At 48.6% G+C, this 140,463-nt stretch overlaps 5 protein-coding genes and 1 long non-coding RNA gene across 17 annotated transcripts; 5 read left to right on the forward strand and 1 right to left on the reverse strand.

Moving 5' to 3' along the window:
• The first annotated feature begins 4,786 nt into the window (after positions 1–4,786).
• Csf3r (colony stimulating factor 3 receptor) lies at positions 4,787–42,507 on the forward strand. 10 transcript variants are annotated; one of them, XM_052177332.1, is made up of 17 exons: positions 4,856–4,934; positions 25,502–25,698; positions 26,124–26,207; positions 28,433–28,732; positions 30,729–30,852; positions 31,023–31,210; positions 32,064–32,266; positions 32,349–32,502; positions 33,336–33,415; positions 33,797–34,010; positions 35,299–35,487; positions 35,817–35,918; positions 37,552–37,698; positions 37,808–37,948; positions 40,853–40,943; positions 41,098–41,179; positions 41,605–42,507. In XM_052177332.1, exons 3-17 carry the CDS (start codon positions 26,144–26,146, stop codon positions 42,076–42,078), a joined length of 2,553 nt encoding a protein of 850 aa, XP_052033292.1. In that variant the 5' UTR covers positions 4,856–4,934; positions 25,502–25,698; positions 26,124–26,143; the 3' UTR covers positions 42,079–42,507. The 10 variants fall into 10 exon arrangements, with proteins under 10 accessions (XP_052033285.1, XP_052033289.1, XP_052033292.1 ...); XM_052177330.1 differs by lacking the exon at positions 4,856–4,934 and adding an exon at positions 23,644–23,725; XM_052177325.1 differs by lacking the exon at positions 25,502–25,698 and having other exon boundaries at positions 4,787–4,934; positions 26,128–26,207.
• A 3,308-nt stretch (positions 42,508–45,815) lies between these two features.
• Mrps15 (mitochondrial ribosomal protein S15) lies at positions 45,816–55,719 on the forward strand. The gene is made up of 8 exons (XM_052177334.1): positions 45,816–46,048; positions 46,287–46,328; positions 47,467–47,545; positions 50,129–50,177; positions 50,956–51,040; positions 53,062–53,120; positions 53,998–54,189; positions 54,410–55,719. Exons 1-8 carry the CDS (start codon positions 45,919–45,921, stop codon positions 54,545–54,547), a joined length of 774 nt encoding a protein of 257 aa, XP_052033294.1. The 5' UTR covers positions 45,816–45,918; the 3' UTR covers positions 54,548–55,719.
• Positions 47,539–50,665, reverse strand: LOC127681267 (uncharacterized). Its single transcript, XR_007977098.1, has 2 exons — positions 50,465–50,665; positions 47,539–47,862 (listed from the first exon to the last, which is right to left on the reverse strand). It is a non-coding gene; the product is annotated as an uncharacterized LOC127681267 (long non-coding RNA).
• Positions 55,720–57,173: 1,454 nt separating the features above from the next.
• Oscp1 (organic solute carrier partner 1) lies at positions 57,174–86,130 on the forward strand. Its single transcript, XM_052177336.1, has 10 exons — positions 57,174–57,601; positions 71,920–72,074; positions 74,925–75,092; positions 75,547–75,627; positions 80,435–80,538; positions 81,169–81,297; positions 82,116–82,185; positions 84,015–84,154; positions 85,146–85,209; positions 85,789–86,130. Exons 1-10 carry the CDS (start codon positions 57,490–57,492, stop codon positions 85,903–85,905), a joined length of 1,140 nt encoding a protein of 379 aa, XP_052033296.1. The 5' UTR covers positions 57,174–57,489; the 3' UTR covers positions 85,906–86,130.
• An 8,890-nt stretch (positions 86,131–95,020) lies between these two features.
• Positions 95,021–96,946, forward strand: Lsm10 (LSM10, U7 small nuclear RNA associated). 2 transcript variants are annotated; one of them, XM_052177337.1, is made up of 2 exons: positions 95,021–95,161; positions 96,180–96,946. In XM_052177337.1, exon 2 carries the CDS (start codon positions 96,204–96,206, stop codon positions 96,570–96,572), a length of 369 nt encoding a protein of 122 aa, XP_052033297.1. In that variant the 5' UTR covers positions 95,021–95,161; positions 96,180–96,203; the 3' UTR covers positions 96,573–96,946. The 2 variants fall into 2 exon arrangements, with proteins under 2 accessions (XP_052033297.1, XP_052033298.1); XM_052177338.1 differs by lacking the exon at positions 95,021–95,161 and adding an exon at positions 95,179–95,292.
• Positions 96,947–102,715: 5,769 nt separating this feature from the next.
• Positions 102,716–138,266, forward strand: Stk40 (serine/threonine kinase 40). 2 transcript variants are annotated; one of them, XM_052177339.1, is made up of 12 exons: positions 102,716–102,907; positions 120,906–121,023; positions 121,204–121,323; positions 122,383–122,468; positions 123,268–123,411; positions 126,118–126,345; positions 127,004–127,056; positions 132,788–132,903; positions 134,220–134,364; positions 134,526–134,645; positions 135,019–135,103; positions 136,049–138,266. In XM_052177339.1, the coding sequence occupies exons 2-12, from the start codon at positions 120,990–120,992 to the stop codon at positions 136,265–136,267; spliced, it is 1,350 nt and encodes a 449-aa protein (XP_052033299.1). In that variant the 5' UTR covers positions 102,716–102,907; positions 120,906–120,989; the 3' UTR covers positions 136,268–138,266. The 2 variants fall into 2 exon arrangements, with proteins under 2 accessions (XP_052033299.1, XP_052033300.1); XM_052177340.1 differs by lacking the exon at positions 120,906–121,023.
• Positions 138,267–140,463: the final 2,197 nt, after the last annotated feature.

The raw sequence follows: 140,463 nt of genomic DNA on the forward strand, positions 1-140,463 counted from the left end.
TGGATTTGGTTTTTTTTTTTTTTTTTTTCAAGACAGGGTTTCTCTGTATAGCCCTGGCTGTCCTGGAACTCACTCTGTAGACCAGGCTGGCCTGGAACTCGGAAATCCGCCTGCCTCTGCCTTCCAGAGTGCTGGGATTACAGGCGTGCGCCACCACTGCCCGGCTCTGTACCACATTTCTGATTGACTCCCTGCCTCCCTGTCCCCAAAGCAGTGTTTTCTGTACAGAAGCCTCCTCCATCTCTAACCTCCTTCAAGTTCCTGTGAACTTAATTTACATATGTACTGAGAGGGGCCCACAGCTGGGACCAGGTTCCTAGTCCAACAACTCTCCAGCAGGGACATCACTAGACCCTTGCTCACGAGCCCTGAAGCCAAGACTGCAAATTTAGGTTTGGGCTGAGGATGCTCTCCCGAGGCACCCATTGTGGCTTCTATGGACCTCAAGGTTGCTACAGATTTATAACTTGCAGCCATTTAACTTTTCCCCCACAAAGGCCAGGAGATGGCTTGGCTAGAAGAGATTAATGCTTTCAGCAGATTCATGATACTGAAGGGAGAAAATGACACTCTGAAGTGTTCCCAGTAGATGCTGCGATAGATCCTGATATTCAGCTCTGAGCTTCCTGGAAGGCGGGATGAAAAGGAAAACACTGGGTTCCGAGATTCTCACTGCCAGAAAGGGGAAGCTAATCAGTTCCTTCACGGTGACAGATACTTCCAGGAACTCATTTGCATGGATGGCTTAATAACATCTTCTAATGAACTAGATAGCAAGATGGGAGGCCCTCCAGAAACAGCAGAGGCAGGAGGTTCTAGAGGGAGTTTGTGTCTTGTCTGTGGCTCAGGAAAGCTGGAACTTCCAAATGCCCCAGCTCAGCTGGATCTTGTCTTTGTTTTTGTCTTGTTTTGGGTTTTTTTTTTTTCCCTTCTTTTTAAAGGTCTTAGATTTGTGGCTCAAGGGGGACATCAAGGCAGATTGTCCTTTGGAGAAGACATTAAGGCCCCATGGTTGGAGGTTCTGAGGAGCGCTCAGGTCACATGGCAGAGTTGGGGAAAACTCTAGGCCTTGTGGTTGATGAGTAGCAGATAGTATATGTTTCCAGTAAGGCTGTGTCTGATTTCCAGGTGGTGGGTGGGGGTGGGGGGAGTGCTCGAGAGAAGATATGGGGAGGACTTCATGCATTTCCAGGAAGAGCTGTGTGACCTTGAGAAGCAAGGGGCCCGGGTTTGGTCACTATCCATTCCAGAATGCCGCTGACAGCTCAGATTCTGACACCCAGCAGCCGCTGTGGAGACCCAGCTATGAGGAAGCTGAGAGACACAGGTGTGATGAACACAACTGTTTGTTTGGGGTTGGACTGTTTGTTGTATTTATGCTTTGGCTTGGATTTTCAGAAACTGGATCTCAAAGGAATCCTCCTGCCTCGGTGTTCTTAACGCTGGTATTATAGGCTACCTAGCCTAGTCAATCTTCTGGAATGAGGCAGAGACAGAGGACACATCCAAAGCCCTGCTCTGGGCTCCAAAAACTCATTTGGGGTCTCATATCTACACATATGTACACACACACACACAAGAAATAGGTCAAGTGGCACATTTGGAACAATGGGTAAAGCAAAAGGAATCATGGGCACTTGGGAAGCAGAGGCAGGTGGATTTCTGAGTTTGAGGCCAGCCTGGTGCACAAAGTGAGTTCCAGGACAGCCAGGGCTACACAGAGAAACCCTGTCTCAAAAAAAAATTTAAAAAATTTAAAAAAGGAATGATGGTATGACCCAAGTCTTTGGTTATAGCTCAGCAGACTAATATTTGCCTAGCATGTATGTGAGGCTCTGTATTAAATCCTCAGTATCAAAAAAATGAAAGAAACAAAGAAAGGAAGAAAGAAAAAAAGAAAGGAAGAAAAAAAGGAAAGAAAGAAAGATTAATAGAAAGTCCCAGAAAGAGACTTGAGAAAGAAAGGGGGGAGTAATCTGAAGGCACAACAACTGAGAACTTTCCAGAATGAACACAAAGATGGCTGGGAGTAGCCAGCATCAACAAGGTCGATAAAGGAAACACACACCATCACAGTGGTGAGGCTGCATGCATGGATCTCTGCAGCTCTGCAGCAGGGGGTCTGCCTCCAGCCCAGGCCTCCAGGAGAACAGCAGGGGCAGCCAGAGACAGACAGCATAGTCAAAGCCAGGGAGGAGGTTACTCAACAGGGAACTGCCAACTTGGCAGAACTCGCCATGCAAGCCTAAGAGTGAAGTGGAAACACCAGGATTTTCTGCCTCATAAAGAAAACTAAAGGGCTGGAGAGATGGCTCAGCAGTTAAGAGCACTGACTGCTCTTCCAAAGGTCCTGAGTTCAAATCCCAGCAAGAATATGGTGGCTCACAACCATCTGTAATGGGATCTGACACCCTCTTCTGGAGTGTCTGAAGACAGCTACAGTGTACTTACATATAATAATTTAACAACAGCCCAGCGGTGGCAGCACATGGAAGCAGAGGCTGGCAGAGTTCCAGGCCAGCCGGCCTGGTCTACAGAGTGAGTTCCAGGACAGCCACGGCTGCACAGAGAAACCCTGCAGGGTAGGAGGGGGGAAAAGAGAAGAAGAAAAAAAAGAAAAAGTGTAAAAGTATCTTTTATTCATCTGATGTAACTGCCATCCTGGAGGCTCACTGCCTCAGTCTACTGAGCTAGGCCTAGTCACAGAAGCTTCTGGCCTCCGTACAATCTTATCTAGGCCCGGAATGGTTTCAACCTCTGAGACTTACTGCTGAATAAGCTCACCCTTTCTAGCTCTTTCTGAACTCTGGCCGGCTGGTCAACTCAGTTGTTGTGGCTTAAAACGCCTCCCAGTGCTGACTGACTCAAACTGGCTTCTTTCAGCTTCTGACTGAATTGTTCTGCTTGGCCTCATACTAACTTTAGCAATATGTTCTAATCTGGATCCTTCTCATTGTCTGGCTCATTCTGTCTTCACCTATGTCTAGCTTGTTCTCTCTTTGCACCCTGTCTTTGTACAACTGTCCTGGTAAAACTGCCCTCTCTCTCTCTTCTCTCTCCTGCCCTCCCCTCCCTCTGCCCCTCCTCCTCCTCCTCTTCTCTCTCTCTCTCTCTCTCTGTCTCTCTCTCTCCCTCTCAATGCTACTCTCTGTTAAGTAGCCTCTCTTTCCTCTCTCTTTCCAAGAGAGTTGGGCATAATTCTGTCAAACCTTTCTCCAATTCATCACTTTTTCTGCCACTCAATTAAACGTCACTCTCAAACATTAGTGCTTCCTTCTACAAACTAACTTTACCTTCATTGTTTGGGATTGAAGGTGTGTACTAAGGGCGTGTCTGCATTCCAGCCAGAGTGGTCAAACTGCTGGATTAAAATCTCTCTACAGAGAAAAGAAAAAGAAAAGAAAACCAAACAGCAAATCTTTATAAACAGAACCTTTGGAAGACATACCAGAAGAGAATGGAAAATCATCCTGGACAGACGATTGGGTATGGCAGAAAGAGCTGTGAGCAAAGAAACAAGGATGTATCTAAATCTACAAACACAAGGCAAGAGTGATTGTGGGTACAAAGAGAACCAGAATATTGGAAGGAATAAAATCATGCCAATCTGCAGCTGGGTCAGGTGTAAGTTCTAATCATCTAGGACAATATTTCCCAGGCAAACCCTGGGACCAGCAAGGTGACTTGGCAGAAAAGCATTTGCTTCACCAGCCTGACACCCTGAGTTCTACCTTCATGGTTGAAACCTAGAGTGGAAAGAGCCTGCTCCCCAAGTGCTCCCTTAACATATACACTGGGATGTGTACATGCGCGCGCACGCGCGCCTGCCTCATACACACACAATAAAAATAAAAATAATTTTTAAGCATAATCACTAGAAGTACAGACTTCAGCAAGTGCATTCCTAACCAGCAAAGGGCGTAGGAGAGAGCAGCTGGAAAAAATTAACAAACGCAATAAATCCAGCCAGGGGAAGAACAAGGGAGGAGAGAGCATGCACAGGGGGAGGAAAACGAGGTAATAAAAGCAAGTCACAGTCCATCAATAACCACACTCCACATAAAAATTCTAAACGTGCCCTTTAAAAGACATGTTGTCGGTTAGGATTTTAAAGTTCAGCTCTTCTCTGTGTTCTTCCAACACATAAAGAGACGGGTTGGAGACTGTTGGAATACCAAGCAAAAGCATGTTCGGACCACAGGCCGGGCCACACAGGCCTGTCATCCCCACACTTGGGAGGCAGAGGCAGGGAAGTTCAAGGCCAGCCTGGTCTACAGAGTGAGTCCCAGGCCAGCCAGGACAGTATAGTAGTCCTGTCTCAACACATCTTAAACAACAAAACAAAAAAGACAATGCCGGACTCCTGAGATGGGTTTTCATGCTTATCTCTCCATGGCTTTCCATGGCCAAGCAGCCAGCATGGGACTCAGGGGTATCCAACCACATACCCCTCAAAGCTCGGTGGAAGCCTACAGAATATCACAGACTAAACGTTCCAGCAGGCACTGTGTCCCCCGCCCCCAATTCCCGCACTCCACCTATTGCCAGCACTAGGGGTGGTCTGAACACCGCCGAGCAACAGGCCCAAGCTGTCTTTAAATTAGTCACATACTAGATAAGCTTTCAAGCCTGTCTTACCTCCACAGGCCATGTTCCCTCAGTGCAGGGCTTTTTTGTTTTGTTTTGTTTTGCTTTTCCAGACAGGGTTTCTCTGTATAGCCCTGGCTGTCCTGGAACTCACTCACAGTGCCCTAGTCCCATTGTTAAGTAGCGGGAGGGCGGGAGCCCTGGAGACCCCAGACCATTCCCCAGCCCTGCCAGGACCACATCAGGGCGCCCAAGACAGGAGATCCTTGGGAAATGGGAGTCTCTCTGTGTATAGCATCAGGGGAGTCAGACACCTGCATCTCTTTGGGCACCGGAGCTGAGCTCAGGTATGAAGACATCCCTCCCAGAATCCCTACCCCTCAATCCTTACTCCCTGTATTCAGCCACTTGACCTGCTTCTCCTCAGCAAGAATGGCTGTCTCAGAGTCTCTGGGCCTCTATTTCCTCTCCCGGTTCCCTTCTGCTCTTCTTTAAACAGTTGATGCAAGACTTGGCCTGCCAGGCCTCTGCCTCTCTAGATCCACTGAGCTAGCGTCCTCGGTCTGCCTCTCCACTTCTCTCTGCATCTCTCCAGCCTGGTCGTTGTTATTTTGTTTTGGTTTGGTTTTTGGTTTTTTCAAGACAGGGTTTCTCTGTGTAGCCCAGGCTGTCCTGGAACTCACTCTGTAGACCAGGTTGGCCTCGAACTCAGAAATCTGCCTGCCTTTGCCTCCCAATTGCTGGGATTAAAGGCGTGTGCCACCACCGCCCGGCTAGCGCAGGACTTTTTAAATTAAACCTCTCTAAGAGGAAGACCAATGTAAAGCCACACCCCTGTGGATGATAAAGCTTTCCTCAAAGTAATTCATAAATCAAAGAAGAAATCATAATGGAAATTTTTATGTAAAAAAACAACAACAGAGGGGTCAACAAGATGGCCCAGTAGATAAAGGCACTTGTCACCAGTTCTAAAGAGCTGAGCTTAATACCTCCACATACACCTGGTAGAAGAAGAGAACCAACTCCATGAGTCATTCTCTGACCTCTGTGCCTGTGCACACACATACACAAGCCACACATGCAAACACACACACACACACACACACACATACACGTCTAAATAAGTTTATGTAATTTAATTTTTTTCCATTTCCTTTTTAAATAAAAAAATTTTTTAAAGTATCTGGCAAGTCAACCCTGGAGGCACACACCTTTAATCCCAGCCCTCAGAAGGCAGAGACAGGCAGATCTCTAATGAGTTCAAGGCCAGCTGAGCCTACATATCCAGTTCGAGGGCAGCCAAGATTACATAATAGAAATAACCTGTCTCAAAAGATAAAATAAAAATTGGAAAAAAAAAAAAAAACCAAAACTGCCCTTAGGCAGAAATTTCAAAAGTTGATCAGAGTTGGGGTAGTGCATATCTATAGCACTGTTGGGGTACAGTGTTTGCCAGACATGCCTTGCATAAATCATGTTTCACAGCACACACTAGTAATCTCAACACTCAAGAGGTAGGGGCACAGAGAGAGCTGCCATCCTGGGCTACATGAAACCCAGTGTCCAGCAGCAACAAATTGACCATCCTGTATTAAGTAGAGAGCCTGACAGTGGCCAGGCATGGTGACAGATATCTGTAATCCAGGCCCTCAGGAAGAGGGAAAGTTTGAGGTTTGAGGCCAGCCTGGGTTACACAGTGAGACTGGGTTGGGGGCAAGAGTAGCACTGGTTATTAGCAGAGTCTGAGGCAGGTGGGCAGGAAGAGAGTAGAGAAGAGCTGGGTGGTGAGAACAGAACAGAGGGCAGGATGCAGCTCTCCTGCTCTGACATAGCAGGGTGACTGTAATTAACAATGATCTATAGTCTATTTTAAAGTAGCTGGAAGGGAGGACTTTGAACCGCTCCCAACACAAAGAAACAATAAGCTCTAAGGAGATGGATATGCTAATTAACCTGATATGGTCATTACACATTCCATACATGTATCAAAACATCACTCTCTACCCATAAATATGTAAAATTGCAGCCAATTAAAATTAAATTAAAAACAGAAAAAGCACCGAAGTAGTACATTTAACAAAATACAGAGCCTTGAAAGTTCAACCAAAAAAATTAATAAGCTAAGCCTCCAACTTAAGGAGTTTACATTTCTTAAAAATAGAATAAGCCCAAAGGAAGTAATAAGCAAGCTAAGAAGAGAAAAATCATTAAATCAAAGCAAAAAAAAAAGGCAATATGAAAAATAAAATCCACAAGGTCAAAGATTGGTCCCTCACAAAAACTAATAAAAAGACGAACCTCTGGCAAAATGATAAAAACAAATGGGAGATGCAAAGACTCTTATTAAAAATAAAGATGGGCTGGAAAGATGGCTCAGTGGGTTAGAGCACTGCTTGCTCTTCTGAAGGTCCTGAGTTCAAATCCCAGCAACCACATGGTGGCTCACAACCATCTGAAATGAGATCCGATGTCCTCTTCTGGTGTGTCTGAGGACAGCTACAGTGTACTTACATATAATAAATAAATAAATCATTGGGCCGGAGGGAGCAGGGTAGACAAGAGACAGCAGAGATCCTGAGTTCAAATCCCAGCAACCACATGATGGCTCACAACCATCTGGAGAGCTACAGCATACTAGTATACATAAAATAAATAAATCTTTAAAAAAAAAAAAGAGGGAATTTAAGATCCAGAAGAGATTATAAATATGAAAAGAGAGAAGGTGACCAGCTCAGTCTAGCTCACACAGGCTCATCCAGGCCCAGCTCAGTCCCCCAGGACAGCATAACTCCATGCAGGAATGCGCAGACCATAAGCCAGGAAAATCAGAGCTGAGACACAAGAGCCCAGACCGAACAGCAATTTGAAGCCAGTGCCCACCCGATGAATGTCCTACAACTGTTGAGATGTCGTCTCCCGAAGCCCCACTCCCTCAGATGCTGGGGGTTGAATCCAAGGTCTGGAGAACGTTAGACAAGGTTACGCTCAACCCTGCTTGTCACTTTTTGAGACAGGGTCTCTCTAAGTTGCTCATGCTGGCCTTGAACTCACAATCCTCAGCCTCAGTCTCCTGAGTAGTAAGGACTATAGCCTGGCTTCACCAGGCCTTACCAGAATGTTTCAATATTTTGAATCTGTAAGTGAGCTTGTCTCACTCATGGACTCAATGAGAAAGACCACATTATCCTTCTCTTTTCTGTGTTTTTATATTTTTACATTTTTTCTTTATAACAAATTGACAATTTATAATCATAAGCGTTTATGGAGTGCAAAAAAAACGATGTTATGTTTTGGGAACACAATCAAGCTAATTAGCATATTTGTCACTTCAAATTGTGGTGAGAGCATTTGAAATTTGCTCTCTTAGCTATTTTGAGATGTGCAATACACTATTATTAAGTATCTTTTCAATAAATACAGAAATATTTGATGTGATTTAACACTTGTGGTTTTTTTTTAAATCATGAATGGAAAATTAAGAGGAGAAACTTAATGAGAAAAGATTATATCTACTCAAAACCTCTAGAACATTTGGATTTTTTATTACATTTATTTCTAATCTGTGTGTGTGTGTCTGTCTGTCTGCCCGTCAGTCCATTTGGCTGATGTATCTATGTCTGTTTGTCTCTGTTTGGGTACAAATGTATTACAACAAGCATGTGGGGGGTAAAAGAACAGCGTGAGACCTGGTGCTCTCCTCATGTGGTGTTTGAATCCAGAACTCGGGCTGCCAGGCTTGGGCAGCATGTGCCTTCACCTGCCTGAGCCATTTCTCCAAGCCTGGCTTTTTGTGTTTCCAGAGTGTTTTCCATGTCAGATGGGCAAGGTAGCAACATTGTGTCAAGGTAGCAACATCGTATCAAGGTGTAAGGGCGGGTGTAAGTCACACAAGGCTGTGAACATCAAGCCTCTGATCTTTTTAAAGACTTAGGCTCATAAGATTTATTTATTTATTATATGTGAGAACACTGTAGCTGTCTTCAGCCACCCCAGAAGAAGGCATCAGATCTCATTAAGGATGGTTGTGAGCCACCATGTGGTTGCTGGGATTTGAACTCAGGACCCCCTGGAAGGGCAGTCAGTGCTCCTAACTGCTGAGCCATCTCTCCAGCAGGCTCATTGCTTTTAATTGTATGTACATGTGTACATATATGTGCACATGGGTCCAGGTGCCCTCAGAAGCCAGAGCCTGTCAGATCTGGAGTTGGAGTTGGAGACTATGAACAGACAAACATGGGTGCTGGGCACCAAATTCTGGTCTCTGAGGGCAGCAAGCGTTCTTAACCATTGCACTGACCCATCTCTCCTGCCCGAAGTCATTTGTTCTTAGTGAGATCTCAGTACTCTCCTCATAGTGATGAAAAGACAAAGATCTTCTCCCCCATCACTCCTCTCTAAAGCCAGATCCACAACCGTAGCAGCAAAGACAGAGGAGGGAAAGAAGGAAACAAAGAAAGAAGGATAGCGATACTTAAGGATTTTATGTCTGCGTAGAAAACCCAAGAGCTACATGTAAATGAGAAAAAGACTTTTACTGAAGTTTCTACCTCTTTAGGAAACATTTGATTCTGATACGGTGGCCATCTGCAGTCGCAGAACTCGGGGTGCTGAGGTAGAATTGCTGAGAGGGTTTGGTTTTCTGGTTTGGTTTGGTTTGGTTTGGTTTGGTTTGGTTTTTAGTTTTTTGAGATAGGGTTTCTCTGTGTAGCCCTGGCTGTCCTGGAACTCACTCTGTAGACCAGGCTGGCCTCGAACTCAGAAATCTGCCTGCCTCTGGGCATTAAAGTGCTGGGATTAAAGGCATGCGCCACCATTGCCTGGCCATGTTTTCTGGTTTGTTGTTGTTGTTGTTTTTATTATTTTGTGCACATGTGTATTTTCCTTACATGTATGGCTGTGTACCACATCCATGAAGTGTTTCCGGAGGCTAAAAGAGAATGTCAGATCCCTGGGACTAGAATTACAGATGGTTGTGAGACACCATGTAGATACTGGGGATGGGACACACTGTAAGAGCAGTGAGTACTGCTTTTTTTTTTCTTTTAAAGATTTATTTATTTATTTTATGTAGCTGTACTGAGGGTTGTGATCCATCATGTGGTTGATAGGAATTGAACTCAGGACCCCTGCTCACTCTAGCCCAAAGATTTATTTATTGTTATATGAAGATACACTGTAGCTATCTTCAGACACACCAGAAAAGGGAGTCAGATCTCCTTACAGATGGTTGTGAGCCACCATGTGGTTGCTGGGATTTGAACTCAGGACCTTCGGAAGAGTAGTCAGCGCTCTTAACCACTGAACCATCTCTACAGCCCCACAGTGAATATTTCTTTTTTTTTTTTTTTTTTTTGGTTTGGTTTGGTTTGGTTTGGTTTGGTTTGGTTTGGTTTGGTTTGGTTTTTTCGAGACAGGATTTCTCTGTAGCCCTGGCTGTCCTGGACCAGGACACTCTGTAGACCAGGCTGGCCTCGAACTCAGAAATCTACCTGCCTCTGCCTCCCAAGTGCTGGGATTAAAGGCGTGCACCACTAACCTCGGGTCCATTGGTTCAGTCCAACCCAGGATGAGTAGTGAGTTCTAGGTCGGCTTCAAGTACTGAGTCAGACACTGCCTTGGGGGTGGGGAGGGTGCGCTCTAAGGGTTTCTATTGCTATGATGAAGAAACATGACCAAAGCAGCTTGGGAGGAAAGGGTTTATTTCTCTTACACTTCCACATCATAGCCCATCACCGAAGAAAGTCAGGACGGGAACTCTCAAAAAATAAGGCAGGGGCTGGGGAGACAGCTCAGCTCTTGCAGTTATGAGTACTGGCTGCTCTTCCAAAAGACCCAGTTTCAATTCCCAGAACCCACATGGAAGTTCACAACTGTGTATAACTCCAGTTCACAGGGAACGGATACCTTCTTCTGGCCTGCTCAAGGTACACAGTCATACATGCAGGCAAAATACTCATGAGTGTAAAAGAAAATAAAATGACTAAGAAATAAAAAATAAATTTTAAAAATGTGGATGGCTCCTGAGGAATGACACCTGAGCTTGTCCTTCAGTCCCCACAGGCACATACGTGCATGCCGCGTACACATACACAGGAAACACACAAATCCTTCAGTGAAGGTGCAGACTTAATGGATTAGAGAGATGGCTCAGTAGTTAAGAGCACTGGCTACTCTTCCAGAGGTCCTGAGTTCAATTCCCAGCAACCACATGGTGGCTCACAACCATCTGTAATGGAATCTGATGCCCTCTTCTGGAGTGTCTAAAGACTGGGACAGTGTACTCATATACATAAAATGAATAAATAAATTGAAAGAAAGAAAGAGAGAGAGAGAGAGAGAGAGAGAGAGAGAGAGAGAGAGAAAGAGCTGGGTGGTAGCGGCGCTCACCTGTAATCCCAGCACTCTGGGAGGCAGAGGCAGGCGGATTTCTGAGTTCAAGGCCAGCCTGGTCTACACAGTGAGTTCCGGGACAACCAGGGCTATACAGAAAAACCCTGTCTCAAAAAAACCAAAATCCAAACAAAAAAAAAAGAATGAAAGAAAGAAAGAAAGAAAGAAAGAAAGAAAGAAAGAAAGAAAGAAAGAAAGAAAGAAGGAAGGAAGGAAGGAAGGAAGGAAGGAAGGAAGGAAGGAAGGAAAGAAAAGAAAGGGTAGACTTGAAAATTAAATATATTATGTTTCTCTAAATTGATGAAGTCAATGGGACTCCACTCAAAATCACAGCAGAATTTCTAAGGGTCTTAGCAAGCAAACTCTAAAATACCTTGGAAGAGCAAAGATACATAAGTAGACACAACTGGAAAAGGGAGGAATGCGGAGGAAATTTTCCCTACCAAATATCCTGACAAAGAAAAGTGAAGGCATTGGGGTGGATGGGGTACATAAGACATGGTCACATGGGTCCCTGGAGCAGAATGGGCGTCTCAGAGCAGATGAGGACTTCTGTCCTCTGTAAGCATGCATGTTGTACACAGACATACGTACTGGCAAAAAAAACCATGTTCATAAAATAAAATGGAGAGAGGATGTGTTTGTGTGTGTGTGTGTGTGTTCAAGACCAGGACAACAGACCCTCCTGGACTGATAGCAAGACCCTTGTCCTACTTGCTTCCAAGAAGAAAAAAAGAACTTCTCAAAGGGCAATAACAAAAAAACCAAGGCTAAAGCTAATAGATACACATTGGACTGTACAGAGGAGGGAAATGGGTAAGCTTTGTCAAGATGTTACAGATGTAACCTTATAAATCAGGGCAGCCTCCAGTCTACAAATAGAACTAGAGCTCTCACTGAGAGCGACAGGGAAGCAATCCGTCTGTTAGTGCTGGGTTCTTCAGCCTACTTTACAAAGGTTAGACTGTCTTTTTTTTTTCGTAAAACAATTTTGGTGCAACATACTTCACATATTGTACAACTTACCCAACTAAAGCATACTGTGGGTGCTCACAGAGCTGTATAAATATTTCAGTGCATTCTTGACTCCCCCAAAAGAGATTCCAGGGGGCAACAAGAGAATCAGGGAGCAGAGAGAGAGAGAGAGAGAATGACCATTAATAATTGCTCCTACGCTCTTCTCTGCCATCTTTTTCAGTCCCTATCCCCTAACTGAACCCAAATGCTTATTCTAGTCCCTTGTTTCACACGTGTGTGCACATGTGCACGTGCGCGCACCCCTGTATGTGCATGTGCCTGTTAAGGATTGACCCCCAGACCTCCTTTGCACTGGGCAAGCATTCAGTGAATTAAACTACATCTCTAGCTCCATTTTATATATTTTTAGCGTTTTTCTTCTATCCACAAACAGTGAAATCAGGCTCAGTGAGGGGCTCTGGCTCTAGGGAAAACAGTAGAACGTGACAGAGGAGGACACCCAACACCTGGGTCTGGCCTCCTCATGTGTGTATGTAAATGAGCAAATATACACACGTTTGCTTGCACACACAAACATACATACCTGTGCGCCCACGCACACCACATCAAAATAGGTAAGGGCTAGAGAGTTGCTCTTGCAGAGAACCTGGATTCAGAACCACATCAGGTGGCTGACAACCACCTCTAACTCCAGTTCCAGAGAACCCAACACCACATCAGATACAAGGCTGAGAACCAAGAAGAACACCAACCACGTATTTCTGATTCCTGCCACACTTTGAGCTTGGGCGATGGTTCATGAGGGTGGCAGGGTGGTAGTAGAGTGTCCTGAGAGATGGAAGATACTTAGAGGTCTTAGGCAGAGAGACAATATAAACATGTGCATATGGGTGACAGTTTGCTTGTCAACCTGCAATCTGAGTCATATATTAGTCTTGAGCTCATTAGCTGGTGATAGTGTGGAAAAATACTGGGTGGAAAGGTACATGGAGGATGAATAGATTCAAGGGTGGATGAGTGGATGGGGTGGATGGATGGATGGATGAGTGGGTGGTTGAATGGATGGATGGATGGATGGATGGATGAGTGGGTGGTTGAATGGATGGATGGATGGATGGATGGATGGATGAGTGGGGTGGTTGAGTGGATGGATGGATGGATGAGTGGGGTGGTTGAGTGGATGGATGGGATGGATGGATGGATGGATGATGGATGGATGGATGGATGGATGGATGGGTGGGTGGATGGGTGGGTGGGTGGATGGATGGATGGATGGATGAGAGGTTGAGAGGATAAATGACTTAGCGGGTAGACAAATGAAGGATGAATAGATGAATTTGTGGATAGATGTGATGGGTAGACAGGTGGTGGATAGAAAAATAGATGACGGGACTAATGAGATGGCTCAGTGTTTAAGAGTATTGACTGATCTTCTGGAGATCCTGATTTCAAATCCCAGCAACCACATGGTGGCTCACAACCATCTGTAATGAGATCCAATGCACTTTTCTGGGGTGTCTGAAGACAGCTATAGTACACTTACATATATATAGTAACTAAATCTTTGGGCCAGATCGAGTGGAGCCAGAGTGAGTGGGGTCGGAGAAAGAAGAAAAAGTGTCTGAAGACAGCTACTGAGTACTTACATATAATAAATAAATCTTAAAAATAAATAAATAAATCTTTTTTTAAAAAAATTGTTAAACCAGGTGGTGGTGGTGCACGCCTTTAATCCCAGCACTTGGGAGGCAGAGACAGGCGGATTTCTGAGTTCGAGGCCAGCCTGGTCTACAGAGTGAGTTCCAGGATAGCCAGGGCTACACAGAGAAACCCTGTCTCGAAAAAACCAAAAACAAAAATTTGTTAAAAAAGAAAAACACATGGCTGAGACATGAATGGGAACAGGAAAGGTAGGCCATGAGTGTCGTGAGGAAGTCAATGAATGATTACAATAACGGGCATTCCAGGAAGCATGGGAAAATGGCACAAGAGGCCAGACGGCTATGGCTACCAGAGATCACACACCCAGCCTAGGCCTAGCAGTCTGAGCTACTCTGAAAAAGAACAACACAACCACAAGATTCCAAGTCACAGACAGCCCTTCTGCCCTGTGCCTCCCAGCCTGTCTGTGGGCAAGAGTCTGACCCTGCACTCCAGGGGTCCAGACTACAGGGGCAGAGGACAAAGCCAACGAACTAGCTACTCCCATGTACAGAACCCCTCCCTTTTCCTTCAGGATCCAGTTCAGATGGGGAAGCAGGGAGTCTGCCGATGCAGACAGTGATCCAGAAGTTTCGTTCCGCTTCACCTCTCTCTACTCTTCAGCCAGTTGTTTTGCTTCTGGCCTCTCTTCCTGGTAAGATTTTTAGAAGAGATTTACAGATACATCCATCTTCTCACTGTTACCTGCGCAGCTCAGAGCGGTGGCGCGTAAGCAGCTACCTGGTTAAAAGGAGTTGGCAGTCTCTGGGCAAACAGATCTAGATTCTTCCTCCAAAGAATTTCCTGAAGGGCAGATGCAGCCTTGCCTGGAGGTACACACCTTCACCTAAGGGACAGGATTCCTGCAAGCCAGATACAAATCTGAACAAGTATGTGTCTCAGCCTCTGATTGCCACACCAGTAGCCACCAAGACAGCCTTCCCCAACAAAACAATAGCAGCCAGGTCCTAAGATGCAGAGCTAAGTCCCCATGGGCAGTCAGGGGACATGGGTGAGCCCCTAGGCAGCTGGTAGAGCTTCTTCTCAGCTTGTGGTTCCATAATCACCTCAGCAACATTTAGAGGCAAATAAGTCCTGGTTCACTCATTGCTTGCCCTGGAGTGGCCATCAAAGACAGAGAGGGAATCCTGTCTTCTGAGTGCCAGGGTAACAGGAGAGTATGGTGCTAACTACTGCAGAGGGGACAAGACTACACTACAGCTCTGTAACTGGATGGCTGTTGATTGTTCAGCCTCTTGTGGACACCCGCTCCATGCCAGGCTCCAGAGGGTGCTGGCGTCACAGGTCTATGGGGACCTTGAGAGCCCAGTGGAACAGCATCCAACCAAGCCAGGATAGCTCATGCTGATGCTGACTTTGGAGGCATGAGGGAGACTTCGGTAGATGTAGAAATTAGAGGAAAGGCATTCCAGGCAGAGGGAAGGTACAGAAAGGAGCTGGAGCTCTAGAAAGACCATATATGATGGTCTTTCTAATGGGATGGTGACTGGCTCAAGTGTTGGGGAATCTGACAGCAACCACATGGTGGCTCACAACCATCTGTAATGAGATCTGACTCTGACGCCCTCTTCTGGTGTGTCTGAAGACAGCTACAGTGTACTTACATATAATAATAAATAAATCTTTGGGCCAGAGTGAGCAGGACTGGAGTGAGCAGAGGTCCTGAGTTCAATTCCCAGCAACCACATGATGGCTCACAACCATCTGTACAGCTACAGTGTGCTCATATACATTAAATAAATGAGTCTTAAAAAAATATCTCTTGCTGCTCTTACAGAGGATGGAATTCCATCCCAGCACCCTTGTCAGTGGCTCCAGCCCTATAGGTCCTGAAGATGTTCTCTTGCATATAGAAGGACACGCACACGCAAGCTTTTTTAAAATCCAAAAAAAAAATATAGATACAGATAATTTTTTAAGAGCAATTCTGTGGATGCCTTGAGTATGCAAATAAGAGAAAGTTTATGAAATGCTGGAGGGCATTGCTTCTGAGCCTGGAAATAAAAACTATCAAGTTCTGCATAGAAAGATGCTATTTGTTGGAAGGGTTGTTGTTGTTGGTGGTGGTGGTGGTAATGGTGGTACTGGTTTTCTGAGACAGTCTTCCTACACAGCCCAGGGTGGCCTGTGACTGGCGTACTGGGAAGATAAACATGTCCAACATACCCAGCTTAGATGCTGTTTCTGAGTTGACAATGCTGGCATTTTTTGTAAACACACTGCCCAAACTGGGTAGTCTCCAGTAAACACCTGTTTGCACAATCAAGGTCACACATGGGGATATGCTTGCACAATGACCTGTTTGCACAATCTCAGCTGACGGCTATATTCTACCCAGAGCAAGCCCTGATAGAGGAGCATAGGCCCCACTTCTGCACACTCAAGCTGCCTGGCTGACCCCTGCCCAAGCCCCTCTGGACCCAGCAGCAACTTGATCCACGCAGCAGTGCCCCATGGTCCAGATCTTGGTGTTCAGGGCTTTTGAAAATAATGCAATGCTGGGGGGGGGGGCGGGGTCCCAACCCACAGAGGCTTCCTTTGATGGAGGAAGAACAGGAACAAGAGGAGGAAGTACCTTACAGCAGATGTCTGATGCAGGTGAAGGGGTGATGTCTCATCGCCTTGAGCGCTCCCGTCCCTCATAGTTAAATACTCAAGTGTTTGCCTGGTACCTCACTCAGTTCCATGAGCCTTACTTCCAACTAATTTCACTCAAGGGTCTCATCAGGCAGATACTGTGATTCCTTTCTCTAAGCTGTCAAAACAGCCTGGGAAGGTGTTTCGGTTGCTGGAGCAGTTGCCTAGCATAGGCCAAGTCCTGAGTTGGAGCCCAACACATCATCAACTGGGCATGGTGGCACATACTTGTAATCTCAACACTCAGGAAGTGGAGGCAGGAGGATCAGAAATTCCATAAACTGATAAGATAGTTACTACATAAGATAGTTAAATGTCAGCCCTGACTACATGAGACCCTATCTCAAAAACAGAAAAGCAGGAGCTGGAGAGATGTCTCAGCAGTTAAGAGCCCTGCTGCTCTTCCTGAGCACACAGGTTTGGTTTCCAGCATCCATACAGTGGTTCAAAACTATCTGTAGCTCCAGTTCTAGGGGATCTGACACACTTTTCTGTCCTCCAAGAGTACCAGACAGGCACGTGTTACATATCTATTCACATAAAACAAAACCAACAGTTTCTTTAAAATGGGGAAGGGGACAAGAGAGACAGTGTAGCAGATAAGAGCAGTCACTTCTCTTGTAGAGGACCCAGATTCAATCCCAAGCACCCACATCAGATAGTTCACAACTACCTGTAAGCCGAGTTCCAGGAGATCTCTGTTACCCGCCGGCCTCTACAGACAGCCACATGCATGAAGTTACACATTCATACACTCTGGCACACACAGAGACTTAAAAAAAAAATCTTAAAACCAAAACAAACTATGACAAAACTGGGGCGTAGAGACCTTAAATAACTTGCCTAGGTCGCAAGAGGAGTGACAAAGCCAGCAGTGTGACTCCTGAGCCCGCACTCTCAGCCTCTCTGCTCTCTTAACTCTTGCCCAGAAAAGTACTTCCGCAGACCCAACTTTCATTTCCTCACGGCTAATTTTCATTTCAGCCCCAATAGTTCCATTTCCCAGTCTAACCAATGAGATCGGAGAAATGGTCCTCTGAAGTATCAAAACGGGCAAAGGAAGGCGTGGGGGAAAAGCCGTGTTTCTGGATGCCTACCGTGTGCTGACATCCCTGACCAACAGTGGTTGAATTCCTTTTAGTGGTTGTTCTGTTTCCTTTGGTTGGCTTGTGTTGTTCCGGGCATGGGTGGGTGTGCTGGTGTTGATGTTGATGGTGTTGTGTTTGTTTACTTTTGAGACAAGGTCTGGATTGGAAGCCCAGGCTGGCCTGGTACTTGAGGTGCAGTAAGACTTCGTGTCTCCTGAATGCCCAGATTGCAGGCCTGCCTCACCATGGCAGGCTTCAACACTGCATTTCTGAGAGTTCTTAGAATCTTCGCTTCGGCCGGGCAGCGGTGGTGCACACCTGTAATCCCAGCACTCTGGGAGGCAGAGGCAGGCAGATTTCTGAGTTCGAGGCCAGCCTGGTCTACAGAGTGAGTTCCAGGACAGCCAGGGCTATACAGAGAAACCCTGTCTCAAAGAAACCAAATCCAAAATCCAAGAATCTTTGCTCTGGAGAGCTACTATTCCTGTGGCAGGTGGGAAGGCAGAGGCGTCCCAAGGATTCTGCAGCCCCACAGGAAAGAGCACTCTTTGCACTGTGCTGAGTGGGGAGCTGAGGCCAGGGTGTAGTTTCTTCCCGACAGACTTCAGTGGAGGAAGCAAGCAGCAACCATCCACTACTCTGTTACAAGATGGGTGAGGAGACCCTATGCAGCTGGTAACCTAGATCAGGAAGGGCACTCACTTGGCAGAAAGATGACTGGGCCTCACCTGTCTGGCAAGAACAAAAGCACAGAAGTGCCACAGAGCCTAGGCAGGCTGGAAAACAAACCATTCCTCTTAGCCAGAGCAGGAGGCAACTGGAAATAGAGGCCTACACAATGGGGGAGGTAGGGAGCTTGCTAGAACCGCTGAGGTGGTAGTTCTCAACCTGTGAGTCAAGACAACTTTGGCAAGCCTCTGTCTCCAAAAATACTAACATTGTGGTTCCTTACAGTAGCAAAATGACTGTTATGAAGTAGCAACAAAACAATTTTGTGTTTGACAGTCACAATGTGAGGAACTGTATCAAAGGGTCGTAGCCTCAGGAAGGCCAAGAAGCACTGCTTCAAGGAGGCAGGAGAACAGACTTCTGAGGTTTGGCCAAGGGGGAGACAGGCTGCAGAACTGAAGGAGGGAGGAGACAGAGTTTAGAACTCTGTGAAGGCCAAAGATGGAATCATCTTTCATTGCCCCAAGAAGGAGAGGCGCAGAGGGCCCAAGGTCCTTACGCACTCAGATAAGTACTGGGCAGCCAGGAATGTTAAATTTGCAGGGTTATATACCCTGTATTCTACCCAGAAGGCAGGGAATGGAGGTGGTTTATGGGCTGATGACCTTTGCATTATCTGTATGACTGAGATCACACCAGACACCCCCACCCCACCCCCATACCTTAAGATGTCACGTGGAATGACATCTATAGAACCCATCTTTATGGACTGATGTCACATGTTCTTTACAAAGAATTTCAATGTGGTCGTGCCTTAAGCTTTATTGGTGCACACAGGGTGGAGATAACTTTTTCCCAATTGTGCTGAACTTAAAGATGTCAAAAATATCCAGGAGGTGGTGGCGCATGCCTTTAATCCCAGCACCTGGGATTAAAAAATATCCCAGCACCTGAGGGAAATAAAAAGATGTCTAAAATAATTTTAGACTCTTGAAGTTTGAACAAACACCAGCTACTGAGTCTTGGTGATGTTGAACCCGACTTCTTTCTTGTCTCACATGGAGAATCAATGCTATGCCGGTTGTGTTTTGCAGAGACCCCACCCCACCCCGAGGGGGAGGGGATTGTGATCAAATTCCGAGACAAGTCCCTGGGAATTGGAACAGTTTTGATAAAGGAAGAGCATTCGTTCAGTTTTTCAAGAACTCAGTAAGCATGGGCTGGAGACTCACACCTGCATGTTGCAGTCACTGGGAATAAAGTGGTGTGCTGATTTGGTTTTGGTTTTTATTTGCTTTGTAGTTTTTCTTTATGGTGTTTTGTTTTGTTTGAGACAGGGTTTCTCTGTATAGCCCTGGCTGTCCTGGAACTCACTCTGTAGACCAGGCTGGCCTTGAACTCAGAAATCTGCCTGCCTCTGCCTCCCAAGTGCTGGGATTAAAGTCGTGAGCCTCCACTGCCCACTTTCTTTATGTTTTTTTTAAGAATCATTTCTCTTATTATGTTTCACCTGCATGTATGTATGCACACTGCACACATGCATGGTGCCCAAGGAAGCCAGAGAAGGACATCAGATCCCCTGGAACTGGAGTTACAGACAGTTGTGAGCTGCCATGTGGGAACTGAACCTGGGTCCTCTGAAAGAGGACCATGTGCTCTTAATGGAGCCATCTCTCGATCCCTGTGCATTTGTTTTGATACACAGTCTTCTTCTGTAACCCTGACAGAACTAGAACTCACTATGCAGCTCAGGCTGGCCCCAATCTCCCGGCTATCCTCCTGTTTCAGCCTCCCAAGTGCTAGAATTACAGGGAGGGGCCAACACAATTGTCTGCTGCCTTGAACAGTACAGGCAAAAGTTTTCCACCGTAGAGGTTCAATTCCAGCAGGGGCAGGGAAAATAAATATTGGAGGAAGAAGGAAGAAGGGACAGAAGAGACTAAAGAAGGAATGAGGAACAAGGTAGCCAGAAGACTTCAATAAGAGGGTGATAGCTGAACAAAGACCTGTAAAGAGAAGGGAGTGAGCCCTCATTTCTCCCTTATTTGTGGGGAGAGTAAAGGCCAAAGAAGCAGCAAGCACAAAGGCCCTGGGGTGGTGGCAGAGGGCTTAGCAAGCCCATGAAACAAGGAAAACAGAGAAGCTAGAAGAAGCCAGTACAGGGGAGTAAGGTGGGAGTGCAGGATCTCAAAAGGCCAAGGAAGACAAGCAGATCACCGAGCAGTCTTTCACTTGGGCTCTGGGTAAGATGGGAGCCATCAGGGAGTCTGGGCAGAGGGCACCAGGACAGAGGGCACCAGCACAGTGATCATTCCAACATGTGATCATGACAATACTCAGATACAGGGGAGCCATGATGAATTTCCTGTGAACACTCACGTGCTCAGGATGCTGGGTATATTGTGAAGGAAGAGTCATAGACCTAACATGTTGCAGGTATCAGTGTGCTGGCCCCTAACCTTTATCAGGTGGTGAACTGTATATGTCTTTGAGTAGTTGAATCCTCACAAAAGCGTCTGTAGGTAATTACAAGAGAATTGTGGACATGAACAACAAAAACCTCCAACTGTTGAGAACATTCCATGTCTCTGAACCATGGTGTCTCAACACACAAGGTAGAGGGGCCTGGCATGGTAGCACCAGTCTTTAAGTCCAGCACTGGGAGGCAGAAGCATGTGGATTTCCTGTGGCTTTGAGGCCAACTTGCTCTGCATAGTGTATGTTCCAGGTTACATAGAGAGACCCTGTCTCAAAAAACCAAACACACACACACACACACAGACTCACTCATACATACACAAGAAAGATACTCAGGGAAGGAATGAGACTCGCATAACAGACTGGATGCGAGCATCTCACTTAGCTGTCTCCAGCTGTGCTAGTTAGTGTTTAACTGTCCACCTAACACAGCCTACAGTAAGGTAAGAAGAGGAACCCTCAATTAAGAAATTATCCACATCAGATCATCTTGATTGGTGTAGAACTTTCCAGCAAAATGTAAACCGTCCAATCCTTGGGCAGGAGGTCCTGTGTTATGTAAGAAAGCTAGCTGAGTGCCAGCCGGTGAGCAACCCAGTAAACCTTCCCCCATGGCTCCTGCCTTGAGTTCCTGCCCTAACTTCTCGCAAAGCTAGACCATGACCTGGAAATGTAAGCTGAAATAAACCCTTTTCTCCCCCAAAATGTTTTTGGTCATGTCTTTTACTATAGCAACTGAAAGCTGACTAGAACAGATAATTATGTACTTAGTGCCATAATATGTTGAAAGTATGTAATTTGCTTTTGATATTCATTGAAGTTTACTGTTAAGAGACTTGAGGTTGTTGTTGTTGTTGTTGTTGTTGTTTTGAGACAGGGTTTCTCTGTGTAGCTCTGGCTATCCTAGAACCTACTTTGTAGACCAGGCTGGCCTCAAACTCTTGAGATCTACCTGTTTCTGCCTCCCAATTGCTGGGACTAAAGGCATGTGCCACCACATCTGGCTGAGTTGTGAGCCTTTTAAAGTGTTGGAATTTTTAAGAATTGGAGAACTTTTAAAAGCAGACTATGTTTTACACTGATATAACCATGAGACTTCGGGTCTAAGGGGTAGAAGGTTATATTTTTTTAAAATTACCTGTTTGTGTAAAATTGACAAAGGATTGATCATAATGCTTGATTTTGTTTGTTTGTTTATTTATTTATTTATTATTTCGATTTTTCAAGACAGGGTTTCTCTCTCTCCTCTCTCTCTCTCTCTCTCTCTCTCTGTGTGTGTGTGTGTGTGTGTGTGTGTGTGTGTGTGTGTGTGAGCGCGCGCGCACTTTGGTTTTTTGAGACAGGGTTTCTCTGTGTAGCCCTGGCTGTTCTGGAACTCACTCTGTAATCAGGCTGGCCTCAACTCAGAAATCCGCCTGCCTCTGCCTCCCAGAGTGCTGGGATTAAAGGCATGGGTACCCCACCACTGCCTGGCGGGTTTGGTTTTAATAACTTGCCTCGATTTAGAATTGCCCAGGCAGCAACTCATAGTTGAGGAATTATCTTGACTCCCTTAACTGATGTGGGAAGAACCACCCCAGATATGGGCGGCGCCTTCTAGTTGCAGCCCAAATCAAGCACTGTGCCCACGGCTTTCATCTTAAGGACATGGAAGAAGGAAGACTGCTCAGTCTTTGCTTCCCTGACCTTCACCCCTGCTGCTAGTAGTCTACCCTGCTGCTGTTACCCCCACTTGATCCCTTTGCTCAGGTCAAAATCAGTGCTTCCAGTCTTTCTACACTGAGAGTGGACCAGACGCCTCCAGGTTCTTAGTGCCACCGTGGGAGTGCCGAGGCACCTCAGGATTTCCCAGGTGGGTTCTCAGTAGCTATGTTCCTATTTCCTCTGTAGTGCATACGCTAATTTGATACATTCGCGTGTGTGTGTGTGTGTGTGTGTGCGATGCATGCACGCGCACACTCACTATGTTGGCTCTGTACCTCTATAGCACTGATTCTCAACAGGGGTCACCTAAGACCATTGGAAAGCACAGATATATATTACGATTCGTACCAGTAACAAAATTACAGTTATGAATTAGTAAGGAAAATAATTTTATGGCTGGTGTCACCACAACATGAGGAACTGTATTAAAGGGTCGAAGCGTTAGGAAGGTTGGGAATCACTGCTCTAGAGAACCCTGACTAATACAACAATATATACTATTTTGGTGGTTTTCAGATTAAGAACCATTTTCCCCTCTCTTTCCTGATAGTTGAAATTATCTAGTGGGTCGTGGGGCATTTTGAAAGGGACTACAACCTGAGAAGATAAAACCAGGAGCCACTAGGATTGTACAAAGGGGTGGAGGCATGGACCACGGACTGGGAAGGGGACAGGTTCCAGTGAGAGTTTAGAAAACAGGGCTCTCACTAGAGTGCCTACAAGAGTCAGCCACAAGGGAAGAAAACCTTGAGTAAATGTTACCTGTTCTGGAATCTTGATTCTTCACAGGCAGAGGCTTCAGCCAGACTCAGTGGGAAGGGACTCCTCCACCCACCCCACCCCTCACTAATTTTCCACACCCTTTTGTCCTGCTTCGTTTTGAAATAAACACTTGAAGACCCCAGCCCTCCCTCGGCCCTGTCTTGTCTCTGGGTGCTCTGCCCTGGAGCTCAGGAAATCCGGAGAGAAGGGAGGGCGGGCCTCAGGCCAGGTTGCTACAATGCCCAGCCCTCTAAGACCCCTGAGGCAGGAAGGTCGCTAGCTCACTGGTTTCCCTCAACCTCCTTCCTGAGAGGAAGGGGCTGTCTGTGCCCCCCAAGGGTGAAGGCTCAGCGAAGTGCAGCAGGGAAACCAGGAAGGTGTCGCAATCCCGGGTCACCCCCCCTCCCGCCCCCGCCCCTGCCCCCGCCTCTGCCTGTCATTAACGACGGGGCTAGAAAGAGAAGTTTCGGGAACTTGCCCCAAGAGGAGAGGAGACAAGAGAAGAGAGAGCAAGCTTGGGGGCTGGGCACAGCGCCCTCGCCCCAGTGTAAGTAGTGGGAGCCCTGGAGGCCCCAGACCATTCCCCAGCCCTGCCAGGGCCACATCAGGGCGCCCAAGACAGGAGATCCTTGGGAAATGGGAGTCTCTCTGTGTAGAGCATCAGGGGAGTCAGACACCTGCATCTCTTTGGGCACCGGAGCTGAGCTCAGGTATGAAGACATCCCTCCCAGAATCCCTACCCCTCAATCCTTACTCCCTGTATTCAGCCGCTTGACCTGCTTCTCCTCAGCAAGAACGGCTGTTTCAGAGTCTCTGGGCCTCTATTTCCTCTCCCGGTTCCCTTCCCCTCTTAACAGTTGATGCAAGACTTGGCCTGCCAGGCCTCTGCCTCTCTAGATCCACTGAGCTAGCGTCCTCGGTCTGCCTCTCCACTTCTCTCTGCATCTCTCCAGCCTGGTCATTCTTATTTTGTTTTGGTTTGGTTTTTGGTTTTTCAAGACAGGGTTTCTCTCTGCATCTCTCCAGCCTCGTTGTTGTTGTTGTTGTTGTTGTTGTTGTTTTGTTGGTGTTGTTGAGGTATGTAGCTCTCATGAAGACGAAGCTCATCGCCATGTAGGCAGATGCTTCACAAATGCTGGCCTGCAGGGCTACACCACCATGCCTGATAATGTGGTACAGGGGATCGAGCCTCGGCCTCTGTGCCTGCTAGACAAGCACGCTGACAGCTGAGCTCTAGCCCCAGCCCCAGTTGCTTTACATTTCTGAGATAAGTTTCACCAAGTTGCCCTAAACAGATTAGATTTTCTTCTAGCACAGGCTGACCTTGAACTTGTAATACACTTGCCTCCACTTCCAGGGTAACTGCTCTCAGACCCATGCCACTGGGCCGGGCTCTGCCTCAGTCTGTCTCTATTTTTCTCTTTCCCCCAGTCCATCTATCCACCCATCTATCGACCCATTGGTCCTTTATCTCTGCCACACCTGGGGAGCTCTCTCTCCCTTAGTTTATCCCCAATGTTCCCTTCCTCCCTCTCTTCCCACAGACAGAATTTCAAAAGAGCAGGACAGGAGAGGGGAGCCCAGGGGGGAAGGCTGGCAAGGATGAGCGAAAGGAAAAGACAGAGAGGATGCTGTGGCAGGCGGGAGTTCCGGCATCAGCTGTGTCCGTGGGCACGGTGCTCAGAGTGGGCACAGCGAGCAGCTGCAGAGCCCAGCACATGGCCAGAGTCCAAGAGCCTTGAGCTAGAAGTAGACCTGCACAGTGTAGCACAGACAAGGACAGGGTGGCTGTCCCCGGAGGCTGTCCTGGGACACTAAGTCCTCCTGGTTCCATTGCCTGATTTCCTGCCTTTAGGGCTCGCACAGATAGCCCACTGCTTCTGAGAGCTTGTTCCTCGAGCACCGTGCCAAAGGCTTTCATCTTAACTGTCTCGCTTCATCGTTGTAGCATTGCTGGGACAAGAGTGGTATTGTTAAGCCCCTTTTCCCAAATGGAGAAATTGAGACTCAGAAAGGTGAACCAGGCAGGTAAGTGTCGGAGCCAGAGTCAGAACTGGGCTCCCAGCCTCTTTGCCACCCCCAGAGCTTCCATAGAGGACTGTTCTGATGTTAAACATGCCAGCCCCAGGCAACCTAGAGAGGATGCCTGACCTCCTCTGTCCTGATTTCTGCTCTTGACATAAGCCTGTGGGAAGGATACAGTGGTACCAGTTACGGGGTACCAGGTACCCCTACTACAACTACAAATGAGTGGAGAGAGGAACCAGCATCCTGAGCCCTGGGGGCTAAGTCTTTCCCCACTCAGTGTGTCCGTGTGTGTGTGTGTGTGTGTGTGTGTGTGTGTGTGTGTGTCCATGCGCGCGCGGGAGATGATCAAACTGGCATGTTGACGTGAGGTTATTTTCTGAGGTTTCCATTGCTATGATAAAACACCCTGACCAAAAGCAACTTGGGAGGAAAAGGTTTATTTCACCTTACACTGCCAGGCACCAGTCCATCACTGAAGGAAGTCAGGGCAGGAATTTGAGACAGGAGCTGGTGCAGAAGCCGTTGAAGAGCGCTCCTACTGGCTTGTTCCCCATGGTTTGCTCAGCACTGGAACCACCCATCCAGGGGTGACACTACCACAATGATCTGGATCCCCCCACATGCAGCGTCAATCAAGAAAACGTACCTACCACAGGTTTGCCCACAGGCTAATCTGGTAGAGGTATTTTCTCAGCTGGTTTCCTCTTGCCAAATGACTGTAGCTTGTATTATTGACACAAAACCAGCCAACACAGTTACAAAGTAAAGATTAGTAAACAGATATAGGAAGCAAGAGGGAAGAAAAGCTTGCGCCCTCCTGGCTCCATCTCTGTTCTTTCTGGAAGGCAGATTTGACCTTGGTGGTGTGTTGCACACATAGACATCTATCTCCTTGATGCCCTGGTAAGGGAGAGCCATTGATATGACTCATCTCATGTCTTCCTCTCGAAGGCAGTATAGGCCAGTGTTACCTCCATGTTGCAAACACTGAGACTCGGGGGTCAGGTACCCTGCCCAGACACTGGCAGAGCAAGGCTCTGGCTGCAAAGCCTGTTCTTAACCATCTCTCACTGCCTCCAGATAGGCACCAAGCTGGCAAAATGGTGGGGCTGGGAGCCTGCAGCCTGACTGGAGTTACCCTGATCGTCTTGCTACTCCCCAGAAGTAAGTCAGGGGCTGGGGAGGAGAATTAAAAGGGAGGTGTTGGTCCCCCAAGCTGCTGTGTGCCAGACCTTGGAAGTCAGGTGGTGAACAAATCAGCCAAGGCCTCTACATCACAGAGCTGAGAGGCAGCAGTGCAGTTATGACTCTAATTACAAAGGGATGTCAGAAAGCCAGGATACAGTCTGGTTCACCAGGATGCCCGTGTGCTAAGCTGGTGAGAGAGGGTCTACAGAGCACCATGAAAGGGAGGCGGCCGGGCAAATACCCACAGACAGGAGTGAGCACATTGATCCTCCAGGAACAGACTGTGTGTCTGCAAGCAGAAACCACAGTCAGAGCTGGAACAGTGAGGGAGACCAGGAGCTATGTGAGGGATCTGGAAGTCCATCCGGACCTTGGCTGCCTGCACTGACCTGACAGCTGCTGTTTTTCACAATTGTGTTAGAACATCTGGGTCTCTTAGCCGGGTGGAGGTGGAGCACACCTTTAGTCCCAGCACTTGGGAAGCAGAGGCAGACGGATCTCTCTGCGTTCTAGGCTAGCCTGGCCTACAAAGTACATTCTAGGACAGTCAAAGAGTCAAAGAGAAAACCTATCTCAAAAAACCAAAACAAAAATAAAAAAAAAAAAAACAAATAAGGAAAATGAGCCTAATGTTGACTCACTTTAGACAAGCACTGAGAGTTATTGTTCACAGCCAGGACCTTGATAATGCCAACCACCCAGCCACAGGAGGCTGGAATATGGCAGAGATGTAATAACAGCCCACAGAACTGAGGAAGTTCCTTTAGAGTGTGTGTAGGGGTGTGTATCTCTGGGTTAGCAGATTAGTGGTAGTGCTGGCTAGGAGATAAGGCTATAAAGTAGGAAGCTAACCCTGCTATCCTGCCCTGTCTTTTTTTTTTTAAAGAGATTTATTTATTTAAGATTACTATCTAAGTACACTGTAGCTATCTTCAGATGCACCAGATCTCATTACCGATGGTTGTGGCCACCATATGGTTGCTGGGATTTGAACTTGGGACCTGCAGAAGGGCAGTCCATGCTCTTAATCACAAAGCCATCTCTCCAGCCCATATCCTGCCCTGTCTTAGGGCGTGTTTCATGCTTGGATCCTTGCAACCTCAAGGAGGTACTAGATAGAATGTAAGGCATGACTGGTCCACCCTACAGGAACAGCTCTGGGATCTAACTGGTAGAAACTGTTTTGCTTGGTTTCTAAATCTCCATTCACAGATGAAAGAAATAAGGCATCTGGGGTCCCAGTGACATATACCAGGATCACTAACAATAGTTAAGACATACAGTCTAGCCCATGTGTCCAGGTCCACACTCACCACACCAGCCTTTCTTTACAGATAGTCGCCTTTGAAGTGGCGCAATCACAAAGGGCTCTTTTTTTTTCTTTTAATATTTATTTATGTATATGAATACACTATTACTCTCTTCAGAGAGATCAGATCCCATTACAGATGGTTGGGAGCCACCATGCAGTTGCTGGGAATTGAACTCAGGACCTCTGGAAAAGCAGTCAGTGCCCTTAACCGCTGAGCCACCTCTCCAGCCCACACAAAGGGCTCTTACAAACAGATCTGAATCTGACAAAGATTGCTGTGGCCTTGGGGGTTCTTATCACTCTGACTGTGGTTTTTACCACCCAGTCCCTCCGTAGTAGGGAAGTGTAGCTGGCTAGGAGGGATAGACTGTATTCATAACTACATTCTGGGAGGGGACGGGATGCAAAGGTTCACACAGGGGGAGTATTCACATCAGAGGGAGTATATTTACATGGTGGGGAACATTTCTACCACAGGGCATTCACACCATGGGTCACACTCACAGGATAGGAAGTGTTCATAGCCTGGGGAGTGTTCACACCACAGGAAGTGTTCCTACTTTCTGGGAGTGTTCACAACGGGGGACTTGTGTTCACACCATAGAGAAGGTTCACACCATAGAGAAGGTTCACACCACAGCAAGTGGGGAGCTGCTTTGCTCTGCGGAGCCTATGGATATAACCATTTATGGGCATGTGGTTGTCTCTGTCTCTCACCATAGTACATCTTGCAGGTCTCACACTTACTCTTCATGTTTAGCCCCCAGGTCCTGATGGGAGGGTAAAAAGACAGAGGAGGGCTATGAGGCTACGAATCTTAAGGTCTTGACCTGGCCCATGTTGGCCTGAAAAAAAAGAGTCCTCCAGGGCCCACCCTCTACCAATTCAGGTCTGGAGAGCTGTGGGCACATCAGGATCTCACCCCCCATTGTCCGCCTGGGGGACCCTGTCCTGGCTTCCTGCACTGTCAGACCAAACTGCAGCAAACTGGACCAACAGCCAAAGATCCTATGGAGACTGCAAGATGAACCAGAACAGCCCGGAGACAGACAGCATCATCTGCCTGATGGGTCCCAGGAGTCTCTCATCACTCTGCCTCACCTGAACTACACCCGGGCCCTCCTCTTCTGCATAGTGCTCTGGAACAACAGCTTCCAGACCCTGGATCAAGTTGAGCTTCGTGCAGGCTGTAAGTCCCTCCAGCTATCTACCCATCTGCTTCCAATGCCTCTCTGACAAAACCAGGGAAAGCTAAGACCTCACTCAGGTAGCCCTCACTCAAGTAGCCCTTTGTGAGTACAACAGGGAGTGTGGTTCTTCCTATCATTATAATTCTTCAATGAAGAAGCTGACATCTGGTGAGGCAAGTGACCCCCTGAAGGCCACACCACAGGGGTTCTTGTAGAACCACTTGACTATTTGGCTGTTTAGCAAGCTCAGGTTCTTGGCCATAAGAGGGGCTTCCTTCCAACTCCTCTTCAGTTTGGTCCCAGTTTTCTTTCCAAATTGAGCACAATGGAATTTGTGCCACGCTGAGGTATGAGGAACAAATAAGACCCAAGGCATGATGTCATATCTTTAATCCCAGCAGAGTAAGGGGGCTATTTGTGGTTTTCAAGCAGGGTTTCTCCTAGTAACAACTCTAGCTGTTGTTGATTCAGAGTTCTGCCGGCCTCTGCCTCCTGAATGTTAGGATTAAAGGTGTGCAGGTGTGCACCACCACTGCCTTTCAAATGCTGCACCCCCTGCCTCCCAGGATCTCTGTGATCTTTGAGGACAATTTGATCTGCATAGAGAGTTCCAGGGCAGCCAGGACTACATAGTAAGACCCTGTCTATCCCATCCCTCAAAAAGAAATGGGTGCCAGGGTGGAGGATGTAGCCCAGTAGTAGAATACATACTCAACATGAGCAAGGTTCTGAGTTCTAATCCACACCACGCAATAACAGAGCCAGACATGGAGCCACACTTCTGTGGTCCTAGTACTACTTGGAAACTGAGACAGGAGGATGTTGAGTTAGAAAGTAGCATGGACTGGATCACAGAGTCCTGTCTCCAGCAGCCTATATATCAGAAGCCACTTCGCCCTTGTATGAGCTACTTTTCTGTTGATATGATTTTTGGATTTGGTTTTTTTGGAGACAGGGTTTCTCTGTATAGCCCTGGCTGTCCTGGAACTCACTCTGTAGACCAGGCTAGCCTTGAACTCAGAAATCTGCCTGCCTCTGCCTCCCAGAGTGCTGGGATTACAGGTATGTGCCACCACCGCCTGGCCTGTTGATATGACGAAACACCACGACAAAGAAAACTTATAAAAGAAAGCATTTAATTGGCCTTACAGTTCCAGACAGTTAGAGTTCATGATGGTGGAGCAAAAGCTTGGTGACAGAAGCAGCTGAGAGTTTACATCTTGAAGAGCAAGCAGGAGACAGAGGGCTAATTGGAAATAGGACGAATCTTTTGGAACCTCAGAACCCACCCTCAGTGGCACATACCTCCTCCAATAAGGCTTCCAAAACAGTTCCACCAGCTGGGAACTAAGTCTTCAAACATGAGTCTTTGTTTGAGTCTTTGTTTCATTGAGAATGGGGGTCCATTCTCAATGAAACCACTACAGCTCTTAAAGAAGTCTCAGAGAGCCAGGGGGTGTCACACTCCTGTAATCCCAGCACTCAGGAGGCAGAGGCAGGTGGATCTCTTAGTTTGAGGCCAGCAGCCTGGACTACAGAGTTCCAGGATAGCCAGGGCCACAGAGAAACACTGGGGAAAGGAGGAGAAGAGGGGTGAGGAGAAGGAGGGAGGAGGGAGGAGGAAAAGAAAGAAACCTAGGAGAGAGAGAGAGAGAGAGAGAGAGAGAGAGAGAGAGAGAGAGAGAGGAGACTTATTAGCATTACTTCCTCTTTACAGATAAAGAAACTGAGGCAGAGAGCAATTCAGTCACTTCACTTAAGGATGAAATGGCTAATGAATGACTGACAAAACCACAATAAAACCCAGGCTGTACTGTCGTTGACAAAGGGGCCACCAGGGTGCTGAGGGTCTGAGATGCCTGCTCCTCACAGGTCCACACTACAGAAGGAATAGCCCACCAAGGAAGTAAGGCCACAAGTACAAACACACACACACACATACACACACACACACACACACACCAGGAGGGCTCCTAACATTCTCACCCTCTCTAGATCCCCCTGCCAGCCCCTCCAACCTATCCTGCCTCATGTACCTCAGCACCAACAGCCTGGTCTGCCAGTGGGAGCCAGGCCCTGAGACCCACCTGCCCACCAGCTTCATCCTAAAGAGCTTTAGGTATGTAGGACTTCCATGCCAGCCCCTTCCTTCAGGTCCTGGTTTAGGGCACAAGTCCCTGAAGGAGTGAGGAGATATGGGGGGGGGGAGGTGGAAGGTGGAGAAAAAGAGAAGAGAGAAGAGCCTTGCCTTCTTCCTCTGCTTGGCACCAAAGCCCAGCCTGTTGGCAGGAGCCGCGCCGACTGTCAGTACCAGGAGGACACCATCCTGGACTGTGTGCCAAAGAAGAGGCAGAGCAACTGCTCCATCGAGCGCAAACACTTGCTCCTGTACCAGAATATGGTCATCTGGGTTCAAGCAGAGAATATGCTAGGGTCCAGCCAGTCCCCAAAGCTGTGCCTTGATCCCATGGATGTTGGTGAGTGACACTGGGTGTGTGAAAATGGAGAAGTCCCTGTTTGGAAGACCCAGGGGTGCATAAGGAGGAAAGACAGACCTAGGCACAGACAGAGACATTTGGAAGACCTGGAGAGAGGCAGAGAGGAGAGAAATGGGGACCAGAGGCTGAGGGAGATGTTTGCTCTTTTATCTTATTTATCCATTGGTTTTTCCTTTTTTTTTTTTTTCCTGGATTTTTTGAGACAGGGTTTTTCTGTGTAGCCTTGGCTGTCCTGGAACTCACTCTGTAGACCAGGCTGGCCTTGAACTCAGAAATCCGCCTGCCCCTGCCTCCCAAGTGCTGGGATTAAAGGCATGTGCCACCACTGCCCGCTTCCGTCAGTGTTCTTAACCACTGAGTTAAGAATCATCTCTCCAATCCTGCACTGGGCTTTTTGATCTGCGTTCTGGGACTGTTGTCAGGCATGCAGAGCTAGCTAGCTCTTTTTTCCAATGATCCATCACCCCAGGCTTCAGCTTATTTCTTGCAAAGCTGTGGAGGTCCAAAAGGTAGATAAGGTCAGTTGAACAAAAGTCCCACCCTCGGAATATTACAACAATTTAGGTGGCAAAATAAATAAAATACAATGTTGGGTGACTTTAAGACATCGACTGCTAACTAGACCCTTGGAGGAGCTGAGGGAGCAGGCCCCTGGATATAATCTGGAAAGAAAAGGATGTAAGCAGATGTACCAACCAGTTAGCGGTAACAACCTAGTGAGAAATACAGACACTCATACCCAAGCATAGCTAGAGACCATGGCAGCAGAGGAAAAGAGCCTGAGAGAGCCCCGGGAAGGAAAGTGGGGCTAAGCCAGAGCCCTCTCCACCAGGCAGGGAAAGTCTGACAACCCCACCTTCCGCAGTGAAATTGGAGCCTCCCCTGCTGCAGGCCCTGGATGTTGGCCCGGATGTAGCATCTCGCCAGCCTGGCTGCCTGTGGCTGAGCTGGAAGCCGTGGAAACCCAGTGAGTTCATGGAACAGGAGTGCGAACTCCGCAACCAGCCACAGCTCGAAGGAGCCAACTGGACTCTGGTGAGGATGAGAACAACCTGGAAACGGAGGTGGGGGCTAGAGAGAGGGCAAGTTGGATTTAGCGTCACCTCCCCCACACCAGGTGTCCCACCTGCCTTCCAGACGGGACCAGTTCGAGCTCTGCGGGCTCCATCAGGCCCCAGTCTACACCCTACAGATGCGATGCATCCGCTCATCTCTGCCTGGACTCTGGAGCAGCTGGAGCCCTGGCTTGCAGCTGAGGCCCACCATTAAGGGTGAGAAGAGGCATGAGAAGCCATCGGAGCACACAGTCCAGGACCCAATCTCCCTGCCCTTCATCAAAACCTTCTCATCTTGGGGCTGGAGACATGACTCAGCAGTTAAGAGCACTGCCTGCTCTTCCAGAGGTCTTTAAGTTCAATTCCCAACAACCACATGGTGGCTTCACAACCATCTGTAATGAGATTTGATGCCCTCTTCTGGTGTGTCTGAAGACAGCTACAGTGTATTCGCATACATTAAGAAAAAACAAACAAACAAACAAACCCTAGCACATGCCTTTAATCCCAGCACTTGGGAGGCAGAGGCAGGCAGATTTCTGAGTTTGAGGCCAGCCTGGTCTACAGAGTGAGTTCCAGGCCAGCCAGGGCTATACAGAGAAACCCTGTCTCGAAGAAGAAAAAAAAAAAGCCTAAAGAAAGCAAATGGTCATACTGATTTAAAAAATTTATTTGGGCTAGAAAGATGGCTCAGTGGTTAAGAGTACTGACTGCTCTTCCAAAGGTCCTGAGTTCAAATCCCTGGTGTGTCATATACACAAAATAAATAAATAAATCTTTTATTTATTTTTTTAAAAGATTTATTTATTTATTAAACGTAAGTACAGAGTAGCTGTCTTCAGACATCCCAGAAGAGGGCATCAGACCTCATTACAGATGGTTGTAAGCCACCATGTGGTTGCTGAGAATTGAACTCAGGACCTCTGGAAGAGTAGTCAGTGCTCTTAACCACTGAGCCATCTCTCCAACCCCAAACAGTCATACTTAAATAAAACCCAAAACCCTCTCATCTCATCTGTTCATCTATATCCTCCACCATCCATCTACAGCCCCCACCATCAGACTGGACACATGGTGGCAGAAGAAGCAACTGGATCCAGGGACAGTGAGCATACAGCTGTTCTGGAAGGTGACTCTGAAAGCCCCTCCAACCCTCCTACAGGAGCCCCAAAGTAGGGCTCAAAACTGTGGTGTGCCTGGCAGGCAGTGTGCAGGCACTTTACATACCTCAGAAGTTGAGGAGTGACCTTGGGGAGAGCCTGGAATGCAGGGTTCAGGGGTCACCTGTACCCCAAAGAGTCCACTCAGAGAATAGTTAAGCAAGCGTCACATGTGCTGCCTGGTTTCTTCCTTCTTTCTCTCCTAGTTCTTGCCACAGGGGAACAGAGGGAGGGGGAGGAAGGACTTAAGCCCAGTTCTTACGGCTGGTCCATGGCTCTCGGATGCTGACTAATTCACAACACAATGAACTAGACAGCTCCCTCACCATGTTCTTCCTCGCCCACCACAGCCAACACCCCTGCAGGAAGACGGCGGACAGATCCAGGGCTACCTGCTCTCCTGGAGTTCCTCGGGTCAGCAAGGACAGACCGCACACCTCTGCAATACCACAGAGCTCAGCTGTATCTTCCGCCTGCCCTCAGAGGCCCAGAACGTGACACTTGTGGCCTACAACACAGCCGGGACCTCTTCACCCACTCCAGTGGTTTTCCTGGAGAACAGAGGTAAAGGGGGGCTGACAGCCGAGTGGCAGAGAGCAGCATGGGAATTTGAAGGCTGGACTGCCTAGGCTCCCACCTGTCTAGTCAACCACTTGCTAACAGAGTAGCCTGAGGAGAGGACCTTCCTTCCTGGGCCCTGTCATCTCCAGAGCCTGCAGGTGTATGCGCTGACATTGTCTCTGGGGGGCAGTAAAATCTTTGAGCCAACTTTTAAATTATCATTCTTGTTAGCAAGAACTAGGTCATTCTGGAGGAATATACATACCTGCATATCCATGTTGTATACCTGGATGGATGGATGAATGGATGACAGAGAAAGTATGATTCCCACTTAGTTGCACGAGTGTATATGAATATAGCAGCTGGTAGACAACTTCAAATGTCATTCTTTGGGTGCTGTGAACATTTTTGGAGACAGGATCACCCACTGGTGTGAAATTCACTAATGAGAGTCTTCTTCAGGGATCTACCTGCCTCTGCCTTCCCTGTGCTGGGGTTATCAATGTCAAACATTTGCTGTTTCTTCCAGCATGGAACCTGGGGACTGAATTTAATGCTTGCCTCATAAACACCTTACCAATTAAATGATCTCCCCAGCCCTGAGCTGTGTGCTTTTTACATTTTTGTTCAGGTATTTTATGTATATGAGCGCTCTGTCTCGTACATCAGAAGGAAGAATCAGATCCTATTACAGATGGTTGTGAGCCACCATGTGGTTGCATTGGACTTGAACTCAGGACCTTTAAAGGAGCAGCCAGTGTTTTGTTGTTTTTTTTTTTATTTAAGGTTTATTTATTTGTTTTATGTATATGAGTACACTGTAGCTGTACTGATGGTTGTGAGCCACCATGTGGTTGCTGAGATTTGGACTCAGGACCTTCGGAGCAGCAGCTGGTGCTCTTAACCGCTGAGCCGTCTCCAGCCCCCGAGCTGTGTGATCTTAGTAAGCCTCTCAGCCTCTCTGTATCTCTCTCATGTTTACTCGTTGATAAAATGGAGACAACTGTAGACCCTCCCTGTTGAAGAACTCAGTGAATCACACACATTAAGCCAAATGGTGCCAGGCTCTGTGCTCTTCTGTGCATCCTCCTTTATCACACAACTAGCCTCTACAATGAAGGGATTGTCTTGTTGTCACTTCCCCTTTACCGAGGAGGAGCCTGATGATCAGGTATTGACATACCCTGGATCACAGGCCTGTCGGTAGCAAAGGCAGGATTTGGATCCAAGTGTCTAGTACTGAGGCCTGCATGCTTTTCGTCTTCACTCCTATTTTCTGCTTTATCTCCAGGTCCAGCTGTGAGCAGACTCCATGCCATGGCCCAAGACCTTGAAAGCATCTGGGTGGACTGGGAAGCCCCCAGCCTTGCGCCTCAGGGCTATCTCATTGAGTGGGGCCTGAATTCCCGCAGCTACAATTACAGCCAGAAGTCCTGGATGATAGAGCCTGGTGGGAACACCACTGGGATTCTGTTAGAGGGTGAGGCTGGCCTGGGGCTGAGGGATAAGAAGAAGGAACAGAGGGAGGGGTGCTAGTCTAGAGGTAGCTGCAGCCTCCCTAGAGAGGCAGCCTCCCAACCTTTTCTGAACCCTTACATGAGGAAAGTTCTTCCTCCCCTCTAGCCCACACTCCACTCCTGTTCTGGTCCTCTGTTCCACTTTCTCTTTGTGACTTCCATCAAATGAGCTAAAAAAAAATCTCTGAGATTAGCCCCAAAGTCAAAATCTGGCCATGCAGAAATGGGAGTCTGAGGCAGGGTAGCAGAGGTTAGCCCCCACCCTTAGTGCTGTCCCATTTTCTCTTTGCAGACAACATACATCCCTTTCAGCTCTACAGAATCACAGTGGCTCCCCTATACCCAGGCACCGTGGGACCCCCTGTAAATGTCTACACCTACTCTGGAGAGAAAGGTTTGTCTACCCGCGGTGTTCCCAGAATCCTCTCCTCTCTCCCTATCTAGGGCTCTAGCGACTGGGAGTCTAAGGGTAAATGGGACCTCTTTACTTCTGGCCTCTGAGGCAGGTGCTTTCCATTATGGCTTACACTGGGCTCCCCAAAGCTGGACAGAAGATGGGGTAGCAGACAGGGAACCATGAACCAGGGATGGACCGAGCTTCACAGAAACAATCCAAGGTCCCAACAGAAACCCAGGGTCACATCTGAAAGAACTGAATCAAGTACCTGATGTGGTTCAGAGAGTGAGTGACTGAAACCAGACACCAAGTCAGGTCAGAGAGTGAGTGACTGAAACCAGACACCAAGTCAGGTAAAACCAGATATGGCAGAAATCATACAGCAAAGATTTCCAAGCAGATAGAACCAGATTCAAACTCAGGCTCTGCCTCTGGGAGCTATAAACTGAACTCACATGAAATCCTGGTGGGGGTGGGGAGCTCTGTACAAAGGGGGGGGTGTCTACCTCTGATTGTAGCAACTCTGATGAGGTAGCATTGTGATTTTGGGTACAGCCTTAGCCATGTGAGATACCACCCCACCCCTGCTGCATCTCAAACAAAAGAGTGCTCTCTTAGAAGGGATCTTTATCTATCTGCCTATCTGCCTACCTTCATATCTCTATCTATTAATCAATACCTATCTCTTTCCCTCGCCCCCATGTTTGCTTCTGGTTTGGGGTTTTGTGTTTGATTTTTGTTGGTTTTGCCATTGCTTTAATTCACTTATTTGTGTGCATGATGTGTGTGAATGGACACACACATGCTGCCCATCTGTGGAGGCCAGAGGACATCTCTGTAGACTTAGTTCTCTCAATCCATCTTTGTGTAGTATGCTAGTTTTCACCAGCAATTTAACAGAACCTCAAGTCACCTGGGTCTAGGGAACCTCGGTCAAGCAATCGCCCACAACATATTGGCCTGTGATTACTTCTATGAGAAATTATCGTAATTGATTGATGGCTGATGTGGGAGGGCCCAGCCCACTACAGGAAGTGCCATCCCTACTCAGGTGGTGGACATGGACCTGTATAAGAAAGAGAGATGAGCGAGTCAAAGAGCTAGTCAGTAAGTAGCATCCCTCCCTGGTCCCTGCTTCCATTTCTCCTTGAATGTTACTCTCTGACTGCCCTCAACAAGGAGTTAAGACTTTGCTCCTGGTATATATCACAGCAGCAGAAAAGCAGAGTGTGCAGGCTCCAGGGATGGAACTTGGGTCTCTAGCCTTGCAGGGCAAGAAGCAAGAACTTTACCAGCCAAGACATTTTGTTGGCTCCTTTTATAGGTGTTTTGGAATGGGGTCTTATACCATAGCCCAGGCTGGCCTCAAGTACACAGCAATCCTCCTGCCTCAGTCTCCAGTGTGCTAGGATTAAGGATATGCACAAGCACTCAGCTCCTTAAGCTCTCTCCTCTAGGTCATCTCTAGTATGTCCCAGGTCCTGAGTCCAGAAATCCACCTGAGATCAGTCAGGCTCGGTTGCCCTGATCATATCAGCCCTTTTACCTCCTCTCTCTGCCTCTCTCTCTCTCTCTCTCTCTCTCTCTCTCTCTCTCTCTCTCTCTCTCTCTCTCTCTCTCTCTCTCACAGCCCTTCCTCATGCTCCAGAGCTACATCTAAAGCATGTTGGCAGGACCTGGGCACAACTGGAGTGGGTGCCCGAGACCCCTTGGCTGGGGATGACACCCCTCACCAACTACACCATCTTCTGGGCCGATGCTGGGAACCACTCCTTCTGTGAGTCGATCCTTAGCTCCCCACAAGCCCGGGAGGTCTGGAAGGGGCATTCCTCAGCTCATACAGAGGTGTGTCAGCACCCCGAACTGATCATCTGCTCCACACGCAGCCGTCACCCTCAACATCTCCTTCCATGGCTTTGTCCTGAACCACCTGAAGCCCGCCAGTCTGTATCATGTCTACCTCATGGCCACCAGCCGGGCAGGGTCCACCAACAGTACAGGCCTTACCCTGATGACCATGGCCCTTGGTAAGGGGGCGGGGCTGCCAGTGTTGGCTGTTGGGAGGGTGCCCCACTTGGTCTCTGCCAGGTGTGGTGGCAAACATCTTTAATCTCAACACTAAGGACACAGAGGCAGGTGGAGCTCTGTGAGTATATAGTCATTCTGATCTACATAGTTTCAGGCCAACTGGGGCTACAAAGTGAGATCCTCTCTGGAGAGGATAAGTAAATAAAAAGAAATCCCGATTTTTTAACAAGAGGAGAGGAGATTATGTGTGTGGTTTTTGTTTTGTTTTGTTTTTAAATTTAAAAAGTTAAAAATCTTGCAGAGCAGCAACTATGCACGCCTTTAATCCCAGCACTCTGGGAGGCAGAGGCAGGCAGATCTCTGAGTTCAAGGCCAGCCTGGTCTACAGAGTAAGTTCCAGGACAGCCAGGGCTACACAGAGACACCCTGGCTCAAAGAAAACAAAAAAAGGAGTCTTGATTTTGAGAACAATAGGAGCCTGCCTTTGGATCTGCTAATCTGAGGGGAGACCAGGGCCCATCCAAGAATCCCTTCTGTGAGATGAGACCCAGCCCTGCCCACCATTCCTGACTCACAGACACTACAGCCTGGGCCTTTATTTTTATTTTTATTTTATTTTATTTTATTTTATTTTATTTTATTTTATTTTATTTTATTTTATTTTATTTTATTTTATTTTGGTTTTGGTTTTGGGATCAAAGGCGTGTGCCACCACTGCCCGGCTGCCCAGGACTTTTTAACCTCTCTACTTTTAAACCCTTTTCTATTTCCTTTGGTTTTCTGAGATAGGGTTTTCTCTGTGTAACCAGCCCCAACTGTCCTGGACTCACTTTGTAGACTAGGCTGCCCTCGAAGTCACAGAGAGCCACCTGCTTCTGCTTCCTGGGTCCTGGAAATAAAGGCATGTGACATCAAGCCTGGGTTAGCCCCTTTTTACACAAAAAGTTTTTTACATAATTCTGGGCATGTATGCATGTAAAACATACCCAGATCAAATGCTTAACTGATAACACACAATACATTTATTTTGAAACAGTTCTTTGGTAGGCATATACATTTTCTTTCTTATTGACTAAGCAAACCTATATACTAATCACATGACGTGCTTGCTTCTTTTTACACAGATAATTAAATGTTGGCTGGATGTTGGATACTGCAGGGCAAAGAGCATCTTAGCCACCTTCAGCACTTTTCAGAGTTAATCAATATTTTGATCTTTGCAGTCATCAATGCTGAGGACACATTGCATAAAAATATAGTACTGAATAGCAAATGTATGCTTAGGGACATTTCAGAAATTGGGAATTCTGGCCTCATCCCAAACCAGAATTCATCCAACAAGTTTATTTTCTTTTTTGTGAAATTCAAATCAGCAACTCAAAAAGCATTTTAAAAAACAGATTTATTTATTTATTCTATGTATGTGAGTACATCATAGCTCTCTTCAGACACACCAGAAAAGGGTATTGGATCCCATTTTGGACTGGAGAGATGGCTTAGCAGTTAAGAGCACTGACTGCTCTTCCAGAGGTCCTGAGTTCAAATCCCAGCAACCACATAGTGGCTCACAACCATCTGTAATGGGATCTGATGTCCTTTAACATGAGATCTGATGATTTTTAACATGATTCAGTCAAAAGATACACTAATTCAATATCCACATGCTGAGGACTGATGGGAGGAAAATGTTAAAAGCCTTTGGTTTAGAGGGACATGGTGGTACGTGCCTTTAATCCCAGCACTCAGGAGGCAGAGGCAGGTGGATCCAGCCAGCCTGGTCTACAGATCAAGTTTCAGGACAGCCAGGGCTACACAAAAACAAAACAACAGTCTTTGCTTTCCACAATCAAAGCAAATGTTCCTGCAGTGGCAAGCAAGACCCTCTGAGTGTACAGTAAACATTAAAATTCTGGGCTTCGTAGCGTACCATAGTCGTGAATCTGAGCCAAGGTGTTTTGGGAAGTACTTGGTGATGTTGTGTGATGTGATGGTGTATGCACCCTACAAAGTGCACACGTATTAGAACCAAGGCTGCAGTAAACTTGTGTGATGTAACACAGGTGAAGTATGTGTATATGTTAGGTTTTTTTTTAATTATCTAATATTTTAATTTCATGTGTTTTGCCTGTATGTATGTCTGTGTGAGGGTGTTAAATCCTCTGGAACCAGAGTCATAGACAGGTGTGAGGTGCCATGTGGTTGCTGGGAATTGAACCCAGGTCCTCTGGAAGAGCAGCCAGTGATCTTAACCACTGAGCCATCTTTCCAGCCTCCAAACCTTCTACCCCATCCCCATACCCTATAGTTTGGCTTTTTTCTTTTTTCTTTTGTTTTTGGTTTTTTGTTTTGTTTTTGGGTTTTGTTTGTTTGTTTGGTTGGTTTTGGTTTTTTTCAAGACAGGGTTTCTCTGTATAGCCCTGGCTGTCCTGGAACTCACTCTGTAGACCAGGCTGGCCTCGAACTCAGAAATCTGCCTGCCTTTGCCTCCCAAGTGCTGGGATTACAGGCATGTGCCACCACCGCCCAGCACCCCCTATGGTTTTAAAGATGGAATATCTCTGTGTAACAGTTCTAGCTGCCTTGGAACTCACTCCTTAGACCAGGCTGGCCTCAAACTCACAGAAATCCACCTGCCTCTGCCTCCCAAGTGCTGGGACTAAAGGCATGTGCCACCACTGCTGGGCCGTGTTTGGTTGTTTTAAATGGCCTTTTGGATGTTATTCTTTAGAAACCTTTCACTCCTGCCAATATTTGATTGTCCTCACATTCACTGCCACCGTGGGTTCATGACCAAGTACTTCCCAAACACCGTGGCTCAGATTCATGACTATGGTACACTACAAAGCCCAGAATTTTAATGTGTTTACTGTACTCTCAGAGGGTCTTTCTTTCGCTCACCCCAGATTCATTTGACATAAACATTTTCCTGAGCATACTTTGCTTCGTACTTTTGTCCATTACCTGCACAGTTGCCTGGTTCTGCTGCAAGTACAGGTGAGTGACTTGCTCTTGCCTGTGGGTGTGGAATTCCTTTCCTGCCCTCCCAGACTTCCGGGCCTCCATCTGGGTGGTCTTCCCTAACACCTCTTCCCTTCTTCAGCTGCCACAGGGCAAGCTGACCCCAAGCTTCACTTGTCTCCTTCTGCAGCAAAAAGACTTTGTTCTGGCCAAATGTGCCAGACCCAGCCCACAGCAGCCTGAGCTCCTGGGTACCCACCATCATGACAGAGGTAATCTCATGAGGCAGAGAGGGGTATAAACTGTGACAGGCAGACAAGTAAGAGTCATTAAAGGGATGGCCTTCTGCCTTTCAAAGGAACACACACCTGAGCCTCACTCCCAACCAGACACACACACACACACACACACACACACACACACATACACACACACACACTGCTTTGGAGAGATGTAGGCCTGATTCTCAAAGATTGATCACCTCACTACGCAATGGATGCATGGGTGGCAGAGGGTGGGGTGGGGGTCATGTGTCAGGTACATGTCAGGAATGGACAGCTGCCAGGCAAGTATATCCCTTTGTGCTCTGCTGCATAGCAACAAGGGAGATCCCATAACTGCCTCATCTCAGGAAAGAACAATGGGTGGAACAGACATTTGAGATTAACCGTGCCACATTTTGTATCCCTGTGTTCAGGAAACCTTCCAGCTGCCCAGCCTCTGGGACTCCAGCGTGCCGTCAATCACCAAGATCACTGAACTGGAGAAAGACAAGAAACCAACCCACTGGGATCCCAGTGAAAGCTCTGGGACCGGTAGCCTTCCAGCCCTGGTTCAGGCCTACGTGCTCCAAGATCCAAGAGAAATTGCCAACCAGTTCCAGCCTCCCTCTGGCACTAGTGACCAGGTCCTCTACGGTCAGGTGCTCGGGAGCCCCACCAGCCCAGGAATAGTGCGGTACCTTCGCTGTGACTCCACTCAGCCCCTCTTGGGGGGCCCCACACCCAGCCCTAAATCTTATGAAAACATCTGGTTCCATTCAAGACCCCAGGAGCCCTTTGTGCCCCAACCTCCAAGCCAGGAAGATGACTGTGTCTTTGGGCCTCCATTTGATTTTCCCCTCTTTCAGGGGCTCCAGGTCCATGGAGTTGAAGAACAAGGGGGTTTCTAGGACTTTGGGGGTTCTTGCATCTTGGATGCCCTGGCCTATTCAGAGGAGAAGAGCACTCCACTGAAATCTACAGGCCCAGAGAGAAGCAGCAAGGCCCATTTTGTCTCCATCTCTGGCCCCTAGCACCTGTCCTTTAACCTCCCCAGGCTATACCCCCAGGTCACTCTCATACTCTAAGGTCCAGATAGATACTGCTAGTCAGTCACCTTTCGTCTTTCATATAATTTCAGTCCATTAAACTGATTGTAGGTTTTGAGTTGGGGCTGGCATTTTCAGAAATTCTGGATGGACATGGTGGTACATGCCCAGCATCCCAACATCTGGGAGGAAGATGCAGAAAGATTGCAAGTTCCAGGCCATACCGGACTACATAGGGAGATCCTGTCTCAAAACTTAAGCAAAAGCTAAATAAATAATAATTTTTTTTAATGACATGTACTTGTTGGGAGTGGGGGGTTCACAGGCAGAGGTCAGAGACACCTTGTGGCCATTAACTCTGGATCTTGGGAACTGAACTCAAGGCTTAGTGGCAAGCACCTTTACCCGTGAAGGCATCTTACTGGTCCCAGAAAGGAGTCACTTAAGCATAGCTAAGTATCTTTTACCCGTGTTTGTTTGTTTTGTTTTGTTTTGTTTTCCTTCTTGCTCCAGCCCTGTTTGCTTTAGCTGAAAGATTTATTAAATGTAAGTACACTTAGCTGTCTTCAGACACACCAGAAGAGGGCATCAGATTTCATTACAGATGGTTGTGAGCCACCGTGTGGTTGCTGGGATTTGAACTCAAGACCTCCTGAAGAGCAGTCAGCGCTCTTAACTGCTGAGCAATCTCTCCAGCCTGTTTGTTTTTCAAGACAGAGTTTCTATAGACAGCCCTATCTGTCCTGGAACTCATTGTGTAGATCAGGCTGGCCTCAAACTCAGATCCACCTGCCTCTGCTTTTGAATGCCAGGATTAAAGGCGTGCGCCACCAATGCCAGTCAGTGGTTTTTATTTTCAGGAAGATATTTCTCAGCTGGGCAGTGGTGGTGCACGCTTTTAATCCCAGCACTTGGGAGGCAGAGGCAGGCAGATTTCTGAATTTAAGGCAAGCCTGGTCTACAGAGTGAATTCCAGGACAGCCAGGACTACACAGAGAAACCCTGTCTCAAAAAAACAAAACAAAACCAAAAAAAAAAAAATGAGAAGAAGAAGATATTTCTCAGAATCATCTGTTCCTGCCTGCCTCCTGCCTTTAGTCTGTTCTTACCTAGCATCTAAGATTCAAAAAGGATGACTCTCTCCCCCATAGACAGCTGCCAAATTGGCAGTGGAGACTTGAAACTGATCATTAGAAAACAGGCAAGACTTACTTGGAAGGAACTGGAGTGCTGGGGAACACAGAGAGACCTGGGAAGAGAGAAGCCCTGCTGTTGCTGCTGCTGCTGCTGCTGCTGCTGCTGCTGCTGCTGCTGCTGCTAAAATTCCAACACATGAGAGGCTGAAACAGGACGACTGTCCATTTGAGACCAAGTTATGATACAGCAAATCAAGAGTCACTCTCTGCTTCTGTCTGTCTCCACTCTGTGTATCTGTATGTCTGTGTCTGTGTGTGTGTGTGTGTGTGTGTGTGTGTGTGTGTGTGTTCTCTAGAGAGGGGGGGGAGGAAGAGGGAATGTGTATATAGTGGGGTGGGAGTGGCTGGAGAGATGGCTCAGCAGTTAGGAGATTAAGAGCACTGGCTGCGGACTGGTGAGATGGCTCAGTGGTTAAGAGCACTGACTGCTCTTCCAGAGGTCCTGAATTCAATTCCCAGCAACCGCATGGTGGCTCACAACCATCTGTAATGGGATCTGATGCCCTTTTCTGGTGTATCTGAAGACAGCTAGACAGCGATAGTGTAGTCATATAAAATAAATAAATAAATCTTAAAAAAAAAAAAAAAAAGAGCACTGGCTGCTCTTCCAGAGGCCCCAGGTTTACTCTCAGCTCCTACATGGTGGCTCACAACCATCTATAATTCCATCTCTAGGAAATCCAGTGCCCTCTTCCAGCCTCTGTGACAACAGACAGACAGGTGAGGTACAGATGTTCATGCAGGCAAAGCACTCATACATACAAAATAATAAAGTCTTACTGAGGAAGCGTAACTTAAACAATAAATCAGGTCTGAGGATATAGCTCACTGGTAGAACATTTGCCTAATATGTATGAATCTTGGGGTTTGATCCTCAGCATAAGTAGAAAAACAACTTCATTACTTAATAAGCCAGAATGTGGGGCTGTAGAGATGGCTCAGCAGCTAAGAGCACTGACTGCTCTTCCAAAGGTCCTGAGTTCAAATTCCAGCAACCATGGTGACTCACAACCATCCGTAAAAGAAATCTGACTCCCTCTTCTGGTGTCTGAAGACAGCTACAGTGTGCTTACATGTAATAAATAAATTTTTTTTTTAAGCCAGAATGTAAGATTCGTGGTAGGCTATCACTAAAGAGGTTAATTACAAAGACAAGCTTTACCTTTTTTTTTTTGAAGGACTTAGTATTTTTATTTTATGTGTCTGAACACCTACCTGTATATATGTCTGTACCACATGTACACACAATGCACAGAGGTCAGAAGAGGACATCTGGCTCCCTAGAACTGTTCTTACAAGGCCTGGGATCGCAGGGCATATGCCACTACACCCGATTTTTTTGTACCACTGGGAATCCCACCCAGAATTGTGCATTCTAGGCAGGGGTTCTGCTAACCAAACCTCATCTCCAGTTGCCCAATGTCATTTTAATTTCATGTAACCATATTTGTCAGGATTATTCCCTGTGCTATTGGAGACCTTTTCAGAAAAGCCTTGCCTATGTCTAGGTCTGCTTTCCTCTGGCCCTGGTCTCAGGCTTGGGATGGTGTTCTTCCCTTGGCCCTTTTCCTTTACACTTTTCCTTTGTATCCCTCATTTCACTTTTATCGCAGCCGAGTACCAAATACTGACTATTTAAACACGTGTTTTGTATACATCTGCCTCGGTCTATAGGCTGAACAATGTAAAGACATTATTACCATTCTCATTTGAAGTTTTGAGAACATAGAGGCCCATAAAGGTAGACTTTTTCCACAGGGTCTCATAGTAATGGCTTAGTAACCTTTCAAAATCTCCATCCTTAGTCATTGGGATACAAAACCAACAAAAGAAGGTTGGAACCTGGGGGTTCTTACAGGGCCCCAGACTCTGGAGGAAGGCCAAGAAAGAATATTAGCCTCTGGAGACAATATGGACATCCTCACAGATGCCCTAAAACAAGTAGGACCTAAGGCAGTGGTTCTCAACCTTCCTAATCCACACTTTAATACAGTTCTCCATTTTGTAGAGATCTCTAATAAAATTATTTTCGTTGCTAGTTCATAACTGCAATTTTGCTACTATTATGAATTATAATGTAAATATCTGATATGCAAGATATCTGATGTGTGACCCCTATGAAAATGTCGTTCAACACCACCACCACCACCACCACTACCATGTGTCTTGTCCAACAGGTTGAGAACTGCAGACCAGGTCAAGAACATAAGAAATTTAGGAAGTGATTACGGCCGGATGCAAGGTCAATAGGTGACATTTTAGAGTTCACACAGTGCTTCTGGCCTGTAAACATAAGAGACAGGACGCCCACCAAGTCAAATCCCTGGGCTCCACCACTCCAGCTCCTGTAATCTCCCGAGCCAATCCATTCGCTCAGCCCTCGGCTGCTCTTGTCGAGCTCTCACCTCTATTGGTCGAGCCTGAACTGTCATGGCTGCGCCCGTGTAACCCGGAGCCACCGCGGAGCGGAGAGCGGCGGCGGGGGCCCGCCGAGTCAGGAGACACTATGCTGCGGGCCGCGTGGCGTGCGCTGAGCTCCGTTCGTGCCCAGGCGGTGACACAGGCCCAAGTCCCTGCGCTGAGGGTCGGAAGCAGCGCCAGTCTGCCCTCCGCACGCTGCAGCCTTCAGAGTCAAAGTGAGCCGCCAAGCTGGGTCCCGTGGGCCTGGGCGAAGATGGAGGATACCAGGCACCCGGAGACCAGAGGAATGCAGTGACAGAATAAGAAAAAAAGGGTGATGGCTAGGGAAGGAGTGATGAAACGGGAGACAGGGAGATAGGGCGGTAGTTAGGTGCAGGTGCACACCGTCCGTGGTAGAAGGGTCATGCGGAACTGTGGAAGGAAATGAGTCTCAGCTCTTTCTGTTCTGCTTAGGTCTCCTGCATGCCGCCCGTGCATACGCCGTTCAGAAACCAGGTACGAGGACTTGGGTTGAGACTTGAGTTAAAAAAGTGACCGCCTGGAAGGCTTGGAGTGGACAAGGAGAGAGAGGTGGTGCGCAAAGGGGCGGGCCAAAAGACCCCTATATTCACGTTATATAGAGCGTTTGTTTATGGGGTGCAGGAGAAGGTAGGAGTAAGAACTTTCGAGTGAAAGCACTCATTCATTTGACAATACAGATCACCAAAAGCTCAGTTTTGCTGTGTGCGTTCCTACTGTGTCAGATAAAAGTGAGGTCGAAGTCCACCCAGTGCAGTGAGTGAGTGCTTGGCTGGCAACACCAGAAAGAGCTACATTCTACAAATGTAACACTTTTTATCTGCTATTCTGAGACGAAGAAAGTAGTTCCCATACTAAGTTAGTATGCCTTTGGGCCCTCTAACAAACACATATTATTTGGGGCAAGTTGCTTCTTTATGATCCAGTGCTGAAATGAGTGTCAAAGGATCCATTGGAGCACAGTTATTAGGATTCAATCATGGCAGCCTGTGAAAAGCACCCATAACCCTGTGCACAATAATCGTTTTTATTGCCACTGGTGTCCTTTGCATAGTGGCAGAACAGAGTCTGACCTGAGAGGATAGATCATCTTGGTTGTGCTGGACTGGGGTGGACCCCAAGGCTTCAACCTGACTTCCAGTGACACAGTAGGAATAAACACACAAAAGCTGAGCTTTCGGTGATCTGTACTGGATTCTGACGTTCCTTTAAAGCTAGCTGCACTTCCTCTAACCCTTTGCTCCATTCCTGTGGTCAACCAGCAAGCTTTGTTAAGTGCTTATTCTAGACTAGACTATGGACCAGACTGGGGAATTGAGTAGTTCAAATGAAGCCAAGCTCACTTCTGTCCGCAGGAGAACCTATCCGAACGAGGAACCTGATAGCTGCAGAGCCAAGGGGGTTTGTGTTGCAGGCATAGTGCATGTCTTAGGAAAGGACCCTTGTTTGCAACATGCATTATAGGAGCAGGTGCCCACAAGGGTTGCAGAAGAGAAACTGAGCTTCGATGTGTCCGTTGTCTAGTTGAGATCTAGGTACTTCCCACACATTTGGGAAGAGTGGAGCCTGGGAGAATGGGAAAACACTGAGTATTTTCCATCCCTGTATTTGACAGTCCAACCCAAGCAAGACGATGAACCACCCTCTTCCACATTCATCAAAGAATACAAGAACATCATCCCCAACATGGAGAAGTAAGCAGAAAGAAATGTACTTGTGGGTACAGGAGTTCCTGGGAGGATGGGCAGGGAATAGAAAAGGGGTGACTTAAAGACTTGGCCTGTTGTACTTGAAGCTGGATTATGTGGAGCCCTGGGCATGGTGAGCACTGGCGAGGGCCCCAGGAATGATGGGCTCAGGTGGGCAGCTGGGGCAGCTGGTGCCCATAGAGCTCAGCTCCCCGTTTGGTTTCTGGTACTCTGAGTGAAGACTTCATAGCAATAGATGCCTAAGAACTAGCATGCTCTGCTGGCCTTGGTTGATATCTTTCTCCTCTTGATCCACAGAAGCCCTGCAAGAGAAGAAATTCTGTCCTATTCATATAAATGCTCTGTGTTAGACAACTAAGGTAGAGCTAGGACTAGACTCCTGGGCTGGCTCCACCCTTCCTTACTGTGCAGTCTGGCTGTGTGTATCTGAGGTGGAAATCCTTCCTTTGCCTTCCCTGAGACAAGACCAGAACATTCAAGCCAACCTAGCCCCAGTTGTCTAGCTGTCTTCAGCCCAACAGACCAGAGCTGCATTTCTTGTAGAAGTAACTATCATTTGTTCTTGTACTTTAAATGTCCTTAACAATTTATTTTTATTTATGTGCATGTGTGTATTAGCATGTGTATGTGTACCCATAGGTGTGAGTGCCCACAGGGGTCTGAATAAGGCATTGGAGTCCCTGGAGTTGGAATCACAGGAGGGTTAAGCCAACTGCTGTGGGTGCTGGGAACCAAACTCTGGCCCTCTGCAAGAACAAGTGTGCTTACCCACTGAACCATTTTCTAGTTCCAGCCTTTTCTTTAATTTGTATTTATTACTGTGTATATGTGCATGACTAAGGGCAGGTGTGCCTAAGAAGCCCACATGTGGAAATGGGAGGACAGCTGTGTAACTTTGGTTCTTCTTCACGGCCTTATGGTTCCTGTGGTCAGGCTTACACAGAAAGCACCTTTATACATCTGACCATGCCCCTTCTTCATTTTCTGGCTTTTGTTTCCGTTTCCTTTAGATTTATTTCTGTGTATGCTTTGCTCCCGTGTGTGTTTGTGCATCACATGAGTGCCTGGCGCTTACAGTGTCTGAAGAAGTCATTGGGTCCCCTGGAACTGGAGTTATGAGTGGTTGTCAGTCACTTGGGGGGCTAGAAACTTGGGTCCTCTGCAAGAACAGTACTCTTAACTACTGAGTCTCTCTCCATCAGCAGCACCCCCCTTTAAGATAGGCCTCAGTCTGCCATTCTTCCCTCCGAAACCACTGTGAACATCACTGTGTAGTTAGTGTCGCTGCTCATTCAGAGGGCATGGTTTTATTCCCACTCCAAACAGCTCAAAAGCACCTATAACCCAGAGCTCCCTGTGGTCGCAGACCACTTCTGGTCTCCACAGGTACCTGTGCATCCGAGAATATAATCTACACACGTACAATCCCATACACATAATCTACACACATACAATCCCATACACATAATCTACACACATACAATCCCATACACATAATCTACACACGTACAATCCCATACACATAATCTACACACATACAATCCCATACACATCATCTACACACGTACAATCCCATACACATAATCTACACACATACAATCCCATACACATCATCTACACACGTACAATCCCATACACATCATCTACACACGTACAATCCCATACACATAATCTGCACACGTACAATCCCATACACATAATCTGCACACGTACAATCCCATACACATAATCTACACACGTACAATCCCATACACATAATCTACACACGTACAATCCCATACACATAATCTACACACGTACAATCCCATACACAAAATCTACACACGTACAATCCCATACACATAATCTACACACGTACAATCCCATACACATAATCTACACACGTACAATCCCATACACATAATCTACACACGTACAATCCCATACACATAATCTACACACGTACAATCCCATACACATAATCTACACACGTACAATCCCATACACATCATCTACACACGTACAATCCCATACACATAATCTACACACGTACAATCCCATACACAAAATCTACACACGTACAATCCCATACACATAATCTACACACGTACAATCCCATACACATCATCTACACACGTACAATCCCATACACATCATCTACACACGTACAATCCCATACACATCATCTACACACGTACAATCCCATACACATCATCTACACACGTACAATCCCATACACATCATCTACACACGTACAATCCCATACACATCATCTACACACGTACAATCCCATACACATCATCTACACACGTACAATCCCATACACATCATCTACACACGTACAATCCCATACACATCATCTACACACGTACAATCCCATACACATCATCTACACACGTACAATCCCATACACATCATCTACACACGTACAATCCCATACACATCATCTACACACGTACAATCCCATACACATCATCTACACACGTACAATCCCATACACATAATCTACACACGTTCAATCCCATACACTCTCACAGGAAAAACCATTTCTTCCCCTTGTGCTCATCTCATTGCTCTGGTTTTTTGCAGGGTTGATGATGTGGTGAAAAGAATCTTGTCTTTGGAAATGGCCAACAGGGTGAGTGTGTACCTGTGCCACCCTAAGCCTTCTCCCTGGGAACTCCTTCTCTCCATCCCTCTATCCATTCATCCATTCCAAGCTTCCCCAGTCAGAGCATTTATCCCACAGTCATTCTCTGTCTAAACCAAGCATCACAAAGAATTTTGTTCTTCCGTTGTGCCTCTGACATCTGATAAACAGTTGGTGTGCAATAAAGATGATGTCTTAGGTTTTTGTTTTTGCTGTGAAGAGGCATCATGTCTAAGGTAACTCTTAGGAAAGAAAGCATTTCATTGGAGGCTTACTTGCAATTTCAGAAGTTTAGTCCAGTATCATCATGGTGCAGGCATGGCCGCATACAGGCAGACACTGGAGCAGTAACTGAGAACTGCATCATGATCCATAGGCAAAGAGAGACCCAGGGACTGGCTTGTGCTTTTGAAAGTTCAGAGCCCACCCTAGTGATATATGTCCTCCAACAAGGCCATGCCTTCTAACCCTCTCAAATAGTGTCAGTCCCTGATGATCAAGCATTCAAATATAAGAACCTGTGGGGGCCATTCTCACTGAAACCACCACAGCTGTGTACATGAATGAGTAAGCACATCTTCAGGACATTCAGCCAACAAACTAGTTAACTTTCGCTTTAGCCTTGGGCTCATGAGGCTATGGATAGCCATGTGGGTTGACCAAGGCTATAGTGAGCACAGTGCTGTGACTGTAGCCTCCCAGTCAGGAAGGTTAGGCTCTAGAGGATTCCCCCATTCAGGTTTCCCCTAATTTCTGTCTCCAACAGAAAGAGAAGTTAAAAATCAAGCGAGAACAATTGATGAACAAGATTGCGGAAAACCCTGAGGATTCCAGAACCTTGGAGGCTCGAAGTTGGTCCAGGGGCCCTTGGTAGTGGGGGCGGGGTGGGGGGATGCATAGGAGTCTGCTAGCTGGTACCTAGCCTAGGCTCTTGATGTGACTTGGGAAGGGGAGAGGCATGCTGGGACTTTGGATCCCAAGTCCAGTGATGTTGGAGTCAACAGCTACGTCCTGCCCATCACTCTGTGTAAAGGCAAACAGGTCATCTGTCTTCTCTGGAGTCTCTGCTTCCAGAGCAGAGTCTGAAGATGGAGCTATCTGGGGACAGGGCTAAAGTTCTGTTTCCTACTTTGTGGCAAGATTGAGATGTTAGAGAATGTGTTTATACTTTGGAAACAAAAATTAGGCTACTAATAGTGAGACTCACATCTGGAGTGCTGTCGTGCCCACGAGCATGGAACATTTTCAGGTTCCTATTTTGGTTTCTAGCTGGAGTTGGCAGTAGCCCTTGTTAGTGTGAGTGACAGCCTGCCTCTTGAGTGGAACCAGGAAGTAGCAGGGGAGTGACGTGGTGGCCTGTTGCAGTGTCTGCAGGGTTTCTTCCCAGCAGCCGTCGGCCTGCATTACAGCTGGTATTACCTCCTCTATCTTTGAGCCTCAGTCCCGTTTTTAAAAACTTTGTTAATATGTGTGGGTATTTTGCCTGCGTGTGTCAGCAGAAGTCAGGAAAGGGCTTTAGATCCCATGAACTGGAGCTACAAACAGTTGTGAGCCACCATCTGCTGGGAGTGGGACTTGGGACCTCCTGAGGAGCACCTTAATCCTGTGCATCTCTCTAGTTGATTAAGTGTAAAGTTTTAATTCTGAAACCTTAATGGAAATGCAGAAAAAAAAAGTAAAATTTTGAGAGTTGGCTTTAATTATTATCACTGTGTGTGGAAGGATGTGGTGTGTGAGTGCATGTACACACGCCACATGGGACAGTTTTAGATGTCCGGCCCTGCTGCCTTCCACCCTTCCACCGTGGATTCCAGGGATTGAACTCAGGTGTCACAGTTATGCCACAGCACCTGTACCTACTGAGCCACCCCTGGGTCCTCTCGACAGTTTTAGGTTTTATCTCAATGATTAGCTAGGACCTCTAGTACAATAGTGAATATTAACCATAACAGCCTGCTACAGTTCCTGAACTTAATGCTCCCGCAAGTGTCTAATCTGAGGCCTGCAGGCTGCATGCCCAGATCAACACAAAATCATAAGCTTAGTTAAAACACTTGAAGGGGGTGTTTTGTTTTGTTTTGTTGTTTTTAGGGTGTTTGTTTCCTTTTAGACCAGAGGTTCTCAACCTCCCTAAAGCTGCGACTCTTTAATAGAGTTCTTCATATTGTACTGACCCCCCCAATCATAAAATTATTTTGTTGTACTTCATAGGTGTAATTTTGCTACTGTTATGAATTATAATGTAACTATGATATGCGACCTCCAAAGGGTTGGGAACCACTGTTTTAGACACCGTCTCACTATGTGACCCCCACTGATCTGAAAACTTGCTATGTCAAAACCACACAAAGATGTGCCATTCTGTGTCTCCATTAAGTTTTTAACTGAAGTGCATGGTTCTCAGGTAGATGAAAACATTGTATTACAGGGACAAAAAATAGGACTACAGTTTGGCCATTGAGAATTCTGCTTACCCACCAGGCCCAGTGGTACACACCCATAATTCTAGGTAAAGGAAGAAAGACAAGCTGGTTATAAGTCTGGGCTACATAGCACATTTAAGGTCAAGCCAAGCCTTATGATGAGACTGTCAATCACCTCCTCTCCTCCACACACACATACACACAATGCAATTTGCTGTGATAGATAATGGCCTTTATGGAAGGAAGGATTTCCTTTTCTTGAGCTTGCTTCTCTAGTAGAAAGATGGTCCACAGGTTTTTTGAGATCTTGCAATCCAGAGTACTTTGGGATTTAGAGCTATACAACAGCATCACTGATGGTTACACCTTTGGCTCTTAAAACATGAGCTGGGCCTGGGCCCTCCCTTCCTCCAGGCCCAGCTCTCATTCTCTGTGGTTTGTGGTTTCAGTTATTGCCTTGACTGTCAGGGTCCGCAATTATGAAGAACACATGCAGAAACATCGAAAGGTAAACCTGGGGCTAAACAATAGCGAGGGTGGGGGTGGGGGAGTAAAGGGCTCTTGGTCCTAAGAAGCTAGTGACTGTGACACCAGAGAGGTCACACCCTCAACCCTAGTCAGGAAAATATTCCCTTCCTGCCTTTAGGGGGACAGAAGGACTCTGCTGGGAGTTATCAGTGGTCAAGAAAACTGTAGAGTATGGTCACTGCCTGACACATAGTGGGTGCTTAATAGTTTTTAAATGCATGGATAATAGCTCTGTCACTTCCACTTAAAGTCATGGTGACTTTGGGAAGCCATGGTTGATCGTGCTCTTTGGAAATTAGTTTTCTCACTTGAGATGTAGAATCCCAGCTCCGTTGCAGAGCCCATCATGGAGCAGGACCTGGGACAGAGTATAAGGTTTTCTTTCTTCCTACCCAAGCTGACAGTGTCCTAAGTGCTGGAGAAGCCGAGTGGATGCAGGGTACAGGGAAGACTGAGATGTGGAGTCAGAGGAGTCAGTAGAGGCAGATCACGGCTTGTCCTAGGGGTCAGCAGTCTAGAGACCTCTGGCAGGCAAATACATTCGCTAAACCTTTTTATTTCCTGTCTGTAAACTATGAACAATGACAAATACCTCCTGCAGAAATGTGGTAATGTTTGCATAAGATTGCAAGGGCATTTCAATGAAATGATTGTATATCATTAATGGGAAGCAATGTTAATACTTACAAAATACTGAAAATAAGAGTAAGTGTGATGGCTTAGGCCTGTCATCCCAGCAAGCAGGAAGCTGAGACAGGAGAATTTCCATGTGTTTGAGGCCAGCCTGGGTTACAAAGTGAGTCCTTATTTCAAAACAACAAATAATAATAATACAGCTGCTGCTTCTTCTTTTGTAGGACAAAGCCCACAAACGCCATCTGCTGATGAGCATCGACCGGAGGAAAAAGCTGCTCAAAATCCTCCGTCAGACCAACTATGATGTCTTCGAAAAGACATGCAAGGAGCTGGGGATAGAATACACCTTACCCCCTCTGCATTTCCAGAAGATTCACCGCCGCTTCCTGGCCAAGAAGGCACTGTGCATTCAGGTACGGATTCATACAGTCGGTTGCTTTGGTCCGCATCCCCGGACTGAGGTGCAAAGAGTAGAAGAGAGAAGCGGTCTATTTCTCACCAAGGCCTATAACTGGCTCAGGGCGCCAACGCATGCAGAAAGAATGGGGTTTCCACTGAGATGATTCCCACAGACCTGCTCCAAATTTTTACATAAAATTACAAAGTCTTTTCCTTTCCCCTTTCAACCACCAGGTTTACCAGGAGGTGCAAAAGCTGAAGAAGCAAAAGAGGGCCCTGAAAGCTGCTGCAGCTGCTGCCAAAAAACAAAAACATGAGGGGGTGCCAGAGAGCCCTTCAAATGCCCTACCAGAGAAGACCAAAGTAAATTAATAAAGTCTGTTCCCCTGAAGAATGATGGAAGATGGCCTTCTTTTTAACCTAAGGAAAAGGAGTTTATTTTTAATTTTGCTCTGGGATCTCAGAGGCAGAGTCCCTGCCATCACCCCAGAGGATGCAGTCACAGAAACAAATACATGGTATGTTTCAGAGTGGCACTGCTGGCAGCCGGAGGAACTGTCTACTGGACGGCCCTAAAGGAAGAGGAGAGTTCACTGAACAGGAGAAACAGCATTTAGGCAGAAGAACTGCAAGTTAAAAGGGAAAGAAATCTAAAGCCATACATTCAGGGACAGTGGGACTCAAATACTATAACTTTGGAGTTAGGGCGTCAGTCTATGAATGGAACTCAGGTAGAGAAACAGTTTGCCAGTCAGTGGTGGGGCACACCTTTAATCCCAGCACTTAGGAGGCAGAGGCAGGCAGATCTCTTGAGTTTGAGCCCAGCGTAGTCTACAGAGTGAATTCTAGGTCAGCCAAGTTTACTCAGAAAAAAACCGTCTTGAAAAATAAAACAAAACAAAAATTCATCATACTGAAGAAAGAACTCTGAACCTCATTCTGAGAAAGGACATGCCACCAAGAGAAAGCTATTTGAAGTGCTACTGAAGAGCAGGGGAACGACGAGGGCTGTGGACAGAACCCGAGCAGCTTGGGAGCCGTCAGGGTTAACTGAGGCCCTGGGTGTGTACTGCCAGTGGCTGTACTGAGCTTTAGTGTTCAAATGACTAGTTCCAGCACTTGGGAGAGACAGTATCATTTCAGGGTTATCGTCCATTGCATGGCTAGTTTGAGGCCAGTCTAGACTCCATGAAACCCTCTCTCCAAAAGTTTAGTTGCCGAGGAAAGATAATGTAGAAAGAAAAATGGGCCATGTCAGGATGGGAAAATTATTTCTGAGGGCATCCCTGAGATGGAGGAGATGAGTGGGTGGAAGGGATCAGAAGTCAAGCTGAACTGTTGGCTCTCACCTCCAGGATCACTGAGGGAGGATTATGACGGGCCTGGAACACACACCTGTTTAGAGGTGCTGTGCTGCAGGACCAGGCCTCAGCCTTTCAGGGAGAGAAAGCCACAGCAGGGTCAGGCCTGCAGGAAAGACACTGTTCTAAATGCTGCCTTGGGCACTTTACCATCGCCACAAACTTAAATTCTTTATTCCTCAAGCTGGCTGGCTTTCTCTTTTGTGTGTGTGTTGGGGAAGGGGGGCATCTCAGACATTGTTTGTGTAGCTCTGGCTGTCCTGGAACTCTGTAGACCAGACTCGCCTTGAATCTTGAAAATCCACCTGTCTCTGCCTTCTGAGTGCTGAGGTTAAAGGCGTGTGCCGCCACTGCCCAGTCTAATTGTCTTTCTGTTGAAAACAGGCTTGGAAAAGTTAGACAACTTGTCCAAGTTCGAAAGCTGATTAAGTGTTCAAACCTAGCTCTCTCTGGTTTTGGATTTTTGTTGTTTTTAAAGACAGGGTCCCAGCCCTGACTGTCCTAGAATTTGCTAAGTAGACCAGGCTGGACTCTACTACTTATAAAGTGCTGGGATCAAAAGCAAGTGCCACCACACTCCTAGCTCTGTCTTGATTCTGAAGTCCATATATACAGTCTGACAATACCCAGAGATAAAACTCTGAAAGGGAATCTGCAGAGCGAGTTACAGGACAGCCAGGACTACACACAGAAACCCTGTTTCAAGAAAACAAAAAGGCTAAGGTTGTAGATAATTTTTAAAAGTTTGGCTCTTAGGAAGGAAAGAAAAACGACTAGAAGGTGTGACGTGGAGGATGCCAGAAGCAGGAAGGAAGACACTAAACGAATGTGTTTTGTAAGTGGTGCCTTTTGAAATTTAGTTCAACAGCATCAGAGCAGTGATGCGGAGGAATGCAGAAAGGGGAATTAAGGAATGTGAGGAGGCTACAAGGAAAAGAAAGATGGCTGATTGTTAAGGGAGGTGGATGTGAGTTCCAAAGCTCAAGTCTCAAGATTGCTGTGGCCGGAGAGAGAAATGCTTAGCAGAAACACTGAAATCTACAAGAATTGTCTGAAAAGGTCCAGCCTTAGAAGGGGAAGAAGCGGGGCTGGAGAGATGGCTCAGCGGTTAAGAGCACTGACTGCTCTTCCGAAGGTCCTGAGTTCAAATCCCAGCAACCATATGGTGGCTCACAACTATCTGTAATGAGATCTGATGCCCTCTTCTGGAGTGTCTGAAGACAGCTACAGTGTACTTACATATAAATGAATAAATCTTTAAAAAAAAAAAAAAAAAAAAAAAAAAAAAAAAAAAAGAAGGGGAAGAAGCGTGCCAATGCTACTTAGGCCGCTAGGAGGGCCGGGCTGAGTTGCTTCACTGAGTAGTAAATCCGGCGTTAACATCACTTCCAGGAGGGTTTAGAAAGGAGACAAATGATATAACTAATCGAGATGAGGGACTAATATATAATAACTCAAGAGTGCCCTCGCAGCGCTTGCCAGGACCTCACTGGTTCCTCTGCGCGTTGCTGGTTAGGTGATTCACTAATCTGCCCGCAGCACAGCAGGCGACGGCGGACCGGGACTCTAGGCTAGCGATCCCGAAGACCTGGGGCTGACTTTCCTAGTTTCCGGTGCGAACGCTGGACCTGGCTGGGCCGCGACAGCTACGTGCGGGTGGCTGGAAGGCTCCAGGCGACACCGAAGCTAAACTGGAAAACTCAAAACAAGCGCTCCCCAGAGGCCAGAGGCGCGCGCCTCCGTTCGGACCAATCCCCTGGAGCGGTCTTTGTCACTTAGCCCAATAAGCGCCAGTCTTCGGGCCACCTCCTATCAATCCACCGGGTGATTGGTTCGCCTTTCTGTCCGCGGCGTTGCCCCAGCAACCGGGCTATGGACGCGTAGGGCCCTCCAGGCTGCTAAATCCCAAACCCTGGGGCTCTTCTTTCACCTACCCTGCGGGTTTCCGGCACTATGTCGGTTCGAACTCTGCCGCTGCTCTTTTTGAACTTGGGCGGGGAGATGCTTTACGTCCTAGACCAGCGACTGAGGGCCCAGAACATCCCCGGAGACAAGGCCCGCAAAGGTAAGTAACGCCCCCGCAGTCTTGATCTATCTCCCTCCTCACTGCACCGAATGTCCCCATCCAGAGCGGCAGCCTAGCACCAGCCCCCGCTCCAATCTCTGCCCTCATACCCACAGGCAGACCGGCACCTGGCCCCCTTCCCCGCATCCCAATTGCCAAATCAACGCCTCTGCGCACTTCTCTTTGACAGCCGGGTATCTTTCTCAAAAGACAGAGCGCATGCAGTTGGAAGCCCTCGGGAATCAAATTAATTCTCCAAAAGAGCATTTTCCCACAGAGAAACCTAATACATTCGACATACTTAAAGTGCTTGAGTGCTCGATTTCCCGGTTTCCGGAAATTTGTCTATTTTCTAAAGTAGTTTCGGCTGGCAGTATACTTTTGGCAGGTATAACCATCCGATAACCCCCATGAAACAGATGCTGTTTCGCCCGCGGCTCTCTCCTCCTACGTAAGCTGAAGCCTGGTCATGCTCTTTTCAGAAGCCATTTCTAGAAATGTAGGGTCCTAAAATAATATAGGTAAGAACGTGACACTTCTTGATTTTGCAAGTGTTGGAAGGGATTGCAATTGTGAAAATACTACTGGAAAGCTTGTAAAATGCTAAATCATGCCATGTGTGATGCAGAGAGAAATGACCACCCAGAACCCAATGCCAGTTTTTCTTCTCAGCAAACAACTTCGTTCACCAAATTTTTGTGGGCTTAAGTATGGACTATTGTATTTCCAGGCAGAGGAGTAAACGTTTATATAAAGGACAATTGAACACCAATGAAAACTCGATTTCCTCCCAACAGCTTATGTGCCCTCCACTGATGTTAAGCATGCACATTCAGGTATTGTGTCTGATTTTGTGTACGTTCATGCACAGACAGACGAGAGAACTCCTGGACCACTCCCTTCCATTCATTTCAAGCATTGCTACCGAAAGGCTTCACAACATGCAAATATGTCTAGTACCACCTGTCCCTAAAACTGCAGTCAACCTTCCTGTCTAAATGGAGAGTAAGTGCTAGGCAGGACATGGGGCCCTCTGAGTAGGACACACCAAAGTGTATGTAGCGCTTTAAGCTGTGTCCTTCGTGACTCCGCCCTTCCCCTGACCTCCTGTACCACTCAGACTGAAGAGTCCGAGTCCTCAAGGAGCCTCACTCCTTCTTTAGGAGAAGGACCCGCTTGGCTTGCGTTCTCACAGCCTCCTCCCTGTGCACCTCTCTACCTCACCACGTGGCTGGCAGGTTGATACTCAACTGTTGGTGTGTGTCTCCCCACTTGTTTGTCTTACATGTGTTTGTACTTCAGCATCTAGCACTCAACACCCAGATCAGAATAAATCAGCACTCAGTAAAGGTTCCCTGAACACCTTGCCAGTGTTGTTATATGCCATTGTGTTTCTTCCTCGGAAGACGGCTTTATTTCTTGCTGCCCGTGAGATGTGATTTCACTCAGGCTAATAGCCCTAGTAGAGAGACAGGCTCGATTTCTCTAGGTAATCTGAATCTTGGAAGACAATGTAAATTAGCAATTTGCATTACTAGCATGGCCTTGAAGGCATACAGGTCTAGATCCCACATTTAGCTAGCTGCAGGGTCTTGAAGTGTGATGACCTCTGTAAGCCTGTTTTTCTATAAAATGATGATAATACTACACACCTGAAAGTGAAGTACTATGCATTTCATGTTCACACAATTAATAGTTGGCATTGCCTTTCAAGAGGAGGTCTGGGCAAGACTCTGAGAATATGAGGGGTCAGGCTCTGTCTTTAAGAACTGTAGTCCCAGGCCGGAGAAAGCCATCACTGCAGTTAGGAGCACTTACTGCACTTTCAGAGGGTCAGTTTTCCATTCCCAGCATCCTCTGGGAAGCTTACAATCACCTGCATTAAAATTGCAGGAAATCCAGCACCCTCCTCTGGTCTCCCAGAACATGCACATACCAGACACATACACATAATTAAAAATAAAAATTTAAAAACCAATAACTAGTCGTTAAACCAGGCACCTGGGGGCTGAGGCAAGAGGACCTCTGCAAGTTCCGGCCAGCCTAGTCTGCCTTGTAAGTTCTGGGCCAACCTGGTCTATCTAGTAAGTTCCAGGCCAGCCAGCACCACGTAATAAGACCCTGTCTCAAAAGTACAACATACACATACTATCTTTTCTTACATGAACACCCACTATTTTCTTTTTGTCTGAGATAGGATTTCACATAGCAAAGGCTGGCCTTGAACTCTGATCCTCCCCACACACCCATTCCCACCACCTCGGTGTTGGTATCTCAGTTGTATGCTACTGTACCAGAAAATATTAACAGTGATGGTGTTTCTGGTTTGCCTAGACTCTATTTTGTGGAGTCTCAGCTATCTTTAGTGTTTCATTTTCATCTACTCATGTAGTTGATTGCAGACGTCACACCATGTGAGATTCTGGGGGGAACCGGATCGAGCCCGTCTGTATAATCTCTGGAAGCTGGGTACAGCTCAACAATCCATAACTGATTCTAAAACTCAGGACCCATCCCCATAATGGCAACAATGCAGTGCTTGTTCCGCTTTATTGAAACAAGGTTCTCCAACTACTCACAAGGCTCACGCTCCAACCACTCACTCACAAGGCTCACACTGTAGCTGCTCCAACAGTCCTCTTGTCTCAGCGGCCCAGGTGCTGAGCTACCACTGTGACTATTGAAACAGTTTTTCAATTGTATCAATACTTCCTTTAAACTCCTCTTTTTGGCTGGGCAGTGCTGGCACACAGCTTTAATCCCAGCACTCAAGAGGCAGGCAAGTGGATCTCTGTGAGTTTGAAGCCAGCCTGGTCTACAAAGCCATTTCCAGGACAGGCAGGGATACACAGAGAAATCCTGTCTTAAAACAAACAAACAAACAAACAAACAAAAACGAAAAGGAAGAAAACCAACCATGATGCCCACGGCTTTTCCATCAGATAACCCCACCATCCAATTGTACAAGAAAAACCAAAACTGATTTGTGGGCGTTGCAGAGCTGGTGGGAGCAGCAAGAGACTTGATGCTCCAGGCCTTGAGGCCCCAGAGCTCCCACTCCTAACCAGCTTGTCCTTAAGTGATGCCACACCCACCAGACTGCCTCATCTGAAGGGACTGTATGGGAATCTTGTGGGGTTTGGCTGATAGGAAAGGAAAGGCTTTGAAATGTGTGCAGGCGCACACAGACAGACAGACGCACACACACACACACACACACACACACACACACGAGCCTATATCCACCTAGCTTCTAAAAGAAATGAAATAGTTAACCAGTGGGGCCCGTGGCAGAGAAAGAAAGCATAAAATTTAAAAGTTAAGTGCTCGTCTATTCTGGTGTGGCTGCAGGAGCTCGAGCCAGCACCACTGTGACAGATGCCTGTACACAGGCCGTATAAAAGCCCAGACATGGTAAATTAGTCCTCGCCGATGCTCTGAAGGAAATCGTATTTCTTGGAGCTGCTTTCATTATCTTAGACAACAAATTGGTCTCCCAGAGGCCGTCCCTGTTCCCAAAAGGCCAGCACAGACCTTGCCGTTTCTCCCACAATGCAGCCAGAGTAGAGTGTTGGACAGAAAGGAAGTGTGCTCTTACTGGGGCAGCTTGTGAGGATTGCATACTAAACGTTGTCCCACATTTTAAGCAATAGGGTGGGCCATAGAGGCCTCCTGGGCCTCACTTCTGTCCTCATAAGACCCTGTTACATCTTGTTTACCTTCCTCATTAGGACGGAGAGGAACCTGACAGAAGAGAGCATGAGCACGTGACTGACCTGTCACTTGTTTTGTTTTGTTTTGTTTGTTCCCTTGGTTTTTGTTTTATTTTGTTTTCCTGGAATGTGTAGTACTGAAGGACTCAATAGCAATGGAGTTCTATTCTGGTTCAATTTTAACAACCAGCCCCAGAACCCGTGGGCCTACATCCCATGCAAAACCTAACAAGCTAGATTGTCACAGGCAAGTCATCTGGAGAATAAGTCTCAGGCTGGGGATACCTAGCCTGGCATTTTAAAGAGGAAAGGCCTGGTTTTTCTCAATACACCTTTAATGGTTTTTAAATTGTTTCATATCTGGTCAAGTTGAGATTTTTAAGAACTTCATTTTTAATTTGTAATAAAGTTTACAACTTGATTTTCTTCAAAAAAGTCAACAAACTGCAAGCACCTGTTAATAAAGGTCTTAAATAATAAAAAAATAAAAATAAATAAAAAATAAAAAAGAGGAAATAGGGGAGGACCCAGCAGCTCACTAGAGCCCTCTGCTGGCACTGGGTGCCAGTGCGGACTGGAGTGACCTGGTGTTTCCATTCTGTTTTATCCACAGCAGACCAAGGAGGGTCAGACACACCTTCAAGAGGATAAAAACTCCCCTTGTCTAAATAACTGCAAGTCTGTGATGCTAATACCTCAGAGAAACTGCAGATGTTGATACGGGGCCCCCCAAAACAAATAGCTGCATTAGGAAGGCCAGACGGGACCTGCTTCTCCATTTACTACTACCTCTCCAAAAGCATATGACTTGTCCACGCTATGCCCCACCCCCACCCCTCCACACACACACACACACACACCCCGTACTGGGGACTGGATTTAAAGTCTCATGCAAAGCCGGGCAGTGGTGGTGCACGCCTGTAATCCCAGCACTCTGGGAGGCAGAGGCAGGCGGATTTTTGAGTTCGAGGCCAGCCTGGTCTACAGAGTGAGTTCCAGGACAGCCAGGGCTATACAGAGAAACCCTGTCTCGAAAAAACCAAAATCCAAAAAACTAAAAAACCAAAAAAAAGTCTCACGCTTGTGGGACAAGAGCTCTGCTGTTGAGTTACCTCTCCATTGGCCAGATTTAGAGCTAGCATCTCACTTGCCTTGAATTCACTCTGTAGGCCCAGTTAGATCTTAAACTTTTGATCCTGCCTGAGCCTCCTGTGTAGCTATAATTACAGCCCTGTGCCACAAGGCCCAGCTATCCCTGAGTCTTGTGTGTGTGTGTGTGTGTGTGTGTGTGTGTGTGTGTGTGTGTGTGAGTGTGTGTGTGTGTGTGTGTGTGTGTGTGAGAGAGAGAGAGAGAAAGAGAGAGAGAGAGAGAGAGAGACTTCCAGGGGAATTGTGGAAGTCTTGCTGCAGTGGTACCCACTAGTCTAAAAAAGAGCTGTTTATATCGTATGTTGAGGCTCTGCCAGTGTGCGGTGAAGACGTGCATAATTTCAGTGTACTTCAGAGATCATTTCCAGATAACATAGTGCCAAGTGTTTTCCAAAATGCCATTGGTTGTGAGATGTTTCCCACATGCAGATATGTGTAGAACTCTTCCTGGAAGGGCTGGGAGAGAGGAGGTGGAGGGAGGCTGTACACTAAACTCTTCCTACCAAAGAAAGGAGAAAGGGGAATAATTGATCTTCAGGGCTTAGGGGAGAGATCACTGGTCCAACACTCGCCTACTAAAAAGCCTGGAGCCCCAGCTCTGGAGGCGGGGCAGGGGGCAGACTGTACAAAAGGAAACTTCTTTTTCTCTCTGTTCTTGGAATTTTTCTTCGTTGAGAAGCTAATGTTAAAAGCCTATAAATATATATATGCATTTTTGGGATACTAGGCTAGCCTGGAACTCACAGAGATCTGCCTATCTCTGCCTCCCAAGTACTAGGATTAAAGACATGTGCCACCACACTGGCATAATGAATGTTCTTATGGTGCGGGAGAACATAACTTCTGGAGCCTTCTAGGAGGAGCCCCAGGTAGCTAGTTCTCCCAAGCTTCCTCTTACACTAATTTTTTCATTAGTCACTTCTCTAGTTTTTTACAACTCTTACATTTTGTAAGCTTCCTGTGGAAGGTGGAGCACGCACACAAGCCATTTAATTCAAATGTAAAAGAGAAAATTGGACGGGCCAGTTAACTGGGTGCAGAATTTGTAAAGCCTCCCTGCGACTGATGCTCTTGCTTCATGAACTGGTGTTTTCTTTTTGTATGCTTCATATAGATGAATGGACAGAGGTGGACAGAAAACGAGGTACGCCATTTCTGGGCTGCATGCGTTCAGTCTGCGTTCACAGGTTCACTTGGTCAGTTGTCAGTGGGTTTTTAAGCAGGACCACTTTAAGTCTCGCTAGCTAAGACATAGGTGTGAGGTTCTTTGGCTGAGACATTGAGTCTCAGCATTTGGAATGCTTTACTCCAAAGGAATAAACACATTGTGTAAGATGAAAACCTAGCAGGCTGCGGCAAAGGGGCCACACCTCATCTGAGCTACCCCCCCCCCCCCAACTACCATCCTTTTTGATGGTGTTCTGTTCTAAGCTTTCAGGGACAGCTGGGACAGAAACTCCACTCCTCACTACTGTGGCAGTCCTAAAACACGTCTTATACTGTGATGTAACGGAAGAGTTTGCTGCGGTCTGAGTGACCCTCCCGAGCTGTTCCCCTTAGCACACACAGTTACCTGTTGAGCAACTGAGGAGGATGGAAGCATGTGGCTGCATGGCTGCCAGGAGTGTGGGCAGAAGGCATGGGACCATGCATGCACTGTCGCCTTGTGTGAAGTCTGACTCCCCCTCACCCACAACCAGCTGCAAACCTGGAAAGGTTTCTCGCAGTCTTAGTATGTCCTGGTTGCCTGGGAATGGTTTACACCTGTCGTTACCAACCTCAGTATTTTAAATTCTCTTATCATATAAGATATGCCAGTTATGTATATTTATTATACATAAAGCATAATGAGGCCAAATATGATCATGGTACATTATGTACATGTGTGAAAATGTCAGAAAAACATCATTATTGTCAGAATTAATATATGCTAATAATTTTTTTGTTTTTTGTGCATAAAATATATGTATATTTAAAATATGAGGGGAGGAGAGATGGCTCAGTGGTTAAGAGTACTGACTGCTCTTCCAGAGGTCCTGAGTTCAGTTCCCAGCAACCAACCACATGGTGGCTCACAACCTCTGTAATGAGATCCAATGTCCTCTTCTGGTGGGTCTGAAGCTACAGTGTACTCATATAGATAAAATAAATACTCATATACATAACTCAGGCAGATTTCTGAGTTTGAGACCAGCCTGGTCTACAGAGGGAGTTCCAGGACAGCCAGGGCTACACAGAGAAACCCTGTCTATAAATAAATAAATCTTTAAAATAATAAATAAAGTAAATTAAAATATGAAAGGCCCACTGAAAGCATTTCAATATCTCTGATTTTGAATTTAAAGGTATAGGTTTGTTTCCTTTCATTGTTGAAGAAGAGTTTTTAGTATATTACATAAGCCTGGCATTATTATGGTGGACAATGTTGTTGACTTTGTAAATACTTTTCTAATTGTAATGACATTTACTTAGAATGTGATACTATAAAAAACAAAAACAGTTATAAAATCAATTTAAAATGACACCAGGATAGGAAATGAAGAAGAATTTGGAACAGGATAAGCAGAGACAAATAGGGTAAAGCATCTATTTAGCAAATTTTGATAAATGGATCTAAGTTAATGGATTATAATATTCTGAAATCATATGTGTGTATCATATTCATGTGTGTGTGTGTGTGTGTGTGTGTGTGTGTGTGTGTGTGTGTGTATGGGTGTAGCACACACCTTTATCTTACCACTTAGGAGGCAGAGGCAGACAGATATCTGTAGGCTTAAAGCCAGTCTGGTCTACATAGTTCCAGGCCAATCACAGCTACATAGTGAGATGCTATCTCTGAAGAAAAATGCCACTGATGGTTGAGTGGGTAAAAGCACTTGTTACCCACCTGGCAACCTGTGTTTGATCTCTGGGACCCACATGGTGAAAGAGAACTGATCCTAGTAAACTGTCCTATGATCTCTGTAGAAACACACACACACACACAAAATAATTAGAGATAATTAGGCTGGTTTTGGTGGTGCACTTTTTAGATTTATTTTTATGTGTATGAGTGTTTTACCTGCATGAATGTATGTGTGCCATATTCATGCTGGTGCCAACAGAGGTCAAGAGAGGGAATTTGGTCCTCAAGAACTAGAGTAACAGATGGCTGTGAGCTACCAAGTAAGTCCTGAGAACCGAACCCTCATCCCCTGCAGGAACAGCCAGTGTTCTTACCCTCTGAAGCACCTCTCCAGCCTCTGGTGTATACATTTAACACTAAAACTAGAGAGGCAGAGCCAGGCAGATAGCTAAGGGTTCAAAACCAACCTGATCTACGTAGTACGTTCCAGATTAGCCAGGGCTACATACTCTGTCTCAGATAAATAATGCTTTAAAAAATAATAATCCCAGCACTTGGGAGGCAGGCAGATTTCTGAGTTCAAGGCTAGCCTGGTCTACAATGTGAGTTCCAGGACAGCCAGGGCTACACAGAAAAAGCCTGTCCCAGAAGAGAGAGGGGGGGGGGGTTGAGGGAGGGAGGGAGAAAAAATACAAAATAATAAAGTGAGACAGAGCCCTTTCTAATTTCAACTCCATCATTAGCAGCTTGGATTTTAAACTCTCAGATTAAATTTCCCTCTTCAGTGGAATGTGGGAATGAGGGTAAATCAAAGTTGTCTTGAACCTTAAGGGAGGTAATTCGAATAGAGTCCTAAGCCCTATGTCTTAGAACAGGGGGGGTTCAAACCAGTGTAATCGTGCAGAACGTTCCCTGACTCCTCTCGTGTGACCTTGTCCATCGTGTGTAATTCCATAAACAAGTGGTTTTGGAGCAAAGGTAATTGATAGAGACTGAATTGCTTTCATCAAGATAATTATTTCATCAGCCTACGTTCAGAGAAGCCAAACTGACATGCCGGGCTGCCTTTATTGTATTTCACAACCATCTTTTGACACTTCTCTTGAGCAATTTTTGGCCCATCCTTCGACGCCTGGCAGAATTTCAGGTGTGAAGTGCGGCTCTTGAGGGCTTTTCATGTGTGTAATTGGATTGCTGGAACTTATTTTCACATAAGTGTTCAAAAATAATCAGCAGATGCCCAGTTACCAGCCCTTCTGATATCCCCATGAAGGACCCCTCCCCTCCCGTCCCCATCTTCTTCATGCCGGATCTGACTCCCACTCCATTCTGCCTCGTGGAAAGAAGGCAGAGCTCGTTTGAGTGCCAAAACCGAATGCCGAGGTGGAAACCTGGGCCTGGCAGGGGAAGAGCGATCCTAGCTGGAGACACGTGTGCCCCTCCCTTCAGCTGTCAGGCTGTTGACGCTGACCGTGGACTCCCGAGTACTCAGATTTCCCAGAGTCCGGATCTGTGACAAGGACGACTGTACAGCCCTGGGATCAGCGGGAGGAGGAGCTTGCCTTAGAGGCGATTTCATACAGCTCTGGCCGCGTACCTCACAGCTAAATTAGCATAGGAACCTGGCGGCCTTTGTTTCTTCTCTTCTATAAAACTGTGATGTTGCAGAGGAGACCAAGGGAAAGCAGACTTTTTCTCCCTGGTAGGCAAACTGTAAATAAAGCCATTTCTGTTACCAAGTGGAATTTCCTCATTTTTATATTTTAAAAAGACGGGGAAATCCAAGTGCCTGGTAACAAAGGCAGCCCAGGTGTCTGACTAAACCTAGCACCCAGATGTGAGCATGTGCAGTGCGTCTCAGGCGTGGCTCCTTCCTCTGTGTCCCTGCGGCGTTCATCTTGGCGTCTGGCATACTGCACGCCTGCCTGGGCCAAGCGCCTCACAGAGCGAACTGCGAGGGGAAAGGTTACTGTCTCCACGCTCTCACGGACAGTGAATGGGGGCAAGGTGCAGGCCCGGCTGGCCGAGCGCCCTGCTGCACCCACGGGGACAGACCTCGCTGCCCTCGGCTCTCACAGGTGAACCTAGCTTAGGTCTGCGGCAGGAGCCATGGTGAGTCCATGGCGTGGACTGTGTGCACATCCCTGGGGAAAAGTTTTTTTTTTTTTTTTTTTGCTTTTTGCTTTTTGCTTTGCCCAAATCAGTAACAATCGCCTTGGGATTTTCTAGCTTTTCAAACCAATTTATTTGAGGCTAAGCTGTTGTTCTCTTGCATCTGGAGTGAGCTCGGAGACCCTAGAGAAATGACTCCGCTCTTGGTACGCTTTAGCCCAATCACAGCACACGAGGAATAGTTTAAGGTGACTCCGTCCTCCCTGGGCTACATCATCTCTTCCCTCTTTCTTTTCTGGGGACCCTGTGGCTTTTCATTCATGTCTGTCTGCTCCTTGCTGATTCTGTACTTTATGTAAAGGCTGTGGTGAGAGAAAAAAGTTAGAAAGCCCGATTTATTGCAGGTTCTTGGTTGGTTTGTCTGTCTGAAGCCAACCCAGGAGTCCCGTATCTCTGCGCATAGCCGTGAAGGGAGCGTTGTCCGGCCAGGCTGAGCTGGGTTCTCAGCTGAGCGGGCTCCTGCCTTGACTGTGGGTCTAATTCTTCCTGTCTGAGGAGCAGGAGAGAGTCGATCCAGGGTAAAACCCAAAGGTCAAGCGTGATTTTATTAAGGAGGTGTCTGTGTGCTTTCGTGCCTTACCTTTCCATTGTTGTGGCAATGTGCTACCATGACCAAGGCGACTTATAAAGAAAATATTAGGGGGCTGGAGGGATGGTTCAGTGGTTAAGAGCACTGACTGCTCTTCCAGAGGCCCTGAGTTCAAATCCCAGCAACCATCCATAATGAGATCTGACTCCCTCTTCTGCAGTGTCTGAAGACAGCTACAGTGTACTTACATATAATAAATAAATAAATCTTTTAAAAAAAGAAGATAATATAAAAAGATGTAAGTACAGTCCTCAGCTTTTCTTTTCTCTATAAAATGCTTTTAAAATACTACTAATAAAATATTCCTGCCCTTTGTTACTTCGATCTTTAAAAATTTACCCAGAGGGGCTGGAGAGATGGCTCAGCGGGTAAGAGCACTGACTGTTCTTCCAAAGGTTATGAGTTCAAATCCCAGCATCCACATGGTGGCTCACAACCATCCATAAAGAGATCTGATGCCCTCTTCTGGTGTCTGAAGACAGCTACAGTGTATTTACATATAATAAATAAATCTTAAAAAAAAATAATTAAAACATAAAAAAAAAATTTTTTTTACCCAGAGCCAGACACCCAGCACTTCCATGCATTCAGCAAAGGGAAGTAGAGTTTGTATCTTTCAGAAATAATCACTCGTGACAGATAGTGGTGGCGCACGTCTTTAATCCCAGCACTTGGGAGGCAGAGGCAAGCAGATCTCTGAGTTCAAGGCCAGCCTGATCTACAGAGCAAGTTCCAGGATGGCCAAGGCTACATAGAGAAACCCTGTCCCTAAAAACAACAAAACAAAGCAAAAGATGAAGAAAAAGAAGAGGAGGAGGAAGAGAAATAAGTACTCATATTAAGAGTTCATTTTAAGGCTGGAGAGATGGCTCAGTGGTTAAGAGCACTGACTGCTCTTCCAGAGGTCCTGAGTTCAATTCCCAGCAACCACATGGTGGCTCACAATGGGATCAGATGCCCTCTTCTGGTGTGTCTGAAGACAGCTACAGTGTACTCATAAAAATAAAATAAATCTTTAAAAAGAAAAAAAAAGAATACATTTTAGAGGCTGGGGGATGGCACAGCAGCAAAAAGCATGTGTTGCCCCACAGAGGACCTGAGTCTCCAACAGCCTTACCATGTACCTTGCTGCCTGTTTCTAGCTACAGGGATCTAAAGGCCTCATTTGGCTTCCACAGCCACCTGTGTTCACTCAGACACAGATACAGTACAAAGAATTAACACTAAAAGACAGAAGCTGAAACTATGGCTCAGCAGCAGGTAAGAGCACACGTGTGTGCTGCTCATCCGGAGGTCCTGAGTTCAGTGTACAGCAACTCCATCAGACAGATCACAACTGCCTGGAACTCAGCCTCAGGGGACCCAACTCCTCTGGCTTCTGTTGAGTGCCTACACTATCTCGAACACACCTAAACCACATGTACGTACTTATACACAAACACACACACACATAATTAAAATAATAAAGATATATATTTAAAAATAATATTTTTAAAAAGAATTCATTTTATATAACGAAGTAACCCAGTTGTCTGTGAATATATGTGCTTGATAGCCAAAAACTCTCCCCTTTACACTAAAATAACTAGCTTAAGAATAATCTGGAGGGCTAGCGATATGGCTCAGTGGTTAGAGCATACACTGCTGTCACAGAGGACCCAACTTCAGTTCCCAAGCACCTTTAACTCCATCTCCAGGGGTTGGATTCCTCTGACCTCTGACCCCTCTGGCCTCCAGTCTCTGAAGGCACCTGTACATACACCCACAGACACACAGACACATATTTTTTTTAAACAATTTATGAAGACTACTCTTAGCCAGCAGATAGCTCAGCACCTGCCAAGCAAACCTGTCAACCCAAGTTCACTCCCTACAGCACTAGGCATGAGGTGGCAGAAAAGAAGCAATGTCGCCAACTTGTCCTCCAACCTCCACACATGTGCCTTCAAAGGCACCCCACCCGCCACAACACACAGTAACAATATAGCAGACATCCAGAACAATCCGCACATGCCTGTATCTGCTGCTGTTCTCATGCCAGAGCTCCCCCTGCCTTCACGACTGTACCTAGCCGAGTCATTCAAACGACTCCGAGAGCAGAGCCGAGGCCACTGTGGTCTGCGCAAGTCCTAAATTCTCGACCATTAGAAATTTCACTGTCCCACCGGATGGGACCTCTTCTCGTGCTGTGAAATCAGTACCATAGGTCAAAGGGATTAGGACGTGCTAACGCGGAGCAAACCGAACTGCATGTTTTGTAGAGGCATTAAAGACACTGCAGTCACTAACCAGCAGGCAGCATGTCCATCTTTACAAAATGTTTGTTACGAAAATAAGTCACCATTGTTTGTCTGAGATGCGCCAAGTTTAATTTGTGGTGGAAAATGGTTTAGACTGCTTAAAGGGGAAGCAGCCCCCACTGCACAGACATATCCATGAATAATGAGGTAGAACATGTGTTGTAAAAGGGCCACTGGGATGGTTCAGTGGATGGAATGCTTGCCCTGCAGCCTGCCAACCCAAGTTCGATGCCCGCAAGCCATGGGAAGGTTGGAAGGAAAGAAATGACACCACCAAGCCTTCCTCTCATGTCCGCATACCGCACGGCACTTCACACACACTCCTACACAAACTAATAATGAAATCCATCTATTTTATTATTTTTTTTATTTTTGTTTTTACAGATAGAAGGGTCTCACCATATAACCCTAGCTGGCCCGAAAGTCACTGTATAGACCAGGCTGATCTCACCCTTACAGAGACCTGCCTCTGCCTCTCAAGTGCTGGGATTAAAGACCAGCCTAAATTTTTTTTAAGAATGTGTGTGCCGTTTCTCTGTTTTTAAGGATGTGTTCTAACTTATACTCTTTATATGTTTATAACATCCTTTTTATTTTTAATAGAAAAAATTTAGATTTCTTTGTTTTGTATTTATGAGTGTTTTGCCTTACATCCATGTCTGTATGTATATCACATGCATGCCTGACACTCTCAGAAAGCAGAAGAGACCGTTGTATTCCGTAGAACTGGAATGAGCCACAGTGCGGTTGCTGGGAACTGGGTATAAGTCCCCTGCAAGAGCAAAAGTGCTCCTAATAGCTGAGCCATCTCTCCGTCCCACAGTCTTTTTCTTTTCCTTTTTCTTTTTCTTTTTTTGTTTTGTTTTGTTTTGTTTTGTTTTGGTTTGTTTTGTTTTGTTTTGTTTTGTTTTGTTTTGAGACAGGGTTTCTCTGTGTAGCCCTGTCTGTCCTGGAACTCTCTCTGTAGACTAGGCTGACCTCAAACTCAGAGATTCCCCCTGCCTCTGCCTCTGCGTCCCAAGTGCTGAGATAAACAGCATGTGCCACACTGCTGCCCAGCAAAAGTAGTACTTTTTTTTTTTTAAAGAAAGATTTTCCCACCTTTAATCCCAGCACTTGGGAGGCAGAGGCAGGCAGATTTCTGAGTTGGAGGCCAGCCTGGTCTACAGAGTGAGTTCCAGGACAGCCAGGGAGGGCTACACAGAGAAACCCTGTCTCAGAAAAGAAAAGAAAAGAAAAGAAAAAAGAAAAAAAGAAAGAAAAAGGATATAGAAAGATTTTCCTTATCAAGGCAGATGGTGTCTGTGAAGTGGTGTGACATGTAAAGCACAGTCTTCTCGAATATTGTCATTGTGGACATTGCCCTGAATGCCACACAGCACTCCTGAGCCCTGCTTCCTACTGGACATCTGGGCTTCTCTCCAGGGGCTGATTTCAGCAAGCACTCTGTCTGTCAGCTCAGTCTCCGGCTGGCTCCGTTCCCAGACAGACAACAGCACTCCAAACAAGGCTTCTTCCTTGCTCATCTGGACTCTCTCCTCTCTCTGCAGTTCTGAACGACATCATTTCAACCATGTTCAACAAGAAGTTCATGGATGAGCTGTTCAAACCCCAGGAACTGTACTCCAAGAAGGCCCTGCGGACTGTGTATGACCGCCTGGCTCATGCCTCCATCATGCGACTGAACCAGGCCAGCATGGATAAGGTAAGCAGGCCGGCTGCCACTTGGTCAGCTCAGCTGCTGCTTGAGCACCTGTGTGGATGCCCCTAGATGGGTCACACCGGATTCCATATGCAGCGGTGTCTCGGGAAAGAAACAAGAGTAAATACGAGCTGTAGTTAAATACAAGTCAGGTTGAGAGGCTCTCAGGAGGCATCTGTACCCAACCGCTCTAGTGTGTCTCACTTACCGAAAGGGGACCCTGAGGTTCACATCCTATTTACAGGTGTGAATGTGTGCCATCCGGGTCAAGTACTCAACCCCCCAAACTTTACCTCTGGGAGGACGGTAAGAGAAAGAAAACCAGTATAACCAAAGCATCTTGGGCATATATGCAAAAGTCACAGTGAAACCTATTAATATAAGCAATAAATATACCCTTAATACTTAGGTTTTAGCTACGCAGTGGTAGCCCACACCCTTGATCCTAGCACTTGGGAGGCAGAGGTAGATAGATCTCTGAGAGTTTGAGGCCAGCCTAGTCTACAAAGTGAGTTCCAGGTCAGCCACAACTACACAGAGAAACCTTTTCTCAAATAATAATAATAATAATAATAGTAATAATGTTATAAAAGGAAAAACTTTAAACTACTTCATTAATTTCAGCTCTGCCATGAGAAAACCAAGCATTTTAAGACATATTTTTAAATATTAAGCTTTTACTTATTATGAATATATCTATGTCTTTGGAAAACAAATTATTAGAGCACTCTGTTTACTCTTTTGTTTTATGTATATGAGTGTTTTGCATGTATGTCTGTGCATTATGTGTGCAGTGACTGCAGAGGCCAGAAGAGGGCGTCACAACCTGTGGAGCTGGACTTAGAGATGGTTGTGAGCTGCCCTGTGGGTGCTGGGAACCAAACCCTGGTCCTCTGAAAGCACAGTAAGTGTTCCTAACCACTGAGGCACCCCCAAACACGCTGATTTTTTTTTCAAGACAGGGTTTCTCTGTGTAGTCCTGGCTGTCCTGGAACTCACTCTGTAGCTCTGGCTGTCCTGGAACTCAAAAATCTGCCTGCCTCTGCCTCCCAAGTGCTGCCATCACTGCCCGGCAACACTGATTTTTTTAAAGAATCATTCCACTTTGCTGAACGGCTGACAACATACAAATCTGTTCAGAAGAATTATGAATCGTTTAGCTATCTGCCCTCCAGGAGGGAGAGGCTGACAGCAGAAGGAGACACCCTCCTGCCAGAGCATTCCATGGGAATGAAGGAGAAGACATTAGCCCCACAAGCAGATACTTCTCAGCAGATGGGTTCCAGGGGATGCTGACATTTTTAACTGCATGCTGTGAAGAAAATGGCACATCACCTGTGGTCTTCCTCCTCAAAGCCCATAGCCCCAGTCTAACCACAAGAAAAATGTCAGACACACAGCATCTCGTGCTGCAAAATGCAAACCAGAGTGCCAGGATTTGGAATCATCAAGGTGGGCTGAGTGTACTTGTTGCGTTTTCAGAGGACTAGAGCTGTCTTCAGCTCCCATATGGGATAGCTCACGATGGCTGTAACTCCAACTCCTAGATATCAGACACCCTCTTCAGCTTCCATTTTATCTGCACACACACAGCACTCATGCATACATACACATACACATACACACATACACACATAAATAAAACAAAATGTAAAACACATGTCATTGTGATCAGTGAAGAGAGTCGGCTGAACCATCACAGCCAAGAGGAACCCTGAAGAGCCTGGCAGGCAAACACGCCGTTTGTTCTGGAGGAGATCCTGCAGCGCAGCGGGGCCTTGGGGTTGGGGAAATGACGCAGTCACAGACACAGAGCAGGAGTTTGATCCTCAGAACCAAATGCTGGGCATGGCGCCGTGCACTCAGCCCAGCACTGGGGGACAGAGGCAGGAAGATGGCTGGAGCATGCTAGGCAGCCAGCCAGGGTGAATTGGTGAGCTCCAGGCCAAGGAAAGACCCTGTCTCAAAAGTGGTAGATGGCAGTCCTAAAGATACACTGGGGGCTAACCTCGTGCCTCCACAGGCACACACAATTATACATAAAAATCTAGGCTATTGGGGAGAAACTAAACTAATGGGATGGCTCTTAGATAGGGTCTTGCGTAGCCCAGGCCAGCCTCCAGCTCACTGTGAAGCTAAGGATGATCCTGCTGCCTCCACCTCCCAAAAGGTGACCTGCACAACCACGCCTGGGCATGTGACAGAAATCCAACTCAGCGCTTCCTGCATGCTAGGAAAGTTCTACTAACTGAGCCAATTCCAGTCCCCAAGTTCTAGGACTCCAGACAGTTATTAAGTTAGACTTAAATAATGATTTTTCAACTTGCTCCACTGTATGAACTTTTTTTTAAAAAAAAAAAGTCATGAAGACTAACACTAGACAGTGAGCACGCAGAATCAGCACATACGTGTTGCTAGTTCTAGAAGCCTGCGTGAGTCACACCAGCTCTAACCGAGCCCTTACTGTCTGTTGTTTCCTCTGGGAAAGTTATCTCATCCCCGAGTCTTCTCACTAACAGGTGGGCAGGCTGAGGAAGGGGATCAGGATTCCAGATCCTCCCAAGTCCAGTGCTTAGTCCAGACCTCACTAATGTCAGCAGCTAATGTGGTTTCATGTGTGTCCCATCAGGAAGACAGGATGACCAGAAACCACAGTTTACCACAGGCTACTCCTGTTGTCTTAGCCTAGTTACTAGCATAGCCTCTTGCATCCTCAGAAATGCTCCGGCTTGGGTGGCGGCCCATGTGGTCACCTGAGCCGCGTGGCAAGCCCGTGGCTGCTTTTCCGCAATGGCTATGCTCAGCTTCTGGTCTGCTCTTGTGACCCCTTCTATTCCGTGTGGGGGTTGACAGCTCTATGACCTGATGACCATGGCTTTCAAATATCAAGTGCTGCTGTGCCCACGCCCCAAGGACGTGCTGCTGGTCACTTTCAACCACTTAGACTCCATCAAGGGCTTCATCCAAGACTCTCCAACCGTCATACATCAGGTGGACGAGACCTTCCGGCAGCTGACAGACGTAAGCCCCCCTCCAGCCTGCCACCTCCCTGCCACAGCCCTTGTTCTCAGTCAACTGTCAGACCCAGCAGATTCTATGGTTACAGTGACAGGGTCAAAGCTTGACACTCTCCGAGAACATTCTGAAATCCTACAGCTGCCTATTTTGTAACGGCAGTGGCGGTCATCACCTTATGCTCCTTGCTGTAGCCTTTGTAGGGGGAAACCAGCAACAAAGAGCTTTCCCCACATCTGAAAGGGAGTTGGGAGTGCATGTCTGCTCTGTTGTGGAGAACAGATGCTCCAGGCCTGTGAGAAGGTGGCATGTCAGAGTCTGTCCCACTTGGGAGGGAGGGTGCTGCCACTCCTGCTGCCAAGGTCCCCGACAATTATCTGAGTCCCGCCCCAACCCCGCCAGTCCCCACAGCTCAGCCCATGGTGAAAGCGCAATGCCTCCCTCCACCTTGCCTTGGCAGATATATGGGAATCTCTCTGCTGGCGAGTTCCAGATGATCCGGCAGACGCTGCTTATCTTCTTCCAAGACCTGCATATCCGTGTAAGTGCTTGGACCCCACCCCCACCCCTGTGGCTGCTGCCCTGACCATAAGCCAGTCATCTGAACAGACCCAGACCCGGATCGTGCCCAGCAGGTGATGCACATCATGCTTTGGAGTGTGACCATAAGCATTCTCGTGATAAATTTAAGCCATTTTTCCCCCAGCTCTATTAAGCTCTTTTGAAATGTGGGCTCATCTTTGCTTCTACAGAAGAGCTGTGTTGTCCAGGTCCTGGTGTGACCATGAAGCTTTTCTCAAGCTTTCATCCTCAGTATCACAGCATCAGACACTGTGGCATGGCTGCCCTCCTGCTCCATGAGCTGCCCCCTTACCCTGGCTTTCCCACTTTCCTGTTGGCCTCCACCTGTCTCCATGCCTTCCTGCTCCTGCCTTCACACACACACACACACACACACACACACACACACCTGCTTGCTGAAATCCATTGGACCTATAATTCCATGTCTGCTCCTAAACTATTGCCCTGAGAGCCAAGTTTCCCACCTCTGGCTTCTGCTGAGAATCCTGCCTATCCACCACTCCTTGGCTCAGAACCAATGTCGCTGCAGTTCTCCAGTCTTGATTTGTCCAGTTGCTTCTAAAGTGCACGTAGGGTTTGCTCTTCCTGTGGTTCTTCTTTTCTCTCGAAGCTGCTGACACATTAGCTTTTCCAGTTTCGGGGACCCTGACCAAGTTCCTGTGTTTGCTAAGCAAATTCCCTGCCCCTGAGCTAATCCTTACCCTGCATTCAGCTCTTCCTGCCTGTTGTCCCCTAAATGCCCCTCTCTCATTGTGCCATGCCTACTCCAAACAGTTCTATACCCAAACTTTTAAAAATCATACTTCTGTGTGGGTCTGGGTGACTCTCCCAGATGGTCCGGTCCTAAAGCTGGGTCACCCGCAGTGGAAGGATGGTGTGCTACAGCAGAGCAGCTCTGGCCCCAGTGCTAGACAGTGTCACCTGCACACCGAGCCTGTGCTCTTGAATCTGAGCTTCTTCCCCTGGGATGTGGAAATGGTGGTATGTAATTTGGAGCTCACTGGAGGAACCCAGTGAAGGAACTATATGTAATGTATGTGTGTGCTCAGATATGAATGGTATAGAATACTTCTACAAAGAATATGCAAGAAAGTGGTCACCGTGCTACCTCCTGGGAGTCAGGATTGTGGAGAAGAAGCAGGGCAGAGGGACACAGCCCCAGTACCAAGTCAAGAAGAGGACTAGAACCACACTAGGTGCGGTTCCTGCCTGAGTATATTTCCCTTCCAAGGACAGGAACAACAAATAGATTTCAGCTCTAATGCCAATTTTATTTTTAATGATAATGAATAATTTCATTGTATTTGCTACGGGTGGAGCAAGAACAATATGAATATAGACTAATATTTCTAATGTTCATGGTTGAAAATATAAAATTATGAAAGAACAAGCAAGATTAAGTTGTACGGCAATTTTAAACGTTGATTTGAGCTGGGCGGTGGTGGCGCACGCCTTTAATCCCAGCACTTGGGAGGCAGAGGCAGGCGGGTTTCTGAGTTTAAGGCCAGCCTGGTCTACAGAGTGAGTTCCAGGACAGCCAGGGCTACACAGAGAAACCCTGTCTGTCTCAGAAAAAAAAAAAGATCAATTTGAACATACTGAAAATTCCACTCAGTGCTGTTACCAAGACCATGCATATTTAATGGATCATAGTAATATTAGCAGCCATATTGATCTCAGTTTTGAGGAGATAAAATTAATTGTAATGAACAGGCATGCCTAATCATAATTCTGTAGTAAAATCACTGAAATGTATTATGCCACTAAATATATTGGACTTTACTTGCTAAATGGGCAGACAAGGAAACATAGAGATCACAGCTAGTCATGGTAGTACGTGCTGTACCCTCCCACTCGGAGGTGGAGGCAAGAGGGACCGGAGTTCAAGGTCACCCTCAGCTGTAGCTCCCCGGGAGGGGAGGACTGCAGGGGTTGGCGGAGAATCACACAGCTTGGCCTTCCTCTGCCAGTGATCTGCACAGCTGGGCTGGCTTCCCTGTCTGGTCTTCAGTGTTTCTGTTCAGCTGCAACTTGTGATTGCCTATACAAATTTTCTGTTTTCAAAATACTCTTGATAGTTTTTAGATTTGTTAGCAAAACCAACTAAATCAAGAAAACACGGCTCTGCACCAGGAGCTCTCGCTATTTTAAACCAAAGCAAATATGAAACTGCATGTCCAGCCCCAAGCTTTCTATACCATGTAACGTAACCGCATGAGGCATTGTGACCTGTCCCTGGGGCCCTGGACAGAGACTGCACTAAAACCAGTTCCCTTTAAGTTCCTCAGGAGTTAGTTACAACCATCCTCTTCAGCTACACATCAAACTCAAGCCTTGAATTCACAGAGATTCACCCAGCTCTGCCTTCTAAACACTGGGATTAAAGGCATGCACTACCGTGGCCATCTATCCATCTTGTTTTCTGAGATCGGGATTCCCACTGGGACCTGGGCCTTGCCAGTTAGACTAAACTGGCCGGCTAGCAAGCCCTTGGGAGCTACTTGTCTTCATCTGGGGTTAAAGGCATGTATAAATTTAGGCCATTGGTCAGCATCCATTTGTCCTGAGTGTCTCCTTGGAGGGATAAGGCCCTGTGCCGGCAGTTACACGTGGGACTCTAAGCACCCTTCCTCTCACAGTGAAACCAGCCACATCTGCTTTAGCATGAGCTCTAGGAGGAGTTGGGTCTTGCACAGCTGTCTCTCTCTCTCTCTCTCTCTCTCTCTCTCTCTCTCTCTCTCTCTGCCTTCCACCCAAGACAGATTTTCAACAGACCCATGAAGGAAAGGGGCTGGGGGCAAAGGATTCTGGCTCAGTAGCTGCCAGGTCTAGGGGGGGAGGTTTCAGCACTTGGAAATGCAGGAGTCAGAAACCCGCCTGCAGCTGGACGTGATCTGGTAGGCAGCGGAGCCGAGGATTTTAAGGAAGGTCCGTGGTGACTGAGGAGTGTGTCTTCATCACTAGGATGGAGAGTGGGCTCAGAACAGAGAAGGGAAGCAGGAGCTGGCGGTCAGCAGGGAGGAGAAGCAGGTGGGGTGCAGAGGAAGGCCAGGGACAAAGAGCCCGTTACACTGACATGGCCTGGCACCCAAGGAGGTAAAGGAAGGTGACTGACGGTGGCTCAGAGTGCTAGCTTGGTGGCCTGGTAGTGGTGCTCACTGAAACTGGACATTATAAAGGATAAGGGGGGCTGGGAAGGGCAAAGGTGGACATTTTTCTGAGTGGGGTAAGTCAGAGGAGCAGTCAACAGACCCAGCTTTCTCCTTCTGCTAAACTCATATTCCTTCATCATAGAATCTGAAAGTGAAGAGTTCCTTAAAGGTCATTCACCCACCTCTGACCAAGCCAGTCTACCCATTCCCCTCAGAACATGGCCTGTGCCTGCGCATCTCCACTGCTGAAACATCATACACAAACCTGCTTCCGCCAGCTCCAACAGCGTCCCAGCCCCCACGTTCCCAACCCATCATTGTTCTCCTCAGTGAGCCTCTGTCCTCGAGTTTACTACGTGGAATGTCTTGCTTTGTAATGTGTCTCAGTGATTTTTTCTGTTGCTGTGGTAAAACACCACGACCAAGGCAATTTATAAAAAAAGGCTTTAATTGGGCTTACTCATGGTTTCAGGGGCCTAGAGTCTACAATGGCAGAGGAAAGGAACAGCTGAGAGCTCACATCTTGATCCATGATCAGAAGGCCCAGAGTGAGCAAGTGAACAAACATTGGGAATCACATAAGTCTTTTGAAACCTCAAAGCTTCCCCCAAGGCCACACCTCCTCTGGCAAGGCCACACCCCCTCTGGCAAGGCCACACCTCCTCTGGCAAGGCCACACCCCCTCTGGCAAGGCCACACCTCCTCTGGCAAGGCCACACCACCTCTGGCAAGGCCACACCCCCTCTGGCAAGGCCACACCTCCTCTGGCAAGGCCACACCTCCTCTAACAATTCTTTTCAAACTTGGGGACCAAGTATTCAAACATATGAGCTTAGATGTAGTCTCATTCAGACCACCACTGTGTGGTGCTTTTACATGTATGCTTGTGTTCTGTGTCCATATAGCGCCCCCTTTTTAATTTCTAGCTCTAGAGTGTGGACTCAGGGCTCAGCCATGTTCAGCAAGTGCTCTAAACTAAGCTGTTGCCCCAGTCCTCCAAGCAGTCTAGCAAAGAGAAGTAGCAACCATTTACTGAGCACATACTACGTTGTGGACTCTGCCTGCTCCCCATCCTTGATGCCAGGGCCTTACACATGCTAAGTTGTGTTCTAGTGATGACTTGCATTCCCAGTTCGTTTTTGTAAAATTTCCTCATCCTTAAAATAGGGATACATCCTTTGGAGGGTTTAGGATGAAGTTCAAAAGTGATTCAATCGTATGGAGCTGGAGAAGTGGCTCAGCAGTCAGGAGCACCTACTTTGGGTGGCTCCGCTCCAGGGACCCAGTGGCTTCTTATGGCCTCTACAGGCACCCACATACATATGTGCACATATACTTATACACACATATACATAAATGAATATACAGATACACGTGCATGTATACACATACACACACACACACACAGAGTCATCATGTAGATGAGACCACTCTAACCCTGCAAGCCTCTTGTAGTATGTCCCTCTCTGTGGGGTGTGCACATGCTGTGTTCCTGGTACCTGAACCTCTCTAGGTAGCATTCACAAATCACTGCTTCCTGGTTCATCCTCAGAAGATTTGTGTCCATAAAAATGTACCAGAAAAAAATTACACCAAATATATATTTTTTTCTAGGTGTCCACATTTCTAAAGGACAAAGTTCAGAACTCTAATGGTCGCTTTGTGTTGCCAGTGTCGGGGCCTGTTCCCTGGGGAACTGAAGTTCCTGGAATCATTAGGTAAGTCCTCTGTGATAACTGGCCAGCAGTGTTTGCAGTGCCAGGAACATAGCGTGTGCCCACCCCACGGACTGCAGCACTGCCCAGCCTCTCAGGCTCTGCCCACCTGTTCCTTCTTCAGTAAAGCTCAGCTCTGTGGAGGTCAAGGATCTAATCACAGCTTTGCCACTTGAAGGGAGGATGCTGGGGGCAAGCCAGCCAGTTCTCAGGTTGTTTCCTCATCAGTTAAGAGGTCACTGTGAGGCAGATCTCTGAGTTCGAGGCCAGCCTGTTTTACAGAGTGAGTTCCAGGACAGCCAGGGCTACACAGAGAAACCCTGTCTGGGGAGGAAAAGAGCCGTCTGCTGTGCTTACACAGCTCCTGTGACTGCCCGACAGACAGGCTGTCCTTTCGGTTATGAGCCCAGCCTTTCTCGTCTGAGCCGCCTCTCCAGCCCTGTCTTTATCACAGGGGCTCTATGGGCTTCCACATGCTAAGCAGGTGTGCTGGCCTACACCTCCAACCCAGGGCCTTTCTCTCAAAAAAGGGACTAAATTCCTTTTTGTCCTGCTGTGTGCAAATGGTAACGTGGGCCTGGAGACTGTCCCAATTTCAGGAAGTCCCCCGTCGTGTCACGCTGTGCATTTCAGGGTGTTCAGCGTCAAAGGCGAAGAGGTGAAGAAGATGGAGTTCCGGCACGGCGGGGACTACGTCGCTGCCCACAAGGAAGGGTCTTTTGAGCTTTATGGAGACCGCGTCTTGAAATTGGGAACTAACATGTAAGTAAAACCTCCACCGAATGAGCTTGAATACACAGAGTTTAATACACTCCATTAAAAAAAAAAAGGTTCTCTGAGAAATCCCCACTGAGTCTACTGAGGATGTATGTGGCTTTCGTGAAGGCCTGGGTTCTGTCCCAGCACCACATACAGTGGTATCGTATTGCGGTGCAAGCCCACAGCATCAGGGAGATGGAGGCAGGAACATGAACAGCTCAGCAGGGCCATCCTGGGCCTCATAATGAGTTTAAGGCCAGCCTAGAGTACATGAGAGGAACCTGTCTGGGGAGAAAACAAAACCTGTTGTTCATTGAAGCCATTTCCCACCCCCACCCCCACCCAATATAATGCACTTGGCAAAAGATGCATAACCTTAAGTAACCGTGGAGGAGGGCTGGAGAGATGGCTCAGCAGTTAAGAGCACTGGCTGCTCGTCCAGAGGTCCTGAGTTCAAATCCCAGCAACCACATGGTGGCTCACAACCATCTGTAATGAGATCTGACGCCCTCTTCTGAGGTGCTGAAGACAGCAACAGTGTACTTACATATAATAATAAATAAACCTTTTTTAGCCAACGCCCCTTTGCTGTGGAGGGCCACACCGCCTTCCTGTGGCGCTCTCTGTGTCCACAGTACTGTTCGGGGACTTTTCTCGGGGGAAGAAGCAAAATGTGAGCGTTTCCCAACTCAGTTGCATTCTAAGCTCCCAGCACCTTTCTGGATGCCATTTAGTGTCTCAGAATGACACCACTGTGCCCACCGGTTAGAAGGGAGTCAGCGGCCGGGCTGGGTAACAGCGCTGTTTTCTGTCGGTGCCAGGTACAGTGCCAGTCGTCCTGTGGAAACCCACATGTCTACAACATCCAAGAACTCAGCCTCGAGGGCGCAGGTGAGCCGCAGCTCTCCTTTCCCAGCCGCAGTCTGCTGGGGGGCGGGGCGGGGCGGGGCGGGGTGGGGTGGGGCGGGGCTTCCGCTTGGAGAGCTAGGCAACTCTCACCCCATCGTTTGCCGGCTTCCTCTCAGCCTTACGTGTATCCAGGGAGTTTTTTTGTTGTTTTTTTCGAGACAGGGTTTCTCTGTGTAGCCTTGGCTGTCCTGGAACTCACTCTGTAGACCAGGCTGGCCTCGAACTCAGAAATCCGCCTGCCTCTGCCTCCCAAGTGCTGGAATTACAGGCGTGCGCCACCACCGCCCGGCTTGTACCCAGGTTTCTAACTGAGGCTTTGTTCAGAGCCTTCCCGTGATCTGACTAATTAGGTCATTTGGGGACTGGTTCATCACAATTAAATAGGAGCCAAGTACCAGGACATGGCAAATCGCTTTGTACCCGAGCAGTGAGGCCTGTGGCTGCCGGGTCCAACATGTGTTCATGCACGCGCATCCCTTCTCGAAAGTGCACCCGGGTCACACGGACATTCCACTCTCCTTTAAAATGAGGTTTTCATCCCTCTGAGTTCAGTCACCAGCCAGCCCCGTGCTGGCATTGGGACAAATCAGACTGTTGAGTTTTGAGTGTTCATGGAGCCGTGTGGGAAGGTTGGGCACCAGGACAGAGGCCTGGCGTCGATGTGGTTGTGCCCCAAGAGGCTTTTGGTTCCCTGGGAAGGACAGTGGTGGAAACAGCAAGGGGTCACAACGGCTTTCAGAAGCAGCGACCTGGGAATAGGGCTCCAGAGAGGGCAGGACCCAGAATAGCAGGGAGGGGAGATGAGGACCACGGTGGCGGGCGGGATGAGCTCAGGCAGAAGGAGGACAGGGTCTTGTTTGGAGAGGCAGCTGGTCCACACAGCTCCGCCTCAGCAGAGCAGAGGCTTTACTAGACAGGACCACACTGGGGCCGATTAAAGAAGGTCTTAACTCTGCTTTGTTTTGTTTTGTTTTGTTTTGTTTTTTGAGACCTGGCTGTCCTGGATAGACCAGGCTAGCCTCAAACTCACAGAGATCTGCCTGCCTCTGCCTCTGGAGTGCTGGGATTGAAGGCATATGCTGCCACCACTGAGCTCCATTTTGTTCTTTATGCAAGAGTCAGAAGGCTTTGTTTCAAGCAAGACAGAAATAAGGGAGTGTGATTTCAATAACTGACAGAAGTAGCCAGGCAGTGGTGGTGCATGCCTTTAATCCCAGCACTTGGGAATTTCTGAGTTTGAGGCCAGTTTGGTCTACAGAGCTACAGAGTGAGTTCCAGGACAGCCAGGGGCTACACAGGAAAACCCTGTCTCGAAAAGCCACCAAAAAAAAAAAAAAAAAAAAACCTGACAGAAGTGAATTAGATAGAGCTCAGAGCCAGGAAGGAAGGTAAAGTCTAGAAAGGGAGGTGAGAGAGAACGGCCTACTGCGTTCCTGGATGTCACCACCAGAGGGCAGTATGGGAGTTCCTCCGGAATGGTAACCCCCTGAACTGCAGACCTGACCGGGAGCCCTTGGCAGAGAGAACTGGACTGAAGAGGAAGCTGGGTCCTTCTCTCCTCCAAGGAAGAAGACACTTCTGAGAAGTGTGGTCCCTGAGGCATCCCACTAAACTTCCTCTTTGCCAGAGTCCCTCCGCTGCTGACTGGATTATTTTGGCTAAGCTTGCTTTCTGTACATTAGTTGTACCCAGAAATCATTTAAACTGTTATTATTTTTGCTTTGCTGTGTAATTCCTCCCTGGGTCTCTGGGGTCTTGGCAGGAAATGTGATCGCCTTGTGTGGCTACAAATCACACAGTTGTTTCTATAGGAAAACATTGCTCCAAACCCTCTTGCCAAAGAAGAGCTGAATTTCTTGGCCAGGCTAATGGGAAGAATGGAGATCAAGAAGCCGAGTGGCCCTGAACCAGGATTCCGACTGAACCTGTTTACGACCGATGAGGAAGAGGAGTACGTTTTAAACCTTCTCTTCTTTTCTGTCTGTTCTCTTTGTTTTTTTGACAGGATCTCATATAGCTCAGATGGCCTCAAATTCACTATATAACCTTAAAATCCTGATCCACCTGCCTCTGCTTCCAAGGTGCTGGGATTGCAGGTATGTGTCTCCATACTTAGTTTATATGAGCTCAAATCCAGAGCTTTTGTGTATGTTGGATCTAGTACCCTACAACCAAGATAGTTCTCCAGCCCTGAACCTGTTCTTTAAAGATATATAATACATTCTCGTCCCCGTGGCTTAGATCAAGTGTAGATATAAACCCCTACATGGGATAAAAACACAGACACGACAACTGCAGACACATAAGCACACATGTAAAACTCACCAGTGAGTCACCCCTGCTGCCCTGATTAAAGGCTCCCTGGGGTTAAGCAGGTGGGACTTCCTGAAGTCACTGCCCCAAAAGCTCTAACGTTCTACTAAACAGGAAGCTAAACCAGAAGTGTTAGGAGATGACTGGACTGAGCTGGCAACGCGGTTCCTCAGCTAAAGACCCGAAGCCCGGGCCCTGCATTCCAGCCCCGGGACGGGGAGAACCGACACTCACAAGCCATCTCTGGCTCCCACCTGCTCGCCGTGGCACGTGTGCACACACTCACTCGTGAACTCACACAAACTTGGAGTGGGACCCCCCCCCAGCTGTCCTCAAGTCATGTCAGTGGCCGGGTCACAGATGTCTTAGTGAAGGCCAGTTCGCACTGTGGATTGGAGGGACTGCCATGTGACCTGGCCTCAGATCCTGATGAGAGAGGGAAAAGTTGGCAGAGAAGCAAACACATGTGACTTTCTGAAATATAGGGAAGGGGGGAGGAGTGGGAAGGGGAGGGGAGGGGAAGTGGCAGAGAAAACAGGTTACCATGTTCTCATGAGGTGGTTCACCATACTAGGAAGAGGAAACATGAACCTTGTAACCTTAGGCCTGTCTCTTCCTGCCTCATGTAGACACGCAGCGCTGTCCAGGCCGGAGGAGTTGTCCTATGAAGTCATCAACATTCAGGCTACGCAGGTATGTGAGGGGCCCCACAGGGTCCTGACCTATCCTCCTCAGTATCTTGTAAAATGTTTGCTCTCCAAGCATGGAGATGGCCCAGTGGTTAAGAGCACTGACTGCCCTTGCAGGCCAACAGTCTAATTCCCAGCACCCCTATGGTGACTCACAACCACATGGTGGCTCAGGACCACATGGTGGCTCACGACCCCTGTAACTGCAGTTCCAGGGGGTCTGTGGGCACTAGGCATGCATATGACGCATATACACACAGGAAGACAAAAGACTTATACACGAAAATAAAAATAAATCTTTCTGAAAATTGGGCAGTGGTGGTGCATGCTTTTAATTCTATCACTTGAGAAGCAGAAGCAGGCAGCTCTCTGAGCTCAAGGCCAGCCTGGTCGGTCTACAGAGGAAGTTCCAGGATAGCCAGGGCTCCACAGAGAAACCTGTCTCAAAAATCAAAACATCACCAAAGGTATCATCTCTGTTCTTCTCAGAGCTGAGCCCTTGCTGGCATGGTAAGTTAAGTACTTCCTTCCAGAAAGGAGCCCTGCAGACCTGCACTTTCTTCTCTCCCCACACTTCCCACAGGACCAGCAGCGGAATGAGGAGTTGGCCCGGATCATGGGGGAGTTTGAGGTCACAGAGCAGCCGGAGCAGAGCACCAGCAAGGGAGACGACTTGCTGGCCATGATGGACAAGTTATAGAGGCCGGTGGGCACGTCCCAGCCTTCCTCGAGAGACTGCCTTACGACCGACGACCCTGGGATGGACGGCTGGGATCCAGTGTGCTCCTGCTGGCACGCCAGTGGAGGCCTGCACCTTCTGGTCCACTCTTAAGTCTGAACAAACTGTGAAGATCTCGCAGAGAGCATCCATTTCTGAAGCCACACACATTTGTGTATTTTCAGCAAAATATATTCTTGCTCTTAACCCAGACTTTCTCCATTATTGTTAATTCAGCAACTACCAAGATTAGCAAGTATCCCGCGCCATTCGGGCACCACAGCAGCTCTCCTCGGGGACCAGCACCTCACAAGTGCCTGTCAGAACAAAAGAGCAACACCTGACAACCGAGTAGGAGGTTCCGGGCCATTCTGGCTGCATAACAAGACATATATTGCCGGGCAGTGGTGGCGCACTCCTGTAATCCCAGCACTTGAGAGGCAGAGGCAGGTGAATTTCTGAGTTCGGGGCCAGCCTGGTCTACAGAGTGAGTTCCAGGACAGCCAGGGCTACGCAGAGAAACCCTGTCTCAAAAAAACCACACACACAAATATCAAGACATATCTTTAAAACACACATACAAAAAAAAAAAAAAAAAAAAAAAAACAAAACCAGGGGCTAGAGAGATGGCTCAGCAGTTGAGAGCACCGACTGGTCTTCTGAAGGCCCCGAGTTCAAATCTCTTCTGAAGGCCCCAAGTTCAAATCCCAGCAACTACATGGTGGCTCACAACCATCCATAATGAGATCTGACTCCCTCTTCTGGAGTGTCTGAAGACATACATATAATAAATAAATAAACCTTTAAAACAAAACAAAAAGTTTGGGGACTCAGGGGGTAAATGCACTAGCCATGCAAACCTGATGACAGAAATTTGATTCCTGGAACTTTTGTGAAGGGACTAGAGAAATGGCTCAGTGGTTAAGAGCACTGACTGTTCTATCAGAGGTCCTAGGTTCAATTCCTTTCATCCACGTGGTGGCTCACAACCATCCTTAACATTCTTTTGTTTTTGAAGACAGGGCTTTTCTGTGTAGTCCAGGGTAGCCTCAAACTCAGAGATCCGCCTGCTTTTGCCTCCCATGTGCTGGGATTAAGGCTTGTGCCACCACAGCCCAGCTGTGATGGGTTCTGATGCTTTCCTCCAGCATTCCAGCATACATTCAGACTATGTATCCATATGTAAAATGCATAGATGAATAAATATTTTTTTGGAAAAGCAGATGTGGTAGTACACATCCATAATAGCACTTCTACTGAAAGATGGGAAGTGGAGACAGGAGAATGTCTGGGAACTTGCAGGCTAGATCTCCGGAGGTACATAGTATAGCCACAGAAACCAGAGACCCAGGACCAACTCAAGTGTGAGATCTGCCTAAGCTTTAGGAGACCCTTTTTCTCAAAAACAAACAAAAAGAATGGAAGGGCTAGAGAGATGGCTCAGCAATTAAGAGCACTAGCTGCTCTTCCTAAGTTCCTGAGTTCAAATTCCAGCAACCACATGGTAGCTCACAATCATCTGTAATGAGATCTGACGCACTCTTCTGGGGTGTCTGAAGACAGCGACAGTGTCTTACATATAACAATAAATAAATCTTAAAAAAAAAAAAGAAAAGAAAGAAAGAAAGAAAAAGAAGGAAACCCCGGGATGGGGATGTGGCTCAGTAGACAGTGTCCAGCAGAAGAATGACGACCTGAGTCCAGGTCCCAGAACGCACATGAAGCCAGATACGATGGCGCACGTTTGTAATCGCAGGATCCTACAGGTAGATTTGAAACCAAGACAGGAGAATCCCTGGAAGCTCACAGGTCAGCTAGCCAGGCATTCCACCGGCAAACCAGAGGTCCTATCTCAAGGTGGAGGCAAGAACACCAGAGGTGGTTCTCAGCATCCACATATGCGCCATGGTACACCTGTAATCACACTACACACACACACACACACACACACAAAGATTTAAAGATTAAATGTAATTTAAGAAAATTAGTAAAGATCCTGAGGAGTGTGCTGTTCAGCTTGCTTTACAGGTAAGTTTGAAATCCGAGTAAGGGCAGTCACTCAGCATAACGAGTGTCAACTTGACTCTAGCTTGAATCCCTTAGACCAGAGCCTCAGCTGAGAAAATGCCTCCTTAAGATCAAGCTGTTGGCAAGCCTATGGGGCATTTTCTTAATTAGTGGTTGATGGGGAGGGCCCAGCCCATTGTGGGTGGAGCCAATCCTGGGCTGTTGTTCCTGGGTTTTTTGTTTGTTTGTTTGTTTGTTTGTTTTGTTTTTTTGGATTTGGTGTTTTCTAGACAGGGTTTCTCTGTGTAGCCCTGGCTGTCCTGGAGCTCACTCTGTAGACCAGGCTGGCCTTGGACTCAGAAATCCACCTGCCTCTGCCTCCCAGAGTGCTGGGATTACAGGCGTGCGCCACCACCGCCCGGCAGTCCTGGGTTTTATAAGAAGGCAGGCTGAGCAAGCCTTAAGAAACAAGAGAGTGAGCAGCACCCACCACAGCCTCTGCATCAGCTCCTGCCCCCATGTTCTTCTGGATTTGTTTGATTTCCTGTCCTTTGATGATAACAGTGATGCAGCAGAGTAAGCCAAATAAACCCTTTCCTCCCGAACTTGCTCCAGTCATGGTGTTTCCATGATGGTTTGTTGTGGCTCAGTTTAGAAGGCATCAACCCTGTCTCTCAACACATTGGGAGTTGTCACCTCTGAGAGGCAGAGTAAGCCAGGCAATGACAAGACAGGCTTGCTAGGCCCAGGGAGAACACCTGGGGGTCAGATGTTTGTTCTTCCAAGCATGCCCCTTCCCGGAGTCTACCTTTATCAACAAAGGCGTCGGTTTGCTGTGATATCTGGATCCTCTAAGTTACCATCAAACACCAGGCCGAGCTTTAGGCTGGATGTCTCCCCAGGGACTCACGTGAATGGCCTCGGGTCAGGGCTGCCTGAGATAGTTCCGAGAGGCCAAAAGCCCTGTCCTACATGCCCCCTCCTGGGACCAGTAACTTTGTGTACCCTCAGGGCTCTCTAACTGTCAGAGGTCGGAGTCTATTCCTATGAGAGGAATATCTGAATGACACAGGCGGCAGAGAACCACAACTGATCAGGCCATGGTGTAAAACGGGGTCAGCCTGAAGGACCACTGAGGTCACACCACATGGGAAGCAAGAGGATATGGTTTTGGAATGCAAGATCAGGAAACCTGCCCTTTGGCATAGTTTCGATCCTGAAAGGTAGGCCACCAGATAAATAAATTTGCTATCTCTCATCCAAGGAAGACACCCCTTAACCACCTGGTATGTTCAACCTTTTGACATTGCCACAAAGTTCAACAACTGCACAATTGAGGTTTTTGTTTTGTTTTGGTTAGGTTTGTTTTGGTTTGTTTTGGTTTGGTTTGGTCTGGTCTGGTTTCATTTCATTTCATTTTTGAAGACAAGGTTTCTCTGTGTAGCCTGGGCTGTCCTGGAACTCAAATCTGCCTGCCTCTGACTCCCAAGTGCTGGGATTAAAGGCCACCAATGCTTGGCTGAGTTTTTTGTTTGTTTCTTTGTTCGTCCGTTTAAATCATGATTTAGCTGGGCGAAGGGGTCACACTCCTTTAATCCCAGTACTGAGGACACAGAGGCAAGTGGATCTCTGAGTTTGAGGCCAACCTGGTCTACAGAGTGAGTTCTAGGATAGCCAGGGTCACGCAGAAAAACCCTGTCTTGAAAATAAATAAATAAATACAACAAAAAATACCAAAGCAACAATAAAAACTATGCTTTGTGTTCGTTTTGAGGCACTTCATTAACACAGGAACTGGGGCATGCACTGGCTGGGCCACTGGAAGAGCAGTTGGTGCTCCTAACCACTGAGCCATCTCTCTGGTCCCTTTTCTTTTGTCTTTTTGAGATAGGGTCTCACTATGTAACTCTGACTGCCCTGGTACTTACTATGTGACCAGGCTGGCCCGGAACTCACAGTGATCCCCCTGCTTTTGCCTCTCAAGTGCGTAAAGGTGTGTGTTGGGGTTTTGTGTAAGCTCCACCCCACACCTACCTGGCAATAGCCAGGTATGCCCCACCCCAGAGATCTGGCCCCACTATAAGAGGGGCTATTTGCCCCTCCTCTCTCTCTTTGCTCACCGCTCTCCCACATACTCTCACCTCTCTGCCCCTGGGGCTCTTCCCCCCACTCCATGTGGTCATGGCCGGCCTCCACTCCCTCCACTCACTCTCTCTCTCTCTCTCTCTCTCTCTTTCTCTCTCTCTCTCCCTCTCTCTCCCTCTCTCTCTCTACCACTAACTCCCATCCCCTATTCTGAATAAACTCTATTCTATACCATGTCTGTGTGTGTGTGGTCTCTCAGGGGCAGAGGTGCCCAGGCAAGGGCCCGCCTGGACACCTTCCCCCACGCCGCCTAGCCACACTCACCTAACTCACCTATATTCTCACCTAACCCCTATACCCCCCACCTTTAAGCCTCCTCATCCTTCATTCTTCATTGAGTCCTTCATTGGTCCCGAAATCATCCTTCAGTGTGTGCTACCGATCCAGCTGAATTTACAATTCTGTGCCGGGCTGCGTTTACAGCTGCTCTGGGTCACATGGATCCCACAGCCTGCAGGGTAGATCCACCTGTTTCTGCTGGAGAAGAAACTTCAACTGCCCTAAATTGCCTACTACAAATACATCACATGAACTCTGTTTAACCTCTAAGCTATCTGGCTGAGGACTGACTGGGGAAGGGGAGGGCAAGTTTCTGTGATTCTCCATACTGTCGCAGACATAGACTTCACTGTCATCTGGGACTGGATCTAAGAGGTGAACCACCCTTGCCCAGAAACCACGGCCTCCTCCCTCCACCTGTGCTGCAGAGATTCGAGCTGCCTGTCCTCCTCAGTAAATAAACAAGAGATACACATCTGTGCTGATGAAGCAATCTCTGAGTTTCATGCTTCTAGGCCTGCACACATATTGAGAAAAACAAGTTTATTTGCATGGGAGTCAGGAAGGGAATAATAAGAAAGAAAATAGGAGGCAGTGTGTGACTCTGTGATCTATCCAAGTGCGTGGATCCCCAGGCTCCGCTCCTAACCCTGCGGAAAGAAAGAAAAAACCTCTACCTAAAATTTTGACTAAGTAATATCCAAGTTTCCATTTAGAATCAAGCCAAAGGGTTTGCAATATAGTTTAGCAGGTAAAGATCTCTCTCTCTCACACACACACACACACCTAAATTGAATCTATAGAATGCATGCAAAAGTGGAAGGAGATAATCTACTCCACAAAGTTGTCCTCTGCCTTCTACACATACATATAAATAAAGTCACAAGGGCCTCATACAATGCCCAGCATGGTTGGAACTGGGATGCTGTGCTCTGATCCCATCTCTGCCCCTAATTTACCATATTATCTCTGGCCAATTACATCAAGCACTGGTACCCTTGACTGTAAGAATGAGGGAGGGGGGAACCAGAAAAGGGGACAACATTTGAAATGTAAAGAAATAATAATTAAAAGAAAGAAAGAAAGGGAGAAGGGGTGGGGGGAGAGAACTGGAGAGATGGCTCAGAGGTTAAGAGCACTGACAGCTCTTCCAGAGGTCCTGAGTTCAATTCCCAGCAATCACATGGTGGCTCACAACCATCTGTCATGGGATCCGATGTCCTCTTCTGGTATGTCTGAAGACAGCTACAATGTACTCATCATATATATAAAATAAAGAAATAAAATATTTTTTAAAAAAAGGGAGGAGATTGGAGAAATGGCTCAGGGGTTAAGAGCACCGACTGCTCTTCCGAAGGTCCTGAGTTCAAATCCCAGCAACCACATGGTGGCTCACAACCATCTGTAAGGAGATATGACGTCCTCCTCTGGAGTGTCTGAAGACAGCTATAGTGTACTTACATATAATAAATAAATCTTTAAAAAAAAAAAAAAAGAGGGAGCCATAGAAGAAAGGAATGTGATTGCTGAAGGTACCCAATTTAGGGAGTAAAAAAATCGGGGCAGCAAGCACAAAAAATGAGAAAATCTACTTTTGGTAAGGTCTAGGCGAAATGTGCCCCCTGGTGACCTCTGAGTACTAGTCCGACATGAAGATATGCCATAGAGATACCTAGAGAATGGGCAGTGTGAGATGGGTGCCAGGCCTGGGACAAGGAGTGGCAGAGCAGGCTGCAGGCAGGCAGGCAGGCACTATACCCAGCGAAACCTGAGGAAGCTCTGTCACCAAAGGTGACTCAGTTTAGCGGTCTACTCCCAGTAAGTTTGGGGCAGACAACACTGACCTAGATTCTGATGGAAATAGTTGTCTGTGGTTAGTTGTTTTGTTTTTAAACTGGAACTTGGAATCCAAACTGGTTGAAATCACCAGTCCTTCCCCCAGGCCTGTGCAAGTGTCTTGTAGGTGACCTTTGGTTTAGGACCAAACACCACACTTACAACAGGAAAACTCTGGAATGTTCTAAGCAAATATCCTGTGCAGATCTGTGAAGTTTGATCACACTATGCAGATCACAAATCTTCTCACTTCTTTTTTTCCCCAGTTGCCTTCCCTACAGGTCAAGTCATCCTGTGTGGGGAAGTCAGGATTGACAGTGGGGGAGGTCTGTCTTATATTTGGGTGCCCCATGAATAAGCTTTGTCCTCCCCTCAAAACTCATTATTAAGCCGGGCGGTAGTGGCGCACGCCTGTAATCCCAGCACTCTAGAAGGCAGAGGTAGACACATCTCTGAGTTCGAGGCCAGCCTGGTCTACAGAGTGAGTTCCAGGACAGCCAGGGCTATACAGAGAAACACTGTCTTGAAAAGCCAAAAACATCTGGGCGGTGATGGTGCACGCCTGTAATCCCAGTACTCTGGGAGGCAGAGGCAGGCAGATTTCTGAGTTCGAGGCCAGCCTGGTCTACAGAGTGAGTTCCAGGACAGCCAGGGCTATACAGAGAAACACTGTCTTGAAAAGCCAAAAACATCTGGGCGGTGATGGTGCACGCCTGTAATCCCAGTACTCTGGGAGGCAGAGGCAGGCAGATTTCTGAGTTCGAGGCCAGCCTGGTCTACAGAGTGAGTTCCAGGACAGCCAGGGCTATACAGAGAAACCCTGTCTCGAAAAAACCAAATCCAAAAAAAAAAAAAAAAAAAAAGCCAAAAACAAAACACTCATTATGCTGGTGATTGGCTTAACACTTAGTGAGCAAAAAACGGCTTCAGTAACAATATGATCAGATAGAGTAGGAGCTATGTACATAGTCTCAGTATTTAGAAGGCAGAGGCCAGAGGATTAGGCTCAAGGTCCTTCAGGACAAAGTGAATTCAAAACAGAATGGGCTACCGGAGACCCAACTACAAAACAAAAGTTAAACAATTCACAATTGTTATTTTCCAGTCAAGTGTGGTGGTACATACCTTCCAGCACTCGGAAGGCAGAGGCAGAGAGGCCAAGAGACAGAGAGGCAGAAGCAGGCAGATCTCTCTGAGTTTGAGGCCAGCCTGTTCTATAGAACAAGTTTAGGGACTGCCAGGTCTCTAGAGAAAGGCCCTATCTCAAACCCCACCCTCCTAAAAAATGAAAGAACAGCACCTACAGCTCTCAAAGAGAACCTGAATTAGGTTCTCAGTACTCATATCCATCAAGGAGCTCACAATGGGCTCACAACTATGACTCCAGTTTCAGGGGATCAGACACCCTCTTCTAATCCCTTGTGGCTATGGGGGGGGGGCGCGCGCGCGCGCGCGCGCGCGCGTGTGTGTGTGTGTGTGTGCACACACACACACATACACACACACTTTTTTTTAAAGATTTATTTATTGTTATATGTAAGTACACTATAGCTATTTTCAGACACACCAGAAGAGGGTGTCAGATCTCATTACAGATGGTTGTGAGCCACCATGTAGTTGTCGGGATTTGAACTCAGGACCTTCAGAAGAACAGTCACTGCTCTTAACCGCTGAGCCATCTCTCCGACCTCTACACACACTTTTTAAATAAAGATGTCATTTAGGAGCTGGAGAGATGGCTCAGGTGTTACGATCACATACTCCTCTTTCAAAGGACCTGAGTTCAGTTCTCAGCACCATGCCAGTTGTACCTGCAGCCCCAGGAAATCGATGCTACCTTCTGAACTCTGAGGGAATCACTACTCACACATAGCATACCTTTACACAGACAAACACAAACAGATAAGTTAAAATAAACCTTTTCAGATTTGTTTTGTTTTTTGAGACAGGGTTTCTGGCTGACCTGGAACACTTGATTTGTAGACCAGGCTAGCTTCAAAGTATGGAGATCCACCTGCCTCTGCCTCTGAGTGCTACAATTAAAGGTGTGTACTACCATGCCCAGCGCTAGATTTTATTTTTAATTGTTAATTAGTTACAGGCAGTTGTGAGCTGGGAACCAAATTTAGGCCATCTGCAATAGTATGGTATTTTTGAGACAGGGTTTCTCTGTATAGCCCTGGCTGTCCTGAACTCACTCTGTAGACCAGGCTGGCCTTGAACTCAGAAATCCGCCTGTCTCTGCCTCCCAGGTGCTGGGATTAAAGGCGTGCGCCACCACCGCCTGGATTTTTTTTTTTTTTTTTTTTTAGTATGCGGTCTTAATTGCTAAAGTTTAGCAACTAAACCTTCTCTCCATAGCCCTGTGTTTTCCTTTTTGAGACAAGATAGCTATGTAGGCCTTGCTGTCCTGGAACTCTCTATAGACCAGGCTGTCCTCCAACTGAGATCCACCTGCCTCTGTCTCCCGAAGTTGCTGGAATTAAGAAGTTTGCCACCACATCCGGGCCACATTCCCGCAATTTTAATCAGGTGAAGAACGTTTTCTTTTTTATTTTTTTAGTATTATTATTATTATTTTACTGATGCTCTCTCCCATGCAGCGTCATGAGCTCAGCAGGCCATTAGGGGACACAGCTCCATGCCCCAAGCCTACAAAGGTGGGAAACTAGACAGAAAAGGAGAAGGGGGTTGAGCATGCGGTGCGCGGCCTCCTGGGACTTGTAGTCCGTATCCTGCGAGGCGCATGCTCTGATGCTATGGGTCGCCGCGGTTGCCATGGCTTCTCTGAGCCTCGGTGGGTGGCGCCCCAAGACACGGGCGGGTTTTGGAGGCGTAGCGCGCGGAAGGCGGAAGGCATCACGCGGTGGTTCGGGCAGTCGAGTGTGGGGACTAGGTCGCGCTGAGACCTGGGCGGCCTCTTCCCCTGCGCACTGGTTGTGGACTCTTCTTCCCAAACCCTTTACGCGCGGTGAGGAGAGGGATGCACTCGGCACCCGGCTTTCCCGGGTGGGACTAACAAGCTTGACCGCTAGTGGCAAGCCCCAGGCCTCTCTTCCTGAAAGCAGCAGAGCCGGAGCTAAAGTCTGGGCCTGCCTGGAGGTCTGAAAGACTGTCCTTTTGGATTTTGTTTTAAGTCAGGGTGTCGTTCTGTATACCAGACTGGTCTGTAACTCGGAGATCCACCTGCCTCTGCCTCCTGAGTGCTGGCCTAGGCTTGGCTAGTTTTGTCTTGAAATATTCCATTATCCAGGTTGACCTGGAAGCTCACGATGTATTTTAGGCCGGTTTGGCATTTGGGGTGCTCTTACTGCTTCAGACTTTAAGTGATGGTATTATAAGTATGCACAATCATGCTTGGCTAGATTACATATTAACAAGCGCCTGGCAGAAGGACATATATAAACTACAATTTACAGTAGTGGTTATCAAGCTGATTGGCACATTAAAAATTATCTGGGGAGCTTTTATTTTTTCTTAAGTATAAACTGAGCATAGGCTCACACGCCTTTATTCCCAGCACTCAAGAGGCAGAGGCAGGAGGATCTCGATGACTTTGAGGGCAGCCTGGTCAACATAGAGAGTTCCAGAACAGCCAGGGCTACATAGAGAAACCCTGTCTCAAAATAATGTAAAAATAGGATACTTTGCAGGATGTGGTAGCACACACCTTGAATCCCTGCACTTGTGAGGAAGAGACCGGTGGATCTCTGTGAGTTCCAGGCCACCCTTATTTACACATTAAGTTCCAGGCTACTCAGGGAGATATAGGAAAACCCTGTCTTTAAAAACAACAACAACTAAACAAAACAATCTAGGCCTCTCCTCCCAAGGCAAATAAATCTAGATCTCTGGGATATGTGGGGTGTGGAGGCCAGGCAAAGGTTTCCCTAGGTGTATCCAGAGCATCGAGGCATCTGGACCACTAGTGTGGAGTTTGAGGGCTTGGCAAAGGTGAGTTACATCTATCTGTGTGCTCCTGCCCACAGCGAACAGCCAGCCAATGTGGAACGATGGCACTGAGTCACTCTGTGAAGGAGCGCACCATCTCTGAGAACAGCCTGATCATCCTGTTGCAGGGCCTCCAGGGCCAAATAACCACCGTGGACCTTCGAGATGAGAGTGTGGCCCGAGGGCGCATTGACAACGTCGATGCTTTCATGAACATCCGCCTGGCCAACGTCACCTATACTGACCGCTGGGGACATCAGGTTGAGTTGGATGACCTTTTCGTGACAGGTCGTAATGTCCGTTATGTCCATATCCCAGATGGTGTGAACATCACTGCTACTATCGAACAGCAGCTGCAGATCATCCACCGTGTGCGCAACTTTGGTGGCAAGGGTCAAGGTCGTCGAGAGTTCCCCTCCAAAAGGCCATGAGACTGTGTCCTCGGTAAAGTTCCAGCGCCACCTCAGGGACCTCCAGTGTTCTGAGCCAACTTCCGGCCAACCTTCCCCACCAGTGACCTGGTGGTCTGACAGACATGTCTTAGCTGCCTTTCACAGGGTTCCACTTTTCAGACACACCCTGGGACCCAGAATTCCTTCTGCCGGTGGCCTTGGGGTAGGTGACAGTCCCTATTTTTGATGACTTCTATCTGGAATCTCCAGTCACTGATTGACCCCATCCCTCAAGGAGTCAAGTCTGGCAGTGAGGCTTACTGAGAGTGTTTGGAGTGAATCTCCATTAACGACCATTTCTTTTGGCATTTGTTATTTGTTTCTTTTGTCATAAAACCAAACTTGGATATGCACACGTCTGTGCCTGATGCCCTGCCTGCCTGGTGTATACGGGGCTTTTGGCTCCTGTGTAGTTGCAGATTGCAGGTCTCAAGTTGGGGAGCACACCAGAATTTACTTGGTCTAGAATGTGGCCGTTTCCCAGATTATCGTGATAACTCTAATGGAAAATGGCCTTTCTGTTGAGAGTCCTCGAGACTCTCATCTTACTACTATATACTAAAGTTGAGAGTCTGAATGTCCCATCCCTCCCCTCAGGTGGGAGAGTTTAGCTAACAAGAAATCGATTTCATAGCCAGGCGGGTGGTGGCTCATGCCTGTAATTTCAGCACTCTAGGAGGCAGAGGCAGGTGGATTTCTGAGTTCGAGGCCAGCCTGGTCTACAGAGTGAGTTCCAGGACAGCCAGGGCTATACAGAGAAACCCTGTCTCGAAGAAACCAAAAAAAAAAAAATCGATCTCAGCCAGGCACAGTGTTTCACATATATAATCCTGGCTTTCAGGAAGCTAAGGCACAAGATCAGCCTCCCCTGAGGGTAAAATCCTACCTCAAAAAACCAAAACAGACCAGTTATAATGGTACACACAGTAGGATTTACTGAAGGATCGTGAGTTTGAGGCCAGTTTTGTGTTACGTGCTTTAGCCAAATGATGGTGGAGACCACATTTAATCTCTGCACTCCGTAGGCAGAGGCCAGCGGATCTCTGTCAGTTTGAGGCCAGCCTGGTCTACAGAGTGAGTTCCAGGACAGAGAAACCCTCTCTCAAAAAACAAAACCAGTACAAGAAGAAAAAAAAAATGGTCTGAGAAAGTGCACCAAAGGTGCTACACCTCACACTGATCAATTCTTTTTCGTGTGTATGAGGTGTTCTGTCTACATGTGTGTAGAGGCACTATGTGTATACATGGTATCCTTAGAGGGCAGAAGAATGCATTGGTTCCCCTGGAACTGGAATTGCAGAGAGGAGCGATCCACCATTTAGATGCTTGGGACTGAGTCTGGCCTGTGCAAGAACAACCAGTGTTCATGTTGAGCTGTCTCCAGCCCAGGATTTATTTTATTTTTTATTTTGTTTCCTTTAAAGACAGTTTCACTATGTAACCCTGGCTGCCTTTGAGTTCATGTGGACCAGACTGGTCTCACTGCTTCTGCCTCTGTAGTGCTGGGCTAAACGATAAGTCCCACCATACCCAGCAGTGTTAAATTTCTGTTAGTTTTTGAGACATGGTCTCATACATCCCAGCCTGGCCTTGAACTCACGATCTTCCTGCTTCCACCTCCCAAGTGCTGGTACTGCAGGAGTGTACCACTGTAATCCGCTTAGGTTTATCAGGTTCTTTTCTGCTCTCTTGAGGTCCTCTTAGGACCAGGAATTTCTTGGATCTTATATCAATTAAGCCAAATGCAACCCATAGCTCCAGAGCTGTCTATAAATGGAGGGTCTTGTTCTCTTACAGAGGTAGCTCCTGTCTCCTGGCAGCCCCTGAGCCCCAGCTGGAAGACACACACACACACACACACACACACACACACACACACACGCCCACACACATGTCTCAGGCTCCCGTATCCACCTTCTCCATGGTTTTCTAAATTTGTTTCTACACGGGCATTCTTTTCATTCCTTCCTGAAGGCTGAGCTTTTGGAATTCAGAAACTAAAAATAGACTCTGCATTCTGTTGTGTCTTCTGTTCCCTGAGGTAACAAACGCAGGGCGACATAGCTGTGTGGGGCCCAGGAACATCAGGGACAAGATGGCAGTGTGTTTCAAGATGGCACTGGAGTCTAGACTGCCAATGGCCTTTGCCCAGGCTTTTACATTCACCCTTCCTGCAGCCCCAGCCAAAGTGGGGGTCCCACTGACGACAGAACCCCCAAGAACTTAGTGCTCACGCAGCGCTGCAAATACCCACCTCTCATTCCTGCAGAGAAGAGGGTTCTTTTGGGGGGGGGGGCGCGGGGGCAGTCGATGTTTTTTGTATGGAGGAGACCGCCTAAGTTCAGAATGCCAAATGGACAAACATTTATACGTTGGTTCATGCAAAACATGCAAGGGACAAGAGTCTGCCCTCATCTCAGCATGGCTGAGCAGATGGGACTTAAACCAGTCCAGGGAGCTCTAGTCTGGCATCCCTGGCCGAGAAGGGTAGGCAGAGGTCACAAGCGCCCCCGAAGCTTTCATTAATGTTTCAGGAAGACCCAGAGATACAGCACATTATAAGAAGAGGGCTGAGAACAGCTTAGATTCTGCAAGGGCGTAGAATTATACCAACAGCAAAGTAAACATTCTAGGTAGCTAGTTCTGGTCACAAGCTTTAATGGCTGTTAGCTAAGGCTGGAAGTAGTCCTCAGAGGCTGGGACAGATGTAACTTCCTGAGTTCCAAGGCCAGCCTTGGAATACGGGTCTGCCTACAGAGTGAGTTCTAGGCCAGTGATACTTAGCAAGACCCTGTCTCCCAAGGCGGGAGGGCATGGCATGACCTTTGGAAGAAAAATTGGTTCTTAAAGGAAAAGAACAGTTTTTAAATGTCATTCCAGAAGCCGGGCGGTGGTGGCGCACGCCTGTAATCCCAGCACTCTGGGAGGCAGAGGCAGGTGGATTTCTGAGTTCGAGGCCAGCCTGGTCTACAGAGTGAGTTCCAGGACAGCTGGAGCTACACAGAGAAACCCTGTCTTGAAAAAAAAAATGTCATTCCAGAAAGGGAGGGGACTTCCCCAGCCAGGGGTTAAAGGGTGCTGCTGGGCAGTGTAATGGAGGTCAGAAGTAGTCACCTACTGCTGCTACACTGTGTTGGCAGCTTGGTGAGTCCCAAAAGGGGCAGAGCTGCAGGCTTACCCTATGTATGTGTGTTAATTAAAGCTTCGTCAGGTAGAAGTATAAAGTGATGGGCTCAAGGTGAACAGTGGGGATTCGAAGTCAGGCTTCCCTAGAACCAGATCCCATCTCTTAACCATGGCGCTTTTAGTTTGTGTGTGTGTGTGTGTGTGTTGTTTTGTTTTGTTTTTGTTTTTTCCGAGACAGGGTTTCTCTGTGTAGCCTTGGCTGTCCTGGAAGTCACTCTGTAGACCAGGCTGGCCTTGAACTCAGAAATCTGCCTGCCTCTGCCTCCCAGAGTGCTGGGATTAAAGGCGTGTACCACCACCGCCAGCTTGTGTGTGTGTTTTTAAAGATTTATTTATTACTATATGTAAGTACACTGTAGCTGTCTTCAGACACTCCAGAAGAGGGCATCAGATTTCATTACGGATGGTTGTGAGCCACCATGTGGTTGCTGGGATTTGAACTTAGGACCTCTGGAAGAGCAGTCAGGGCTCTTTACCGCTGAGCCATCTCTCCAGTTCCTTGTGTTTGTTTTTTAAGTAGTCTCGTGCAGTCCAAGCTGTCCTTCAATTTACTGTGAATGAGGGATGGCCCCACCTCCCAAGATACTGCTGAGATTACATGCCAGGTTTATTGTAATACTAGGCTTGGGACTCTGTGTCCCACATGCTAAGGCCAGCCTTGTACCATCTGGGACGTCTCCAGCCACTGTGGCTCTCTTCTGTTCCCAGTATTCTTGGCATTCATTCTATTGCTCATCCCCGGTGTGAGCTGAACACTCAAAAACTTGATATACCACTGGATCTGGTGTTGCAGGCCTATAATCCAGGCTGCTGGGGAAGTGGAACTGGGTTACAGGGTCAAAGCCGGAAAATACTATAGACTGAGTGGAGAGCCAGCCCGAGCAACCTATTGAGACTGTCTCAAAAACAAAAGCAGTGGAGATACAGCTCAGTGGTAAAATATTGTCGATCACAGAAGAGGCCATAGGTTCAGTCCCACACACCAAAAAAAGCAAAACCAACACCAAACCTTGCCATACTCAGGCCTTAGAGCTTGGACGCAGAGAAGCTAAAAACCAGCTGCTTCACAGTCTGAAGAAGCTCCTGGGGGTGAGGTCTCTCCTCCTCCTGTGATAGTCCAATCTGCCTGTCCCTCTACAAGAAGCCATCTTGAGCTGTTGTGACAGGTGCCACCTTGTTATGGCAGTACCATCTGCCAGTGAGCCGGAGCTGGAGAGCCAGCCGGAGACTGTCACCACGCATGCATGTCCCAGAGATCCTTGAGTTGGTGATCTGATGACAGTTTTTTTTTTTTTTAAATCTCCTCTGGCTGGCACTTAGTTTCTATTCCTTACCCTCTTTCTCCTCCTCCACTTTGTTAAAACTTCTATATTTTGAGTCAGCTGAGAGCCTGCTGGGAGTTGGGATGGTGGTGTCAGCGCCCAGTGATTCATTCTACTGTTAATTAGAGAACTGGAAAACCCAAGATTCATCCCTGTCAAAGGCAGGGCTTCCGGAATCCTTATTCTCCTCACTTTGTCAGAGAGAGGAAGAAAGTGGGTCTGGCTTCTGGATGCCTGCCTTTGGGTCATGTGCCTCCTAGAGGTTCCCTGACTAAGACCAGTGGGCATTTATTGGGTGTGGTTAGCTGGATGTGAAACTCCTTGGGTCCTCCCAGAGTTGGTGTGATGTGTTATCCTCACTTGGGCAGCCAGGATTTACACTGAGTTACCTAGTTTGTAAGCGGCAAAACGGGGATTCAAGCTCTAACCTTTTGGAATCCACCAACCAAACTTTCTTTAAACCACAGCCCAACCATTATTAGCTAAGTGTCTTGACTGGTTACCCTCTCTGAGTGCTACCTTCTGCATTTGTAAACAGATATCTAAAACGCCACACTTTGCATAAGACTGGGGGCCTTGGGAACTAGTTATTCAGCATTAAGTGCTGCTGAGTGGCCACCGGGCATTCAAAGGGACTAAGGAAGGATGCAGGCTGGGACTTAAGACCAGCCTTCGTGTCCCGCAATACTTTGTGAAAATGTGACAAATAAAGGCTTACTTTTGGCAGGACTTAGTCGTGGCCACGTGTGTCTACACGTGGATACAGAATGACCCAGGGGAGGGGAGGAAAAAGCTGAGCGAGTCATCAAGTACACTTGTTAACTCAGACAAAGGAGTGGGACTATGGCCGCTGGTACTGCTGCCACCGAAGCCCTTCTGGCCGCTTCTACACGGCAGTGGACGGAAGCCAGGGTTTTCGAGGGCCCCCAGTGAGTCACCACCAGACTGATGCAATCCCTTTAAAGGGCTCATCTGCTGGTGCAAGAAGCTGATTCATGGAGGGCGTGGCTGCTGAAGGAGGAGAAAGGGACGGAAACTGGCAGGAGGCCGTGAGGTAGACAGGCGGCTGAGGTCTCTCATTGGAACTCTTCAATGCAGTCTCCCTGGACAAGACTCTAGGAATGTCCAAGATGAACTTGGCCATCTTTGGGGTTTCTGAAGGGCCTAAAGTGAAATGCCTTGTGAGAGTAGCGACAGCAATTGCTGACTTCTCTTGAACTCAACTTCAGCGCTTTCCCACACAAATTTCCAGAAGCCGAGAAATGGGGAGCAAGGAAAGGCCACTTTACTAAACAATGCGGTGTAGTTGGCAGGTTTTGCAACCACTTAGAAACGTCCCTAACCGCAGCAACGACAGTATAAGTCCGTTTAGGTTCTGCAGAGCCAAGGCAGAGCGGCGCCTCGGTCCCAGTCCCACTGTAGATGTAGATTAGCGGTAAGTACCGCCCCCTGACTGTCCAATCGCTTTACAGATTTCAACCCAGACTCCACCCAGAACCAATTGGCGATCTTATCTGGGCCTCCTGCCTGAAGGCTTCCGCCCATCCTGAAGATGGCGCACCAACCCCAGACTCAGGCGAGGGGGCGGGGGGCGGGGCCGAGGGTCCAGGCGTCACTTCCGTTGTCAGGTGGCGGCGCCGCAGCCATGGAGGGAGGCGGCGGCGGCAGCTCTGGCGGCTGCGCTGGGAGGCGGCGGTGAGCGGCTCCCACGCCCCCGGCCCGGCCCCGGCCACCGGGACGGACCGCCGAGCAGCCCCGACTCTGGGCTGCGGACTATGGGCAAGCAGCGCTGATCCCCCGGGGAAGGTGAGCTCGGGGTCCCGGGACGCGGAGCCGGGTGGGGGCTGCGTGCTGGCGGGGCGGGCCACCGTGGCGGAGGGACCCCAGTGACAGCCCGAAGCTGACCGGCGCGACCAGAATGGCCATAGTGAATTCCCCCTCCGCAACCGGGGGTCTGCCCTTCCCGGCGGCGGGGGCGTCGGTTGCCGGGAGCCTCGATCTTCGCCGCAGCCCTGGGAAATGGGCACTGCCTGCTTTACCCAGACCCCCTCAGCCAGTCAGCGAAGCAGCCGGCATTTGGCCCGCTCTAGTTTTCCCCCAGAGAGACCCCTTCCTCCTCTCCATGCTTCTCTCCTGACCTAGAGGGTGACTTGAAAGTTAGGACGAGTCCCCAAGGAGGGCCAGCCAAGGTTTTCCTTCTGGAGACTTTACCCGTTGGCACCGACACCATCGCTGCCGGGGAATTTTCACATCCTGGGCGGCGTTCAGGTGCGAGTCACAGCAACCTGCTTGCCAGATCCACGTTGGGCCGGTCTTCACCGTGGGAGAGCTTGCTGTGGTCAGTGTTTCACCTGCCGTCCTGGTCAGGCCCGCCCATTCCTACGATGCTTGGCCGCACCTTTCAATCTTGGGTAGGAGCTTTCGGATTCCCCGTGGCTTCCCTGTCCACCCCCACTCCTCCAGGTTGTTGGCGGAAGGAAGAGATGACAGCCGCCTTCGCCTTCGGTGGCAGGATAGACTTTGCTCTGTTTTAAGTCACTGGAGGAAACCGGTTGGCTTTGCTGGTTTTGAGACTCATTGAGGAAGAGGGTAGTCATGCTGGGCTGGGCGCCTTTCCCTCTTGGCTGAGAAGTTTTGCATGAGATAGGGAAGAGCAAAATCCTACAGCCCTTATTTGTAAACAGTGCTGTGAGTTCCTCCTTAAATAACCTGTTATGTCAATTCTTTTTGGATTAGACCTCTCTGCCTGAGATAATCCTCATTCATTCATTCATTCATTCTTCACTTAACAAAAAAGCCTGCAAAGCCAAGTGCTGTGCAGCATTAGTAGGGTTTGGAGGCGTATTCCTTACATCCTGGGATTAAAGCTGTGTGTCACCTTGCTCTGAATTCCTTAAATTCAAATTCAGCTTTATGGTTGCCCGACCTTGGACCTTAGGATTTCGTCCACTTTTGCCAAACACTGGTAATGATAAGAGTCGCTATGGAGTATTAAGTTAGCACATAATAAAGAGGTTGTTATCTGAACTAGTCTAGTTAGAGGAAACTGACCTGCAAGCAGATAGCTGAAATGTGATCTACAAAAGCAACAGGAACTGAATGTTGAGGGAACCCAGTACTGAAGCTGCTAGCTCAGTCTGGGAAGCCTGGACAGTAGGGACAGGAGTCCAGCCTAGAAGGATAGAAAGGGGAGGCTTAGCCATGTAAGAGTAAAATGGGAGATGCTATTTTGGAGAGAATTACAGAGAATCAGAGAGAGACAGAACCTCAGCTGGGTCAGTACAGTAGTACGGAGGCTGACACGGCACAAAGTAAAGCAATATAAGTTAATGTGAGCCAGGAGGTGGTGGCGCATGCCTTTAATCCCAGCACTTGGGAGGCAGAGGCAGGGGAATTTCTGAGTTCGAGACCAGCCTGGTCTACAGAGTGAGTTCCAGGACAGCCAGGACTATACAGAGAAACCGTGTCTCGAAAAACAAAACAAAACAAAAAAAGTTAATGAAAAAATGAACATCTCATTAATAATTTGGGACTTTGTGTCCAGTACATGAGAGGCTAGTAAGAAGCTTTTAGCTGAGGAGTGACAGGACTAGATCTGTATCTTAGATGCATTCTGTGTGAGCTGAGGGTGAAAGAGCTAGACACCTCGTCAGAGACCACCACGTGCTTCCAAGAGGAGAGTTGGTATAAACATACTGGATCTGCGCTGGGGCGACCCGTGTGGTCAGTGCTAGGTGGATTACCCCTTCTTGCAACGCCCCCCAAAAGTGCCCTTCTTTCTGAGATCTCAGGTTGCCTAAGCTGCTGGCAAGATAGGTCTTGTCTCCTAGAAGGCCAGATGTAAGGGGTGTTACATTTTCTCTCTTATGCCTTTAATAGATAAGACAGTAGTTTGAAGAGGTTAAGAGCTTGTTTGGCTCAAACAGATCTGCTTCTAATCCCTACTCAGCTAGCTACTAGGTGTTACGTATTCTCTCTGTGCCCAGATTTCTCATTGTAAAAAGACATAGTAGGACTGCTTCTCCAATAGGGCCGTTGTGAGGATCAAGACAGATGTTGCAGAGTAAAGGCTCAGCATTCACTACGTAATAGATGCTTGGTGAATGGTAGTTTTCATGGCAAGCTGCTGGAGAGATCTTCTGGGAGCTACGTGAAGCAATTCACAGGAACTAGAGCCGTGTCCTATTGAGCTGCTTGTTCCAAGGGGTCACGAGCACTCTACATTTTAAGTATTCTTTCTGAAAAGAAAATGGGGCTCCCCCAGGCTGTACAGCAGCAATGCAGATTTGTCTCTTTCCTAAAGCCTTCAGAAGTAGAAGCAGCTAGCCATGGAAGTGTGGGGAGGCAGAAACAGATAGATCTCCGTGAGTTCCTGTCCATCCTGGTCTACATAGTGAGTTCTAGAACAGCTAAGGCTACATAAAGAGACCCTGTCTTAATCCTACCCTAGTCCCCAGAGAAGTAGGAGAACTACTGAGAAGTAAGATTGTTTGGCCTTGTGAAACAGGGTCTCTCTATGTAGACCATGGTGGCTTCAAATTTGTGTTGATCCTCCTGCCTGCGCCTCCCCAGCTCTGGGCTTACAGATTTGTACCTCTACACCTGGCTTATAAATAGCATTTTAAAGTCTGAACTGGAAGGAATGTGTGTCAGATTCTCTGGAGTCATCACTCATGAGCCCACTCTGAACCTGTCCATCAAGCACCAGAAGGCAGTGTCGTGCTTGATGGACATGTGGTACACCATACTTAGGTGTGTGGTGGCTCAAAGGAGAGAATCTCTGCAGTACACTTGTGAATTCCACATGGGACTGCCACACGCTAGGTGCAGGGCAAGGAAGAGGAGAGAGGGACAGGCACCCCAGTCCATTGGCACTTGCACAGATATTGAGGAGTCTTTCCCAGAAGTCTGTGCAACATGAAGTATAGATCAAGGGCACGGAAGAAATGGTTTACCTGGGGATGAGGATATTTGAGAAGTTTAGAGAGCTCTTAAGACATTGAGGAGTGGATAGTTTAATGGGAGTTTATGAAGCACTCTAGGCAATAGAAGGAACGACAGGAATAGGGTGTGTGCACGCGTATATTCTCATATGGTTTTGGTACCACGGGGTTCCGTCACAGGATATAACAGGACCTGGCTGCAGGATATGCAGGCGAGAGAAACTAGAAAGAGAAGCAGGCACTCAGTGAAGATTCTTGAGTTTGGTACCCTGTAGTGATGGACGCCTGCATGCTGGAAACACCTGCATCTTCCTAAGAGCCCTCTGGCCTCGGAAGAGAGAGGCCTAGGGAGAGAGTGAGGGCTTCAGGAATCAGGGCAGCTGGTGAGGGCTTGGTTCAGAGCAGAGTGGGCATAGGTGGGGCAGGCTTCCTGCCCGCTTGCCTGTATCTCCACCTTGGATGAGGGCAGCCGGTCTTGTTTGTCTTTACCTTTCTTCTGCCCACATTTGACCACAGAAATGAGCTTTGTCAAGTTTCAGAAACTCTAGTATATTCCTCCTGTCTGCTCACAGCTACCTTGATTAAGCCACAGCTGGAGGGTCCCTGAACAATCTCATGTAGAAGTTGTTTTCAGAGCTCCCCATGGGGATCCTACCTAGGAAGGCCATGAAATAAGATTAACTTTCTGAGCCGGGCGTGGTGGTACACGCCTGTAATCCCAGCACTTGGGAGGCAGAAGCAGGTGAATTTCTGAGTTCGAGGCCAGCCTGGTCTACAGAGTGAGTTCCAGGACAGCCAGGGTTTTTCGAGAAACCCTGTCTTGAAAAACCAAAATAAATAAATAAATAAATAAATAAATAGATAAATAAATAAATATTAACTTTCTGACATTGATCAAGAGTTAACCCTGTTGCTGGTGGCGGTGGCTGCGGCAGCACTTGAGAGGCTGAGGCAGGCTAATCTCTTAAGGTCAAGGCCAGTATGTTCTAGAAAAAACAAAAGAAGTAGAAGAAAGGAGAGAATGAGAATGGGGGCGTGTCTCTGTTGGCAGATGCTTGGCGTTCATGGAGGCCTGGTTCCATCTCTACCACTACAGAGAAATGGGCATACTGGTACATGTCTGTCATTTTAGCACCGGGGAAGTAGAGACAGGAGAAATGCACGTTGATATCATCTGCTAGCGAATTCGAAGCCAGCCTGGGATACATTAGACCCTGTCTCAAATGAGGTGGCTATGAGAAAGTGGTCCAAAACAAGAGCATGAAATACGATCATAGCCTTCAGGGTGGCCCCAGACCCCTGCACTAATTTAGCAAAGCATCAAATCAAGAGCCCAGAGGGGAGAGGCTAGTATTGCATGCGTGATTGGCTTGCTATTTCAGAGATGGTTCCACTTATATGCTTGTCTTTCTAGTACACACTGCACCATCTTGGGTGTAACTGAGCAAGCTCTTAGCTAGACTGACTTCCTTTTTCTTTTTCATACTTATTTTTTTGTTTGCTGCATGAGTTTATGTACCCTGGAGCTTGAGTTATAGGTGGTTATGAACTACCTGATGTGGGTTCTGTGAACTGAACCCAAGTTCTCTGCAAGAGCAATAAGTGTTCTTAACCCCTAGGCCATTTCTCCAAACTCTGACTCTCCTCATATAATACTGTTTAGCCTACCCCTAAGTACCTGAGGGAACAAATGCCTAGAAGAGCTATTGCCTCAAAGCTGCTTCTTTGACAAAGTCCTCAGGCTGTCGTCCTCTGAGTTCCTACCTGGACCTGGCTGACCTTGAACTAACCACCCTCCTTTCTCAGACTCCTGAAAGCCAAGCCTTCAGATATGCTGCTCCTGGGAGAGCAGGTGGAGGCAGATAAGGGGGATAAGTGGTTGGGGTAGGAATGTGGACTCCTGGGGCTTATCTCTATACTGGGCTGATGTTTTCAAGGAAACCCACTGTCAGGAAGCAGTGTCCCCTCTAAATATGTGTGCAGACTGCCACTTACCCTACAAGAGGGCATAGATTCTCTAGTCTTTAAGAAGTTTGCTGCCCAAGGGTCAGTGCTTAGTTATTTACTTTAGTGGCTAGGCACAGTTGGTATTGGTGTGATGAGGTGTGTTAGAGGGATAGCAGTGCTTTTAGGGAGAGGATTTCTTGGCCTTTGGGTGATTTGGTCCAATATACTGTGGGACTTTGGACCCCATGACTGGCACCTGCCAGGTCTGGCCAGCAAAGTCCTGGTACTCTTGCAGTATGTTTGGTGCTGGCAGCATCTCAGGCTAGGGGTGCGTCATGGGCAAGGGGCGTGTTTTCCCCTGGAAAAAACAGGAAGGAAATTAAGAACAACAAAGGGTTTCAAACCAACAGAGGCTCCCAGTTGATTACCGTGGACACTGTACTGGTGGCCTCTAGGGGCTGGGGCTTGTCTCTGCATTACAGAACAGCTTGTCAGGGATGAGAGGGATTAAGGAGTCTGCCCTGCGAAACTGGGACTTTCCCATCTATCTTTGTGTGACTCTGGAACCCATGCTATCCCTGACTCTATCCTGGCCAGGCTTTGGCCCCAGGCAGCCCAGTCCCCAGACTCTTGGAGTCAAGAGCTGTAGAGCTGGAAAGGACCTTGATAGGGCTGAAGCAATCCTTTCCTTGGCTGAAGAGTAGAACCGCCACTGCCCAGAGACAAGGTCCTCTCTCTTCCCTGTGGGGAGTAGATAGAAACACTTGAAACCATGTTAGCCACCTCAGACCTGGCTTCAGAACCCAGCTCTGTCACATGCTAGCCAAGTGACATTGAACAAATCATTCTCACCCCAGTGTCCTCTCCTGTAAAAGGAATATGACCATTCTTCCTGCACTGAGGCTAAGTGTCACTTAGTGCCTGACCTAGTCAGGTTCCTGGCCCAGGGCTGGTGATCCAGTGCTGTCTCTATTAGTGATCTGTGAATATCCCTAAAGTGACAGCTCTGGCCTGCCTTCAGTCCAGTGGATACCAGGTGGCAAGTAGCAAGTTCTTTATAGGCATGTTTGCAAGGAGATTGTACTAACCAGGAAGGAGTATTGACCTTGACGCCTCCATCCTTGGCTCCTGGGACTCCCTTGCCTTAGCATACAGCTCCGTAAGTCTGGGGCACTTAGCTTCCACCTGCCACCAGAATACATCTTCTTAAGAAGCAACATTATCATTAAAATAACTATAGGGAAACAACCAAATAATGCAAAAGAATATGAATAAGAAATACAAAAGTCCTCCTCTCTGGATTCTTCTAAAAACTCCCTATGCACATTCAAGGGTGTAATTTCTTTAACCAAAATAGGATCATATGCATATACAGTTATAGGATACTTGTTGTTTTTTCAAGATGGGATTTCTCTCTGTAGCCCTGGCTGTCCTGGAACTTTCTCTGTGACCTGGCTAGCCTTGAACTAAGAGATCCTACTGCCTCTGCCTTCCAAGTGCTTGGAGTAAAGATATGCAGGCTTGTTGTTGTTGTTGTTGTTGTTGTTATTGATAGGCCCAAGCCAGTCTGGAAATCACTGAAGTTGACTTAGAACTTTTGAATCTCCTGCCTCAGCCTCTTGAGTAATGGGGTTACAGCCATGTGGCTCATGCCTAGTAGTTTCTGTGGTGTTGGGAGGTAGGCAAGTGCTCTCCCAGCTGAGCTACATCTTAAGCCCAAGGGTGTGAAATTTAACTCTGTATGGAGGCAGTTACAGAACGGCGGTGTATGGCTCTGATCCAAACGGCCTTGCTTGGAGGATGATGCAGTACTTCTTTTTTTAAAGCTGTTGCAGACAGTATAAGGGAAAGTTGCATGTATGTGTGCTCAGTCCAAGCTTTCCTGAGTCACTGAAAATCTGGGCGGGTTCCTCATGCATGTTGGGTCTGAGGACAGTCCCTCAGGGTGCACCATACTTGGGGGCAGTGCCATCCCCCTCTCCTCCAGGTGAGGAAGCCATGAGCACAGAAACAGGTGTCCAGGTTACAGAGTGAACAGAAAGGTGCCTCTTAGACACAGGCAGCCCTTCTTCAATCTCTCGTTGCTTTCTCTTTGTCTGATTTCAGCTATTCTGCATGACAGTACTTGAACTCCATATGGAACTGTGGCAGCCGTGTTGTTAGGCTGAGGCAACCACAGTAACTGATATTTTGAGCTGAAGGGCCCCTGAGTCACGTGCTAGAATCTTCCTTGCTGGGAGCTTCTTTTCTAGCCAGTGAGCTGGAGCAGACTGGAGCAGACTGGAATGACAAGGGCGAGCTCTCAGAGACTTGCCCTCTTCACACGTGGCAGCAGGTCCCTTGCAGAACCAAGACCCATCACAAATGTCTACCAAGCCAGTGTGCTTGGCTGATTTTCTGGATGGGAGACACCAGGCCGACACAGCTCGAGAAAGAGCTATTAAGATCGTCCCTTCCTCTGACACCCTCTGACACAGCCTGACATTATTTATTGTCACATCAGCTGCTTCCGGAGGCAGGGAGGAGGGGGTCAGCTGGTGACAACATTGTGGACAATACCCTGGATCCCATCCTGGTGACTTCTAAGGGTAACTGCTGGGGAAATGCCCTCAGGAGCAGCCAGCCCACTTCAGCGCTCACAGGGACTCCGGCTTTCCTTCGAAAACTGCTCAGAGCCTACCCTGAGCAGCACCGCCTTGGTCTTCTAGTGGAGGGTAGTAAGTGGTGACTGCACAATCTCCTTGTGTGGGGCTAATGTGTAAAGCCTGCCTCCTGGAGGAGACAAGACAGAGCTAGATCCCCTGGCTGCAGAGTGGGCTTCTGGGCCCTTCTGGGCCCCAGCTGCAGTGCTCAGCATGACCAAGCTGCCAAGGAAAGACTGCCTAATGGCAGCGGATGTACTTTGGGGGAGCTGTGCAGGCCCTTGGCGAGCACCCCTCCCACTTCCCCCTGGCTGAGTCACTTCCTCTCTGGCTGCAGCAGGTATTCTCCCACAGGCCCAGAACAGAGCCGCCTCAGAGGGTGAGGCTTGCTCTGTGTAGCCCAGGCAGTACAGTGCAGACTGTGGAGAATGATAGTGTTAATATTTTCCTGACAAATTAGAACTGTGTATATCCCCGTGTATTTACCAAGCGGCACTGTCTGGGGTAGAGAAGATGACAGCACCGGCACAGGCTTGAGTCCTTGTCACCAGGGAATCCTGGCTGGAGTTACAGGATTACTAACCCGCCTGCCCATCCCCCAGCATCCATCCAGAGCACAAAGCAGTGGCTTCCAATGCTTCCTTTGAGATCCGGAGAGGATTCTCTCCTCTTTCAGCCACACCTGTCATGTCATTCAGATGCAAAGGATAGCCCTGAGAGTCTGTCTCACTCCAGTCAGGACAAGAGTCTTGCAGAGCTGCCAGCTCCTGGGTCTGGTTTCTCAGTCATGAAATGACCGATATCGGCTCTGTAGGTGTAGTTTAGTGATAGGGTGCTTGTCTCTACGCATAAGGCCCTGGGATCTATCACCAGCATTCTGACAAACAAACAGACAAAAATAGACAAATGAATGAGAAAGTTATAAGAATTAAAAAAGAACCCAGGCAGGGCATGGTAGTACATATCTGTAATCCTAGCACAGGAGACTTACTCACAGGTTGAAGGTCAGCCTGGTCTGCATATTGAATAAAATTCTGCATTTGGGGGGGGGGGGCGGCTAGAGAGATGGCTCAGCAGTTTAGAGCACTGACTGCTCTTCCAGAGGCCCTGAGCTTAAATCCCAGCAACCACGTGGTGGCTCACAACCATCCATGAGATCCGACGCCCTCTTCTGGAGTGTCTGAAGCCAGCTACAGTGTACTTACAGATCATAAATAAATAAATCTTAAAAAAAAAAAAAAAGACCCTGCGTTTAGGGGGAGGGGAATAAAGCCCTAAAAATTGATCCTAGTAATTAGTTCTTCAGGTACAAGCTGAAAATTCACGTGACTGGAGAGATTTTCTACCCGATCACCTGTACACTTTCTTCTGCCAGCCCCAGGATAACAACTGATCTTTTGGACATCCTATGAAGGAAATGTTACCACTCCCTTTTTCAAAATGAGGACACTGAGGCCCACAAAGGGTTAACTGGGTTACCAGAGCACGCCAAGCTTGTGATGGAAGCTAAGTCCCGAACCCTGGCTTACAGGACCCCACGTTATTTTGCTCTCCCGTCTGGCAGTTGGGTGATTGCCTGTGGTTTGAAACCCTTGTTCGTGGGCCGTGAGTTCCTCTTGCTTTCTTGAGTACAGAGGGCAGGTCTGTAGGAGGTTGGGTGTCTCAGGTGTCTGGGAACAGTTAAAGAAGCAACAGGCATATGCAGATTTAGCACGGGAAAGCCCTGTGTTCCTGCCTCAACGTTTGAGTTAGTGACTTTAGGAGTCTCACTCTCTCCTTTTCTTTTCTAGGAAGTTTGCATGCGCCTGTGTGTGTTGGGGAGGACCAGTTAGAATTCTGTATTTGCAGCTGTTTTATAAACTACAAAGCTGTAAGCAGAAATCACTTAGGAACGATAATGTAAGAATGTAGAATCCCACATAGGTTCTGAGAGGTCTTGCATCTCCTAGACAGGTTAGTCTGTTCCTTCCTCATTGTGGGGTTCTATACATAAATGGTTTGCTTCCGTGGTTGGGATGTCTTTCTGCTATCCAAACAACCCAGTGTAGACCATGTCCTGCCTCGTGGATCTCTGACATAGGCCTTTGGTTTTTTGTTAGCCCAGCTAGCCTTGACCCACAGTGATCCTCTTGTGTCGGCCTCACTAGTACTGGAGTGTTTTTTTTGTTTGTTTGTCTTTTCCTTGGGGTGGGGGATTGTGGGGCAGCACTCACGGTATAACCCAGTCTGGCCTCAGGCCGCCTTCCTGACTCTACTTCCTGAGTGCCGGTATTGTAGGCATGTGACACTGTACAATATATGCCAAGGTTTTTTTTTTTTTCCTGGTCAAACTGTCCAATACCAGCAGAAGCCTTGTATCTGTTGCCCTGAGTTGGTAGACACTACCTAGTCTGTCTGGCCCTGTTCTCATCTGATCCCATTTCGGCCCCAGCCTGGCTGAGGGAGGGCGGGATTCACCTGTGAATAACACTGGTGCCTCCATATTCAGCTCCCTGCCCTGACACTGGCCTCAGTGCCTTGTAGATACACAGCCCGTTTTCTCTTGGCCTTTTGGCAGGCACTGGGCTGGGCTCAGCAAGCAGACTTGCTCTCTGGGAGCCCACAACCTGGGATGGGGGAGGGGGGTGTAAACAAACCAGTAGTCACAGCCCAGTGGGAGGGTGCAGAGGTATGTTCTGGTGTTTTGGGTGGTGAAGGCCACCTAGCCCTGACAGATGGCTGGGAGTATCTGTTGTAGGTGACAAGACACTTCACTGAGGACAGAGAGATGACAAGGAGGCCAGAGAGAAGGGTAGGGCAAAACTGTTCATGGCACATACGGCTCCTATGACTCGTGGGCTACATTTAGCATCATATAAGGGCAGTGAGGTGGGGGAGGTAGAGGATCCGGCAGCCTTACTAGAGAGCTTGCATTTCTTCCTGAAAACTGGGAGCCTTGCAGGACTTCTGCAGTAGATAGCTGGTGATGCTGCTGCCCAGCGGACTCTGTGTCTATTCAGTTAGCAGAGGCAGTGGCCTGTGTTTGATGGAGTGGTCCTTGCTTCCCTTTTATCAGCCTGAGGAGAGCAGTGACATTGCCCTTGGTGCAGAGAAGTACCTAGGATGCATTGCAAAAAGGCGCCACCAGGTGGTGGACCCGAAGAATACAGTGCCCTCATTCTCCCCTCTCCCCCCCCCCATACCTTGGCCATATAAGACTAAATCTGTTCATGACAAGTTGACTCTGCCCAGCAAGAATGAGGTTTTAGGTCTTTCCCCCACCCCCCCACCCCCCCACCCCCCAGTTTTGAGTGCAATTATGTACTCAAAGACAAGTCCCTTTAAACTTGTGAACTGAGGCTTGGGAGCTAGTCCAGCAGGTAGGACTTTGTCCTGTGTCTCTGTGAATACAGGCTAGACATCATTCATGGCTGATGTCCACCCCTAAGCACTTGTGCATCTAAGAGAGCAAGGGCATTATGTTATATAACCCATATACTTTTCAGTCCAGGAAGTGTAACTGGGCTGGAGAGATGGCCCAGTGGTTAAGAGCACTAGCTGCTCTTCCAGAGGACCTGAGTTTGGGTCCCAGCTCCCACATGGGGACCCAGTGCCCTCACACACATGATTATGGGTAAAAATAATTAAAAAACACTAAGAAAAGATGTAGATGACACTACCATTGTTATATATTTATACATATATACACACATGCGCACACGCACAGTGCAGGTATCTTTATTCTTTGCTGGTTGCCTGTGTCCTTCGTGGCTTTCTTCTCCAGGTTACCCCTTGTATTTATGAGCTGTGTGCCTTTACTTTCCTTTACCTTGCTGTTTGTTCAAAACCAGGTCTCACTGTATAGACTTAGCTAGCCTGGAATTCAACTATGTAGACCAAACTGACCTCAAACTCACAGAGCTCCATCTGCTTCTGTCTCCTGAGTGCTGGGATTAAAGGTGTGCGCCACCACCAAAGACACTCTGTGGCTCATATTGGTGCAGAATTCAGTATTTAACTGCAAACTCAGAACAGTCCCCCTGCCCCAGCATCCCTCTGCTGAGACTGCAGGCATGAACCACCATAACCAGTCAGTGTGGTTTCTCTCCCTCCCTCTTCTTTTCCCTCTCCCTCCCTCTCTCCCCTCCCCGTCTCCCCACACCCCCAGGGTCTCATGAGTCCCTAGTCTGGCTTTGAACCTGCTGTGTAGCCAAGGATGACCTAGAATTGCTGATCTGAAGTGCTCGTCTTCCTGCCCATCCCCCAGGTCCTGCGGTCACAGTTCTGTGCCTCCACACCCAGTCTCGACTTTCCTTTAACTCGTATTGATGCTTTGGAAGCTTATAGACCCATTTTGTTGAAAGGACCTCAACTCAGGGTTGTCCCAGTTAGGATTCATTTTGCACATTTTAGCTACAGAAGAGTATAAGTAAGGAATGCATCTTTGCGAAATGTGCCCCACAAGGAAGCCCATGGCGCTTGTTCTGTGGTCAGTGACAGTAACTCCTGCCTCTTGCGTCAGGTTGTAGCTTGCTCTTCTTCAGTTGGGGTGAATTTCACCCCTTTCGACTGTTCTGTTGTTTTGAGAAAAGCATGCATCCAGAACTAGTTGCCCAGAGTCTTTCAGTGGAAAGGAAGGTTTAGAGCCCACCATGGATGCTTCCCCAGCCCTGCCCCAAAGGGTCTTAGGCTAGAACTACCACATCTTCAATTCAGGCTCTGCCCCAACCCCCACACGATCCCAACTGGAGAGGAATGGTGGGACTGTCAGAGATGTTATTCCCCTGGACAGCCCTTACTGTGTGTGCCTCAAGCAGAGTAGTGCCAGCTGCTGTGCCACCCTTGGTCTGCAGAATGTAGTGTCTCTGTTCTCCGAAGACCCGGCAAGCACAAGGGTGTGATGCTCTGTGCCTGGTTGAAAAGGCAGGTGTTCCTGCCGACACCCCACCCCAGCAGCTGTGCTCAGCCTGCTCCAGCGACACCCGGCTCTCCTCTGCTCTGCCCAGCTCCGCCACGCCCTCAGCCCCTCAGCTGCCCAGGCTTTTTCTTCTGAGCTGCAGGGCTACTGTCTGGCTAGCCTCCAGTCTTCAGACTTATACAGTCCAAGGCAGCAGATTCGACACCCCTCAAGCCTGGGTACCCTCCCACTCCTTCCTGTTCTCTCTAGCTCCAGCTCAGTGACTGTCCCCGTTCCCTTGGACAGAATATCAATGCTCAAGTTTTTGATTGTTCTCACTCTATGGCCCTGGCTAGCCTGGAACTTGTTGTGTAGACCTGGCTGGCCTCAACCTCACAGAGTTAGTTCCCTCTGTTGGGACTCTGTTGTCACTATGCACACACCCAGCTGCAGGCAGCTTTCTAAGCACAGTTATCAAATGCTTGTACTATCCCAGCAGGTTCCCTGCTAAGCCTTTTGTGTGAGTTATCCCTCGTAACTGATAGGACAACGATGGAAGTGTGGAAGGTGTTATTCTCTGTAGGTGCAGACAGAAGAACCTTGCCCAAAGGTTGTCACCAGTGATAGTGCTGGGGTTGAGTCTGCATTTGACCCACTCCAAACCCTCTGGTTGCTAACCTCTGGGACTGTGCTGGGTATGAGACAGCTGAAACCCGAGTCTGTTTTGACTGAGATACATTGTTCTAACCAAGGTGCTCTTGGTACCTTTGAGCAGTGACTCTTTTTTTTTTTTCCCTCTCCCTTGGAGAATCTGGAGCAGGTCCCGACTCCTAACCAATGCCTGGCAAATGGGATGCAGGGTGGGGGCAGGTTGGTCTTCTGCCCTCGCTTCCAGGGCCAGGTGTAGGGTCCCTGTCCTCAGTAGAAAATGCCAGAGGTTAAAGACCGGAAGATAGCAGGCTGCATAGCTCAGGAACCTAAGGGCTAGGAGTGGACCTACTGACAGGGACAGCTTGCATATGAAATTGTTGGCTGATGTGACTCGGCAGAATAAACATAGTTGTTTGGCTACTAGTGGGCACTGGCAGCTGCTGACAAACATGGCTTCAGCTGCTATGTTCACAGGCACACATACAAACATGTGTATATTCCCACAGTAAGTAACCCACCGCCCAGGACTAGGGGTTGCTTCCCCACAGGAGGATTGGCCTCGTATTCTTTCCTCACTGAGTTGGTTTACAACGTCACCCAACTTTTCAGAAACCCAGAGGCTTCTTGAAGAATCCTTGGCCCAAACTGGGAGGCCTCCATAATCCTGGTACCCAAGAGGCTGGAGCAAGGGGATTGCTTTAATTCAGGAGTTCAAGACCAGCCTGGGCAACATGGGAAGATTCCCATCTCAAACAAGAAAAGCTGAGGACCGTGAGTGTGGATGCTTTCCGTCCCTACAGGCCTGGCTGCACCTCAGACTCAGGCAGGGAATTCCCTCAGCCCTGGGCCGTGCATCAGCACACTGATATGGCTGCTTCTGGGTCCTCCACAGCCAGGCTTTAGTTCTTTTTAGTTGTGTTGAATTGAGGCCAGGCTGAGCTGAGGGAACAGAGCCCGCCCTTAGCTCAGACCCACCCATCTTGTCAGCCCCTCGCCCTTTGGAGATGTGCAGGTGCGTTTGCAGAGTCTGAGCATGCTCTGCTGGGTAGTGACTGACCTGCCTGTGCCCACCGCCCTTTCCCTGCCTGCTCTGTGTACCACACTCCTGGACTCTGGGCATCTTTAGCTGTAGAATCTTCTGTATCTCTTTCAGCTCTGGCTGGAGGCTCTCACTGGTGGCTTTCGGGTAAGATGATGCTTTAGCATAGGTAGCCCCTGTCCCAATGGTTCTGAACCTATGGCTCACTACCCCTTAGGGGGTTAAACAACCTTTTCACAGGGGTCACCTAAGACCATCTGCATATCAGTTATTCACATTACAATTCATAACAGAAGCAAAATTACAGTTAAGACGTAAAAACCCAATAATTTTATGGTTGGGGTCACCACAATATGAGGAACTATTTTAAAGGGACGGGCACAGCATCTGGACCTCCTGGTAGCTGACTCAAACCTGACAATGCCTTCTTATGCTGAGGCCCACTTACACCCCCCAGGCTCCGCAAAGCCCACAGAGTTCCCTGCTTTCAGAATTCCCATTCTGGTTACAGCCTACCATGGTGGGGCTGCTGGGCTGTGTTCTTTCCAGTGCCTCCCACGTCTCATAGCCCCATTTTGTCTCACCTAACTTTCTGTTGAGAGGCAAGTCAGTGTGGCACCAACTTGCCAGGACAGAACATGGGAAAAGTTGAAAAATTCAAAGCTCTACAAATGTCAAAACTGAGATTATTGAGACTTCAGCCTGGGAAACATGAAGCCGCATCTGAGGGGAGGACAACTGTTTGTGAGGGGTTGACCCAAGTCCCTCTGGAGGCCGTAGCAGCTAGGACTGTTACTACAGCACCACAGGTGCAGGATCCCTCAAACAGGCCTTCTGTGGACCATTTAGAGGTATGTGTGAAGCATCCCTGTCAGGGTACTTGAGGGCAGGGTGGAGCCGCCCTGTGTGTCTACCATCTGCAGGAGCAGGGATAAGGAGGTCTGTCTCTGAAAAACCTCATCCTCCAGTTTTTCCTGGCTGTCTCTTCACCATGATTTCCTGTGCTTCAGTCAACTCTGGGTAGCAGGAAATGATGTTTAGGAAGGAAGGCAGTCAGGGTACCTCTTCCCCGCCAGCATCTTTTCCTATCCCTGCCCATCTGCTCCCATCCTTCTGTCTGCCAGTGTCTTGGAGCTGTTCCCATGCCATTTGCTTGAGTAGAATCCTGAGTGGGGTAGGAGGGGTCAGACTGAGCCCACTCATTGTCTGGGTTGCAGCTGCTCCCTGCAAACAGGCGTCTAGACTGCGTGTAGGCGAAATAACAGCATCTACACAGATGTGATATGCCTTCCTGTTGGTGCTCTCCAAGGAACTGTGGAAACAAGAGGAGGCTCAGCACTCCAGAGAAGGAGACCAGGATCAAAGTGTAGTAGTACCAGCTACCCCGGAGGCCGCTGGCCCTGACAAGAACACCAACTGGACGGACCTGGTCTGTTCGTTACTCTGTGTTGGACCAGGCACCAAGGTGCACTGGTTCATATGTGTATATACGATTCTTTTTCTAGTGGTGGTGACAGTCATTCAGCATAGACACACAAACAAATTCATTATTACAAACTGTGGGAAGTACATGGAGGAAACCACAGGACACAATGTGAGACCGTGAGAGCCACTGGCAAGGAGCTGTCAGGCTTGGCTTCTCTGAGGAAGTGTGTGCACACTGGAGGTGCTTCCAGCAGAGATCACAGCCAAATCAACCAGCAGACTGCCTCTGCATCTGGGGACTGTTGGATGTTAGGAGAAGACCCTAGTGACAGGACTGTGACCCTCAGCATGAGGAGGCTTTCCAGGATAGGAACATACACATATTTTATTGGATAGCAATCTAAGCAGTAACACTTTTATAACCATAGAAATAAAAAAATGGAGGACGGGGCCAGCCAAGTTTAGTTCCCAAGACACACATGCTGGAAGGAGAAATGCCACATGTCTACTCAGATGTGTATATACTTACACATACTCTCTCTCTCTCTCTCTCTCTCTCTCTCTCTCTCTCTCTCATATATAATGAATGTAACAATCTTTTAAAATAGAGAACAAAATAAAGAAAATTTAAAAAGAAACAATTCATACAACCAGTAAGCATGTGGAACAGGTTCAGCCTCAGACATGATGGATTGTGACTTTGGAGAGAGGGTGGTTATATGGAAGACTTCGGAGGAAGGGGAGAGGAGAGGAGAGTGCTGTAATTATGCCAAGAATAAAAAGTAATAATACCCCTATTATCACTCATGAAATGGGTCATTTGCCAGGGTAAGGAACCTGTCCTGGTTCAGGTGCAGGACCTGTGACTCCCTCCTCCACGCTGCCGATGGGACTGTTGCCACAGCTTTCCTGGGGACAGCTTGCCACTGTGTGTCAAATGCCTTAAGGGGAAAAAAGTCCACCCTGCCAGGCACAATGGCTCATACCTATAAGCTAACCGCAGACCTGAGACAGGATCTCCATGAGCTTGAGGCCATCCTGGCTATATAATGAACTTAGTCACGTGGGCTTAAATGCAGTGGTCCTCAGCCTGGGGGTCAAACGACCCTTTCTGAAAACAGATCTTTACATTACGATTCATAACAGTAGCAAAAATGATTTTATGGCTGGGGTCACCACAGCATGAGGAGCTATATGAAGGGGTCACAGTACAGGAAGGCTGAGAAACTCTGGGCTATAGTGAGACTGTCTGGAAAAAAAATTAATAAAAATAAAGTCCTTTTTCCCACTTGACTCTGCAGTCTTGCTTCTTGGCATTTATCCTGAGAGGGAACCGAATGCCAGGAGCAGTCCCTGTGAGCTACCATGAGGCTCTGCTGGTCTGCCTACCCTACCTTTCTGAGCCTCGACTCAATGAGTTGGAATAACTATCTCTTTGTTTCTTTCTTTCTGGTGCTGGCCAGAGCCTAAGTTTGCTTTTTCTGGTACTTTGGGCTCCTTACTCTTTCTCTTAAGTCCCCTCCCCCACCAAGTGGCTGCTTGCTGTGTGGCTGACATCCATTTGGGTTGAAATAGCATGGTATTTTCCTTCTCTTTTCTATTTTCTTCCCCTGCATAGCTGCTGATGTTTGCAGATTGCCTGCTTTGGGGTTTAAATTTGTTGTTGTTGTTGTTGTTTTTGGTTTTTGGATTTGTTTTTTTCGAGACAGGGTTTCTCTGTGTAGCCCTGGCTGTCCTGGAACTCACTCTGTAGACCAGGCTGGCCTCGAACTCAGAAATCCACCTGCCTCTGCCTCCCAGAGTGCTGAGATTACAGTTGTGCGCCACCACCGCACACCCTGGGGTTTAAATGTTAAGGGGGGGGGAGGGGCAGTGCTCCTCAGACTTCACGGGCAGGAAGGAAGTCCTAAGCATCATGTCTTTCTTTTTTTTAAGATTTATTTATTATTATATGTAAGTACACTATAGCTGTCTTCAGACACTAGAAGAGGGTGTCAGATATCTTTACAGATGGTTGTGAGCCACCGTTTGGTTACTGGGATTTGAACTCAGGACCTTTGGAAGAGCAGCTGGTGCTCTTAACCACTGGACCATCTCCCCAGCCCCCTAAGCATCATGTCCAAGGGGCCATTTTTCAGCGTCCACAGCCCATCACTTCTTGGAGATGGCCTGGGAGGAGGTGCCTCCTCCTCACAGTCTTTGGCTGTGTGTATTGGAGGTAGGGCCACTTTGAGAACAGCTACTCAGGGCTGGGTCTTGGTTGCCTGCTCTGTTTTTGTAGAGGTTCTTCTTCAGCACCCACACAAAGTCCTGTGCCTCCCTCTGACACCTTTCAGCAGATGCCCCTCCCCTCCCTTCCTCTGCGATGTGTCTGCTGCCTTCAAGGACATCTGCTGTTGGTATGTGATGACGCTCAAGTAAAGGAGCTGTGACTCTTGTCATCAGTGCTTTGGCTGCTCCTTCTGGTGGGGAGGTGGTGGCTGCAGCAGCTGTGCGATGGAATCCTTAAGTTAGTCTGGGCTCATGTCAGGAAAGCTGTTGCTTTTCTCAACAGAAAGGCTCTTTTCTGTCTTGTTTAGAACTGAGAATGAAGCGGAGAGCATCAGACAGAGGAGCTGGGGAGACGTCGGCCAAGGCCAAGGCTCTAGGGACTGGCATTGCTGGAAATAATGCAAAGAGAGCAGGACCGTTCATCCTGGGTAAGCCTCTAACCGTGAGGGTGCACCTAGGGCACACAACAGAGTGAGGTGCCCCCCAGGACCATGGTCACTCCATAGCAAAAGTTGTCAATTTTTTATCAGTACACCAGCTTTACAAGAGCCAGAGTCTAACCTCCCTCCCCTGAGAATATGAACCTCAGAACATGAGCAAGCTCACAGAAGCACATGGCTATTTTAGACACGTGACTCACCATGGAAGGCACTATTTGACCTTCTCAAGTGCCATGATTGATTTCAGTGTTTTCATATAACTTTTCCCTGAGCTTCTTGTATTTATTTTGTTTTAGAGAAGGTTGTTTTGAGACAGGATCTATATAGACCTGGCTGGCTTAGAAGTCACAGAGTTCTGCCTGCCTCTGCCTCTACCTCCCAGGTGCTGGGATTAAAGGCATGCCCTGGACTTAGTAGTGTAGAAATTCGGTGGATTGACTGTTTCTAGGAGGCCGAGGAACAGCAGGGCATTCTGAGGCCCAGCCAGTCCAGGTTGTTGATGGCCAGAGCTACAGATAGTATGGGCTCTGGCTTCAGGGCCTTAGTAGGACTTGTATTTTAGGACAGCCTTTGGAACTTAGAGGCACAGCCTGATTCCAACTTCAGACACCCAGAAAATAGCTTGTGGTGGTGCCTGCTACTAGCAGATAGCCCTGTGCTAGTTGTGGTGTGGGGGTAAACAGTGATGAGGACAGACTGCTTCCGCCCTTTGCAGAACTTAGCGTGTCTGTAGGAAACAAGACTGTAGCTGAGTCCTCGAAGGAGATGAACAAGGGGGGTCATAAATGAGAAAATAGGGGTAGTGAAGCCAGGAAAGCCATACTGTCTAGGCCAGGCTGGCCTCAAGCTGTCCATCTTCCTGTGTGAGCTTCCTGGGTGCTAGGACCGTAGGTGTCCACACTAGATACTGGAAACTTTTTGAGGACTGTGCCAGCAAAAACTAGGTATGCATCCAGCAGACGCACACACATCCACCTCCGGAAGAGACTTTTGGGGGGCAGCCCAGAAGGCCTCCGCAAAGTGAGCCCATGGTTCTATGTGCCCTAGGTCCCCGCCTGGGAAACTCACCGGTACCGAGCATTGTGCAGTGTTTGGCAAGGAAAGATGGCACAGATGACTTCTATCAGTTGAAGGTAAGCAGCACTGGCCAGGACCCTCAGGACCAGGGCTGTCCTGGCCGCCATCTTCCCACCTCATCACCTTCACACGCCTGCAGCACCTGTGGGCAGCAGTAGCCCCATTTCTTCCTGAGAAACAGTCAAGTTCACAGTCTCACTCAGCAACTCATTTAAGAGCTCTGTGAACTATAGGCTGTCAAGACAAGTAGCTGTCATGTATGCCCCGCGTACCTGTGTAGGGAGGCTATCTAGCTGGGGGGAATCAGATTTGATCCTGTGGAGCAGAGGCCCGAATACCTGGGGAGGAAGCCCAGCCAGGCGGGGAAGTCCTGGGTCCTTTTTGGCAGCTGGAGACACTGAGGCCTGTTCCATTTCTCCACCACGGCTGGTTTAGAGAAGAAGAGGCAGCCCTGGCTGCAGCCAGGTGACTATAGGGGTGGAGTCCAGTCAGAACACTAGGGACCTAGCCCTACATGACTGATGGCCACAGGAGTATGGAGTTCGTGTCAGGAGCCTAAGTATCAGGGAGCATAGCTCATGGTTGCGTCCCTTGTAGAATAGTCTACTGGGTCTTCGGAATAAGCCTTGCTAAATTAGGCCACAGACTGCCTTTCATGCTCCCACATACGAGTTCACTGTTGCTGTCTTCAGACACACCAGAAGAGGGCATCGGATCCCATTACAGATGTTTGTGAGCTACCATGTGGTTGCTGGGAATTGAACTCAGGACCTCTGAAAGAGCAGCCAGTGCTCCTAACTGCTGAGCCATCTCTCCAGCCCGCATCATTCTTTTTCTTCATATGGTTTCCTACAGATCCTCACCCTTGAGGAGAGGGGCGAGCAAGGGATAGAGAGCCAAGAGGAAAGACAGGGCAAGATGCTGCTGCATACCGAGTACTCCCTGCTCTCCCTGCTGCACACCCAGGATGGCGTGGTCCACCACCATGGACTCTTCCAGGTAAGTGGCCCCACATCCTTGCCCTGCCTGGCATCTGTTAAAGGCACCTCTGCTCCATGAGCAGCTCCCATCCTCTTGGCGTGTGACTCCTGCTGTTCCTTCCCTTCTCACTGCCAAGGCCTGGGCAGAGGGATCTGGAGTTACACTAGGGTCATGTTGGTGCTACGGTGCCCGGGATGATCTCATCCTGAAGAATGGTTCACAAACGACAACCTAGAGCAGCCAGGCTGGCTTGGAAGAGCTACCTTTCTGAGGGAGAAAAGGAAGTCATTTAATGTCCTCCATGTTCTTTCCAAATGTGTTGTCCGGATTGGCCAGGCCAGAGTGGAAGACAGAGCAAGGGCTAGGGTCACCTGTCGTTGGCTCTCACAGTGTGACTGGACCACAGTCCTTTTGTTTGCCTAGGTATTTCGGGTTCTTCTGCAGATGACCTTGAACATCTTTTGTGTGACCTCAGGCAAATCATTTCAGGTCTCTGAACCCCAGACCATAGGGACTGGAGAGAGTCACAGTGTCACCTGCCTTAAGGCTGGTCGGCAAGTGCACGGAGTGCAGCCAGCTCTGTCTGCCGTGCCGTCTACTCAGCACACTGTCTCCCTGTCAGTGTGCTGACATCAAGTAGGTGGAAAACGCTAAGGAATGGAAGTGTCGCTTCCCAGCCTGGGCTAACAGTAAGCTACCCACTCACACCACACCTGTCACCGCCTTATTCTTAGGCTTGCCATAGAGCAGCTCTCAGCACTGGAGCGGTTTCCCTGGAATGGAAATGAAGTTGGCTTTAGTATCTCAGTTCTGATATCATATGTGCAGTTCTGGTATCTTCACGTGCTCGGCCCTCATTTGCATTCTTTTGGATGACAGAATAGAAGTGACCAAAAGTACCTTGAGGAGGTCATCTGTGTGTTTTTGACACTGGACCATGACCCTGCAACAAGTGAACCCCAGATCTGACCCTGCACTTCTGGAGTAATTTGGCTATTTGGTCCCTCCTCCAGGAGTTCCCCAGAGGGCTTTGCCTGAATGCTGGCAATGGCCCGGCCTTTCCTGGCCAGCAGGGTCCCAGCATTCCTGTTACACTTGTTTTTGTCACACTTGGTCTCCCTTGCAGTAAATAGAGTGACTAGGGCAGCGGACCCAGCATTGGTAACGGACTTGCTGACCCCGACCGCAGCAGGCCGCAGGTAGCTTACTTAATCCTTAGCTAGATTGCTAGCTCCCTGAGGAACTAGACTTATGCAGAGGAACTGCATGAGGCCAGCACAGTATTCCTTGCCAGTCCTGTGCCCAGCAGTCCTGTAGCCACGAGGAAAGCCATTGGACAGTCAGGATTTTCTAAAGGAACAGAACAGAAAGGGATCTGTTGACTGGCTTACAGGCTGTGATCTAGGTTGTGCAACAATGGCTGCCTGAGGCCAGGAAGGCTGAGAATCCGGTGGCTTTACCAGCCACAAGGCTGGATACATTCAACCATCTCAGTCTGGTGCTGAAGGCTTGTTTGTGGTGGACGGTCTCTGTAGTCTTTTGTTTGGTTGTTTGGTTGTTTGGTTTGGTTTTTGTTTTTTTTTCTTTTTTTTTTGAGACAGGGTTTCTCTGTGTAGCCCTGGCTGTCCTGGAACTCACTCTGTAGACCAGGCTGGCCTCGAACTCAGAAATCCACCTGCTTCTACCTCCCAAGTGCTGGGATTAAAGGCGTGCGCCACCACCGCCTAGCTCCGGTCTCTGTAGTCTTGACTGGCCTAGAATTCAGTATGCTGACCAGGCTGGCCTCAGATTCAGAGATCTGCCTGCTCCTGCCTGCTAAGTGCTAGAATTAAAGGCATGATTCCCCCAAGCCCGGTCCTCAGTTTCCTTCTTCTACATCTTTTTATGTGGGTTTCCATTGTAAAATATGGCACACGTAGAGATGATCTTTCTGATTTAAGTAATGGGATTAAGAAGATCCCTCATGGGTGCACCAGGCCGCTTGGCATTTAGTCAATTCCTGATGCAGTCAAGTTGGCAAGCCGAAATCAGCCATCACACTGTGTGACCCTGAAGTCTGGCAGGAGTGGCCACTCTTAAACCTCTAGAGTCTTATGCCTAGGGTTTAATCCTGGCAGATGGATCTCTGAGTCCAGGCCAGCCTGGTCTCCATGCTGAGTTCCAGGCCAGTCAAGATTACATAGGCGACCACCCAGGCATGCTTTGCAGCTGGGAGTGTCCAGAGGGAAGTGTCTGAATGTCTGCTACCCTGGGTGAGACACTGCGGGCCACAGCCAGCCACGTCCCTGTGAAGGCTGACAGTAGCACATCAGAAAAAACAAAAATAAAACTCTACAGTTTTGGACATGGATGGAGGAGATGTAGGAGTTAGCTGGACTCTGGAAGTACGGTAGGAGGAAGACACCCCGGGCCCAGTTTCACTGCTGTGGCACGGCACAGGGCTGAAGGGCCAGTTGCCTTTAAATGCCCAGAGCTGACTCTAGGTCACAGCAGGAAGCCGTCCTGAGATGGTGAACACAGTGTGCTGGGCTTTGCGCCCGACAAAACCCACTTAGGCTGTCTGAGTCTTGTCTCTCACACGCCGACCCCTGCAGGTTTGTTGCAGAGGTTTGAGTGCTCACCTGTGTGGGCCTCACTCAAGGCAGCAGACGTTCAGCCACTTCCCTCCGGACCTCCGAAGGAGATCCTTAACTCCTGGCCTCAGCCTGTCTCCTTGTCTCCCAGGACCGCACCTGTGAAGCGGTCGAGGATGCAGAGTCTGGTCGGATGGTAAAGAAGATGAAAAAACGCATTTGCCTCGTCCTTGACTGCCTCTGTGCACACGACTTCAGTGACAAGACTGCTGACCTCATCAACTTGCAGCACTATGTCATCAAGGAGAAGAGACTCAGTGAGCGCGAAACCGTGGTCATTTTCTACGACGTAGTCCGTGTGGTGGAAGCCCTGCACCAGGTGAGGCCCGGGACCCACATGCCCCAGAAAAAGCATCTTTTTTGGTTTCTGCTCAGCAGAAAGCTGTTTGGTCCTGACCTCACCCAGGTATGCTTTGCAGCTGGGAGTGTCCAGAAGAACGTGTCTTAATATCCACTACCCTGGGTGAGACACACTGCAGGCCACAGCCAGCCGCACGGTCCCTGTGAAGGCTGACAGACAGCAGCCCATCAGAGCTCCATGCAGTAATTCCCAGTCAGTTGAGAAGTCAATTATAGCCACAGGGTATCTGAACTTTGATAGGATTGGGGTGCCAGGTACCCCGAGGTGAAGACGGACAAGTGCTTGAGCCTCGTCCAAGGCTCCACGGGCCAAGCCTGGAGTAATTAGTTCCAGCAGTGCGGAGGCGCTTGCTCCTTGCCCCACCTGCAGACTGAAGCTGGTTTCCTCCATGGACTAGTTGCTAGAGTAAGGAGAAAAGCTGCGGGTCTGAGTGAAAGAAGCAGAGGCAACTGCGAGGCCACTTCCTGCCCACTTCAGATGCATGTGTGGTGAGATCTAAGAGATAGATAGATCCTAGAGGGTTCCTGCCTCCCTAGAACCCCTAGGAGCCTCCATCTTCCAAGGTAGACCCCACTTCTCACTTTCTCGTGCAAACCATCCATTCATTGGTTTTCAGAAAAACATCGTGCACAGAGACCTGAAGCTTGGGAACATGGTGCTCAATAAAAGGTAAGCTCCCTTCTTCCTCTGCTAAACCTCAGTGCTGGCTACATGCAGCAGCCTCCTGTGGGAACTGACTCAGAACAGTCTAGCATCCAGCATCCTAGGGCTGGCAAGACCATCTTGCTGAAACTGGGTGTTCAGAGTCACAGAAAGAAAGCAGCACCTGACACACTCCTGGTATCAGGTGGAGTTGCCTGTGTCTTGGGTGCAGGGACAGCAGATGGCTCCCTTGGGTGCTGGCCCCTTCGACCATGGTTAGGACAGTGGTGCCAGGGCACCAACTAAGCAAGGTTTCAGGGCCCCATGGAAGGAAGAACTGTTCTGCAGACTGCAGTGCTGGAAAGACAGCCCTTGGCAGGTCCCCTCACCTGCTTCTCTGAGTCTCTCGCCTTCCCTTTCTCTTCTGGGTAGTTAGAGGGCAAAATGGTAGCAGCATATGCTTATAGCATAAACATCAGCCCAGGAGAGGTCCCACTGTCCTTGTACAGTAGCTGAAGCCTTAGTGGCCTTGGGAAAAGAAGCTGTGGGGAGGCGGGCCACTCAGGAGGGCCAGGGCCACAGGCTTCAAAGCTCCACAGCTCGATACGACATCCATCGGGTAGTACCATAATGAGCCAGCTAAGCGACCCAGCTCTCTGCCAGCTCCCTGGGGTACAGCACCTACCCCATGTAGCTTGCCATCTGATGACAGGTCTGCCAACCAGAAAACAAATGTCACATCACATAGCAAGGGTAGGGTATAGGAGCTAGCTGCGTGCTGGCGGTCAGGAAGGGCGAGCAAAGGTTTGCCAGCCTAAGAACGAGAAGGGACGAGAGCCTTAGTGTCACACACACGGCAGAGGGGAGGGAAGGAAACAGGAAATTCCAGGGCTGCTTTGACCCCATCAGGGTAAGTGAGGAGTTAGGGAAGATGAAGGGACAGGATGTGGGGGTCGGACCTGGCTCAGAGCCTGCCCTGCACTGCTGACTGCGCCTCTTCTATGTTTACTTGTTCAGTGAATTCGTTCATGTTTCTAGTTACGAGAACTCTGCTCTTGCTTCTCATCTGTAGAAGTGGAGTGAATCCACCTTTCTACAAAGAGCAGCCTGAGATACAAATAGATGTAAAATTGCCAGGTGGGGGTGGCCCTTCCTAAGAACACACCAGTGTCAGTTCTAACAGGGCCCGAGGTTCCTGCGGTGGGACAGAAGAATGGGCCAGGAGCTCCTACCCCTCGGATGAGGCCAAGGGCCCTGCAGCACCCCCCACGCCCCAGTCCTGGCTGGGACTCAGAAGAGGAAGGTGGGTGTGGGAGGGCGCAGGCCACCTAAGCAAGTTGTGGAGGGTATTGCCTTAGAAGGAGTTTATCATCTGAATGTGAGAGTTTATGCCTGGTTTCTAACACTTGGAAACCAGAGGCAGAGGCATCACAAGCTTGAGGACAGCCTGAGTTATATAAGCAAGAAAGACCCCAGCCTGGCAGTGGTGGCACACGCCTTTAATCCCAGCACTCTGACAGAGGCAGGCGGAATTCTGAGTTTGAGGCCAGCCTGGTCTACAGAGTGAGTTCCAGGACAGCCAGGGCTATATAGAGAAACGCTGTCTCGAAAAAAACAAAGAAAAACCCCCGTCTTTAACACACACACACACACATATACATATATGTATGTACATACATATACACATATGTGCACACACACATACATATATATATATATACATGTATATGTGTGTGTGAATGAGAAAGAGGAAAACTTGGGTCCTGCTTGTCCTAGGCCTTTTGTGGACATTGTAGAACCCATGTGCCAAACACCTGGGCTAGAGAGCCCAGGCTCTTCATAATAGCTGCTTGTTGGCTTGCTGGCTCTTTAAATGAGCATCCCAGGGGTTGTCATGGAAACACAGTGGGGCTCCCGGCTGTTAACTATACTTGTGTGCTATACTAGTGTGCGAGGCTTTTTTCCCACTGGTGATTTTGCTCTCTCCCTTCTCCCAGCCCCCGTTTCTGCACCTCTGCACCCTCAGCATAGCTGTAGTAGGTCTCAAGTGACCTTCAGGTCACAGAGCGTTCACTGTGCCTCACAGGACAGACAGGATCCAGCCACCTTCCACTTAAGTACCCAGGCACTCAAGAAGGGTGCAGGCTCTGATACATGGAAAGCCCCTCCTATTCCCAGTTCACCCTTGGCAGGACAGCCCTTTCTCACCCACCCTGCCAGGTCCTTGTGCTAGCCAGTGGAATGCAGACAGATGGGACGAGAGCCCCAGGGAAGGGAATGGAGAAACAAGGGCTGAAATCTAAAGTTCTCCTGGGGTTATGTGAGGCTGACTGTGGTTCCTTCTCCTCCTTCCTCCTGGGTAGGCAAGCTGCATACCAATTCCTAGAAAAGCAGAACACTGTGGTAGCCCAGGGCCATAGCTGAAGTGTGACTCACCCGAAGCAGGCCTTGCTGACGCACATTGCCCCCCCAACCCTCGCCACCCCTCGATACCCTTGCCCTCCTGTCAGGACCAACTGTGGGGTCTGGGACTCCTGGGGAGCCATATGCCACTCACCCAACGTGGGTGGTAGTGGCAATGCAGGGGATGTTGCCAAGCTTTAGGAGGTCTCTGGGCTGACCATGGCGGTTCCTGTGGGAAAGGCTCCAGGGCCTGTCACCCATGTCAGAGATGGGCTCTCCTAGGCATGCTGGCTGGCAGGGGGTGAGAGACTATTGGCAGCTTCCTCTGGCAAGCCCACCTAGGACCAGCCTCTCCTCAGAGCCTGCCCGGTCCTGAGAGTCACGATCTGCCTTAGTCCTTCACAGAAAAGGACATTTGAGTTTCCCAACACCATCACACAGCAAGGAAGTGCAGAGACAGGATCAGGACTGGGCATCTGAGTCTCAGACCCACTGCCTCTGCTTTGAGCTATCCTCCTGGCATCCTAAGCCTCAGAGACCACAGGATACCTTTGTGGCTTCAGTGGCCAGTACAGAAACACAGCCTTAATGCTGCACAGTCCCGTTTGGAGGCTCAGAGCTGAGCCTTTTCCATCTTGGTATGCAGATGACCCTTGCTGAAATCCTTTGTTTACATTCTAGCCTGCAGGCCACCAAGCAGGCTCCTGGGTAAGAGCTGGAGCCCACAGCTCAGCTGGAAACGTGGAGGACAGACTGGCTTTTGTTTGCACCAAGCCCTTTGCCAGCAGAATTCCCTGAAGTAGCTGAAGGGCCCTCAGAGCCCTTGGATGCGGCTCCTGGGGAAATCCACTTGAGGCCACATTCCCTGCTCTTGAGCTCGCCCTGCCCTGCCCTGGAGACTATTCTAGAAAGAGGTGCTCAAGGCCCCTCATTGAGCATCTCTCCCTGCCCCCCCCCCCCAGGCTCAGCCACTACACACAGGATACTTCAGTTAGGAAGAGACACCCCTCTTCACTCGTGCTTGCCTAGGTCCTCTTGACGAGGCCATCCTCCCTTCACCCCCAGCTGTAGAGGATCACACCATGAGCTTCCTACAAAGGTTCCAAGCCCAAAGCTGCCTGCTGGATGACTTGGGGGGATGAGGGGGTTGGTCTTTTTTTTTTTTTTTTTTTTTTGAGGCCAAGGCAGTCTGAAACTCAAGACTAGATGAGTCAGCCTGGATGGAACAGAAGGAAAAGTCATTTGGGGGCTGGGCACTTCCTGGGGGGGGGGGGGGGGGTCTGGGGCCTGACAGGCCTGGGCTTCATCCTACCTGCCAATGTTTCCAAGCTGTGTGACCTGGGGCAGGGCAGGTCCCTTAACTTCTGGGTCTTAGATGTACTATCTGAAATAAGGTGTTGAAAAAGTCTCCTTCAGCAGGGCAGTGGCGTTGCACGCTTGTAATCCCAGCACTTAGGAGACAGACGCAGGTAGATTTCTAAGTTCAAGGCCAGCCTGGTCTACAGAGTGAGTTCCAGGACAGCCAGGGCTACACAGAGAAACCCTGTCTGGAAAAACCAAAAACCAAAAAAACAAATAGATAAATAAGTAAATAAACAAACAAAAAGAAAACGTCTCCTTCAGAGGTGGGAGTGGGATAAATGAAAACAGTGCACCTGAGTCAGTCCAGGCAGAGGGAGGCGTGCTACCCAGGGCCGGCCCAGAGCTGCCTCTGTAGTGCCTGTGAGCCACCTCCATGATCACTGCGATGCATCTCTTACCTCAGCTGAGAGTCCTCCTGGGATGCTGGCCCAGCTTATACCTCCTCTGATGTTAGTGTTAACCTCCCAGCAGGACCTCTGTTCCAGATGTGGGCCACCAGGAAGCTACTGTCAGTGACAGTGCTAGCGTTGGTGGTTGTTGGTAATAGGGCTGGGATGTAGTCAGTGAAAGCTCTGGTGTGCACACATCCTGGCTGCGGCCCCAAGCACTGCAGGAAACAAACAAAATAGCCACAGAGGTTGTTGGGAATAGATATCACATTGTTTCATGGTGCCTCTGACATGCCTACTAAGCCTATGTACATGTGGTATGGTTGTAGCCCATGATGACCTGTTAAATCCTCATTCATGACACAGTATGTGTCCTACGAGCTGAGCCTCCACACGCTGTGCAGCAGGACCCCAGAACTCTTCCAAAGGCTGCCTGCTCACATGCTCAAAACCATGAGCAAAGGGAATCCCAGCTTGGCAACATCACCAGTGCACAGTGCCCTCCATTTCTGGAGTAAACCTCTCTTGGAGGCCTTGAACCAGGGAAGACCCAGACTTGCATTGCTGGCTGTCCCCAGCCATTGGACTCATATTTCCCCCACCACCCTACATCAGTGTGCTCATGCCTGACCATGAAACAGGAAGGAGACCAAGGCTGGAGTTGCTCCTAAACCAGGGTTTTGTGCTACCATCTCCCCATTCTCCCTGCCCATGGAGATTACCACCTGAAAATGCCAGAAAAGCTTTCCACCCTTCCAGTGCTGAGGCTCTGGGGGCTTTGGCCTACAGTGGGGTTTTAGACAGACTGGTTGGAACTGGTTAACTGTGTGGTTGCGCTGTGCTGTGCTGTGCTGTGACAGCTGTGGTGGCACCCTCTATTCCCATCCTGTTAGCTCGGAGGACTGTGGGGACGGGGACGAGTTGACCTAATTGAATGTCAGGGCTCCATGGAGAGACCCGAAGTCCCCAGAAAGGATAGGCCGGGGGCAGGGAGGGTCAGCTGGCTAAGTGCTCGTGAGGTAAGTACGGAGGATTGAGTTCAGATCCCTAGCACAAAAGGCATAAAACCTAAGGTAGAGAATAATAGAGACACCAGGTCTGCACAGCTGGCCTTTCTAATACACACACACACACAGCTGTCAGCTGTCGGGTAAGGCGTAGGATCCCCTTCCACACTCCACCAGGGCACGTGGAAACTTCACATGGGACCAGAATCCCCACATGAGGCCCGGCCCTGGTATGCTGGGCTTCCTGCCCAGAGGATGCACAGGCTGTATCTGCTGTGGTGAGGCAGGGAGGCTCAGCACGCCCACTGGCCACAGCATAGAGTAGAAGGGGTAAGGTCACTCACCTCTGCTGTCTTTTTCCTGCTTGTGGGAATGAGGGAGCTGTATCAAGGTTCCAATTTATTCCTGATCTTGGATATTGGTAAAAACTTCTGGGAATTGTTCCAAGCTCTGAGCTTCAGCTAACTAGAGCAGCAGGTTTAGGGGAGCCTCCTGCTGCACTCCTAAATGGAGGCCTAGTTGCAACATTAGGAGCCTGCCCCAGCAGGGGACCTGGCTCCATTGCCTCTGCATTTACTCTCTGCCTCCCATTCTTAGGACCCATCGGATAACTATCACCAACTTCTGCCTTGGGAAGCACCTTGTGAGTGAGGGGGATTTGCTGAAGGACCAGAGGGGGAGCCCTGCCTACATCAGTCCTGATGTGCTCAGTGGTATGTGTGGTCCGCGCATGGTGTGGCAGTACACCCCTTGAACAGTCAGTCTTCTAGAGGCAGGACCTGGATGGACTAGGTGCTGGGGCGTTCCTGACCCAGTCTGAACAAGATCTCTGGTCCAGTGGATGAGGCAGTCAGACTGCTCATGTACCCACATCAGGTTAGAGCTAGGGGGAGAGAGGGGGAAAGTGTTCCAAAGAGCATAGAACAACGGGCTGTTAAGAAATTTTCCCCAGTGCCAGGCAGTGGTGGCGCACACCTGTAATCTCAGCACTGGGGAGGCAGAGGCAGTTGGATCTCTCAGAGTTTGAGGCCAGCTTAGTGTAGGGTGAGTTCCAGGACAGCCAAAGCTACACAGAGAATCCCTGTCTGGGGATGGGGGCGTTGGGGGGCAGGCGGAGAGAGAGTCCCTGGGACTCGGCAGGTTAGCTGCAGTGTTAACTGGAAGCCCAGCTCTGAGCATCCAGCATACAGCACAGGCAGGGGGCGCTCAAGGCTAGCCTGGGTCATATCATGACAAGACCCTGTCTCAACACCATGCCCCTGAATAAAGCCATACTACTATCCCAAGGACTATGCCACAAAACCCCCCTTTTACAAACAAGGAAATCAAGGTAAGATGACCTTTTTGCTTGGCACTTCATAAATTAGTACTAGGTTTCCCTGTGACATTTTTTTAGGCATATACTCGTTTACTTTGTTCCTGTCCTCCAGTCTTCTTCCTCATCCCTCTGGTCCCTCCTGGTCCCCTTTCTCCCTCAAACAGTCCCTCCTGATTTTGTGTCCCATTAATGATATATATATATATATATATATATATATATATATATATAGAGAGAGAGAGAGAGAGAGAGAGAGAGAGAGAGAGAGAGAGAAGAGGAGAGAGCAGAGATAGACACACAGAGTCAGAGGACCCTGGCCGATGGTGACAAGCACTGTGAGAGAACCAGGCGAGATGAGGGTGCGGATAGGGTGTGAGTGGCTGCCAGCTGCTCCCACAGATGGACTGACCACCGGCTCTGTGAGCTGCTGTCCCTGTGGGAGGAGTAGGCGCAGGCCCAGCTCCAGAGTCTCCATGGCTGATGAAGGAGAGCAGAGAGACCTGTGATGTGCACAGAGCAGGGCACAGCAGGTGGGCTGCACACAGCCCTGGTCTGCAGAGGGTGGGGACTTACCTGCAGAGGGTAAGTGCAGGATCTCTGAGGAGGGCCAAGTGAGGAAGTGCATTAATAGGGCTGGAAGCAAAGGCGGAATTTAGAGGGAGTCGCTGCCCAGGTACACCTTCCCCTAGCGTGCATGTCCTCTGTCCCCAGGCCGGCCATACCGGGGGAAGCCTAGTGACATGTGGGCCTTGGGCGTGGTTCTCTTCACCATGCTCTACGGCCAGTTCCCCTTCTACGACAGCATCCCACAGGAGCTCTTCCGCAAGATCAAGGCTGCTGAGTACACCATCCCAGAGTGAGTCCTGCCTCCTGGGAGGCCTTGGGAAGGGATCAGCTGGCCCTCTGGGATTTCAGTGAACAGACAGAAACTCCCAGACTGGGGTCTGGGAGTCTTGGGTCTAAGCCCCCCAACCCCACTTCTCATCACATGGCTGACGCTTCTTCCTCTCTGTCTAGGGATGGGAGAGTCTCTGAGAACACAGTGTGTCTCATCCGGAAACTGCTGGTCCTTGACCCCCAGCAACGCCTGGCTGCCGCTGATGTCCTGGAGGCCCTCAGTGCCATCATTGCATCTTGGTAAGTGGTCCTGTATGAGGCTGGAGCACACATCTCTGCTGCCTTACCCAGGAGAGCAGCCCGTTTGTCTGCTGTGCGTCAGCCTCAGTTCCCTAAAGGCGGGGCTAAGGGGGAAGGGAGCAGCAGAGGGAGCATGTCTTGCCTGCTGGGCATGCCAGCTGTGAGGTGGGCATTGCCAGCTGTGAGGTGGGCATTGCCTCTGAGTTCTTAGCATGGCCCTCAGCAGAAGAGATGTCTCCCTTGGACAAAAAGATAGGCCCAGACCAGTCAGCCATGCTAGGCAGGTACTGACTGGGTCCTCAGCTGGACTGACTGAAGGCGAGTCAGGAGCAGTAGGGACCTGTCTAGTCTGATGCCGCCACTTTGCCTGCAGGCAGTCCCTGTCCTCTCTAAGTGGGCCTTTGCAAGTGGTTCCTGACATCGATGACCAAATGAGCAACTCTGACAGCTCCCAGGAGGTGAGTGGGGTGGGAGAGGTCCTGGGCTTCCCTTCCCCCGCCCTTGCAATAGAAAGGTACCCCTGCTGTGGGATCTCCCAGTGCCTGGCAACCATCTGGGCCTCTGGGGCGGCCTCTTCCTGCCCCAGTCACATCTCTCCCTCTCTGACTCACTGGGTTCTCTCTCACCCTTCCTGCTTTTCAGTTTTCACATGATTCATTTATCCCTCTTCTCTCTCCTCCCTATTCCCCTCAGTGGAGAAAGTGCTCGGGCGAGGGGTGGGGACAGAGACATGAGTGCTAAGCAGCTGTGACAGGCTTCAGGGCGCCCCAGAGGGAAGCTGGGTCTGAGCGTCCCTGGGAGCTCCGGAGGAAACACTGGGCTAGTGGGACCAGGAAGGGCCATCTGTGGAAGGCCGCCCAGCTCCCATTCGGTGCCCCTGAGGTGAGGCTCATGGGCCTATTTGTATCTGAGGATCAGAGAAGTGAACTGATGTGTCCATGGTCACACAGCTTGGCAGCAGGGGAAGTGTGCCTTGATTCCAAAATCCTGCCTTCCCTAGTCAGGACCTGCTGCTGCAGTCTCCCGTCCAGTCGTTTGCCTACATGGGAAGGAGCTCCCTTGAGGCCAGGGGTTAGAGAGTGTCAGCCCCTGAGTTCCAGAGACCCTTTGTAAGGAGACACCCTTCACTGCCACTCTCCTCACATGCACACCCCAGCACCCCCACCCTCATACACCCACCTGTACCCTCACCTCATACACCCTGCCCCACCCCACCACCACTGTGGGAGGATGCTGATACAGCCTGGAAGGCCAGAGGGCAGGGTTGTGTGTAGCCAGAGCCTCCTGCAGGCACTCCCATCGGCCAGCAAGTGAGGACTTGGGGGGGGGGCCTCTCAGCCCTCGGGCAGCATGACCTCAGCAGCCACACAGCTCCCTGGGCTCCCTGTGTTCTCTCCTCACAGGCAAAGGTGACAGAGGAATGCTCCCAGTACGAGTTTGAGAACTACATGCGACAGCAGCTGCTGCTGGCCGAAGAGAAGAGCTCCGTGCACGAGGCCCGGGCCTGGGTACCCAAGCGGCAGTTCGGCAGCATGCCCCCGGTCCGACGGCTAGGCCACGATGCACAGCCCATGACCTCCTTGGACACAGCCATCCTGGCACAGCGCTATCTGCGGAAATAGTGCCCTCAGCTCGGGCGCTGGCCCCCGCACACCTCTTCCTAGCCCACCTGAGGCCCAGCCATTGGGCCTGACTGGGCCCAGGCCCAGCAGTGCTGGACTGATTCTCCCAGACTGCAGTAGGAACAGGGCAGAGATAGGGACAGCCCAGGTCACAGCCAGGGTCAACAGAGGTACCACAAAGCTACCTTTTGGGATGATTGCTTGATTGTTTTTTTATCTGAGAATTCTAGATAGATACCTAATCTGCTTTTAATCATGACATTTTAATCTACCTCTGTCTCTTTAACCACGCTGTCTCTGGACTGAGTGCTGGAGGAAAGAGGGGGGCCGACGCTCACGACCCAGGCACTGGAACAGCTGCAGCCTGGCCAGGCCACTGACCCCACAGTCATATAAGCTGACCACGCAGCTCGCTGCTGGCCCCAGGAAGCACCCCTTCCCACCGTCCACCGCCCCTCCACGGGGCCTGCCCTCAGTCTAAGCTTTGGAACACTCACCTCACCTCACCTTACCTTCCGCCCAAGTCGAATATATTTATTTTTTTACTGACCCCCAACGTCTATGTCTAGGTTCAGCCCTCGGCCATTGTTGGCCGCTGAGCCTGGCTGACTATCAGGGCGCACGCGTGTAGGCTCCCCTCCCCCAGGCACCTCGGAGCCCTCTTGCCAGTTCCTCTCTGTGCTCTCAGCCCACCGGGCTCTGTTTCTAGACTTGGCTGTCTCTGTCCTAGCAGCTTCTCTGAGGTGCTGCTGTCCGCAGTAGTCCTGCCTCCTCCATCTCTCACGTGGTACCCAGGTAACGTGGACATGGTGTGAAGGGACCTGTGGCCAATGGAGGATGCTCTGGGCCTACTGAGGACAGGCCACTTGTGCTCAGAGAACCTCCCCCTGCCGCAGGAGTGGTGCCTCTCTCAGAAGACTCTGGGCAGATACCTACTTGGGGGAGGACTTGGAGGGAATGCTGTAGGGATCAGGACCTACCTACCTTCCTGGCTGGAGAACAGCCCTGCTACCCTTTTGAGCCGAAATTTTGAAGTGGATGCCCGTCTTGCCAGAAATGCTGTTCTCTCCAGAATGCCCCTCCCTGCACTGGACTTGGCGCACCCAGTACCAAGCAGAGACCCAACTCTGGAGGCCTACATCCTGTGTACCCTCAGAGAGGGTGATGTCACCCTCCTGGTAGGTAGTCCTAGACCCCTCCTGCCTTTTGCTCTCAAATGGGGAGACCATGTTTCCTAGAGTGTGAGCTGCCCCTCACCCCCTCAAAAGCTGACTCACTGTGAGTGACCTTGGGCAAGTCCCCAAACCTTGTGCCTCAGTTTCCCCATCTGGAAAAAATGGGGCCACCTCTTGCCAGCAGTAGCAGGGCTGCCCATGCCCCTTCCTCCCCATGCCCCATACTCAGCTCTGGGCACCTGGGCCTCTGTTGTCCTGGGTCTGTGGGAGCCCACCGGAGCCCAGCAGTTAACTCCCCTGGCACTCAGCTCTGCCTCTAGTTCTGCCATCCGGCCACTGAGAGTCAGGGCATGGTGCTGGGGGGGGGGGGGCTCTTTTCTATATTTATTTGATAGCGATAAGTCTCCGAAGGGAGTGGAAATACAGTCAGCCTGGGCCCGTAGCCCATGACTGCCCTCCAGTGAGGCTCTGAGGCCTGGCTAGGGCCCTCCTGGGCAGAACCCCTGCCTAGCTCCTCAGGCCTGATTCCACACGCCCTCCTTTTAAAAGCAATACCTTCAGGTCTGCAGTGCCATTGGCCAGCCTGGTTCGTTCTGAGGACAACCTGGGTCTGGTGGTATTTCTGGCAACGCAGATGAGGGGAGGGTGGGGCCCTCGCTGCTGTCCGGCACTGAGAAGTCCTATTGTAAAGAAAAGCAAAAACAAAACAAAAAAAAAAAAACAAAATGGAAAATGTCACAAAAAAGTTTGTATAAAGACGTATTTTTGTACTACATGGGGACTCTTCCTGCATGTCAGCAATAAAACTTCCTGATCTGGAGCCACATGGTCTGTCGCCTGCCTCTGTGCTTGTCCTCTCTGTAGCCCACTCTCCTGCCCACAGCCTGGCCATGTGTATTTCAGTAAGGCAGGTCCAGTGCCTCTTGTCACCATAACCTGTGGCCAGCAAGCAAAGCCATTAAGCCATACTGTCCGAAGTAGGAGGGACCCAGGGTGTCCTGCCTACCAGTGCCTGGTGGGAACTTCAAGCTCATCTTGGCCCTGCTAGGGCCTCCACAACCAGAGAGCCATCTGCGCATGTCAGAGGCCGCCATCCACCCACATGCCCGTTCCAGGGAGCTGGGGTAAGAAGGAGCGTCCCTTTTCCTGTACTCCCCTCCCCTCCTTGGGAAGCCCAGGGGTGCCGGCCTTCCTTCCTGCCTCCTTCCCTTGCCTAAGTTTAGACTGCACATTGTATTTCCCAACCAAAGCCAAGAAACAGGGAGAGCTTCCTGGCGAAGGGAGAGGTAGGCTAGGCCATCTTACAAATGAAGCCTCCCGGACGTGGCCACATTCCCAGGACTGTGCCACACTGCCCCTTCACCACAGCCCACACACTCTACCATACATAGACCCCCTACTCTGTGTAGCCCTGGGTGCACTATTGTGAAGGGCCCTGGTCTCAGTACGCCACTGCCAGCTGCTGCCCTGGACCTGGTACAAATAACCTCTGGGGCTGTCTAGGTCTCTGTCCTCAGCCCTCAGGGTTGGTCTGGCACTAGTTTGGTTTGGGTTTTGCTTCTAGAGGTTAGACAAAACAGCCTTATTTCCTCAGACACTAAATTAATTGTTCATTCCTTCAAGACAGGGTTCGCCTTGTATCTCTGGAGCTGTCCTGGAACTCACTCTATAGACCTCAAACTCGAGATCCACCTGTCCCTGTCTCCTGAGTGCTGGGTTTTAAAATATGTATTTAATCCTTTATCCCCATGGTTGTTTTGCCTGCATGTATGTCTGTATCACGTGTGTGCCTGGTGCTCACAGAGGCTGGAAGAGGGCCTCAGATCCCCGGGATAGGGGATAGAAGCTGAACCCTGGTCCTCTGGAGCACCTCTCTAGCCCCTGGCTTACTTCGCAGTACCAGGGCTACATATTCTTCACTAATTATCAGATTTTGGGTTTTTTCCCCATCTCTGTAGTAAGCAAGCCGAAGTCTCCATCCAAGAGCCCAGATCACCTACCTGATCACTTCTGTCCGTCTGTCTGTCTTCATTCCCTTGTTGCCCAGTCAGGTCTCCCCCTGTGCTGTGAGGTCCATGTCTGTCTGTCCTTTCCCTGTAATCGCCCCACACCCACACCCCGGCGCCTTGAATCTGATCACTCTTCAACTCCCCCATGCCTGGCTTCGCACTTGTCTCACTTGTCTCCAGCCCTTTCTCCTACCTCTGACTGTCCAGGTGCCACAGGGACCGGAAGGAGCTGTCTAAACCATAGGTATAGCAGGTGTGGTGGCATATGCCTGTAACCTCAGCTCGCCAATCTGCAATTTTGAGACTAGCCTGGTCTACATGGTGAGTTCAGGCCCGTAAGGGTTTCATATAAGGCCTAGGGGCTGTAAGCGCATGCGAAGCCCTGGATTTGGTCCCCAGAACTAACTGTATGAACTGAGCAAGTGACACAGTGGCAGCCTTGGAAGTAGAGAGAGGCAAGAGGAGCCAAAGTTCCAGGTCATCCCCAGAGGCCACGAAACTCTTGGAAACACAAGTTTTAACTACTTTTGACCAGTTATAATGCACTATATTAGCATGCCTACAATGTCAGAGAAGGGACCAGAGGGACCATGGCACAGCAGTTACGAGCATCTAGTGCTCTTCCAGAGGACCTTCCAGAGTTTGATTCCCAGCATCCACCAGGTGGCTCGTGGCTGCAGAGGAAGGAATACCCTCTCTTCTAGCCTTTGCAAGCATTCCCACACATAGCAAACATAGATACAGACAAAAAAAAAAATTGTTTTTCAAAAACTAATACAGGGCTGGAGAGATGGCTCAGCAATTAAGAGCATTTGTTCTTGCGGAGGACTGGAGTTTGGTTCCCAGAACCCACATGGTAGCTTGTAGTTGTCTAAACTCCAGTTCCAGAGGGATCAGACCCACCCACCCCCTTCTTCTGACCTCTTCAGACACCAGGCAGGCACAGACACATAACTAACAGCCCTCAGGTATAGGGCCTGCCACAGTGACTTTTTTTTTTAAGATTTATTGT

This window comes from Apodemus sylvaticus, chromosome 3 (genome assembly GCF_947179515.1).
Source record: "Apodemus sylvaticus chromosome 3, mApoSyl1.1, whole genome shotgun sequence".
Lineage (NCBI taxonomy): Eukaryota > Metazoa > Chordata > Mammalia > Rodentia > Muridae > Apodemus > Apodemus sylvaticus.

What these genes read in the sequence shown, in the direction of transcription:
- Oscp1 (XM_052177336.1), top strand. Translation starts at nt 57,490, where the DNA reads ATGTCGGTTCGAACTCTGCCGCTGCTCTTTTTGAACTTGGGCGGGGAG. An exon ending in TCCAAGACCTGCATATCCGT is followed by an intron (nt 75,628 to 80,434) that starts GTAAGTGCTTGG and finishes ATTTTTTTCTAG; the next exon opens with GTGTCCACATTTCTAAAGGA. An exon ending in ACTCAGCCTCGAGGGCGCAG is followed by an intron (nt 82,186 to 84,014) that starts GTGAGCCGCAGC and finishes TTGTTTCTATAG; the next exon opens with GAAAACATTGCTCCAAACCC.
- Csf3r (XM_052177325.1), top strand. Translation starts at nt 4,861, where the DNA reads ATGGGAGTCTCTCTGTGTATAGCATCAGGGGAGTCAGACACCTGCATC. An exon ending in CGTCTTGCTACTCCCCAGAA is followed by an intron (nt 26,208 to 28,432) that starts GTAAGTCAGGGG and finishes CTACCAATTCAG; the next exon opens with GTCTGGAGAGCTGTGGGCAC. An exon ending in GGTTTTCCTGGAGAACAGAG is followed by an intron (nt 34,011 to 35,298) that starts GTAAAGGGGGGC and finishes CTTTATCTCCAG; the next exon opens with GTCCAGCTGTGAGCAGACTC.
- Mrps15 (XM_052177334.1), top strand. Translation starts at nt 45,919, where the DNA reads ATGCTGCGGGCCGCGTGGCGTGCGCTGAGCTCCGTTCGTGCCCAGGCG. An exon ending in ATACGCCGTTCAGAAACCAG is followed by an intron (nt 46,329 to 47,466) that starts GTACGAGGACTT and finishes TGTATTTGACAG; the next exon opens with TCCAACCCAAGCAAGACGAT. An exon ending in CTTTGGAAATGGCCAACAGG is followed by an intron (nt 50,178 to 50,955) that starts GTGAGTGTGTAC and finishes TGTCTCCAACAG; the next exon opens with AAAGAGAAGTTAAAAATCAA.
- Stk40 (XM_052177339.1), top strand. Translation starts at nt 120,990, where the DNA reads ATGTGTCTGCTGCCTTCAAGGACATCTGCTGTTG. An exon ending in AGCAGGACCGTTCATCCTGG is followed by an intron (nt 121,324 to 122,382) that starts GTAAGCCTCTAA and finishes TATGTGCCCTAG; the next exon opens with GTCCCCGCCTGGGAAACTCA. An exon ending in TGGTGGAAGCCCTGCACCAG is followed by an intron (nt 126,346 to 127,003) that starts GTGAGGCCCGGG and finishes ATTGGTTTTCAG; the next exon opens with AAAAACATCGTGCACAGAGA.
- Lsm10 (XM_052177337.1), top strand. Translation starts at nt 96,204, where the DNA reads ATGGCACTGAGTCACTCTGTGAAGGAGCGCACCATCTCTGAGAACAGC.